This window comes from Ceratosolen solmsi, unplaced genomic scaffold, assembly GCF_000503995.2.
Source record: "Ceratosolen solmsi marchali unplaced genomic scaffold, CerSol_1.0 scaffold53, whole genome shotgun sequence".
NCBI classification, from domain to species: Eukaryota; Metazoa; Arthropoda; class Insecta; order Hymenoptera; family Agaonidae; genus Ceratosolen; species Ceratosolen solmsi.
Genome location: NW_011948441.1, coordinates 813,918 through 919,264, shown reverse-complemented (window position 1 = coordinate 919,264; position 105,347 = coordinate 813,918). Strand labels below are relative to the sequence as shown.

The 105,347-nt window shown below is 27.7% G+C and overlaps 7 protein-coding genes across 8 annotated transcripts; 4 read left to right on the top strand and 3 right to left on the bottom strand.

Annotated features, from left to right (window-relative positions):
- Positions 1 to 2,449: 2,449 nt before the first annotated feature.
- On the top strand, positions 2,450 to 5,634 carry LOC105365728 (trypsin-1-like). Its single transcript, XM_011503961.1, has 4 exons — positions 2,450 to 2,492; positions 3,241 to 3,580; positions 3,895 to 4,246; positions 5,569 to 5,634. Exons 1-4 carry the CDS (start codon positions 2,450 to 2,452, stop codon positions 5,632 to 5,634), a joined length of 801 nt encoding a protein of 266 aa, XP_011502263.1.
- A 3,904-nt stretch (positions 5,635 to 9,538) lies between these two features.
- Positions 9,539 to 13,514, top strand: ics (ras suppressor protein 1). The gene is made up of 8 exons (XM_011503903.1): positions 9,539 to 9,790; positions 10,878 to 10,928; positions 11,178 to 11,298; positions 11,379 to 11,497; positions 12,068 to 12,150; positions 12,225 to 12,339; positions 12,570 to 12,702; positions 13,209 to 13,514. Exons 1-8 carry the CDS (start codon positions 9,643 to 9,645, stop codon positions 13,291 to 13,293), a joined length of 855 nt encoding a protein of 284 aa, XP_011502205.1. The 5' UTR covers positions 9,539 to 9,642; the 3' UTR covers positions 13,294 to 13,514.
- Positions 13,515 to 14,653: 1,139 nt separating this feature from the next.
- Positions 14,654 to 18,173, bottom strand: Nemp (Nuclear envelope integral membrane protein). The gene is made up of 8 exons (XM_011503901.1): positions 17,915 to 18,173; positions 17,492 to 17,601; positions 17,200 to 17,425; positions 16,956 to 17,122; positions 16,626 to 16,841; positions 16,195 to 16,319; positions 15,811 to 15,972; positions 14,654 to 14,842 (listed from the first exon to the last, which is right to left on the bottom strand). Exons 1-8 carry the CDS (start codon positions 18,003 to 18,005, stop codon positions 14,722 to 14,724), a joined length of 1,218 nt encoding a protein of 405 aa, XP_011502203.1. The 5' UTR covers positions 18,006 to 18,173; the 3' UTR covers positions 14,654 to 14,721.
- A 2,404-nt stretch (positions 18,174 to 20,577) lies between these two features.
- Positions 20,578 to 51,406, bottom strand: LOC105365671 (short/branched chain specific acyl-CoA dehydrogenase, mitochondrial). Of its 2 annotated transcripts, none has more exons than XM_011503898.1 (5): positions 51,323 to 51,406; positions 24,183 to 24,588; positions 22,158 to 22,461; positions 21,723 to 21,976; positions 20,578 to 20,984 (listed from the first exon to the last, which is right to left on the bottom strand). In XM_011503898.1, exons 2-5 carry the CDS (start codon positions 24,576 to 24,578, stop codon positions 20,697 to 20,699), a joined length of 1,242 nt encoding a protein of 413 aa, XP_011502200.1. In that variant the 5' UTR covers positions 24,579 to 24,588; positions 51,323 to 51,406; the 3' UTR covers positions 20,578 to 20,696. The 2 variants fall into 2 exon arrangements, with proteins under 2 accessions (XP_011502200.1, XP_011502199.1); XM_011503897.1 differs by lacking the exon at positions 51,323 to 51,406 and adding an exon at positions 28,568 to 28,950.
- On the top strand, positions 36,455 to 39,790 carry LOC105365673 (transmembrane channel-like protein 3). Its single transcript, XM_011503899.1, has 9 exons — positions 36,455 to 36,531; positions 36,620 to 36,751; positions 36,818 to 37,146; positions 37,224 to 37,460; positions 37,528 to 37,676; positions 37,779 to 38,172; positions 38,262 to 38,944; positions 39,017 to 39,150; positions 39,382 to 39,790. Exons 1-9 carry the CDS (start codon positions 36,465 to 36,467, stop codon positions 39,483 to 39,485), a joined length of 2,229 nt encoding a protein of 742 aa, XP_011502201.1. The 5' UTR covers positions 36,455 to 36,464; the 3' UTR covers positions 39,486 to 39,790.
- On the top strand, positions 41,359 to 58,736 carry Dnah3 (dynein heavy chain 3, axonemal). Its single transcript, XM_011503900.1, has 30 exons — positions 41,359 to 41,792; positions 41,981 to 42,207; positions 42,284 to 42,553; positions 42,708 to 43,070; positions 45,009 to 45,219; positions 45,646 to 45,865; positions 46,027 to 46,194; positions 46,276 to 46,677; positions 46,742 to 47,768; positions 47,877 to 48,105; positions 48,167 to 48,534; positions 48,706 to 49,096; positions 49,170 to 49,444; positions 49,507 to 49,962; positions 50,017 to 50,530; positions 50,595 to 50,900; positions 50,961 to 51,262; positions 51,342 to 51,667; positions 51,747 to 52,180; positions 52,306 to 52,780; positions 52,853 to 53,244; positions 53,303 to 53,717; positions 53,838 to 54,205; positions 54,285 to 54,648; positions 55,041 to 56,054; positions 56,140 to 56,577; positions 56,657 to 57,051; positions 57,124 to 57,631; positions 57,732 to 58,257; positions 58,340 to 58,736. Exons 1-30 carry the CDS (start codon positions 41,439 to 41,441, stop codon positions 58,689 to 58,691), a joined length of 12,090 nt encoding a protein of 4,029 aa, XP_011502202.1. The 5' UTR covers positions 41,359 to 41,438; the 3' UTR covers positions 58,692 to 58,736.
- Positions 58,737 to 65,493: 6,757 nt separating this feature from the next.
- LOC105365670 (uncharacterized) lies at positions 65,494 to 96,340 on the bottom strand. Its single transcript, XM_011503896.1, has 5 exons — positions 96,088 to 96,340; positions 91,666 to 91,791; positions 79,784 to 79,998; positions 73,090 to 73,639; positions 65,494 to 67,784 (listed from the first exon to the last, which is right to left on the bottom strand). The coding sequence occupies exons 2-5, from the start codon at positions 91,754 to 91,756 to the stop codon at positions 65,866 to 65,868; spliced, it is 2,775 nt and encodes a 924-aa protein (XP_011502198.1). The 5' UTR covers positions 91,757 to 91,791; positions 96,088 to 96,340; the 3' UTR covers positions 65,494 to 65,865.
- Between the last annotated feature and the right edge of the window lie 9,007 nt (positions 96,341 to 105,347).

The window sequence follows — 105,347 nt, the reverse complement described above, 5'->3', positions numbered from 1 at the left end:
TTTATCCTTCAATTCGTCGAAAACATGAAAATTACAAATACACGTGTACTTCAAACAAACACACTATATCTAAAAACAACAAACGATAAATAACTAAAAATAGAAATAACTAGAAAAAACTATCAGATAATAAATATATTCAAGCTATTAATTCGTAGATGTATATCTAATCGTACCATAATATAATACTGCTGTATTAATTGTTTTATAATAAATAGTAAAAATACATTTTTTTTTAAATCATCTTACCGGTCTATTATTATAATAATGATTACTTCTTCTAATAATGCAAATAAATGTTGAAATTGAATAATATATAATATATGATTTTTAATATTTAAAGCAGTATATTTCTTTAACTAATTCTTAAAAAAATGTTTATATTTATTAGTATATTATATAATTCAAATAGTTCTTTTATTATATCTTAATATTAATTATCTATTAATATTATTATCTATTAAATTTTATATCTATTGAAAATATATTTAAACTTTTTTGTCTATTATTAAACATTATTATAATGTAGCTGTGAAGCCTTTTTATTTGACGAATTATGGTTCAATAAAATTCTATTATAAATAAATTATTTTACAATTAGTAATTTAATATCATAATGCATTCTAATACTAAATTTAACTTCTTTTTAAAATGTCTAATGATCTAACATTTATTATGTGTGTATTTTTTGAAGCATAAGTATTCTAGGCATCATTTTTTAATATGTTAAGTATAATGGTAAACGAATTTATAAGTATAATATTAAATTCATTAAGAATGCGATAAGAATTATTATTTAATAAATTTATCTTGTATTCTGTATTTATATATATTTGTAAGATGATATCAGACCATTCTTTCTTTGTTGTAATATTACTCTCCACTTTGCCTCTTCACTTATCAACTGTCAAAATTATTAAACCTCTTTGTTAAATTTGCTATTCATTAAATTTGGATTCATTTTATTGAATGAAATATGTACCATTTATTTTCAGATACATTTGGAAATATAATCAATAAATTATATTGGTTTTAACTGTTTAAATAAATATTTATTTGCGATTGTTGAAAATAAAAAAATCAGATATTATTAAATATTTTATGATTTAATAACTATTTATTACTTAAAAATATTTTTTACTTAAAATTATTTTTACTTGAGATAAGTCAGCAAGTTTTTAAGAAAGTAGAGACAATCATAAATCTTCCGTTAATAAGTTAGCATACCACATAAACTTAATAAAAAGACTATTTCAAATATAATTACATGTAGATCTATTACTCATAATTTAATGGTATGAAAACAATAAATTAAATTATAAAATGATGGATTGTAATGCTAAAAAAAAGCTTTATTTTTCTAGCCTAATCTTCATTAGCAATACTTTAAAATTTATCAAAAATCTATAATTTTTCTCATGCTCTTTTATTAAAAAAAATTATTTCTAGCTAATAAATTATTATTCCTAATAATAATAAAGCCTAATTTTTATAGATCCTTTAATGATATCGACAAAAATATCATTTGAACTAAATATAAGTTCCATTAAAATCTATATGTAAAAGCTCCATCGAATAAATAAAAGTAATGCATTATTTAAAATAAAAATTAAAAAATAAATTAATTAAATAGATTATAAAATAATTTAATATTATAATTAAAAAGAAATTTATTCTAAATGTTGGTTAGTGGATGTTGTTTATTTGAAATAATAAAAAAAAATATAGTAATACACAGGAAAAATTCAAATAATTAATTATCAATATAATATTATGAGTAATATAAATTTAACATATAATATTAAATTTAATTACTTTAGATATTTTATATATTTAAAGCTAGAGTATTAATGAAATTTAAGATTTTGTAAAACACTACTAAAACGTATATATCGATTTACAAAATTGAAACGATTTTTAAATTTATTGCAATTAAAATTTTATTTATTACTATATTTACTTTCTAAATTAATTTTTTATTGAAAATATTTATTCCGTTAGAAAATTACAATGATAACTTGGAACTATATTGCAATAGAAGAATAGTATCATTATATCTAAAGATTTCCAAGAAATAAAAAAATATATTGAAATGTTAATCACTAATTTTATACTTTTTGATACTTCAAACAATCAGAATTATATTGATGTGAGTTTGATCTTTATTATATATACGCAAATATGCTTCAAGGTTACGTACACATCAGAAATAAATGCATAAATATTAAATATGTTAATAACCTGTACATAAAGTATATACTCTTATTAATGCATCAACGAATAATATAATAATTAATGAATTAATGATTTAAAACAATTGAATAAATAATAAGCTGATGATTATATAGCTAAAAAATATAAAAATATAAATTTAATGCTTCAGCAGCAAAAATCGTAATTATAAATGAAAATTTTCATAACCTTTTTTATAAACTTTTTATAAAGAAAAATGTATATCTTAGTATTTTTTACTCTTACAATTAGTATAATCGGTAAGACACTAACAACTTTGATTTGATTATATGTATAATTTATTTTCATGTTACAACGTAGCATTAGTATAATATAATCCAAATAACATTTAATTTGCTTAAAATATATCATTCGCTTTTATTTTTAATATACATAATTACTAATACACATTATTTTCAATATGTTACAAAATAAAAATGAATTATGATTTTCTATACTTTTATGATCTTTATTATTATAATATTAAATATATTTAATAATTTATGAGTAAAAAATAAATAATTAACAATAATAAGTTTTTAAATTACATATTTTAATTTATTAATTTATCTATAATGTGAAAACATTTTTTATAATTAATTACAGGATTTTTCTAATAGAAAAAAATCGAGTTCTTATTTAATAATACTTTATATCTTAGAAAATAATAAAGCTATTACGTGATCAAAGTAAAATATAATTTAACTAAGTTAAAACTTTTTCTTTTAATTCGAATTAAAATAATTCTATTTTAAATATTAACTATAATATCAAATATTATATATATATATATAATGTTATTAAATTATTTATAATGAGAAATGAAAATAAATTATTGAATAATGACAAGCTAAATATATAAATAAATAAGCTCATAATTTTTCTAATAACATTGAAAAGTTATCGTCAAATCTTACATGCAATATTACATTTCATTAAATCATACTTTTGAAATTGATGACGACCGAAATTTTCTCTAGTACATTTATAAAAAATTTTATTATCAAGGACAAGCGACAAAGCCTGATTTATTCGAAGATGAAAAAATTGTTGGCGGCAATGTTGTGACTATCCAGCAATACCCATATCAAATAAGTATTCTGGTTGATAATTATCTCTGGTGTGGTGGTAGTATTCTATCAAAGTACAGTGTCCTTACCGCAGCTCACTGTATCCTTACACGATCGAACGAACTAATCGTCCATGCCGGTAGTTCATTCTGGATGAGTGGCGGCAGTTATCATCGCGTGAAGACTTCCTTCGTCTATGGAAATGAACTGAGCACCGATTTGTCCGTACTTCGTATCAAGGAGCCTTTTGTCTTCAACTCATTTTGCCAACCAATTAAGTAAATTTATAACCTACATATATATTATATTCTATAGTCACTATTACTGAAGTGTTAAAAGAAATGATTGATGTAAAGATTTAAGTATTTCCTCAATTAGAAACTTATAGAGTTTATGATAAAAAGATAGGCTTTATAATATATAAATTTCTGCATATTTTTTTGTAAATGGTAATTGTAAATTGTTATATCTCTTTTTCTAACCGGCTCTTTTAGGATGCCCATGGCTAATAACGATCGCGATCTAATGAAATACTAGCTAACAAAAAAAAAAATAAACCGTACAAATTTAATAGACTTTTCCTCTTTATTAGAATAGCAGCTCAAGGTAAAAGACCAACAGCGAGCACAATGGCGACTGTAAGTGGTTGGGGTAACACTAATTACATTGGCATTTCAAATCAATTACGTGCGGTGCAAGTGCCAATTGTCAACCAATATGTCTGCAATAAAATCTATAGATTGAAGAACGTCACTGAGATCTTCGATAGTCAGATATGCGCGGGTTACTTAAAAACTGGTGGCAAGGACGCCTGCCAGGGTGACTCTGGTGGCCCCCTCGTCATCGATGGTGTACAATACGGGATCGTATCAATGGGATTGGGGTGCGCTGAACCTTATGCACCTGGTGTATATACTGACGTGTCGTACTTCAGCGATTGGATTGCTAAACACACATATCATTAGGAATATTATTGCGTTATGCACTTGTTTAAATAAATTTTTATTCTAATTTACTATATAGTAAACTGTTGTTAAACTCGGGACATTGGATGATCTTTGAAAATAAACGAATTTCATCGAATAATTAAATAAACTATGACAATGTAAATATTATTGAATGGTTATGTTACGTAAATCGGAGACTTTAGATACTCGTACTATAAAGTTAGTCAATCATGATTGTTTCAATTATGATGATTGTTTTACAATTGTTTTTTTCTTTGATTTTATAATTTTTACTTTTTTTAATTATTCTATTTTGACAAGTTGAATAAATAATTCAACCAAAAAAAAATTACATTACGAAACAAACATTTGTCTAGTAAAATTTTAAATTATGATAATAATTAGTAACCATAAATTAAAGTGAAAATGAATTCTCAAATTTATATCGGAAGTTAATTAGTATTTACTATATAATAATTTGATATATTAGTAACGTTATATGATAATGTGAGACAAATGTAAAATTTCTATCTTTTTTTGTAAACATTTCTAATCTTTTTCAAAAAATTTTATAAAGCAATCAACAATATAAGGATTATTTTTAAATAAATTCTTAACACACTAAATAATGTAATGCGTTAATATTGCCTGTTATAATTTAATGAGTTAAACTTGTATTCTGGTATAACAATAATTATATGATTAATAATTAAGAATATAAAAACTGAAAATCACATAATACGTGTTTTTTAAAAATTAAAATTATAATAATCTTTACACTAATACTTATGTATAAATCAAATGTATTAATTACATAAAAATTAACATTAAAAAAATATAATAAACAAAATATTTATCGTATTTATTCTATATTGCCTTTACACCATCATGAATATTTAATCACATATTTTTTTCAAGATAGCGATTTTTTACACTAAAGCATTCCTATCATAAAAATTAGTAATTTTGTGTAAATAAACCAATTAATTCGTATAGCCTAATTGTATCTCCCAGTGCAAACTGAACAAGAATTATTCGCTCATATCTCGACTTAACGGTAAAATCAATAAACAATTGATAATCAACCAACCGAAGAGATAATCGTAATTATCAATGTGTAACTATTGTGCCGTATACGCGTCCATAAAAACCGAAAACGATCCTCCCAATATATCGATCAGTCCATCTATCCCCATATTCGGCCAATTGATTCATAAGTCTCGGGTGTACAAACTCCTACTATTTGTCCGCTTATTACCGACACCGCAAAAGCCCAACTAGTAAGAGTAAACATATGAAAGTGGTAACTAGATAGGGAGTACGAGAGGAGTGAGAGTATAATCCAACTCACTTTCGACTCTCTTTTGCCCTTTCAAGATTGGTAAACCTTCGGTAATTCTTAGCGTCGTCTGACTTCGAAGTGCGCATTATTTTACACTCGCGAGAGAAATGCAAGAACGAAGGACAATGAACGCGATGATACGCGATTTTGAAATCAACGTAAATTAATGGCGTTCAAGAGATTTATAGAATTTCATCCGGTCTGTATGCAAATTCACAGTTAAGAAGTTATATCACTAGATGGATTTTTTATTTATATAACTCGACTTTCTTGATATTTCTGAATTAATAACCTGACTTCTCTTACTTTGTGAGCTTATTTTGGTAATTCCTTCTTACGTACTTCCTTCTTAAATCTAGTTAGCTTTATCATCAAATTGACTTATAAATCTTATCTTTTAATTGATTCTTTAAATGTATTAATTTTATGCGACTAATTGAATATTTTTTAAATGATAATAATTTTAAATATTGATGCACTCTGATTTTTACGCAGTTAACACCTGCGTACGGTTACGTAATTAATATTGTTAATAAAATAATAGATATCTTCAATTCGATAATTTATATCTAAGAATCCAATAAAATCAAATGCAAATACTACATTTCTGTTTGTTGGTTTTAAAATTTAAAGATGTAACAATTAATAAATTTACTACAAAGATAAAATACTTAGTTCCTGATGAAGTAATACAGTAAGATAAAATGATTAGACAACCTTTCTATATATTAAAATTCAAATTAAAATTAATTCATTTGTGTATTCTGATTCATTGTTACATACAGAAAAATTATATCACGATAATTTATGTATTGATTGTGTGAATGAGAAAGGTAAATTATATATTCATGAATGTTTATTATATAATGTAAATTCACTAACTAATATTCTATCAAAATATAATTATTTGCACTAATGATATTCATATATTTACATAAAAACTTTAAAATACTTTAAAATTAAAAAATTAAAATTATATTCGAATTTTTGTTTAATATTCTTTATAAATTCTTTTCTATAAAAATTCTTTCAATTATAAACTCGCAATACTGGAAAATATTGATTATTTGTTAAAAAATAAGAAAATATGAAAACATTACTAAATTTTTTTATTTTTATTTCTTTCTTTCGGAAGTTCTTAGTTAAATAAGAGTAACTAAAAGAGGAAATCATATCATATACATTATATTATTTAATAATGAATTTTTATATTCGAATTTGATGATTATTAATTTAGAAAATATAAAAAGACAATTAATTACTAACTATAAAATTTATTGGAATTATATCTTATATATATTAGATAAGAGTAAAAAATCTACTAAATGAAGCTAATATTACGAAATGAAGATGTTTTGTAAGAATAGTCATTTAACAAATTCCTTTATAATAATTTTAACCAATTTGTTCAAACGATTAATATAGTTCTAACAATATTTTAAAGAATAATTCATTTGAAGAAGATAAAAAATGGCCAGTTTAAATTAGGAATTAACTATCGCAAATTGAAAACAAATAAAAAGAATTTAAATTGTTCTTTTCGTTCTTAAAAGAAACTTAATAATCCTAATTGGAAATAAAAAGAAACTATATTTAATTGATGTTTTAGAAAATACCTACGATAATTTTCAAAATTATACTTAAGACTATATTAGACTACATTTTAAAACTAAAACCAGGGAAGACAAACAATTAATATAAAGTAATATAAAATATTACTTTATTGGAATAAACTATACTAGACACTTTTCAAAATCCGATTGTGAGATCGTAGTTCCCTAAGGATAAAATGATTTTTAAATAATAATAATCACCAACTGAAATACAATATTTTTATATAAAAATTAAATAAAAATTGGATTAACAAAATAAAAACATGATGAATTAGAAAATAATATAGCGAAACATATTATATATATATCATAGAATACAGTATATAATACAGCAATAATAGTTACAATCTACATAGAAAATCTACATTATTTAAGAATAGAGACACATTGATTTTCGAATAAACAAAATGGGAAAAAAAATTAGTGTTATAAAGTTTGAAAATAATTTAAAAATTTTTAAATCTTTAAAATATATTAATTTATTTATTTTAAAAGTGCGAACACATATACATATACGTAGAAATGAATAATTATTCAAAAGTTATATTGGTAATAGCTTATTCAATGCTTATGTATTATAAAATAATCAGTATTAAATGCAATTCAAACAGTATACAAGAAAGAACTGTATGATTATTAAAGTAACTATTCTTGTCTTAATTTGTAAAATATTATTATTATAAATGAAAAGGTTTTCAAGTTTACACATTACGCAAATATAAACAAATGCATCAGAAATTCTATGATATACAAAACTTGAATCAAATTATTTTTCGCTTGAAATATCAAAGGATATCTTAACTATTTCTTCGACTTAATAAGCAATATAAGTTTGTGAGTGTATGTGCAGTTTTCTGCGTTTACGCAAATATAAGTAAATTAAAAATATACAAAATTTATAATTAATTCAAGCATAAATAGAATATTTCGATTTCATATATAGCATATAATTTATAAAAAATATAATGATTTTACATTAGAAGAAAGACATTCTTACTATTACGTAATAATTTTAATATAATAATTTAATAAAAAAAAATAATTTGTAGAATGTCAGAAAAAATTTTCTAACGTTGAACAAATTAAAGCTATATAAAATATTTCATAGGGAGACTTTCATGATGTGATCTCTTATAAAACTTTGAAAAAATCTCTTGTCGACAAAATTGATTTCCCTATTAAGCATTAAACACGAAATAATTTAAACACATTTAAAAGAAAATATGTTTGAATATTTTCATAAAATCATACGTTTATCTATTTATGTTGACACTAGTATAACGATTAAGATTGTACGTTAAATATACTGTCTAAATTTCAATTTATGATTAAAATTAAAATATAGCAATTTATAATTATTAAATATTTAATGATAATAAGTTAACATAAAACATTTTTAATTTATTTATTTAAAAAGTGACAAATAGTGAAAAAAATCTACCGTATTAATACAATTCTCTTATAAATCTTTATAATTATGGTACACACAGTTCATAATCTTTCAATGTATAGAAATGTTTAATTATAATGTAATTTTAATCAGAACCCCATAACTTTACTAAATAAAATATGTACTAATTATATAAATGTATTATTATGTTTATGTTTTGTAATTAAACGTCAATTAATATACTCCTTTATTCTCTGTAACTCACCAAAAAACTATAAAAATAACACAAAATAAATATAAAGATATATATTTTATGAATTGATATAAATAATTACAATCGATATTTTATTATTTTTAGTTATACTTTAAATTTCTTGTCTATATGTAGTATTTATAGTTTTTTATAATTTTTTTAAAATCGAATCTAAACTAAATTTCGCATTTTATTCAATTTCACGAAATTTGTTATAGAAAACATAAAAGAAATTTTTTACAACTAAAAGAAAAGACCTTAATGTTATAAAAATTTCATAAATTCACCCATATTTAATATTTGATAATATTTATATTTCGTTGTATTAAATATAAAATAAGGTAAGTATATTTTTACATCATACAGTTATAGTACATCACAATACCATTATATTACATATTGGTTTATTTATTCATAGAACGCGGTAACGCGTATTCTACAATATAAAAAATTTCAGATAGTTGAACTAACTTTGAAACTACTTTAATTACGATTATTTATCAGTGTTGAAAAAATGAAGATTAATTATATTACATAATAATAAACAATTTTACTGCAAAATAGATAAATTAAAGAGCAGTATCGAGATTTAGAAATCGAAATGATCGCCATCTGTTGCCGATTTGAGAAACCTCCATTACGTCCGCTCACGCTCGGAACCAACCGATTCAACAACTCACCGACACTGGCGTCTGCAACTATTCATATTCGTGTCAGCACCGCAGTCTCTCAACGTGCGCGCGCACTTCAACACATCCAAACCTCTCAAATACATGTAATAAACATCGGGCAGCGATGAATGAGGTCCCAGTGTCGTGCATCCCGGCCGCGGGCAAGATGTCAAAAACTAAGAAAATCATCGATGAAGCCTGCGATCTCCAGAATCCAGAGCTAGACCTGGCGGATAAATCGGTGACGAGTTTCGAGGAGATGCCAGGCCTGCGTGAGTCTTCTTTTTCTTCTCCCTCTTGTCACCCCGACCCGTCGTTCGAGCGCCTTTCACGACAGACCAGTTTTTCGCCATGCCAAATTAGGCATGTTGCCGCCGCCGCTGAGCCTTCGTGTGCAACGTGACTTGTGCGCTCACACCCACCCACCGGGAATGCATACGCATGCGCGCACGCACATACGCACACGCGCGTACGTAAATAAGCATAAATGACTTGACGACCGAATGAACGGTGGCTTGAATCGCGAGAGGTGATGTACTTGTTGTGACAGCAGTTGTTGCCAACTAAGTCGGGCCGTTTTGTTCCTTAATATTGTTTATTGTGAAGTTGAGATGACTCGGAGAATGACCACTTCAGTTTCAACGCGTTTTTATTTATTTATTTTTTTTTTATATATGATAAAAAACTATTTATATGAAAGAATAATGATTTGGATATTAAGACTTCAATTTATATCCAAACGTATTTACAATTTATCAACAATGTTAACGACGTTGCGTTATATGATACAGAAAAAGCAATTATAGAATTATTAATAATTAAATATTACTTGAAAAAAAAATTCTGGCTCTTATAAATTGGAACATATTAATAAAACTATATTAAGCTATTACGCTATGGACAAATTTATATTGAAAAATGAATTTTATAAACTGACAATTATAGTCATTTATTTACGTCATTACGGTAATTTAGAAGGCGTTAGAATAAAAAATAATAAATTGGAGTTTCAGTCTTACATATCATAATCTATTGAAAACTAATTATATTAGTAATAAATTACGTATTAAAACAATACACAAATACATAAATATTAACTTTTAATATTAACGAATCTTTAAAAACCTTACAAAAATTGAATTACTCATATACTTAATGTAATCATATAAATCTATTATACACATTTATTTTCATAAATTTCAATAAATACTTATTTAATATTAATTTGTGTTTTCTTCTAAATATAATTCTAAATTCTTAAATTAAATTCAATATTCTTAATATTTTAACGTTTATTAATAATCGAATTTTTGAAAATATGTAATATTGTATTATAAATTAAAATATTTATATTTACAGTTAATATGCTAAATGTAACAAGAATCACATTGAGTCATAATAAAATTAATGGTAAGAAATTTTTAATTAAAAAAATGTCTACAAAACAATTTTGCTAGAAAATTTCATTCTTGAATAATTTGATTTTATTTCTTTCTTTACATACACATGGAGAATCACAATTCTTAAACATTTATCAAATTGCTTTTAATATCCAACTTTGCAAATACTTTCTAGTGAAATTGAAACATGCATTTATATTAAACATAATTCATTTATGGAAGAAAAAATATTTAAGATTATAACAATAATTTATTTTAGCTATACCACCTGGCTTAGCTAATCTTGTCAATTTAGAAATATTAAATTTATTTGATAATCAAATTACGGATTTGCCTATTTCTTTATCACAAATGCCAAAATTAAGAATCTTAAATCTTGGGTTTGTATTTCAATTCATTCAGAGATTTTTGTAATTTTTTTTTTTTTATTATAAAACTCGAATTATTCTTGAACGTACAGAATGAATCGACTTAATATACTTCCACGAGGATTTGGAGCATTTCCAGCATTAGAAGTTTTAGACCTGACCTATAATAATCTTAATGAAAAAAATCTACCAGGAAATTTCTTTATGATGGGTATGTATGACTATACATCATATTACATTATATTGTCTTATTTAAATTTATAAATATTCCAAATCCAATCTTAAATCCAATTTTTAAATAAGGAATTATTATAAATGAAAATATACAAAAGTCATATAAAATGAATTTTTTAGTAAAATCATATATAATTTATACGTATGAATAGAAAAATCTATGTTATTTGAGTAAGTCATTAGCTCTGACATATATTAATTGATATTTTAAAATATAAATCCTAACGATTTATTAATTTTTTAAATTTTATGTTCATGGAACATAAGCTAATTTGTACATCATTATTAAAATTATAAAAAAAAAATTTGTTTAAGAAAATATACATTCATTAATACGCTGCATTTTTAGATCAATAAGGTCAAAAGATTTCAGGCTTCTGTAATTATATTTGTGGATATTCATGGAATATGGAAAAAAGTAATAAAAAGAAATTTTTCAAACATTATTACATTACTGACAACTTTTATTATGTCATTAAATTTATAAAGTTTAATGCAAAATCTACATTCTACACTTTGAATATTTTTTAATGAACATCATTTACAGAAACTTTACGGGCACTTTACTTAGCTGACAACGATTTTGAATATTTACCATCTGAAATAGGGCAGCTAAAAAACTTACAAATAGTAAGCTATTAACATATTTATTAGAAATATTAATCTTATATTCTAACATATGTTTAAATTATATATCATTTTAGCTTGTTTTAAGGGAGAATGACTTAATAGAATTGCCAAAAGAAATTGGAGATCTTAATCGACTCCGAGAGCTTCACATTCAAGGAAATCGATTGACCGTACTTCCTCCTGAAATTGGTAAATAAAAATATGTTTTTTTTTTATACTAATAAAAAAGTTGATTACAGATTTACGTTTTAAAATGAATCTTTTATATAATTCTTTACGCACAACTATTAACAATTTCAATCAGTTTATGAAATTCAGAAATTAATGTCGTATTCTTAAATGGACCGAATATAAAATATAATTTGTTTTATAATGCACTAAAAATGCTGTAATAAATAAATTATGCATTTAACGTGTAGGTAACTTGGATTTAGTGAGTAATAAGGCTGTCTTTCGAATGGAGTTTAATCCTTGGGTTACGCCAATAGGAGACCAACTTCAAGTTGGTATTTCACATGTTATTGATTACATACGTTCTGAAACATACAAATAGTAAGTAGATATTTTTATAATTTTTAGTACAATATAATAAAACTACATACTATAAGTATATTCCTTTACAAATAAAATTTAATATTCGGACAGTTTTCTAAAATATATTAAGTATTTTTTTACTAAGTACAGTGTCATGTAATACAAATGAATATAATAAATATTAAGCATAGTTTTTTTTCGATTTTTAATATTTTCAATTGCTTAAATGCATTGATAATTTTTATCGATTTGTAATATTACTAAACGCAACTGTATCAATTTCATAGTATTTTCTAATTTATTAACTTCCCTACATTAGACATTAATTTTTCCAAATAAATTTCTAAAAATATTTTCTTTTGTATTATATTTAATATTTAATCTTTCATTAGGTTTTTTTTTTTATAAATATCCCTCGTGAAATTTTAAATATTTTAATCAAATTAAAACTAGTGGTAAAAATAATATAATTAGTATAACAATATCGAATACCTATAAATCTTAATTTAATATATCATTTTTAGCGTTTACAACAGACATCAATCAGCAAAAGGTCCACCACCACCAATAGAAGCTGATAAAAGCAAGAAACTATCGCGGCTTGTTTAGCGTGCAACGATTTACTAATATTGCTATAATAATAAATAATTAATAACGTAAATATTATTAATAATCAAATTCCAGTTTGATTATAAATTACTAAAATATCGTTGACTAATGTTTCTACACTGCCATACATCGTAACATTAAAATTGGCGATATCGTAAATGTGTTTCGAAAAAAAGATTATGCATATCTACGTATGTACAGTTTTATTAATATATCTTTTTAGTTTTATTATTTTATAAAAAAAATTAAACTTTTATTATAAATAATTATAAATAATTAAACTTTTATTGAAAAGAGATTTAATTACAAAATTAAGTATTCATAAATACAAGTAAACATTTATATAAATACAGCTTTTTTTTATTACCTATTTATTATGTACAATCTTTTTTTGACGTAAAATTGATAGTGCCTTATTAGTATTTAATATATTTATTTATAATTACAACTTTTAAAATTACAGCTTATTTTAATATGTGGAATTTATACACTTTGATACTTAAAATGGTAAAATACCAGAATAAAAATGATAAGCGGCATCTTAAGAAATTCAATTTATACATTAATTAATGTTATGCAGTCGTTTAATATTTTGTACAAACTTAATGCATAATTTGAATTTTACCAATTTTCATATATATTGGAAGCTGGATTTTATATTAAACCATTTTAATTTAAATATTCTCACATTGTTTTTAAAGTAATATAAATATATTAATATACTTACAAAATTATTTTATTTTAATTGCAGTTAAAATTATGTATGTAGTTTTGATGTACGAGTACATTACAGTATTTGCATAACCTTATTTTGTTCATGTACAATCATGATTAAATTAATCATTCATTATAGCTGAAACGATTGAGCTATACACTTTTCAACATTATTTGAGACTAATTAAAATGAATATTCTTAAATCATAACAAATAAATTTATATAAGTTCTAGATTTTACAATATGATTGATAAAAAAAACTAAATAAAAAATAAATACTACTATTTAAAACCTATATTACATTTATACTGTGATTAATAAGTTTATAAAAATAATAAATATAAAATTATCGATGTAATTTTTAAAAAATCGTCACACTTTAATATTCTTAAGAAACTTGTAAATCGAAATTTCCTTTTTTTTATAAATATACAGGTTACGGTAACGACGTTATAAAATAAAATCTGAACTTGTCAATATCTTTACAGTTGTCAAGTAATTATTATTCTATAATTAATGCTACCAAACCACATAAAAGGTATATGAAAATTAATATTCAAAAATATTAATATTTAAAAATATGCAAATTATTTTAAAAATGAAATACAAATATTATTATTTTTAAATATTAACAAAATTTTGCCTAGTAAAACCTTGAATAAAAAAATATAATCTTAAAATCTTAAAAGATTGTAATAAATTAACATCAAATCTTAATCATCAAATTCATCATCTGTATATTCACATTCTTCGATAAGTTTAGTCAATTCTGCATCATGTTCCATTGACTCATTTTCTGATAAATGACATTCGCCTTCCATAAATTTAGCAAACCTGTACAGATTTTTTTTTTACATAACATTTATAACAATTTTCTGAATATAATTAATTTTCTTAAAAAATGTGTTTATATTTATTAAAATAATATATAATATCATAATTAATGACAATTGTCCATTAAATTAAATAGCTCATTTTAATATCTTAAGCATATCGTAATCGTTTTACGACGTATTTTATCATTTTTTTAATAAAGAATTATTCACAACATAAACAAATAAATATATTTTTTATAATATTTATGGTAAAACGGTCATTCAAATCATAATATGTATTTACTTATTTATTGCAATATATTATTTATTTTTATAATTAATACAACGAAATTAAGCCTATTCCATATATAGCTCAATTTATTATTCAAATGAGCTTCAAAAATTAATTATAAATTATACATTGAAATTACATCTGACATTAACAAATACAAAGGTAACTGCTTAATATAAATAATTAGACACTAAATTCATAATTAAGAATTGAACTACCCAGCCTGCAATACAACTGTATATGAAGTTCTAATAATTATGAAAATAATACAATAAAAACATTATTTAAAATTTCTTTAATTTGAATTAAAAATATAAGTATTATACATGAAAATTTCATTTAAATTAATAAAAAATAGAAATAATCACTTTATAATTTTAGTTAGTAACTTTAAAAAAATTTTAATTTATACAAAAAGTAAAAAAAAAAATATAAAAAGTATTTAAAACCAAGTCTTTAAATTCAGTATCATTTAGTATTGTTAATAATTATTTAACCGAATTTCAAATAGTAATAAAAATTTCTGTAATTAAATAGATAATTCATTTTTCTAATTTACTTTAAATTGATTAAAAATTGTTACACTTAAATATTAAATATAAATTCAAATATGTTAGTTTTTTGAAATTTAATTTATTAAAACCTACATATACTAAGGATTAATCAATTTAGAAAATTCAAGTAAATGGTTATACCTGATTGGGTCTTTTAGTTTTAAAACTGTTCTCCATGGATTGGATTCAGGAGTATGGCAGTAATGTTGTAATCCCTTCAATGCTTTTTTTGTTTCGACTACACCTTCCTTACGGTACTCATCATCAGTAAGAAGACGACGTTGATCCGGAAACATATGTTTCCTAACGTGATTCCATTAAAATTTAAGAAATACGAGTGCAATTTTGTACAAAATATCACTTCACAAACAATAAATGATATCCATTAAATATCTAATTTATTTATTATAAAAGTAAAGATTCAAAATGAAGTCAATGTGACTCAAAATTTTAAATGTTAAATATAGTAATGAAATTGTAAAATCGATAAATTTCATTGCAGTGGGGACTTCAACTATAGCTTACCAATATTTTCGTCCATTTTGAATAATGACAACTGGAAAATTATAAAATAAGACTAGTAGAACGCATATAGATATCGATGCTTCTCTAAAGAAACTGCTGTGATATACCAATACTAAACCAAAACTCTGAAACAAATATATTTAATTGATTTTCAACAAAATACATTTCTATAATATTACAATAGATTTTATATTTGTTTACTAAATGTTATAAATTTTTATATATGTAACGAAATAAGAAAAATAAACATTTTATAAAAGTTTAATTATAGACTTTAAAAATTAATATATTAATTAATTCTTTAAGGTAAAATATTATATATTTTACAGTAAAACTGTACTTCATAGTACTTTAAAGTAAAAAATTATAATTTAGTTAAATATTTTCTGAAAAAATATTAAACAAAATATTTGTAATAAATTTCCATTTACTTGAAGCATCCATTGTATAATATTTTTCGTTCTTGTATTAGTGACCGTTCCGAATCGATAACAGATTATGAAACTAATAAAGGTTGTTACAAGAATATAATAAATGACATAATTTCGATATTGCATTGCTATTAATTGAATATTTTCCCACAGTATTTGAGCAAGATAGAAACTCATTGTGTAGCCAGTTGCCATCATTAAATACATGAATTTGCCCTGTCACAAAATTATAGTTTTATTATTATAAATACATGAAATGTTGTTTAAAAATTAAAATGCACAATTTTGTAAATTATAAATGATTTCATCATTTTTAAGCAATATACTGACCTTAGGCAATACTTTTCCAAGTAAATAGATTAAAATAATTACTGACAATGAAACCCCAATAGCAATTTCAATTGTATAATAAAACAATGTATTTCGGCTCAGTTTTTGAGCAAACCAAAATAAAAACATACCTAACACCATGATTGTTAATTTCCAAATATCTATATCTAATAAAAAAAAAATTTATGTAAATATATATTCATAAATAATTTTAAAGATATCTAATGATAATCAATATATTTACTATTCTGAGTCATAGTCATTCTATAATTAAATTGATTGTGTTGCTTATTCATATAAACACCAATACAACTATCTTGAAATGGATTGATTCTAAATTCTTTACTTTTCTTATTACCAAACAGACTAAATCTCCAATATTTTTGATTCTCTTCATGTTTCTCAACAACCTCACGAGGTGATGTACCTTCGTAAAGCTCATAAGTTTCTAAATTTGTTTTTAAATTCATCTAAAATCAATTTAATTCATATATTTATAAATAATAATTACAATCATTTATAATAATTATACGTACCACAATAGTTTTCCAAGTATGTATAATATATTTTGTCTTCGCATTATGGCAATAAATACATAAGCCTGACTTATCGTTTTCTATCCAGTCACCTGGCTCCATAAAATGAACTAAAATTTCAAATTCAAAGTATAATAAAATAGTAATTTTTAACATTTTAAAATATATTTTATATCGAAATCTTTATCTACGATTTTTTTACTAAAAAATCAAACTTTTATTACGTGACAATTGACTCAGCCTTATTAACGTCAAACTCTTAAGATTTTTTATATAATAATACAATATTTGAATATTTCATAATTTATGGACATCAGTAATTAATAAATTATTGCTTAAAAATAGTAAATTTTCTTTACTTGAATCTTAAGTTTATTTTTCTTTCGTCTACGACAATTGTGAGGTTATGTATGATAAACTTACCGGTTTCTCTGCAACATCGTGATACCTTAAGTGTATCAAGGAAGACAAAAATCGTTATGAGAATCTTTAAAATGCTCATATACGTCTTCATCGTCTTTTATATCTACACTCTTATGAGAGCAGATTCATTGATAATAAAATTAATCTTTTAATTTTACCATTTACTAATGCCCGGAAAATTGTACTACATACGAGACCACACTGTCGTTTATTTTTTATTCTCATATTTCGTCACTATATTGCATATGTAAACGAGCGGGATTTTAAAAATGCCTAGTTGAAACGAGAGATGGCGCTAATATATATTTAATGGACCATAGCCAAAGATAATTTTATTTTTGTCTATTATTAATTCAATTACCTTTTAGAACATTGGTAATTAATATATATTTTATAATATATTGAAAATGTTAACATTTTATATCAATTAAATTGGAAAGACTTCCAATATTATTAATGTTAACACAATTATCGTAAATATCAATGAACATACTACGTTATCAATACCTGTATTGATACGATACATTTTACCTTTAGTATTTACAACACAATATATTTCAGTTGTATTCTTCATTTTTTGTCGCTTCTTTTAATCAATTAAATTTCTTCTATATTTTTAAGTACTATTGAGTCTTCTAATTGCACAATTATCTTATCACAATTATCACAATAATTTTAAAGCTATTAATTAAAGTTAATATATGTTAAAAATGGAATAAATGAATTACAAACAACAATTTAAAGGCTGATTTCGAATCAAATTTAAGCGCCGGGCATTATTCCCTTAATTCCTACACATTAAGCTGAAATGCACTTTCATAAAAAAAATAATGTAAAACAAATCTATGGATTATATAGCATAGCATTAAGGTTTTCCAAAGAAATAAGAATTTATAATATATTATTAATAAGGAATAAAAATAATATTAACTACTATTCTTATTGTCAAGTTTTAAAATGAAAATATTCCTTTTTGGTATGCCATTGTGAAATTATAAAAATCCCTTTAATATTAAAATACACGTTATTTTAATAAATTAATTATTATAAAGTTAATCGAATTTATAATTATAATGTATCAAATACATTTTCCTATATTTATAGTAGAATATTTGTATATATATATATATATATATATATATATATATATATATTTGAAAATCGGTAAACTAAAATTCGCAAAAAGTATATAAGTATTTATTCCATGATTGGTGATAATAATATTATTAACATTATTTGATAAAAACATAAGCAATGTATTTTAAAATTTTTAATTTTTGTTGATCAATACCTTCAAATAATTTGAGAATTTGAACATTTTTATCTTACATCATTAAAATTGAATAATATGCCAATAGTAAAAATTAATGATTTACGCTCTATCATATTCGATTTTTTTTAACCAAAGCCGTTTAAAAAACCATATAAAAAAACTGTAAATATAATAACATTTATAAAAATACTTATTAAAAAAAGTTTTAAAACAATTTCAAAAGGAATGTATTAAGATTATAAATTTATTAATAGAATTTTACTGTTTAAATGATAAATTGAATTTTATGTGTATTGTAACTTTATTGTAATATTTATTACTGTTTAATTCCATTAAATGATCTTATTAAAATAAATAATTGAATAATTATTACCTTACAAAAAATTTTCGATAACAAATTATTTTCAAAATTTGAATTTATATTAATTTTTCCAAGTGATTAGAACTTTCATTATTTTTTGTTATTGTAAATTTACATCTGTAATGTGCATGGATATCTACATTTGAATAAGTAACACAGGAAAAAAAAAGTAATCACTTCGATTAAATTATTTATGGCGTAAGAGTATTTCTCTTTTAAGTATTCGTTACGTAATATTTTACACATAAACAGGTAGTAAGTAGGAATTTTTTAAATGTTTTTTTTTATGCAAATCTAAAAGTATTTACATATTTATTTCTTATGTACAACGATATAAACTAGTATATGTACTAAAAATTTAAATATAATCTCTAACGAAAATGAATCTGAATTTGAGCAAATAAATCTTATAATTGAGTTTCAATATATATGTTATAAATGATATTATTGCTCTTTTATCGAAAGAGTTTTTACATAAAGAATACTAAAATTGATAATACTTTTTTAACTTTAAATCTATAAAAAAATGTTTTAAACTGTTTGTAAATTAAAGAATTTAATTTTTTCCAATGAAACGTTAATAAATTTAGCCAATCAAAGCCTGAGATAAATCTAAGCTTTAATGAAATTGTTCCCTCTCTGAAACTGTCTGTAATGAAATTGTTGCACTTAAAATAATTAATTGCTGTTTTTGTACATTTATTTCTTTTTTTCTATTTATATCGCTTTTGTTTATTTCGTATTCATTTGTTTCGTTTTTATTTTCTTATTTTGTTTAATATTCTTATATAAAATTCATATATTTAACATTATTTATGATCTTTTATATATTTATAGAACTATTTGTATTCAATCCTTCTCGTTTGTGTTGTTATCTAAGATAAAAAACACAACCTACTTAGCGCAAATTTTCAGAAATACAATAAACATTTCGTTTGTAATCATCATAATAATTAAATTTAATATGTGCACATTATATCTTAATGTTATGTAAATTGAATATTAGATTGCATAAAAATAGCAAAAATAATAATTCTAAATAAAATAACGCACTTTTATACATCTAAAAACATATCAAAATAAAAAAGAAAAAAAAGAAAAAGACATGGTAAACGCAAAATAAATGAGTTGTGTAATTTTCAATCTCCTTAGGTGTATTCCTTTTTAATGGCCTTAGCAATGGTCGAGAGTTGCATATTGCTTGTACCCTCGTAAATTGTACCGATTTTACTATCCCGATAAAACTTTTCTTGCGGATAGTCGGTAGTGAATCCAACGCCGCCCATAAAATCAACGCATTTGGATGTAACCCGTTGAGCCACTTCCGAGGCGTAGTACTTTGCCATAGCCGCCTCCTTCTTCACATCCTTTTTCGCTTCCACGAGTCTCGCTGCGTTATACACTAGAAGCCTCGCACATTCCACTTCTGTCACTGCCTGCAAATCACCGGCCATATGCGTCTGAATCAAGTTTTTACTTAGATGGGAGGGATCCATAATTTTATAGAATGAAAAAAATGCTACTGTTCTAAAATGTTTGGACATTGAACATTATAATAATTTTAAGCATTACGTTAAAACATTTTAAGGTTAATTGCGTATTAATAATTCATAGTGATGAATATTATTCGACTACTTTTTATATTTAAGAGAATGAAATTTTGAAATTATCTACAAATTTTAAATATCATTCATGAAATAGACAATTGGAAAAGTTACAGAAGAATAATATTATTTTTAAATAATAATTTTTAATAATATTGAATAATATTTAAAAAAATGAAATAATAATATTTTTAAATAAAAAGATTTATTATCACGTTTTATTCCGAATTATAATATAATTCATACTCATGCAGAATTCTCACAAACAACTATAAGTCTAAATATGTTGTCTGGAACAAATTTATGTTTTAGCAAATTTATCTTTTAATAAGACTTCCGTCATATCATTAATTAATTATTCCGTCATTAAATAAATTAAAAAAAATTATAAAGCGAGACAAAACTACATAATCAAAAAACAAACAAAAAAATCAATGTTTATAAAGCTATCACTTGTAATATTATAATTCAACTCGCAAGAATACCTGGAAAGTCAAAGCATTCTTACAATTCCTATATTATAAAATTTATGAAAAAATTAATGCTGCATTAAGTAGGAATGAAACGCACGTGTGCAATTTGGTGTTGCATTGACTGGAACTCGAATATCTGCTTGCCGAATTGCTTTCTCTCAAGGGTATAGGGTATCGTTGCGTCAAGAGCGCCCTGGGCGATGCCGATCATCTGTGCACCGATGCCGACACGACCCTCATTAAGGAAACCAGCCGCGTACTGATAGCCTTTGCCGAACTCCCCAAGGATGTTGCTTTCCGGTACACGCACATTCTCAAAGTGCACCATGCAGGTGCCGGACGCTTTGATACCTAATTGAAATTAGGGATCGCACCTCTCGATTATTTCATTAACTACTCAATGATTGGCTTTCGATTATATCTTCCGTAATTGGAAAATTAGCTTACGGAAAGGAAGAGAACAAATCATGTCTCGTTTAGTCTCGTCTAGTCTCCTCGTTAACAGAATGACTGAGCTTTGATAGCAACGTACCTAGTTTATCCTCGGGCTTGGCAACGGTAAGGCCGGACATCTCGCGCTCCACGAAGAAAGTGGTGATACCTCGATAGCCGGCCGAAGGATCAGCGTTAGCGAACACCAAGAATACGCCTGCGATATCGGAATTCGTAATCCACATTTTTGAGCCATTAATGATATAGTCCGAGCCGTCCTTCTTGGCAATGGTCTTCAAACCGAAAGCGTCCGAACCAGAGCTCGGCTCCGTCAGACAAAAACTTCCCGCGTATTCGTTCGATAATTTCGGCAGGTACTTCTTCTTCTGCTCCTCGTTTGCTACCTAAGAATATTGCTATTTTCTTGATTCACGTGCGTGAAATTATTATTTGTGTAATTAAGAAAATATAAAAAACATGAGAATTATTATTTGAAAGAAATTAGAAAAGCTATCTGAATTTGATGAATTCTTAAATAAAATTAATCTTCCAATTCAAATTTCCATTTGTTAAATTTTAATTTTACATAAAAATTATAGATAACAAAGCAAAAGACTATTTAAGCATGTGCGTGTAATTAATATAGCGATAAGAAGCTTTATAATTATTCAATGAATTTTTTGTGTCTAATACAATTACATTATTTACATTTGTCGATATCATTTTAAAGCTTTTACCGTATTATGAAGTATAAATATATTTCCTAGTATTTTTTATTTTATCTAATTCTAATAAACTCTTATATTAAGAAATTTTCTTTAATAACATATCAATAAAAATAATATAGTATTTAAAACTCTTAGGCGTTCCATATACCGTTGAAAAGTTTCTTTTAACTCTTCTACATAACTTGTAATGTTTTATAAGCAAACAAATTTTTTCGTAGATAAAAATTTACAGTTCATTAAAAAGATTTCGGTAATATCTAAAAAGCAAAGAGCTAGACTTCGTATTTAAATAAAATCTGTAAAACTAACGATAAAAATATTATAACAGGAACTAAGATGGATGATTATATTTTCTTAAAATAAAATACTATGAGCTGATAAATACACTAATATTTTATAATTGGCCAATACCTTATTTATACTAAGATAAAATTCGACTTTTATAATATAAAAAAATAATATACTGTATATGAACAAAATTTGTCGATAACATAGCAAAAACTTATTTAGAAATTCTGGAACAATATTCAATTTTATAGAAAATAATCATATATTTAATGGATATGTATGTGTAAATATATATGTATATAAAATTTAATACAAGATTAGAAGCAAATATTTAATAATTAAATTACATTATTTATGTTCGAATGAACGATAATTTTTTTTTTTAATACAATAAAAATAGTTGTAAAATTTAATAAAATATTAGATTAAATAAAGAATTTTCCTATGAATACGTATAAATATATTTATATTTGATTATATAATTTTTTTTTAATAATAATTATATATTGATAAAAATGGTATATAAAAATGGTAACTATAATTAAATGTAATAAAAAATTTTTCAAATAAGATAAAGGAATTAGAATAAAATATGCTTCTAATGGAAAAATAAACAATTATGGTAGCCAAATATTATAAAAAGATCAATCATTAATTAGAAAACTTATAAAAACAAGAATTATAATAATTTTTGTGCATTTTCATGAATAAAAAGTTTTAAAACCAACTTTTAAATGCCTCGGAATAATAATTGAGTCAGAATTTAAATAAATTAAACGTTCGTTCAATTTAATCAGATTTCTATTTTAATCTTACATATTGTAAAAATATAAATAGTTAATTTTTAACAAAAATGGATGTGCAGATAAAAAAATTAATTAACAATATAGATATAGCGTATAAATTCAGAAAAAATAAAAATATAGCTTTCCTAAATTCACAAAGACATAATAAATTGCTTCGATGGCAGCATATTTGACACACTAGATACATTCATAAATATCATACTTTTTAATACACAGTAGGATTCTAAAACAGTAAGATTAGTGTATAAGGATTTACTAAAAATCTATTAATTAAAAAAAAATCCTTTGATCATAATGACATACCTTTTTAATAAGTGAGTTGACAAGAGTATTATGAACATCAACCAGGGCGCCTACGGCCCCGTCGACCTTGGAAACTTCTTCCACGGCGAGGATGGTTGTGAGGAAGCTGCATCCCGTCCCCTCGTACTCCACGGGCACCTCCAACCCCATGAGGCCGTTCTCGAAGAGCTTCCGCAGGAGGCCCCTGTCGATCCTGTTCTCCTTCTCCATCTTGCGCACCAGGGGCTGGATCTCCTCGCGGGCGAGCTTCGCGACCGTGGCCTTCATCATCTGCTCGTCCTCCGTGAGGAAGCTCAGCGGCAGGTGGCCCTGGTACAGCGCCGACCCTAGGTGCAGGTCCCGAACCTGCAGGGTCCTGCGCGCGACCCTCCACATGGGGCTCAGTGCGCCTTTCATTGCGACGGTGCTGCAAATAAAATGCTCATTTGCACAATATTGCCAGAGCTAACTAATCAGCTTTGATAATAGGAAAACAACGGTTCGATTAACAATTGGATAATAATAAGTTGGTTAATTCACTTTTAAAGGCAAAGAGAGCTTAGGATACTTATTAGAGCTATTAACATTAATGTTACCATTATATCAATTTAAATGTATAACTTATAATATTTTAAATTTTCAATTATAATGTTTAAATCGATCTAAATTTATACAATTTTTATTAGTATTAGCGAAACTTTTATTATGTAGGTTATCAAATTTATTTTGAAACTAGTATGATAGATAATAATGACTTAACGATACCGATTAATTATCTTTTAAGCAAATAATAATTCAATTAATTCAATACGTAAAACAAGCTTCGCCTCACACACAACAGCAATTTATTCATTATGGACTCTATTAAAATTATATTTTTAGAATTCAATATTAACTAGTTTATATTCGTTTATTATGTCTAGTATATTCATGACTATTTTAAACAGTAGTTACTTTTCTTCTGCGCGCAGCTTCGTAAGGGATTAATTATAAAATATCTAACAATATTTTTGTAAACGTAAATTGTTTTAACAACAAATATAGTACTGCAATATTTGAATTACGATAATTTGAAATGATACCAGTTAAAAATGAAAGAACGATACTTATTCTTGATTATAAATTACTGATTTTCAACAAGTCACTGCTTATATGAAATAACACAAACATTATCATCATCAGTAGATATACGATTTTCTAAAGATTATTTTTATTTTAAAATTAATCGTTTATTTTGATACATCTAGTACAAATCTTATCCAACATTATATGATCATTATTTTAGAATTTTTAAATAGCATTTAACATATATTATACCAATGAATTTATATTGAATATTACTGTAACGTACTAAAGTTCTATCGTCACCTAAATATATCTAGGTTAATGGGAAATTGTATTATTAATAAGCATAAATTTCATTAAAATCTAACATTTCAAACACAAACTAGTGCATTTAAATTGCTTATAGGAACATATTAATAATGTTAATTATGATAAGATTATATACTTATTGCATCTACTTCTATACAACTAGAGTTTTACACAAATTATAAATTTTATTTAGTAAAATTTCCATCGTTAATACACAATTTGCGATTACAATTAAAATGCGATTAAAATTCTTATCTCAATTTTAATATATTTTATTGTATAACATTAACATTTTAAAACTTTATTTAAGATACGTATAATCAATAAATACGCAACAAATATGTTTTATTATGCTTATATACGATGTTTTTTCACACTTGGGAGACAATAATTAGTTATTTCACTTCAATATCTTATCATTTACATTTACAATATTGCCTTCGATATTTCAGTAACTGCGATTCAGCACTACATGCACTATCACTAATTTATAAATTCTAGCTGATAATTACTTCATTAATATTACTTTCATAATATTTGATTTCAAGAGGTACGCAAGTTGTGAACAAATTTACTGTTATCATAAAAAATTAATGTTTGTGTGCGTTTAGATAGAATTTATATTATTTATTATATTATATTTATATTACGATGACTTTCTTTGTAATATTCAAAACAACGACACTTCTAATTGTTTATATACCTATCTTATATTATCTTAAAAAGTAATATATAATGTTTAATTTTTCGAGCAAATTAATAATGCTGCATATACTTGTTACAATTTTACTTAAATATTAGAATCTCGAAATAAATTCACCCAAAAATTAAACTCTCATTTTCAATAAATATTAGGTTTTACTTCATAAGAAATAGTTCTTTCATTTTAGTGCAAATGTTGGATTTATAACAAATGTCTTCAAAAATAAATGATGGGACTATGAAGATAGACAGTAGTGACACATGTATCAACTCAACTCTTATTGGATGCTCAATTCATTACATAAGGCTGCGTGTGTAGAACCCGTTAGCCTTTTACAAATGAATATATGTAAATATGATTTTATCAGTATAGTACTGAATTACGTGTTATTTTATCCATTTTATCTAGACATTTTTTTATAGTTTTTCATTATTTTCATTAACTGTAAAGTTAAAAAGAAAAATGTCTTCAAATATTTACCTTTGGATATATAATTTGGGTGTATAATTTTGTACATATAAACAATATTTTCAGATTTACATAAATTATATTTCCAATGATAAAATATTAATATATTTAATTTACTAAAATATAATTTATGACTTAAAGAATCACGGGCGACTTTTCTTATAAATGCATTATCATTAATTTCTTAATTATTGATATTTTGTTTTATTGACTTACATAATCATAATTATTAAATTTGAAAAAATAAATTACGTCCTATTGAAAGTTAAAAATTGTTTTCATTCTTAACCAAATTAATTAATTCAACGCGTTCATATGATAATATGAAAATATTATTAATGAAATAAATAATTAAAATAAAATTAAACGGTAATTGTTTTTCAAATAACTTTAATAAATTATTTATAATATCTTAATATATAATATAAAATTTTTTTAATTTTCTTACAAAATTTTCTTCGAATTTTCCTTATGAATTAAAATATAATAAAATGAAGCGTTTTCCACCTTTTATCACAATTATTATTTGTTTTTTTTATTTTTTTTTATAATATATCATTGTATAAACATATTTACATTATTTAATAAATAGATATTCGACTTTTTGTAATAAAGAAAATCGCTCGTATTTTAAAATACGAGAGTAATAGGCGAAAGTTTATCTTGATTATATCTATGTCAGTATGTTAATGATATGTACATTGAATTAAAACGTTTTCAATTATTTGAAAATAAATTATTATTCTAGTTAAAATCAACATGAAATACATATAAACTCAGTTATTTATTGATATTTTGAAAACTGATTTAAAGAATTAAAATAAATCTTGTCATTAAGGCTCTCTATTATCTCTAACTGGAGGCGAAATTTATAATTACAAAGAAATTTCAATCATTTATAATTTAAAATAATAATTAAAAATTTTTTACCCCTTTTGCACCCCTTTTTCATATTAAAAATTAAATACAATTTTAAAACATGTTTTGTTATACCATATAACTTTATTCATCATTCTGACAAATAAATTTAAAATACGTTTTTATATTATAGATAAAATTAAATTATTGTTAAACTTGAACATAATATTCAAATAAGAAAATGATGTATTTTTCGAATAAAATCAGATCAATAACTACAAAACATAAAATAAGACTTTTCAAGAATGAGATATTGAGTGTGTCATTTTAGATATAAAATACATTTATTAACAAATATATATAAAAAGAAAAAACTTATTATTGAATTTTCAAGGCTGTCATTTGCAACAGAATTTACCTTCACTTTTACTATTTAACATAAAGAGCGTTTCCTCTATTACTATCATATGTAAAGTGAATAACATTGAAATTCTTCTAAATAAAATAAAATAATTTGGAATTAATTTTAACAATCACTATTATTTCCATATTTATTACGCGTATTCATTACTGTGCCCTATTTTACTTGAATGTCACTGTGGTTGAACGGATTTGTGATCTAGTGAATTTTCATGTATAGATCAACTATTGACAATTGCAAAATAGTATGCGGTGCTTTTTGTCTGGCCAAGACAAGCACGCAATTGATGCATCTAAAACCAAGTTGGTATTCGCCATTTCGCAATCAATTCTTTGATTACTTCAAAACCTCGAACACTAACACTTAATATTCGTAATAGTAAAAATACAGTAGCCGTGTGTCGAACCGCTAACGAAATCTGTCATTGGAACCCAATGTAAAGAAAATCTGCGAAGATGGCGCACGCGTGGCTACGCTCCATTTAAAAGAATTCAGACTAACTGACGCGAGTCAATTACTAAACGATTCAATCGCAAAACCCATGATCACCCCCCCCCCCTTAAACAAGAGCTCTTTACTTACGCTCAGCCCGTAATCGGCAGCAGTGGGAATCGGCAACGGGATAGAACGCGCGATTTGCGCTCAAGTCGTTCCGTGCGCGTGCGCACTCGCGACCAGACTGCCAAGGAGCCGACGGGGCCCAGCAAACGTCGACGACGTCTGTCCCGGAGAGTGGGGACGCTGAGCCGTGAGCCAGGGGATGCGGTGGCCAGATCTTTAGCTCGATGCTCACGCTATTGGCTTTCACGATTCAATGATGGAAATACACGAGTTGGCCTATTGCAAGTATCCGGCGGTAGTTTCTTGGTCATTAGACTCGATGAGCTATTTTTCCTTAATGTTATGTTCATCATTTTAACAAATACGCACACGAGCTTACGGAATATGAATTTCCTTGTTGTATGTTATAATGGACAAGTGTTAAAAAAAGGCTCATTTAAATCGTAAAAAGGAAATAAATAGAAGCAGTGATGAATCAGAGTTCGCAAAGTGCAGCATGTGTGATTGTATAAAGATGACAGAATATTCGGGCGTTTAGTGCGTTTGTCTGGACAATCGATGATTATAGAGTGTACATTCGAGTCGAAACCTTGAACTTTATTAAGAGGTCATGGGATATTAGATTTATAAATGAATTCTCATTGACTTTATTAAAACAATAAATGTACGATCTGAATTTTTTAGCCATTTAAAAGTAGTAACATCGTGATGACAATGTTGCATCTCGATTTTCCTACGGGTTTTCGCCGAATTTTTAATCCACACTTGATTGTTTTAACAATATAATTTCCTTATATAATTAATTAAATAATGTTTTAAAAATTGATTCGATATTTGAATGCAATACACTTATCTAAAAAATGGAATTGTTGTTACTAATAAAATATTATTCAATTGTTAATGTTTTTATTTAAAATTTAATTAACCATATATATTTTTAAATGTTTAATCAATGTCCATACTAATTAGATGTTATCAATAAATTATGAAAATAACTCTTATTTTCCAAATAATAAATATTAAAATAATTCATAAATATTCTATTTTATTATTAACATTTGCCAAATCTAGAAACATTATCAGCCACAAAATTTTATATTATTTGAAAAAACATGTGCTTATATATAAAAATTTTTAAAAGTGCTCAATTCCAATTATTTTTGCGATAAATTACTTTTATTGTTTTTATTATATAACCATATGAGCTAAGAAAAAAGTAAATTCATTATTTTAAAATTTAACATTGTGGCATTCGCAGAATTAACATACTGATCCATACCTGCCGTATTTTATGAATTTTTATTAATTGCTTTATATTATCGAAGAGCAATTTATTTTCAACTCCTTAAATGCAAAATCGCTTTGAATAATGCATATTATAGATATGCGCATACTTAAGCGTGTGAATAAACAGCTTTTTGAAACGCGTTCAAATGAAGCCATGCGTATACATTATTTACATGCATATTTACATTTACTATCAAATAACTAACCATAAACGCCCGAAAAGAATAAGATGAAATAATGTAATGGATTTCAGAAAAAAAATTCATGACACAGGACCGACTAAAAGTAGTAGAAAGTCTAAAGATGCTGGAATGCGGTTGGGACATTCAACACATTCAGTCACATCCATGAAATGACAATCCACAAAAACACAATAGAAGATAAAAAAAAACTAAAAGCATACATTTAATTTTTAATATTATTTTTATATTACACATCATAAAAGAAATAATATATTTAATGGCTTCTAGACTAAAAAAATTATTATTCTTTGTTGATTGTACAACCAATTACATACGCATACACAAAAATGTTTAAAAAATATACACAGAGAGAAAAAGAGAGCTTTTATAATCACTATAGACTTATTTTTACTTTCCATCATTTTTACATCAATTTTTTATCACATTTTTTAAATTCATTATTCAATTAAATCATAAAAGCAAGCTTAAAAAATATATATATCTTGATATAGTTCATTCTACTCCATTAAAATCACAGCGACTAAAATGTAAAAATAGAATTAATCTGTTTATATATATCTATAAATGATTTCAAGAATTTTAATGTAAAATGTGCCTACATACAATAAGAAACTTCTTTACTTAAGTTGATATACATATTTAAACAAAATTTTTTATTTCTTCGACTTATCACAAATGAAATTATATATAATAAAGTTATATTAACTACAATGCCTCGATTAAATATTTATCGAATTGGAAAAAAAATTAAAAAATAATATGAAACTATCACTATATAAAGAATAGATTTTTTTTTATTTATTATATATATTTTATATTACCTATTATTTATAATTTTTTCTTTTTATTCATTAGATATATGAAATGTTCTCAACATGAATTATAATACTTAACGATTGTTATTGTAATTATTTGTAAATACTATAATATAAATCATCCTTGGAACATTCTGTTGGGTGAAACGCTTCTTCTTAATTAAATATTTCCAATCTATAATCACATATTAATGCTTTTTTTTTTTAAAACAACATAGAAACTTTTATTACTTTTTAGTAATTAATAGATTAAATAGACATTTTGGGTATACTAAAATGAAATTATTTTCAAACATAGTTTAGAATTTTTAATTTGATGGATATGAAAAAAAAATTACATTATGCAAGGAATAAAATTAAAATGTTAAACAAATATATATGAGGCACAACAAATTTAATTATTTTACTTTTGTGTCCAAATTTCAGTAAAGAACATTTAAATGCTGACAGCATCTTTCATATGAACTCGTTACAAAATAATATTCTTATTTTTTAAATTTTTGTATATCGTTCTATAAAATCAAGCCATTGATTAATAATATTTTCATTTTTAAATTTTAAACATAATCATAATTTAATATTGTATATATTTTTTCTTAGGGATTTTTTAATATATTGTATATTAATGTTGATATTTAGCTTTATTTTTATAAAATCGTAGGGAGATTAAAACAATATTCGTATAAAATAACTTACAATTACGTTTAAATAAAACACACATTGTATAATTTTAGAATATACAGATATGAAAATATTAACTTATTTCTATTCATACGAATATTATATTAACTTTTGTTGCATTGTCAATTATTAATATAAAATTTTTCAGCATTCATAATTTTGAGATATTTTACTAAATTTTTGATACATTTAAAAATCTTAAATATATTATATCTTAAATATATATATATATATATATATATATACAATAGTTTTCAATTTTATTATAAAATAAATAAATACAAATTTCGTTCACGGAAGGATGGATTAATAAATATTGTAAATAAAAATTATATTATTAATTATTCACTATTAGAAGACTGTTAATTACAAGTATTGAAAGACTAATATAAAATAAAAATGAGAAAAGCTGTGTAATTATGTACCAGAAATATATGTCATTTATAATCAAAATATAGCTTTAAGTGCTATTTTTGAAAGTAAATATAATGTAGTATTATTTAAAAATTTAATCTAATTGATCAAATATTCTCCTCGAAATTCGTATAAAATACGTTCTTTTTAATAAAATAACCTCATATTACATCTGACTTCCTTTTATATATAATCTTATTAATATAAGAATTTTCATAGCAATTAAGCTTAATAACTGTATTTATAATATAAATATGTTGATTATATAACTTTTTTGGATATTAAAATCGACAGGTAAATACAACTAGACCCTTGCTATTAATTACCCATAAAATTATTAATTTTTTCACTGTAATTTACTACATCCAACATAATATTCCAAATGAATTATATATAAGGCATTGATTATATTAAAGAACACATTTAGGTATTGAAATGTATATATATTTACATTATAAATTAATATTTGTAATTAAAATTATATCTCGTAAATATTAAAGAACAGTAGAATTTGATAAACTTTCAAGAATTTTAAAATTAAAAAGTAATAAATGTTAAATTTTTTCAAATATTTTTTATAAACATTTTTTATAACTTTTACATAAACTACCTAAACGTGGTATTGAAATTTTTTTGAAATATAAAATTATTAATATATTTAAATGATTTATTTACCCAAAAAATTAAAAATAAATGCTTTCATTCAATAATAATTTAAATAATTTAATTGGATTGTATATATTTTCATCTTTGTATCAAAAGATAAATATTGAAACAGACCTTTAATATAGAAGCTGTGAAGACCAAATTTTTTGTGTAAACATATGCTCAGTTTGTTGAACATTATGTAAATATTTTTTTATGCTTTTATTATAAAATTTTGTCTAAAACTTATATATAGAGGTTACTTAAAATATTCATTATATGAATATCTTATATAAATATATTTTGAGTGTCAAACATACGTATTATCGACACATTCAAACTCATGAAAAACAATTAAATTAAAATTAATATCAATCCCAAGTCCATTACTATTTTATGATAACTTTATAATATGTAAATATAAATATTATTGATCAGTGTATTTAAAGTGTAACTAGTAAAAATTTTGAAATAAATATATAAAGAATAGATCTGATAAAAATATTTCTAATATTTACCTTTTGATTAGAATAATGCGCACTCTTATTAACCATCCCTTGTATCTAATACAACTATAAATAAATTATTACTTACTAATTGTATATCTTGTTATTATTTGCATTTCAAATTCGAATATTGTATAAGCCAAATATATTAGGCATCTGAAATGCAAAAACTCATTGAGCCAGACAAAAAGATTAAAAATCATCTCATTTCTATCACCAATATCTATCAAACAACTTTATTAAACTAATTAATTATTGTTCTGAAAAAAAAGATCGAATAAAAGCAAAAAATTGGTTTGGCACTGTAGGAAGTGAAATACTTAAACGATATATATTTGACCTGGTAACTCCATAAATAATAAGCCTTTTAAAGTTTAATCATCTTAATAAGATTATATAAACAAAAACAAGTTTGTATCCACAATTAATTCGAAATAAAATGATTTTCATTAAATGTCTTTTACGTAATTATACTAAATGATTTCCGTCATCATTTTTCAAAAATTATTAAACTATTCCGATATAAAACGTTATTAGATATTATGATCTATATTTAACGATATAACCTTTAAGCCATTAATACTTTTATACCATTATTAATTTTCATAATTATTGTTAATGGCAATAATATAATGCATTCATACACACGCAAACACATTCATTCGCACTCGCATAAATGCATGTATATATATATATATATATATATATATATATTAATGTACTGTATTAATTTAAAATGGATTAACTATTAAAAACACTAGCAAGCAAAACAAAAATTATACATTAATGTTATTTAGTCATTTTAACTTGTGTTTCATATATAATTGTGAGAACTATCTATCGAACTTATTTATAATAACCTTAAATCATATAACCAACATTATATCATTAAAAGTAATCCAATTATTACTCTAAATTGTTTAATTATCTTAATCTTAATGTTGAAAATGTTAATCTGATTCACATAAATTGTTAGTCATAGAAATAAAAAAACTTACCATCAATTATAAATCGTACAATAAGGAAAAATTTCACAAAATTATAATTTTAAGTCTCTCCTCTATATTCTCTTCTAATTGAAAAAAAATATGATTTAAATATATAAAATCACAAAATGTTATCAATTAAATAGTTTTTGAAAATTATTCAATTTATTTAGAATAAACAATAATAAATTTGAGCAATCGCAAAGTTGAATACATTAGAATTGTAGAAGTCACAGCGTCTACATTAACGCTATACACAATCAGATATTCATATTCAATATACTTGGAAATATCAAAATCTAATTGAAAGTCTTTAAAATCATTAATTGAAATTTTCGTAACACGTATAAAACGAAATTGGAAACTATTCTATATTTTTAACATTATTAAAATACCTACAATTCTATAAAATGAAAAAGATATTTAAAAAAAAAATATCCTTATTGATTTCATTCATAGCTTACGGCACTGTCTATATAACTAACTATATATGTATTCAAAATTATATATAATTATATATGTAGAGAATTGTGTTGGTTCTTGTATCCCCACTTGTTGTTTTGATTTCACATAGCGACAATTACTAACTGCCAGATTCCTCAATATTTTATTATACGTATTTACCGTAATTATTTTGGATCATTTTGTTATATATATATATATCTTTGCCTAAATATTTATGTATATAAACATATATTATTATTTAATTTGTTCAAAAATTATACAAAATGTACATAAATATTATATAAAATTATTAAAAATTCTCTATATGAAACATTATATCAAATTGAAATTTATTTACATTATGTGCACTGTATTAACGAACGATTTAAAAACATCAACCATGTTAGTAATATACAGTTATATATATTATTTGTATTTTATTTGTTTTTCATATATTGCAAATAAAATAATCAAAAATTAAATTGTCTTTTATTAAGATTCATTAAACATATGTCGTAAGATAATAATTATTAATTTATTAACGCAATTATTAATGTACTCGTAAAATAATAGTCGGTTTTATTAAATAATGTGCTGTATAAGCTAGTAATTATTCATTGAATGGTAATTATCAGTCAACAGAGGAAATCACTACTATAACTTTATTCAATTTAAAAAAACAATTTATTTATTAATAAATAATGTTCTATAAAAATTGAATGTTTATTGTATAATCACATGAAATATTCTGACACAATGAACAAAAAAATTTCTAAAACATTATCGATTAGTTTCCTATTCTTCATAAAAAATACAATTAAAATTAAATTTATTAAATTTTATTTTTTATTAAAGCTTGTATACTGTTATTAAAGCTTCTGATTAATTTTTATTGCATTTCATTTTATTAATTTTAACGAAAAGTATACTAATGTATGCGTTTTATAATAAATTATTTTTTTATACTGAATATTTTAAACTACCAATAATGTAGATGCGTAATTTCAATTATATATATATATATATATATATATATATATATATATGATTGTGCAGTAGTATCCTTATGGACAATTAATTTTCTCTTATCCCATAATTTTTTTTCTAAGATATAAAGTATATTGCAATTGATGTATCATAATATATTTGAAATTATAGTATTTATTTTTAGTATTTAAACTTGCTTTGTAGTTTATTAAAATATTATATATCTTACACAGTCTTACTTTTTTTTCATTTGTATATAAAAATAATAATTTTATTGTATACTATACTTTTATATTAATTATTGGTTCAATCAACTATTGACTCAATAAACTGTTTATTATTATTATAGATATTTACATATAATAATCAATCAAATATCAATATAGTTTTTCCTATTTTAACTGTTTGCAATATACAAATATTTTACGTATGGTCGGCTAATACATACAAAGATCGACTATGATTTTAATTATAATGAAAATAAAATTTCTACTTTATCGATAATAGGTAACTGAAAATTTTTTATCATCTAATTATACGTGGACTTGCTATACAGACAGTGAATTTCATTGCTAATTTTTTATAAAGGATCGTAATGAGTGTGCATGACGCATGTCAAAACAATTTTAAAAAGTCAGTAACATTTTTAGATTTGTAATAATTATTGAAAACTATGTAAGTGCAAATAAAGTATGTAATTCTTTAATTGTAATAAGTTATTTTGTGGTTAGTAACCAATATGAAACATAATACAATATCTGTTTTAATTGCTTTCTTTGTAAGGGGGCATAATACTATTTAACATAAACTTTTTTAGTACCGTGAAAGGATAAATTGAATATTTAATACCATTTTAAATAATGTATCAAATCAAATAATATTTTTATTTGATGACATGATTTAATGTCAAGATAAATTTAATAATTGCTTTATATTTATAATTAATTATCATGTTAAAATCAAAATCAATAAGTAATATAAATGGGAATTGTGAAGAACTCTTTGAAATGAGCGAAGGTTAAGTAACTTATATAAACATAATTTAATTTAATTAACTTCAAATGTGATTCTAATAAAATTAATGTTTGTTATTTTATTCTTTTAGCAAGACCATCTAGCAGTCATTCACAAAATGGTAAAATAAATATTAGCAGTATAGATTTCACTGTGGACTACAAGAATAATAAACAAATAAATAATGTTAAATACAAACAAAATTTACATACAAAGGAAAAGGGTATATATCTTATTCATTAATGTAACAATTTGATAAAATTTAATTAAACTAGGATTTAAACAATAGGAACCGAGAGCGAAGATTCTGAAAACAGTGAAACTGCTAATTTAATTTATACATACAAAACATTACGATTACCTAAAATAAGCCCAGAAGCAATGGAAGAACAAGCTGTAATAATTGCTAATTCATTTGAACGAAAAAACAAGCTTATGCAAAATAATCCTCTTTCTGAATTACTACGATTAGAAATGATTAGAAACATGCCACAAGGTTTAACTCTTAAAAGATCAGTTAAAGCTAAATTGACATTATCCGTAAGTCAAAAATCAAAAAGAAGACCAATAAGTTATTGGAAAAAATTAAAATACCAGTCAAGTATGGTCATATCCAAAGTAATTATACGAAATTTCAAATTTTGTTTTGGTACATTTGCTTATCTGTTTAATAAATATCATGTGTAAATTTTTAGATGAAAATAATTTTTCATCAAATAGGATCATCAATGGAACTTTGGTATCATCCAATTAAAACAATTGAAGGCCATTTTGGAAGTGGAATTGCAACATATTTTAAGTTTTTGAGATGGTTATTTATTATGAATATAATTGGTTGTATTTTCAGTATTTTATTTGTTACTTTACCACAAATATTAGTACAATCTCATCTCAATGTAAGCTTTAGCTCATGGGATTTATTATTGGGAAATGTAAGGGCACTTTGGAGTATTAATTTTGTACAATATTGCATTATTTTAATTTAATTTGCCATTTCAGGGCTTTTTTACAAACAGTATTTTTTATTATGGATTTTATATTAATAATACTTTAATGATAGATTCAAAAGTAGCGTACAATATGCCTTCAGCTTATTTTTCAACATTTTTCTTTTGCTACATTATTAGTTTTATTTTATTATGTTTTAAGTGAGTACATTCATAATTTATTTTTATTTTTGAAACTTTCTTTTTTTAAACTTTTCTTCAACATAAATTAAAGTTTATAATACTTTTTGTTTAAAATTACAGAGTAGCACGATCGTATAAAAAGTGTTACATAGAAACATCTGGTGGGGCTTATAATCGTTATGCAAATAAAATTTTTTGCAGTTGGGACTGGGGAATTTCCTCTTATAAAGCAGCTAGCTTACGTTCAGCTTCAATTTATAGAGAGTTGGAAGAACTTTTATGGGAGTCGAAAAATATATCAGCACCAATTTCTTGTTCTATGAAGATGTGGACACTTTTAATTAGAATCGCAATGACCACATTAATATTTGCCATTATGTGCGGAACCGGTGTTCTCTTATGGCTTCTATTAAACGAGCATCAAGCTAATGAGTCCAATGTTTTTTCAGTTTTGACAGTACCAGTAGTATTTACTACAATTATAAATCTATTTCCACCACTGATATCTTGGTCGGTAAGTATACAATAGATTACGGACTAATCTTTTATTAACAACGATAAAAAAAAAAAGCTAAACCATAATAAGAGACATTTCAATCATAGATAAAGTACGAGAGGTATGCCAAAGATAGAATTGCTTTTTATATTACCATGATTCGCGTTTACTTAATAGCTGTGATAGCAGTGGCTACGCTGTTAACGTTTTGGCTGACTCAAGGGATCCAAGTCGGCTGCTGGCAGACTAGACTAGCCCAAGAGATCTACCGGCTAATAATTCTCGACTTGTTCGTTTCGATATTCGGCATCTTTTTAATTCAAGCGTTACGCTCGTCGCGACCAATGCGCAATACGCTGGGAGCACCAACCTTTGACATTGCTCGCAATACCCTGAATCTCATCTACAATCAAAGCCTCTTCTGGTTGGTGCACTATTTCAGTCCGCCGATGTCCCTAGTGATAATCGTGAAACTTCTGTTGACATTCTATGTGAAGAAATGCGAACTTCTAACGTACTGCGAACCACCTTCAAAGTTCTGGAGAGCAGCTCAAACGCAAACGCTCTTTCTGGCTCTTACTTTCCTCGGTATGATAAGTGCCATTACCGTTCTTAGCTACATAGCTATCAATGTTGATAGCCATAGCTGTGGCCCCTTTGCTGGCAAGAACTACACCTGGGAGATTGTCGTGGAACGAATATTTAATATAAGAAGGGACAGCACATTTTGGAATGTACTAGACGATATCGCCAACCCGGGTACAGGCATTGCCCTCCTCATTATTATGTGGTAATTGGACACATTTATTTATATGTATAATGTTCCTTTCATATATAATCGTCATTGTTCCTTGTAATTTAGCGTTGCTGTATTCTACTTGAGGGCAAAGGCCGAGGCTTCCAAGCAAACGGTACGCATATTACGTGAAATGCTTATATGGCAGGCCCGGGATAAAGAATTCCTTCTCAAAACTTTTTCCAAGACGAGTGATAAAAGTAAGTGGATATAGTACAAGCCAATAATAATAATAATAATAACAATAATAATAATAATAATAACAATAATAATAATAATAATAACAATAATAATAATAATAATAACAATAATAATAATAATAATAACAATAATAATAATAATAATAACAATAATAATAATAATAATAACAATAATAATAATAATAATAACAATAATAATAATAATAATAATAATTTGTCAATTTTTAATAGATTGGTTACGACATCGACAAGCTTCAAAATCTTTAGCAGATTCGGACATAACTGATTTGGCTCTTGATCACCAGCAAGTTAACGAGCCATCTACAAGCTATTAACGCATAATCGCATTTTTTTAAATATGTGAAATCAGCTTAAAAAATAAAAAAGACTGCATGCCGAAATTGTGCCAAATCTCAAATATAATATATATTTTAAATAAACGCATATAAATATGAATCACACGTAAAAATTCGCTTACACACGCCCACACGCGTAAATACACATATACAAGTACACAAATATTAAAAAAAAAATTAATATATAAAGAATATCGTTTGATATCTTTTGATACATCTTTGATACCACCTTTACCAAAACTTATTAATAGGTATTTAAAAAATTAATTGTATTAAACACACTAACCATGAAGTATATACAAAAAATCTAAGTTTTTTTGATACTACAGAATTAATTTTAATTAATCAGTGAAAGCTTAAATTTTTTAAAATATATTATTGAAAAGATGATATTATTAAATTCTGTTTTAATAATAAGTTAAAAATATAAAAGAACCATGCAATTAATTAAAAATTAAATTAAAATCCCTTGTATGTATCCCTATCTAAATTATGCATGCACATAAACACGATTGAATTGTACCGAGTTAGTTTCAAAATTAGTAGTAAAGAAATATATTTGATAATATTTATTATAAATAAAATCAGACTAAATATTTTGTAAAATAAAATTATATGTGTATGAAACAATTTTAATTGATTGTTACATTAGAAATTATTTAAATTATCCTTACGCAAATTATTATTACCATCATATTTTATTATAATAATTATAATTTATGTTTTTACTATTCGCTATTAAAAATAGAACATTCATTTCAGACATCTTATTCGAAATATTTTAGATGTGTAGTGGTTATTGTCATCGTCGTACGTGGGTGTTATAAAATTAGAATTTATATAGAAATTATATTTATTTTCATGAATATTTTAAGTAGACTTTTACGATTAAGTTGTGTATACGCCTACAAATCTAAAATATATGTTTATACAAATTTTTAAAATTCACATAAGAAACACATTAAAGGGAAGAATATCTAAATATTAAAAAATATACACTAATGAAATTTAATAATTAGAAAGAATTTATGCTAAACTAATGTATAGTATTATTCCGTTATTCTAATTTCCATAAAAAACATAATTACAATTTTAATTTATTCATACAATCTTATCTTATACACTTTTATCTTCTTATTTTAATCTATACTTAATTATATCTAAGCAACTTTTTTATAATTATTAATCTAATTATATTTTGAAATTTACAAATCTATGATTTAAATATGACTTTATTGTTAGATATTTCAAATATAAATAAAGAATATATATATTTAGTTAGTTTAATATTATTTCACAAAAACAAATTTTATTTTTAGTAAACAATATATTTTATGAATTAACAAATTATGATGTTTTTATATATAATGAATATCTTCGAATTGATGTAATTAAAGATCACAATATAAAATGCAATATATTTTTTTTATACAAAAACTTTATACATTTTTTCTAGTTGAAAAATTTTGTATTTTATCTAACTAATTTTGTTATTGTTTAACTGTATATAAATTTAAGTTTATCAATAGTTTCATTGCAATTTAGAAAATATTGATTAAATATATATAATACTTTGACAAAAACACTTAAAAATAATGATTATAAATTAAAAATTGTATAATAGTATAAATGAATATAAGTATTGTGTATTTAATTGACGAAATTTATAATTTTATTATTGCGATCCAATTCGTTATAAAATTTAAATACGTTTTATAAAAGCCATGTAAATTATGACTCTTAATAATTTTGTGAATTGTTCAAGTGATGCAAAGATAACCGTAATTATCATTGAGCAAAACTTTGTTTCATAACAATTTTAAGCATTAAAATAAAATCGTTACTATGGCTACGTACAGCTGCAATATAATCATCGCGGTTTGCGCGTAGGCGTGTGACTTGCCGATAATATCCAATTAATAACCTTCGAACATGGACAAGGATCCAAAATGTGTGGAGTACTCTCGCTCTCTGGAAATGATACAGCGATCGAAATGGATAAATAAATATCGAAAAAAGCCGGCGAAACCTCGACGTCCATCACCCCGCTGGAACATTTTTGGCGAGGATGGAAAGCTCGAATACCCACCAGGAGAATGCATTAAGGCGCACGACGACAAGCTAAAACACGAATTGGAGGAACATGAGAAGATGGCAAAAAGACTTTTTGAGAATACTATCAGTTTGAAGGAACTTCGGGATAAATACCAGACAGACAACAGTGCAAAGTCCAGAAGCAGGCGTAAGCGGATGCGTCAGCCGACCAACGAACACTTGGATGAACAAGTTCATTTTTTCTTATTTTATATACGCAGTAGCTTCTCTTAATTAAATTATTTATTATACATTACTTTTAACATAATTGCCATTTTTAAAATAAAAATGTCTAACAAAAGAAACAAACACAAATTCGTTATGACTTGACTTTGTAATTTTTTAAATTTAAAGATCCAATACAATATTGATTCTTTCAGAGTTTTTATAATAAAGAAGCCGATATGCCTAGAAGTATTGATAGCCAGTTTGAAGAGATAAAAAAATTATTTGAAAAAGAAATGCAAAGTCGAATACTGGAACCTGAACAATTGGAAAAAATTAAGGCTTTAAAAACTCACTGTACATTTCCGACTGAACCGTATGATTGGAATAATTTAAGAGAAATAAAGAAGCGAATCAGTAGAGAGTTACTCAAATCTGAGAAGTAAATTATATATATATGCAAATAAATTTCAAATTAAAGTTAAACATTGCCGCAATAAATATATCAACAATTTTAGTTTTCGCAAAAACTTAAAGCTCATCGAGAAAGAAATAATAACAGAACACAAAAAAAGTTCCCGATCATTTTTAATAAATTACTTACTGAGCGATCCACGTCAACGAAAATTCTTAAATATCAGTAACGTGCCGATGGAGTGGCCAACATTTATAATTCGAGCTCCAGTGCCTTGGCATCAAATGAAAGTTGTCGCAACTCATTTTATGGAACATAATCTCTTCATCACAAATGAAATATCTCGTGCTATTTGTTCAATTTGGCACGAGAGGTAAGAGCTTCTATTAGTTATTACAATTTGATTATACAATCACTTTACCCTCGATAAATTTAGCTAATATTAAATTTTAATATACTTCCAATCGGTCTAACAACAACGCTTTATCGATATTTCATCGAAAACTCTATATAAATTGAGATCTTAGATACGCTTCAATGAAAATCGTCGATTTGAAGGAATTTGGAAAATTTCCAATTCGGGGAAGCGAATTTTTCAGTCAAGTGGAACGAATCTGCCAGGCAACGAAGAGACGTATAATCGAGGAATGGTTCGCAGAAGTAGCTGAACTCTTCTTCGAGAGAAAAGATGCCTGGGCCGGTCTTTTTGATAAAAGTTCCAATGCGTCCACTCATCAGGTGGAAAAGTATTTTCGCAGCATAAATGCTCTCCTGTCTCAGCAACTACGATTTATAGTTTTGGACACGTTGCGTTATTTCCGAGATTTTATCATTCAGTACAGCAATGGTAATTCATTTGAAGGAGAATATAATGACTTTATTTTTTCACGGTAAATATATTTTTATTCAATTCATTTTCAACAAATACTTCAACTATAAGAGCATAGAGATATCAATAATTAAACCGTATCATTTCATATTCACATTCAACAGATTTCATATCAAAGTTTCTTTTTTTATATAAAAGCATATATTTATATAATAATTATTTTAATAAAAATATTGAATTTTATTAAAAATAAAAGTATTACAATTGATATACAAATATAACCATTCAAAACAGTATTGTATTGCGAGTAATGTTTACTGTATAAATTTATGATTCATTATACAACTCCTTAGGAGTTAAAAAATTTATAATTATTGGAAATTTTAGAAAAATCCACATTAATAAAATTTCAGTCAAGATTGAAAGATTCCAAAAGTACTGTATAATTTTTTTTTATAGTATAATATACTGCATTATAATTAAAATTTAATTTTTTGTTTTAGTCAGATATTCATTGAGTTTCTATAGTAAATAGTTTTATCTTTCGACTTATAAGCTTTTGCTTTATAATATCGAACAATAATTATTTTAGACGATAAAAAGAAATGGATTTCTGTTATACATAGATAAAATTTTATAATTAATCGTGAATTTTGTAAATTTATATAATTGAAAGTTATTAACATACAAAACATTGATTTTAAAAAATACATATTTTACTTTTAAATTTCTATAGTAATTATTACTATAAAAATGTTAATATTTTAACATTTAAAAAAAAATTACACAAAAGATTATTTTTATATCGCAGAAGGTTCGAATAAAATAGTTTACAAATTAGTTTGATGTCTGTTTAATACAATTTATACTATTATTCCATAAAATAATATTTATTACATATCAACAAATCTATTTATTTATTATAAAAAATATTTATTATAAAAAACAGAAAATGTTAATTATATAAAAAAAAACTCGTAATAATTTACACATAATTAATTTTTATCTAAAAGAAAGTTGGTAGACAATCATTTGTTTGTATCATTTTTAAAATTATGCTTTTTGAACGATATTAATTTTATTTGAAATTGTATTTGACATTGTAATGTCAAAATGTTGACATTGTATTTGGAATGTATTCGAAATATTAAATAATTAATTGATTAAAATATGGATAAATTATGGAATGGATAAAATTTAAAAATTAATGGAATTAGAATTAGAACATTTAATTAAAATGTAACGTTTCTAAATATTTTCAATACAGCTATAAATATGAAAAATATAAGAATAACAAAATTATTAAAAAGATATAATAATTGTTTCTTTATTTTTATACAATATGTATTTGTATAAATATATATTATGTAATTAAAATTTAATTATACATTCTAAATAACTAAAATTTATATAGCTTATATATATATATATATATATATATATATATATACATATTAACGAATGGAAAATTCTATTTGAATGTTAATTGTATGTTATAATATAATTCTTTAATATTAACATTTTTTGGCTATAATAATACTAATAGGTAAGATTATAATATAAGATTAAAAAATTTAAATACATTTTATAACAACAAGCTTGGATTCTTAAATAAATTTATTATAATTCGATCGTGGATCTTAAAGTTATGTACAGTTGACTTTAAGCATAATAGTTATTATAACAATAATATCTCAATAAATAATACTATATTCAAAATTCTTTCATTCTATAAAATGAGAATTAATGTCATTATCGTCAATAGCTAGGAAGCTCTACCATTTTCTAAATAAAATAGATACTCGTGTAATGTTTCAAAATATGTTGAAATATAAAGTTGAATACATACATTGAACATAGAAAAACGTACCTACAAATTTATTGATTACAATTTACTACACAATACTAAATTGAACCCATTTATCTAAATATATTCATTTTTGTAAGCAATTATAATAAATCATAAATAGTTAAAACAATTATATTCACTTTATTGCAGAAAGCCGTTTATTACGATCAATGTACAATCCACGCGACAAAATAATGAATTAGAATGCCAACCAACAGTATCAGCTATGTATAACATCTTATCAGAATGTTTCAATACAATAATGAGTATAACTTCAAGCATACCATGCATAGAGAATATGATATTTCCTGAATTAGACAAAAAGTCATTTCTCTTTCCTGTTAATCGATCGGAACAAGATGTATGTATTTTATGTATAAATCTATACATTAATAATTAAATTTAATATTGCATTTTAAATTAATAATTAATTTTTATATTTATAAAAACTACATATTGGCTATTCATTATTTATAGAATTATTTGTTAAAATCTCTAAAATATAAATCTGATTTGACATTTAGAAAACTTATGAATTAAAATTTAACACTTTATTATATTAAAAAATTCAATTATACTCGCTTTAGATTCAAAAAGAATTTACTTATCAAAGATCATACAATTTGTCAATGCTTAATTTTATAATTATAAACAATTATAAATGTACATATGATAAGTAACATTTATTTGAATTAGTATGATTAAGCACTTATTAAAAACTAATGTTGTACGTTCTCTTAAAAAATAATTTTCTTTATTACATCCTCGATAAAATCGTAATTTTTAGGTAAATGAAATTATTAATTCAGCCTTAGCGATTGTAACTCTGAACGAAGAAGGTCCTCGATTATATTTACAAAAATATATACCATATTATTACCTCTTAGATGGTACAGATAAAGACATGATTAAATATTACTTGCAGTCTAACCCAGTTTTGCGCGACATAAGTAGTAAAATTCATGAATACGATGAAATAAGAATGAAAATGTATTTACTTCGCAATAAGGAAAATATATATATACATATATATATATATATATATATATATATATATAAAATATATATATATATATATATATATATATATATATATATATATATAAGATATTATTTATTATTAATATTCTGTTTTAATATTGTTAGCTTAAAGTAATTTATGAATTATAGGTTCGTTTAAATATGATAGAAATCGATTGTACTGATCTAAACGAGCATCTTAGAAATATTTTATATGAGCTTCGCACTTCGATTTGTGAGCATTATCTTGATAAAATTCGCACTATCAATACTGATCTTTGTATTAGTTTCGATTATATAGCTGAACGTATTGCTGGTATGGTAATCAATGCAATGCGATTGATTAATTCTGTATTACAATCACAATGAAATAATATAATAATATAATTTTCTAAAGGAATGCCAGAAGTTACACGTGACGTTGTTGAGCTCTACAATTATCTTGTGGAGAGTCGAGATTCTACAATGTTCAATCTGCGTGTACAACTAACGCAAAGCGTTGAGTTTTTACTATTTCTGGTTCAACATCAAACATTCTTTAAACCTGAGGATATTGCATTAACGACCAGAGCTCTAAATTGGCCTCGTGAAATGGAGACAATGATGGAACTAGCTACAACTAAGCTTGACATGCGTAAAGATTTCATGGAGGGTCTATTGAAAAAGCGACGCTTAATTTTCGATAGTAAAATTCATGAATTCTCATTGAAAATAGATATTTTTAAAAGAAAAGATCCACCGATTCTTTCTATGAGCGAAATAATTGCAGCCACTAATGAAATTGAAAATTTATCTGATGGTTGGTATGATAAACTCTATTGCCATGGTTAAATAATTAAAATATTCTTTTAAATTAATTCCAGAAATGCGTGAAATTGAGAAAGAAGGGGAGGCAATAAATATTGAAGAATCTCTATTGGACTTGGATATAAGTCCTTATCTGACGATAGCTTCTATGTCCTCAATCGTGAATACGTTCGATCAACTTTGGCATGGTATCCTCGACTTCAACAAAAACTATGACAACTGGATGTACGCACCCTTTCGAAGTCTCGATGCTACAAAAATTAAAGAACAGACCGATAGTACATGGAGGATGCTTTACAAATTAATACGTAAGCTTGTAGACTTACCAAGTGCTAAAAGAATTGCCGAGATATCTCGCACCAAAGTTGAAAAATTTAGGCAATTTTTGCCGTTATTGCAAAGTATTTGTAATCCTGGATTACAACTCCGTCATTGGGAAAATATTAGCGAGGTCATTGGTATTGATATTAACTTGAAACCAACAAGTAGTCTTTCGGATATGATTGAGACCGGATTGCATATTCATGTTACTATATTGGAAGAAATTTCATCGGGAGCCTCGAAGGAGCATGCGTTAGAGCAGAACTTGAAAAACATGCAAGAAGAGTGGAATAGCGTGGCATTTGAATTAATTCTCTATCGAGAAACTGGCGTAAATGTACTCTCGTCTGTTGACGATATTCAACTGCTTTTAGACGATCAAATTCTAAAAGCCCAAACAATGCGTGGCTCGCCTTTCATTAAAGCCTTTGAAGAGGAAATGCAAGTTTGGGAGGAGAAACTTATCTCAATGCAAGACATAATTGACCAGTGGATTAAATGTCAAGCTACTTGGATGTATCTGGAGCCAATTTTCAGTAGCGAGGATATAATGCGTCAAATGCCTACCGAGGCTAAATATTTTCGCAACGTCGACAAAATATGGCGTTCCATTATGTCTGATGTTACGAATAATCCAGATGTTCTTATAGCAACAGGTATACCAGAAATGCTTGAAATGTTCAAAACTTGCAACAAATTTCTCGAAGAGATCCAAAAAGGGCTTAATGATTATCTAGAAAAGAAGAGGCTTTTTTTCCCTCGGTTTGCTATATTCTTTACCAGCCGATATAAAATCAGATAAGCGTTATAAAAAAAATAAAATATATATATATATATATATATACATAAACATTCAATTAAAATCCGTAGATTTTTCTTCTTATCAAATGATGAGCTATTAGAAATTTTATCCGAGACTAAAGATGCACAAAAGGTTCAGCCACATTTGAAAAAGTGTTTCGAGGGTATCAAAAAGTTGCAGTTTATTAATGAAAACGAAATTATTGGAATGATGTCGGAAGAAGAAGAATATGTTCCCTTTAGTGGAAAAATTTATCCTGTTGATGCTAAAGGCATGGTAGAAAAGTGGCTTTCCCAAGTATGTATTATTTTTTTTTAATAGATAATATATGAAAATAAAATTAAAAATCAATTTTAAGGTAGAACAATTAATGAAAACTTCTCTAAAAGAGATAGTACAAGATAGTGTAATCGCATACTTCGATACGATACGAGAAGAGTGGATAGTGTCTTGGCCAGGTCAAATAGTTCTTTGTGCAAGCCAAATTCACTGGACGAGCGAAGTTTGTGAATCTTTCGATACCGATTCGACGAAAGACTATTTTAAAAAATGTAGTGGACAAATCGATAAAACGGTAGCGCTTGTTCGAGGTAAACTGTCAGCTGGCTCAAGAATAACATTAAATGCTTTGATCGTTATTGACGTTCATGCTAGGGATGTGCTGAAACTCCTTATCGAAAAAAAGGTTAAAGATGTTTTAGACTTTAACTGGATAGCACAACTAAGGTATCAAATTTTATTATAAATAAACGATTTGATTTTTAATTTTGAGTTAATTATATAACGCATTTGATCAATGAAATTATTCATAAAATATTACATGTAATTAATTAATAATTTGGCTAAATAACATATGTAAAAGCTTAATCGACTATAATATTTTTAAATGAAATTTAGATACTACTGGTTCGAGAATAATGTAATTGTGTCGATGATTACGACAGATATTGATTATGGATTCGAGTATCTCGGAAATAGCCCGAGACTTGTAATAACACCGTTAACAGATCGTTGCTACAGAACACTGATGGGAGCTTTAAAATTGAATCTTGGTGGAGCACCAGAAGGTCCAGCTGGTACCGGAAAGACTGAAACAGCTAAAGATTTAGCCAAGGCTGTCGCTAAACAATGCGTCGTGTTTAATTGCTCAGAGGGTCTGGATTATGCGGCTATGGGGAAATTCTTTAAAGGTTTGGCACAGTCAGGTGCTTGGGCCTGTTTTGATGAATTCAACCGAATCGAACTCGAAGTTCTTTCTGTTATTGCACAACAGATATCATCGATTCAGGTAATAAGGCTTAATATTTATATTCTCTCTATCTACTGTCGATGCATACCAATAATAATAAAAAATTCTTTAGATGGCAGTTGCACAGCATTTAGAGTATTTCATGTTTGAGGGTACAGAACTCAAGTTAAATCCAAATTGTAATGTTATTATAACAATGAATCCAGGTTACGCTGGAAGGCAAGAGTTACCAGATAATTTGAAAGTTCTCTTCCGAACATGCGCTATGATGGTTCCAGATTATGGAATGATAGGCGAAATCACACTTTACTCTTATGGCTTTGTTGATGCTCGTCCTCTAGCTGAAAAAATTGTCCATACTTACAAGCTTTGTTCCGAGCAGCTTAGGTAAAAAATCATTAAATTACCTTTCATTATTCTTAGTTCATTATCTAATGGAACGTAAAAAGTTCACAGAGCCATTACGATTACGGGATGAGAGCCGTGAAAACTGTTCTAGTAGCTGCTGGAAATTTAAAACTAAAATACCCAACACAAGACGAATCCATATTAGTACTACGAGCAATCGTCGATGTGAATATACCGAAATTCTTGGCTCAAGATTTACCGCTATTCGCTGGAATTTATAGTGACCTGTTCCCAGGCGTCAATTTACCTACTCCAGATCGCGATGAACTTTTAGAATTGATAAAAATTGAATTAATAAAGAAAAATTTACAACCCACGCCCTGGTATCTTGACAAAATTATACAGATTTATGAAATGATTCTAGTAAGACACGGACTTATGATTGTCGGCGATACTTTAGCTGGAAAGACTTCAGCATATCAGAGTCTTGCTAATGCACTTGGAGAATTATCGACTAATCGTCACGCTGCGATTAAGGAAATGCGAGTGACTTACAGGTAGGTTTATTTCTATTGCATAGCACATTGATTAAAATGCACGATTTATTGCAGAATTATTAATCCAAAAGCAATAACGTTGGGGCAAATGTATGGAAGCTTTGATCCGATCTCCCACGAATGGAGCGATGGAGTATTGGCCAATACATTTCGTGAATTCGCCCAGTCAACGTCTTTAGAGCGTAAATGGATTATTTTTGATGGGCCTGTTGATGCAATCTGGATAGAGAATATGAATACCGTATTGGATGACAATAAAAAATTATGTCTCATGTCTGGGGAAATAATACAAATGTCCTCGAAAATGAACATGATATTTGAACCTGCTGATCTCGAGCACGCGTCACCCGCAACTGTCAGCAGATGCGGCATGATTTATATGGAGCCATCTCAACTTGGCTGGATGACCTTTTTCGAATCTTATAAAGTACATTTGAAGAATAAATTACTGCCTGATCAGCTTGAACTCGTTTGTGACATAATCGAATGGTTACTCGATCCAATATTTTACTTCATTAAAACAAATTGTCGAACCTTCATCACTATTAGCGAACTCCATATGTTTCTGGTTTGTATAATACATCCATCCTGTATTCCATTATCTATAACTATGTTTATTGTTACAATTTTAGTCCTTTACAAAACTGTTAAATACATTATTGGACAAAGAATTGCAAGTTAGCACACTGTGGCTTCAATGCGTATTGATTTTTAGTATAGTTTGGGGAATTTGCTCAACATTAGTTAGTGATAGTAAAAAACTTATTGATGTATTTATCAGAAAAATATTATTGGGAAACGATGCGAATTATCCAAAGCCAAAAATCTTCAAATTAACAAAGCAGCAGCTTTTTCCTGAACGTGGCACTATTTTTGATTGGATGTACGATAAAAAGAATAACGGTACATGGATATCTTGGATGGATACTGCACATCAGGTAAAGTAAAAGATTAAGTATCAATATAAGTGAATTAATCATATAAATGATTGATCGTAGGCATCCTTACCATCCAAAGCAAAATTGAGTGATATAATTGTGCAAACAAATGATATGTTAATGCAGAATTATTTTCTTTCGCTCTATATGGAAAATGGAATTTCTACATTATTTGTTGGTCCGACCGGTACTGGCAAATCTACCGTTATACTAAATTACATGCTAAGTCTTTCCAAAAATAAATACGTACAAAATACTCTTAACTTCAGTGCGCGAACCAGTGCCAATCAAACCCAAGACATTGTAATGTCCAAACTAGATCGCCGAAGAAAGGGAGTTTATGGTCCCGCTATGGGTAAAAAGTAAAAATTCGAAAAGTATTTCAATTAATGTTTGCAATTAATTATATTAATTATACATACCTGGTATATCGGTAATCAGGTGTGCCCTGTTTGTGGATGATCTGAGTATGCCTATGCTTGAAACGTATGGAGCTCAACCACCGATTGAACTTTTAAGGCAATGGATTGATCATGGGTACTGGTTCAATCCTAAAGATACGAGTAAATTATATCTGGTTGATATACTTTTTTTGGCAGCGATGCTTCCACCTGGTGGGGCTTCTAATAAAATCACTACGAGATTTACGAGGCATTTAAGTATTATTGGCATTGATGCATTCGATGATACTACAATGACAAAAATTTTCGGAACTATATTAGAATGGCACTTTGAGCATGACTTTGACCACAATGTTAGCAGAATAGGTTAAAACTTCTACTTCTAATATCTATTTTCATATTAACAATTATCATACATTTATTTATATTGTATTTTTAAGTACAGGAAAAATGATGCTATCAGCAACAATAGAGGTTTATCGGAAAGCTATTGCTTCTTTTCTGCCAATTCCAAGTAAAAGTCATTATACGTTTAATTTGCGAGACTTCAGTCGCGTTATGGGAGGGATTCTGTTAGTCCCAAGTACGAGATTGAAAACGCCAGAAAAGCTTATAAAATTATGGATCCATGAGATTTATAGAGTTTTTCACGATCGACTCGTTGATGTAGAAGATCGCGAATGCTTATTTACTATGGTTAAGAGTGCCTGTTACGAAAATCTTCGGCAACCCATTGATAAAATATTAGAAAATCTCCTCATACCCGGGGATAATGAGATCACAAGCAAGCATATGGGCAATTTACTTTTCGGAAATTACATGGATCCTGATGCTGATCCTAAAATTTATGATGAAATATCAGACTTTGAAATATTAAAGGTAAGATGAGTATTATGTGTTTAAGTGCTACATAAAAAAGTAAATAAGATATAAAAATGTGTGTGTGCGCGCGTGTGTGTGCGTGTGTGCGTGTGATATGTGCGTGCGTTGTATTCTAATTACAGGAAAGAATGGATTATTATCTTATGGAATTTAATAATCTGTCGAAAACACCGATGGCGTTAGTTATGTTCCGTTATGTTATTGAGCACATATCTCGCATTTCGCGCGTCCTTCAACAGGATAATGGACATGTACTTCTTATTGGCGTCGGTGGCTCTGGACGTACATCGTGCACGCGATTAGCAACGAATATGTGCGAATACATGATGTACACAATTGAAATAACGCGGTCCTATGGAGTTACTGAATGGCAAAACGATCTCAGAAGTCTGCTACTACGTTCAGGATGTGATGGAAAGCAAACAGTATTTCTTTTTAATGATAATCAAATTAAGGACGAATCCTTTTTAGAAGATTTAAGTATGCTTCTTAATTCAGGCGATGTGCCTAATTTGTATGGATCCGAGGAGAAAGCAGAGATTTTGGAAAAAATGGCAAATGTCGCAAGGGAGGCTCAAGTTAAAAATCCAATTCCAGGTTAATATTAGATAATTATTTTTCACTTTTTATAAACTGGACTATATAAGTAATTCGTATGGTTTTTTAAAGAGAAACAGATGGAAACAAGTCCAATGGCTCTGTACGGTATATTTACGGAACGTGTAAGAAAAAATGTACATGTTACTGTGGGAATGTCACCGATTGGCGACGCATTCCGAGTGCGATTACGTATGTTCCCATCGTTAATAAACTGCTGTACTATTGATTGGTTTACATCTTGGCCAGACGAAGCCCTTCAGAAGGTTGCCAAATATTTCCTTCAAGATCTACCTATTAACGATGAGGTCAAACTCAATTGTGTTGATGTTTGTCAACACTTTCATTTAAGTGTTTGCAAAGCCACCGAGGATTACTGGAAATCCCAACGGCGCCGAATCTATGCTACGCCTACAAATTATCTCGAGCTTATCAACTGTTTAAACAAACTGTATAATAACAAGGTAAAATTAACATAAATTATTGATGCGTTCAAAAAATAAGTATATTTACTTTGAAAAGGTTGAGGATGTCAAGAAACAGCAGTTACGTTATGTGGTTGGATTGGAGAAACTTGAATTTGCAGCGGGTCAAATCTTCGTGATGCAAGAAGAATTGCAGGCACTTCAGCCAAAACTAGTAATACAGTCACAACTTAGTGACAAACTTATGATAAAAATTGAACAAGATACTGTAAACGTCGAGGCCAAGAAAGAGGTTGTGGCAGCTGATGAAGCATTGGCTAACGAGGCTGCAGCAGCCGCTCAAGCCATTAAAGACGATTGTGAGAGCGACTTGGCTGAGGCGACGCCTGCACTTGAAGCTGCTTTAGCTGCTCTTGATACACTTAAACCTGCGGATATCACTATCGTTAAGTCTATGAAAAATCCTCCCGCAGGAGTTCGACTTGTTTTAGAAGCAGTTTGTATTATTAAGGGTACGTATTAAACTAAGGATAAAAAGAAGAGAAAAAAAACCATGTAGAGCCTAGAACTTTAAATAAAAAAAAAAGGAAATGTCGGTATTTAATAATATAATTTTGTAAATATGATAATAGGTGTGAAACCAGATCGAGTATTAGATTCTACTACCGGAAGTATGATAGAAGATTATTGGCCACCCTCTGTCAGATTACTCGGAGATATCAAATTTCTTGAGAGTTTGAAATTCTTTGATAAGGATAATATATTGCCAGCCAATATGAAGAAGATAAGAGATAAATTTATAAAAGATCGTGGCTTTCAACCGGAAGTTATAAAAAAAGTTTCAACTGCTTGCGAAGGCCTGTGTAAATGGGTTAGAGCAATGGAAGTTTATGACAGAGTAATTAAAGTTGTTGCGCCAAAGAAAGCGATACTTGCTGAGGCAGAAGCTGAACTTGCTGTGCAAATGGAGACTTTAAATGCCAAGCGTGCCTTGCTTCAAGTCAGATAAACTTTTTATTATATATTAACATGCCTGAGCTGCCATATAGTTTCATTATAAGAATTACTTATTTATGTAGGAAGTAAGCGATAAGCTGCAGCAACTAAACGATGAATTTGCCGAGTGTATGCGCGAAAAAAAGAAACTAGAAGATCAGATCGAGCAGTGCGTGCAGAAATTAGACAGAGCTGAAAAACTCATAGGAGGTTTGGGAGGGGAAAAATCACGGTGGAGCGAAGCCGCGGAAATTCTTGGTGCCAGTTTGAAAAATGTCATTGGCGATATTCTTCTCGCCTCCGGAATTATCGCCTACCTTGGAGCTTTCACCGTTTTTTATCGAGACTCTCTTATTAATGATTGGCACACAGTTTGCCTAAAACTCGATATACCTTGCTCTCCCCCACCATTCAATCTTGCTGAAATACTGGGTGATCCTGTTGAAAGTAGATAATTTCTATTCTCATTATAAATAAACATTATAAATCTTATCTTTATCGTTAAGTAAAGAGTAATTATTAAATGATAATAATTAGACCAAAACCATTGCAAATTCTTATCATAAAATAGACGAATCTTATTTTTATTTGAAATATTTTTCACTAATTGTTAACTTATTGGTCATTTAAAATCTTATAATACTTGATAGATTGCATTTAATTAAACGCAGAATGCAAAATTTTTTAATTTTAATATTTACTTGAAATACATTTAATAATAAAAAATGCACCAGTAATGAAAAACATTATGCTAATAATGAAATTCTATTTATTTGTCGTATAATTTTTATTACCATAATTTAATAGATATTCTAAATTATTTTATTTATTTATTTAAGTCCGTTCCTGGCTTATTTCTGGCTTGCCATCCGATAAATTTTCTGTGGAAAATGGAATTATTATTAAGATAGCAAATCGTTGGCCTTTAATGATAGATCCTCAGGTGCAGGCAAATAAGTGGATTAAAAAGTTGGAAAAAGAAAACAAATTAAGTGTAATAAAATTAACAGATTCGAATTATACAAGAGTTATTGAAACTGCAGTGCAATTAGGTTTGCCAGTACTATTAGAAAATATTTTAGAAGAGATCGATTCATTGTTGGAGCCAATTTTACTAAAGAATCTTTTTATGCAACATGGACTTCATTATATAAAGTTTGGAGAAAACACAATTGAGTACAATATGAATTTTCGATTATATATAACTACCAGGTTACGAAATCCGCATTACCTCCCCGAACTTACTGTTAAAGTAAATTTACTCAACTTCACATTAACGCCACATGGTCTGCAAGATCAACTTCTTGGTATCGTCGTTGCCAAAGAGCTTCCAATTCTAGAAGAGAAAAAAAATCGTTTAATTATAGAGAGTGCAAATAATAAGCGTATCTTGAAAGAAATCGAAGATAAAATACTGCAAATACTTTCTAGTAGCGAAGGCAATATCCTTGAGGACGAAACCGCAATAAAAATACTTTCATCCTCCAAGATTCTTTCTGAAGACATTATGGCTAAGCAAAAAATAGCTGCTGAAACATCTCAAGATATTGATAGAGCTAGAGGTGGCTACAAACCAGTTTCACATCATGCCACTACTCTCTTTTTCTGTATTTCAGAATTAACAAATATTGAGCCAATGTATCAATATTCCTTACCATGGTTTCTACGCTTATTTTCAAATATTTTCAGCGAAAAGTCACAAATATCAATGACAGCAACGAATTATTTGGAAGTTCGTATTGCTACATTGAATAATATTTTTACTGGTTCAATATATCGGAACGTTTGTCGTTCGCTTTTTGAAAAAGATAAATTAATATTTTCCTTAATACTTTGTGTCGGGATTTTACGAGGTATTGATTATAATCATTGATATAACGAATAACGTTTTTCATTAATTAGTTAATTAATTATTTCACCGTTTATTATTAAAATTAGGCAATAATCAACTTGAAGAAGATTTATGGTCATTTTTGCTGACTGGTGGCATTGCTATAAGCAATCCATATCCAAATCCAGCTTCTAGCTGGTTATCAGACAAGTCATGGGCTGAATTAGTTAGGGCAAGTTCATTAAATAGCTTAAAAAAATTAAAAGATTTATTTATAGAGAATATTGATGACTGGAAAATGTATTATGATTTACAAAATCCTGATGAAAATGTAATGCCCATACCCTTTAACGAGCTATCAGAAGACAATTTAGAGAGACTAGTTCTTTTAAGATGTGTAAGACCAGATAAACTAGTTCCAGCTATTCGAAGTTTTATCATTACCAAAATGGGCCAATCATTCACTGAGCCTCCGTCTTTTGAATTGAAAGATTCTTACATGGATTCGAACAACGTAACGCCTCTGATCTTTATATTATCTCCAGGTTACTACTTAATAATCTTTTTTTTTTCAAATCACTTTTTACAAAAACAATACTAAAAATTATGATTACAATATTTAAGGTTCCGATCCAATGACCGGTTTAATCAAATTTGCGGAGGATCTTGGCATTTCAGCGAAGCATCTGAAATCAATATCGCTGGGTCAAGGTCAAGGCCCAGTTGCTATTGCTGCTATAAACGAATCCATAAAAACTGGCGATTGGCTTGTATTACAAAACTGCCATTTAGCTGAATCGTGGATGCGTGAACTCGATCGAATATGTGACGAAGTTATTACACCCATGAATACACATCCTAAATTCCGACTTTGGCTGACCAGTTACCCCTCAAAGGCATTTCCCGTAGCAGTATTGCAAAATTCAGTTAAAATGACTAATGAGCCCCCAAAAGGCTTACGCAGCAATCTAATGCGCAGTTACATCAGCGACCCTATATCTAACCCAAGCTTTTTCAATGTATACTATATTTAATTTTACATTTATTATTGAATAATAGTAATGAATAATCGAATTATATTACATTTTTAGGAAAATAATAAATTGTTGGAGTGGCGCAAATTACTCTTCTCACTTTCAATCTTTCACGCTATTGTTCAAGAAAGAAGAAGTTTTGGACCTCTCGGGTGGAACATTCCTTACGAGTTTAATGAATCGGATTTACGTATTAGTTTGAAACAATTGCAAATGTTTTTAAACGAATACGATGATATACCGTTTGAAGCGCTGCTCTATTTAATAGGAGAGTGTAACTATGGCGGTCGTGTTACGGATGACAAAGACAGAAGACTTTTAAATTCTTTGCTTCGAAAATATTTTAATCCTGATGTCCTTCACTCAGAATATTCATTTTCTCCAAGTGGAATTTATCATTTGCCCGGCGACATTAATTACGAAGGCTATATCAGTTATATTCAAAGTTTGCCTATTAATCAGCTTCCTGAAGTTTTTGGACTTCACGATAATGCAAATATCACCAAAGATAATCGCGAATCGATGCAATTACTTTTCGGTGCTTTACAAACTCAAACGCAATTAGGTATTGTAATAAATTTATCGTCTATAATGAGTATTGTCTGCTCATTGATATATGTATTAATTGTATTAAATGATATATTAAATATTGTTATATTTTTCAGGTGGGGAGTCTGAATCGGTTCAAAGTAACGAATTAGTAGTGTTTGATTTAGCTGACGAAATATTAAAAAAAATGCCCGAACAATTTAATACTGAGTATGTGGAAGAACGCTTTCCAGTTATTTATGAAAACAGTATGAACACTATACTCAGGCAAGAAGTTATTAGATTCAACAGATTGACTGAAATCATAAAAAGCAGTTTAATTAATTTAAAGAAGGCGATAAAAGGGCAAATCATTATGTCATCAAATTTGGAAGAAATTTTTACTAGTGCAAGCATTGGTCGAGTACCTACAGTTTGGGAAAAGAAATCCTATCCAACACTAAAGCCCCTAAGTAGCTACATTGATGACTTGCTTGAAAGAATCAAATTTCTTCAACGTTGGATTGATAATGATGCGCCAAATGTTTTCTGGCTTTCTGGTTTCTTTTTTACACAATCATTTCTAACCGGAGTATTACAGAATTATGCACGTAAGCACACAATACCTATAGATCATCTTGATTTCCAGTTCAAAATCACTCAGTAAGTATCAACTTCTCTTTAATAATTACTACACCTACTTACCTTTAACTAACAACAAGTAAAGTACAATAAATTATTTTAGTTATGAGCATGTTCACGAAATCAAAGACTCGCCAAAATATGGAGTATACGTTAATGGATTATTTATAGAGGGTGCACGATGGAACAGAAAAAAGATGGAACTCGACGAGTCTTTCCCAAAAATATTATTCGATACTTTACCAATAATATGGTTAAAACCGGGAATCAAGGCCAATTTTGTTATAGAAAATGTTTACCGCTCACCACTTTATAAAACAAGTGAAAGACGAGGTGTCCTTGCAACAACTGGCCACTCATCAAATTTCGTCATATTTATTTTATTAAAAACATATTTAAATGAATCCCACTGGATTGATCGAGGTGTTGCATGTCTTTGCCAACTCGATGACTAAAATATAACATAAATCTATAATTATGCAGTCAACAGATTATTTCAAGTTATCATAAAGGCATTAATAACATTAAAGACATTTCTCTATGTAAACTTAATAGTATTCGTCTAGTTGTCATTTTATTATGCAATTATTGCAATGATATTATAATAATAAAACATTGTATTCATTACGATATAATAAATAAATATTTCATTTACTAATTTCTAGTAGAACAACTAATTCTATAAGATAAAGAAATTGAAATTATTTAAAATATTATTTTCCCCTTATGTTTAGAATAATATTTGCATAACAAATTCAACTATTCAAAATTATTATTAAAATAATTGATATTAAAATTTAGTATAATAAACAATTTATCAAGAGAACTTAATTTATTTCTCATAAATATAAATGTTGAACACTGTAATTCTTTTAGATCACATACTATTACCAAAATAAAAATAACAGTGGATACGTATAAAATAAATGCCATTTAAATGTGAATATCTTACATATTTTCCTAAAATCTATTTGTTTTCTAAAAAAATGCTTATACATAATTACAGATATTACTTATCTTTCATTTTATAATAAAAACTACGTAATTGTAGTCAAATGGTGTCAAAGTCTGACGCTTATGAATCCACTCAGCGTGCCATTCAACGCTCATAGCAGACGCAATACGTAGCAGTATCCTTCATGAGGTAAAAGCCTATCAAATTCTTACTTCCATCTGAATAACCATTGCAGTACGCCAATATCAGGACAAGAACCTTCTTGCTACGATACGAGTATATTCTCAACTAGCAACGGTTACATGTGTCGCGCTACATTACAACCATAACCTGAACTACGCACATGCTCACACGAACAGCGCGAGTGTTGACGAATCAAACTTCGCGCCATTCTGCGCTCATATTTAAACCTTCACGCTGCATTAGATGAGTGTACGTTTGCCACTGCAAACGCATTACAGATTGTTATCAGGCTATAGAAGAGGCTGCTGATACTGTTTGGTGGTTCCGGCTGTGTCAGCATCATTACGACACAGCGCTGACTTTATCAGCTAGGACTCTGCAACTTGATTCATATCAGACCGCTGACGAGGCACCGGCATTGACCAGATAGTCTCCACAATTCATATCGCCAATGAGAGCGCCCATGGCCACGCTTCTCTCGCGACTTCTTCTTCGGTAATTACTGTCATATTTCGCTAGTACAATTAAAGCGCCGACAGTTGCTGCTTCCGTTTCGCTAGTACAATTAGGCGCATTCAATACAAATAGCTCAGTCTTACCTTGCACATCCGGACGATGTTCTACAGTTATTGCCAACTGTTAAATTCACGACTAGCTCAACAATTCTCATAACGATCGGTAACAACAACTAATGATGTAACATAACCTTAAATAAAAGTTACTAAAACCAATTGTGTTTACACTGAATTGATGCATCCCCCCCCCAATCGCCATTAAACTGGTGGTACGGTCTAATCCAACCACCTTGGTCTTCGGACCATTTTGGTGGCTGGAATTCCAAACACAAGGAATACACGTTAAATATCAAATATACTACAAGCTACAAGCAGTCGAGAGTGCTGATTGCATTACGATAAGCTATTTGGCTACAACAAGCATAGTCTCAAGATATTTCTTTACAACTTTCCGGCCATGACATCGTTGTCACCATCAAGGAGCAACCACATCATTGAGACAAGACAGAGTTTACACGCTTCTGTGACCAGTGAATACTGCTTATTGTTAATGCAACTGTTAATAAATCATATGTTAACGAACATTGCACATACTACACATTTCTATAACCCTTCCACTTTACTCCCACCCAAGCATCTGCTGTGGCAGGCGGCAAATTATTAAAGCTATCGAAACACTGACAGTTCGAACCAGACAATAATACCACTTTCGAACAATATAATTCTATTATATAAAGCTTTTTTTTCTATTTCTGCATATTGAAGTCAATTGTTACAGATGTATGTATATTTTTTTATATTGTAAAATATTTACATAATATATTACAACATCATTTCCTGATCATCAATTATTAACGTTACAACAGAATATCTCGACATAAGTTAAATACGATTTTATATTGTATAGGTAGAAATTTTAATATTGGTTAACTAACTACATATATTTAGTATATTTTATTATTTAATAGATTATTATATAACAGATTTCTCAACATTTCAAATAATATTAAATTCATTAATTAATAGAAACAATGTAGTTTTAATTTTTATATGGACTTAAAAATCTTATAATAATATTAAATTTATATTATTTATATTATCTATACTTATTATAGATAATATAAGAATATGTGAACAAATACATTTATGATTATAAAAAAAAAATTAGTAATTTCTTACTGAGTGATTACAGAAACAAAAGTCTTTAATATTTATAAGATAATGAATGATTGAATGAAATTAAATTACTTGAATTGTTTGTTTCCTCAAAATATACTCTATTTATTATAAAATGATAGAATATTCAAACAAAATTTTTAAAATACTTTTGTAACTATACTGTGAAATTCATACGTATAAATTTTTGCTTAAAGAATAAAAAATTGTTTTCAAATAGTATTTCTATAGTATAATCAATTTGATTACTATTGAACAATTTGGTACTATTGAATTATGTTCGAGAATGCGAGAACATTTTTCCTTTTTTTGTCAGTGCAATAAAATATCTGGCAAGTAACATCGTAAATATTGTATTTGAATTTCAAACTTCGCTTGCTCAAAATTCTCACGCATTAGTGTCATAAAACATCTGGAAAAAACAATACCATAAACACGGGAAAACCTATAGTTTTGACATCTGCATTTTCGTTCCGCTCGGCAACTACATCAAGCATTACTGGAAGTGGACCTTCCTTCCCCTTTCCGCTGTCAAGAAGTTGCTTGCTGTCACCAGATGTGTCAGCGAATCCCCCCCCCCCTCGCCGCGGCCGACATGCTATCGCATACGGCAGCGGAGAGATCTGCTCATCATGAAGACCCAGAGACGAATAAGCACTTAATTAACTCCGAAGCCAAAAGAGGTCCTCACACTATAAGGGAGGAGTTTCTGATTGGACAGAAAATAAGGGAAGGGGTTCAAGTAAAATTCATGGTCAGCAAATGTATTTAAGGGGCGCAATTTTCAATACTCATTACTCTTGGTACTTAACTCTTGATACTTAACAGTCTCGATACTTAACCCTTATTACTCGTGATATTTAACTGTCTTGATATTTACTATTGATAGTTTTCAGTTAGTAATATTTTGGTGATATTACTCTTTTCGAAGTGTCTCTCAGTTTTTGATATCTATTGCTTATTAGTATTTTTTTATATCACTCTTTTAGTAATACTCTCTCAATATATTAAACCCTTGAGACATTTCATACTCAGTTAAGTTTTTAGTGAAAGTCTATTTAACGCTATTTCGGGAACGACTTACACTTCTTCGGATTGTCCATTAACACTGTTGCTGGAACAGTAGTTACTGCCCCGGAAGAACTACGACTAAACCCGTATGCCCACTAACGCAGTTCAAGAAACCGTCGTTACATGTTCCAAGGGAGCGACGAAAATCCGCATATCAGAGTCCGGAGACGAGTCAACGATTAGACTTCGTAAGTAGTATTTACTACAATAATTACATATATATTGAGATTGAGAGTATTACATCGACAAGCACTAAGGACGAAGAAGCGACTCTTAAAATGACAGTGCGGAATAAATTCCAGTACGCGTCGTCAAGTTTCGCACCCGCCAAGGGCATCCCACTTCGTAACCCTCACCTTAGTTCAAGTTCGGAAGCTTACGAAAGAAAGCAAGACCCAACGCAAGTGTAGACAATCCAGTTTCACGCCACTTGCGATATCTTTCAATCATAAAGCTTCATTCATAACCTCAACCACACACGTGCTCGTTCAAAAGGCGCTAGTGTCGACGAACAAAACTTCGCGCCATTCGACATTCGTATTCAACAATCAAGCTGCATAGATTACTGTACATTTGTCTCCGCAACGCATCACTTCAATCCAAGAATATAGTTCTACAAGTAATAATAGTAATACTAGTCAACCTTGTCATTAATAAATAACAGAATAAATAGCATACTTCAGCTATATCTTTATTGTATTATTATAATATCCCTTCCACTTGTGACCTGTCATCGCTACCACACAACACCCGTGCTCGCTGAGTTGTCAACGGCATCAAATTGTATCCGTTGAACCGGCCTTGATAAAACAAGTCGGAACGACGAGGTGCATTTTGTACAAATTATGATAATATTATATTGTTTAAAACAAAAAATACATTTAATTTTCCTTGTGATATTTTTTAAAGCAATCAAATAAATAAAAAGAACACTATTATATGCCAATTACAACTTGTAAATTCAACATAAATTCAATACGTAGGCGAAAATTGAATTACAATAACAACTATTTTTGTAATCTCATAAAATTTATTAATTATTTAATATAACGTTTGCTTAAAGAAAAAAGCAAATATTTATGAAATACGCTATTTATAATAAATGTAGTTGTAGCATTAATAATAATATAATCTTTGTTATACAAACAGTAAAAAAGGATATGCATTAAATAATGAATATATAATGGTTACGTGTATATGATAATATTTTCTATAAAAAATCAATCTTTATATTATAACTTTAGATGCTTGAAATACAGTGAAACAATATATCGCAAAGTTCTATTTTGCTCTAACATTTATGACTTTCTCATTAGTAAAAAATATAATTATCATTACAACCGTCATCACACGGTAACATAATATTGAAGTCAAGTCCCACCGATTGCATCGGCCAATACCAGTTTATTATTCGTCATTATTAAGGAAATATGCAGTACACTTGCGTCAACATTTTTTATGTATTATTAAAATCTTTTTTATAATCGTAGAACTCTATTAATGAATACCTTTTGCATTTATTAACTTTTATAAGTTATTTTCATTTTACACTCTTAAAGAAATTTTATAATTTTAAAAACAGAGCTTAGTCGATGCTTATTTCGTTTGCAACATGTTTTTACTCTGTTGCCGTGAATTGTGCAATAATTTTTTGATAACTTTTATCGAATTATGCTCAATATTTTTCAACAGTTTTTATCCCGACGACTACGCTTTGTCCCTTTGATGCCCTCAGTAGCAATCAATGTAAACTTAGTGGATTGCTTATATTAAAATTGTGTCATTTTGTAAAACTAGTATTAATGTATTCATGAATGTGAGATAAATCGGCATTACGACATTAGTCGCATGCCTGTATAATTGTCTGCTTTTACAGTAATGATGTGTATCGCGACTGTCTAATCATTCTTCACCACATTATTTATATACAGATTGAGCTGATTATTTTCTGAAGGTAAGACGGTGCTTATAGTCGCTCATAATCGTAGCTTCTATCCATCGCTGATATTATAAATCACATTTATCGCGTGACGTTTCTTTTTTTTTATCTCCATGTTATCGATAATTTTTTATTTGAGAAGATCCTAAGCCACGAAATAGCAAAACTGGAACTGTTTTGTTTTTAGATTTTGTTATTTCAATCAGAAAAATATACACATATTTGTACTATAGCGTTTGCAATAAGCTCGAAAAACATTTATTAGTAACATAGAAATTTAAGATTATTTTAAATTACTTTGGATTTGTCATTTTCATCAATTTTTCTTGGAATTAATTATTATCTGGAAATAATAATTATTATTATTGCAATGAAATTGAAAAAAGTACTATAAACTTTCAAAGAAAATTTTTCGACCTGTAAATCCCCCCCCCCCTTTCCCGCCAATTTGTCTATTTACAAATTAGTTTTTCACTTTGTCAAGCTGTGCTGCCGCACATCTAAATGACTTGTAACAATATTCTATGATTTCTTACAGTTTATTAATTGTAGAATTTTTGCAAAACTTGTACTATATTTATGTACAAATCAAATTACATTTTATCATCTAAATTTGAAAGTTTTTTTATGCTTTAGTTTTTATTTGGAAAAGTTATTTGGAATTGTTAATCTCACCTATTACAAAGGAATTTACAAATATTTTATTCAGTAAATTCTATCATATAAATTAAGAATACACAAATTGTCCTATTTAAATAACTGTATATGCTAAATTGTTTAATCTATTATCTTTATTTTTTAAACAAACTGTCTGCAAATTATTATTACAAAATATAAAATACTATTACATATTTGTATTACTTATTTTACATTATAAAGTCATAATTGCAATATTTCCAATTTACACAAATTAATCATCATGCGCATTATTAATTGTTTATTTCTTATAATAAAAAAAAGTTACTAAATATATTTTCGTAATTACTTGAAATGGAATTAATTTTTATAAAACTTCTATTGAATTTTACATAACTTAAAAATTGGAAATATTTACTAAATTTATTAGATAATAAATTATTTTATATCTAAATAAATATTTTATTTAAATTCTATATTTTTCGTAAAAATGATGAAATATTGAATTTTTTAATTTATTTAAGCAATTGAAAAATTAAAATATCATCTAACACATCTCTTTCACAGTCTGCCAAGATAAAATTTATTTTAGAGAATGCATGTTTGTATTATACATTAACAAGTAAATGCATAAATACTTTGAGTTATTAACTTGACAGAACTAACCATTTTATGTATTTTCAACTGATTGTCTTCAATAAGCCACATCAACAATCAATTAATAGGTACAATGAGAACAAAATTAAATACATTTGCATTTTCTCCAGCTATATATCTATCTATCTACATATCTACTTATTTATCGATTACTTAAATTGGGCACCAAAGCCTGAAAATGAATTTACAAACTAAAATATTTAACTCATTACTTATTAACGAACGAATACTGTTGGCGTCATTAAAAAGAGTGACTGTATGAATTCATAATTCAGAAAGCTATATTTTATTAATATAAATGGAATAATTTTTTGGCTTATTGATTACTAATAATGGTCTTAGTATTTTTATTTTATCCATGACGTATTTTGACTTTTTTCAACCCGTCAAAATATAGACTATCTTTGTATTTTCCTGTCGAACCATTAGACGTGAGGCAATAAGATTACATCGTACATCAAAAGTAACATTTTCGAAAATTTTAAATAAAAATCTTGTTAATATGGTACATGTATGTCTCTTGAGGACGAGCTCTTCTTGCACATACGACAGGTGCACACGAGGCAACAAAGTCCAAGCAGAATAGCAAGAGCTGCACCAAGGCCAGCACCAGTCCAACCCGTCGATCCAACAAGATCGCTAATTGATGTATTGTCATCGTTTCTGGGCTCCAGAAGCTTACCACACGTTTCTCGCGACTCATCGTCAGCCTCTCGGATAGTTGAATTATTTAACGTTCTAGATGGCATTGGACAATTGACTACGCCATCGCACAGCAATCTTTCGGGTATACATCCAGCATCCGCTGGACACTGGAAGGCGCAATCTTCGAGTTTCTGTACATTTAGATTGCCCGAAGTATCCCTAGGTAGATGATACAATTCCGTCCATTCGATTTTGAATTCAGCCCTAGCGAGTGCCATAGACCCTGTAAACTGAATGGTCACGCTAGGAGAACCCGATTCGCCTGGATCGGCGGGTGCTATTTGAGCCGCTGTTAAAATAGGAATTTCTTTGACGTAGCTCACGTTTTCACCACAAATTGCAATATAGGGTTCGGGCGAATACCCTCCGGATGCAGGAAGGAAGATCTCCAATTTGCCGTCCTCACACGAGCGTGATGCAAACTTTGTCTTGTCCAAGTGTAGCCATAAGTCGCGCTCCACGTTTACGCGTAATTCCCAAATGCACTTTATAAACCGCGGCGGCGTAACGTAACTGAGCGCATCGTAATAAGGAAACTCTAATTTACCGTATGTAGTTGGCTGAAGGACTGCCGGACCGCACAGAGGACTATGGACGAATTCGAAGCTTGCCTCAAAGAGCGGAGCCGGTTGTTTAAAATAACTTGTCGCTGCATGTGCTCCATCGACCAAAAACTTTAGTTCTAGTTTCTCGCCACGTGATATTATGCGAATCGGTGGGTCGCTCGGAGAGAGCTTGCAACGGCAGTAGCCTTTGCTTGGATTCAACGATGATTGATGAAGATTCACCAGGAGATTATTGTTATTGTTATTGCCAGAATTATTTGGAGTATTCAGTCCATTTGGACTATTACTATTTGGAGGATGTTGAGGTTCGTAAATGATAACGCGATCGGCTCGACTCCCCCAGCAGTGGCTACATGGAGCATATGGATGTTCTTTAAAATTAACTGAGTGCAAAGTAAGGATGATCCTGGCATAAAGCCTTTTATCCGTGATAAAAGTGTATGTGCAAGTCAGATCATTAGCTGGGTCTCCAGATCTTTTATAGAGAAGAGTGTTGAGAGGTGAGCGGAATTTTCCAGAGCGATTTTTCCAAGATGAAAATACCTCGTCACATTCGGTATTAGGTACTGGATCGCCGAATCTAGTCGCGTTAAAAAAATCATAATGTGCCCAATAGTATAAAGAACTTCCGGAGTAGCTTCCGGTTTTACTTTCGAAGCGCACAAATAAGGAATTTGAAGTAGATACAAAGTCGTGCTTTTCCATGGGCTTACTGAAGGTGTCACAAAACGTCTTGATAATACGCGCGTCGTCAGCCCAGTCGGCATCATAGAGTGTCAGGCTCTCGGCGCAATCACCCTCGTATGGCTGAATTGGTGACTCGATGCGATTTACCCTGAAGCTTGGAAAGTAAAGCCTAGTTATTTCACCTTTCCGACCTTTGAGCAAGTAAGTGCAGCTCGTGTGCGGTGGATACCAATGAGCTACTGACAGAAATATGCCTTCATCCTTTGCTTGAAGGGTTTCACTGCTGAGGATCCAATCGCAGCTACCATTCTTGGTACTAGCAGTATCCACATGTCCAGGCCAATTTCCCACATTAAAGTGAAAGCCAGTGTTTAGCAACGGACCGGCTGACGATGACACAAACTCCACGTATAAATCCTTACCAGTGCCTATTATACTATACGGAAACTTGCCCATGCCTGAAAGCAATATAAATTAATATAATTCATATTAGTTTTATCAATTTAATTATTAAAATGATAGTTATCATTTATGCCAACAAATATTATTATATTCATATTTAATCGTAATTTTTTAATTTATAAAATGTACAACTTATCAAATTCTGACAATAAAAATGATTTGAAATTGAATATAAAATAATAAATTTTTTGGTGTCAAAAAATATTTAATTAGTTCTGCAAATATGCAATAAATAAGTTTGTAATAAAATATGTAATAAAAAAACAGCATAAAACTAAATTAATCAACCGAGGATGTTAATTTACTATTCATGTCAAGAGTATTAATTGTCATAAATACTTTATCGTTCATACATATCAATGTAATTGGAAATATATTTTATATTATATAAAAATAAATTACGTTATGCTTATGATTTTTATTTTATTTGTAATAAATATATATATATACTCAGTCTCAGAATTACCTGACTACGTACATTCATCTCAAGTCAAATATCAAGAATGCCTGTGTTTATAAAAAATGTTATGAAATAATTTGTGAATTAATGTTTAAATCGATGAGTATATATGTGGAAATTTATAATTCATTATTAGCTGAAAATGGTTTTAAAGAACTTTCTTTAAACAACAGATATCGTATTAAATTGTAAAAATTTGAAATATAATTTAATATTATTGCAGTGAAAGCTTACACTTCGCATTAAAATTGTATGGACTACTTCTAATAGTAAATGATCAAATCGGAAGAATGATATTAGGTTATCGATTATGATAATTAAGATATCTATTTTTATTCTTAATTAAACCTTTAAATTACAATAGTAAAATACATATAGTCTGCTTATGTTTACAAGAATACTTAATTAATTTATATATTTTTCACTAGTTTATCTAATAAATTTCTTAAAATAAATAAAACTTTTAAAAGATGAATATCGATTAATTCATTTTTCATATATTACTATTAATACTTTTGTCACAGAAAATAAATTGAAAATAGTAATTTCGGCATTTTTGTGTTTAAAACTTTAAGAAAACTTTCATTGTAGTAAGCAATGTAATTTAATTATAGATTGAAATATACGGTTTTTCTTTAATAAAGTATGTCCAAACATATCATATTAATTACATTATTTTAACAACCTAAATTTCTTAAAAGTTTAGGTTAATTGAATTTAAATTAACGAAGTTAGATCATTTTAAAGTATATATTCTACAACTTATTTGCAGCAGAAAATAAAACTTTGAACGTACCATTCGTAAAATCACATTAAGAAAAATGGTGAATTAAATATTTTGAGTCATTTCATTGATTTATTAGAATACTGCAAAAATATTTAATTTTGTATATGGAATATATTAAAAGAATTTATTCATTGAAGTATAATTAATATTGCATAGCGATTTTAATTCAAATTTAATTTAAATTTTAATCATTGCTATTTTATTTTAAATTAAATTTTCAATTTGTTTAATTCGAGGTCTAGATTATTTGATATATGCAGAATTTTTATTGAAATAGTAAATTTTATAGTCGATCGTTAATTTTGAACAAAGTAGTTATAACTTATATCAAGTACAATTTTATAAATATACAATAAATTTAAATAATGAAATAATATATTTTTAATAATTATCAAAAACCTGGAAACGTCCATTTTAACACTGTGATGTTTTAATGTTAACTGCACGTTGCACTTTAAAAACAAAGTAAATAAAATTACCATACTGTTTAGAAACTTATGAAATGGAAGAAATGTACGCTTATCTCTAAGCCGAATCGATTTAAATGGGAATATTGGTTATGAATACAAAGCAAATAACCGCGGGTTATCTTGCTAATAATAAATGTAAAGTAAAGTCAAATACAATAGAAGGTCACGTGAATAGTTGAATTATTTCAATATAAGATCTAATTTTTGATAAAAGATTAATTTGGATAAAAGCATTTTACAAATAAATCTAATATTCCAATAACACAACTAATTGTCATATTATGTTCAAAATATGAACAAATCGATGCAGGAATAAGATGTCGAAATACAAATGAAACCATTAGTCATACTTGATTTAGTATATAAAGGGAATAATATTATGGTATGTAGGCCAAATCAAAAAGTTATTACATCCATACAACAACAGGCCATGAAAAAATTATTGATAAGTTTGAAATATTGTTAGCAGTGTAAAAGCATTATAATATAGCTAAATGCCTATTGGAATACGAATGCGTCACATCATTATAAACCAATGCCACACATTAGCTAAATTAAATACACAAGATTAAAATACAATCTCAAATGAATCATTAATGAGAATATAAACATATAAAAATACTAAAATTAATTATGTATAACAATTTAAGAAATATATACATGTACAGATGATGTTGGGAAAGTGGTGGAAAGCAAGTTAAAAATAATTTGGAACAAAAATATAATAAAAAAAAAACAAACATTGTTTCTGTAGTAATTAATGAATATAAAAATCTGCACTATTATAATTAATTATATAATAGTATTTAAGCATACCATAATTGACTTTTAAACATTTTTATTTTACAAATTGTATGCAAGGTTCAATTAAAGTTCTATTCGTTTAAAATGTTAATTATTTACATCTACCAGAAAATATTTAGACAGACAGACATCGATAAAATATACACATTTTTATAAAAGTATAATAAATTTTACTTTTTATGAAATGGGCTTTTCAATCATAAACTTTTATTAATAAAAAAAACTTTCTATATATTAAAGAAATTAACAATAATTCTACTACTATCTAATCAATTGAATTTTTTTTTATATATTATATTCTATTAAAATTCCAATCGGGAAATCTTTTTATCCTAAATTCTCTTTAATTTTAATACCATATAAAAATTGAAAAATGTATAAATGTTTTCAATCTCATATTATCAATGGAACTGCAAATGTATAAATAATAAGTTTTATTAATTTACCGATCATAAAATAATTGAGTAATAATTATGACACAAATTAAAATATTAATATTAATTTTATAATTTAATATTGGATTTGAAGTTAACTTTATATTATTTATTTGTATTCGTTCAAAATTATTAATTAAAACTTTTATAAATTAAATTTACATCAAATACTTCAATTGTATGGTATTAAATTGTTACGATATAATATGAAATTTTATAATAATAACATTCAATCTATAATTATCAATATTACCAATTAAATTTCAGCAAGTAAATAAACAATTGATTTATTTAATCAAAGGCTAAAAAAATTAAATTAAATATAAGAGGAATAATTTTAATAAAATATACATTACTATATCTGCAATTAACATATATCTAAAATTTCAATACTTTTTATTTGTTAAATAGATTTAATAATCGAGACTTTTAATAATCGAGACTAATGTATAAATATTTTTAGATTAATTTTATAATATAAAAGTGAAAATTGATGAATATTTTCACCTGATTCAATCAAAAGTTGTTTTAAATATTTAATACAATAATTTATAGTTTTAAATATATTTTCATGTATAATTAATGCAAACAAATTTGTTCTTTATTATTATAATTAATGTGAAAATAATGTAAGAATAGATTTGAAAATAATTTAAAAATAAATCTTAAATTTCAGCATAGAATCCATAAATAATTAAAATTGAAATAACATATATGGGCTACATTATTCAACTTATCTTCTTTTGGATTTCTTATATTTCTATATTTTTATATAAAAATAATTTTCTATTTAAACAGAAGAATTTCTTAATAATCCACTTTAAAATTTGATATTAAAATAATTAAATTAAAATTTTATTTATCTTGGGATAGTCCACACTATTCAAACGTCTCTAAATTGAAAAGTTGAACTGAATTTAAGTTTATGAAAAGATCGATACAATAATTGACTTATGAATGAAAGTTTTCAAAATATGAAAATTATAACTTTAAATCTGAATTAAAAAGAATGGATATAATTATTGTTTCAATATATAAGGAATTTTTAAACATTTTGAAAAAATTTGTAATATACATATTTTTAACATAATTTTCATACGTGACTTACATTTATTATTTACAATCAATGAATTAATATTTGAAGGAATAATTTTTTATTTAAATTTGTTTATAATCATCATAATTAATAATATGCGGATATGTGTTTGCGTGCCTGCGTGTGAGCGTGTTTTTAATAGTAGTAATTTAATTTACTTGCAGTTATCAATAAAATTTCTAATCGTGCTATAAAAAAATTTAGTTTTATATAATTATAAAATTAAATTAATATCTTCATAGCTGATATAGTATTATTTACATAAATGTAAAGTAATTGAAATCGTTAACCATTAATATTGTTAGATATTTTAATTTTAAATATACTTCAACATATATTTGTTTTCTTTATTATTTGTTGCATTTTTATATAATATATACAATATAATCAATAATTCTTTATTATTTAAAAGCGGATGACTTAACTATATAACTATAATTAAGAAATGATACTCCTTCAGAAAAAATACAATGAAAATTTTCTATAATATGATTTATAAGATTTATTTTCAACATAAATTTATAATTGTATCAAGTTTGTCAGAAATTTTTTATGTGAAATATTAGTTATATTTTTAATTTATTTAGGTACTCTAATTCATATATATATATATATATATATATATAGTCAATAAAAAATAAACTTTGAAAGTTTGTTTTTAAAGTTTGGAAATTGATTTGTCAGCGAGCTTACACACGATTCAAAGAAACAGAAGACGTTTTATTACTTTCACAATATTTTTTATTCCTGCAGTTCAGTAGTTAAAGAAACTATTTAAAAAATAATTAAAAAAATATGTAATTGGAAAAACAAAATGTACATTAACATTAAAACATCGAAAGTATCATTGATAAGATCATTTTTAATAAATATGTCTTAATGAACGTTCAAGTCTTGTATAATGAAAATAGAATGAAAAAAAGTTATAATTTCAAAATCATTAGATTTAAAAACATTAATTTATTTTAAAGTTACGCAATTCCGAAGCTTACAGTTAATAATTTGTTTGGTAAGAGTCAGTATCATTTGTACACTCAGATCAGTCAATCGTTGAATAAACATTAAATTATTTAGAAATTCTTCTCACCGGAGAAAGAAAAGCCCAGTAAAGTTGAACCACGAGCACTTTATTGGATAACATGGTTACACATTACAATGCCATAGTTACGACTAGCGGCATATGCTGCATGTACCGCGATGTCCTAGATATGTGCGAGCTCGAGATAATTCTCCATTAAAGGGGGGCTTACCGCAAAAGGTGCCAATAACAGGAGCGGTTTCGTTGAGGCCGTCGTAGATACGAACATAGTCGTAAGGGCAGTGTTCTGCTCCGGAACTAATCGGCCGCATCGGGCAGGTCATGATGTTCTCGCATCGCTGGCCGTCGATGTTGAACTCCTCGTTCTCGATGTAGAGCTTTATGAAGGGTAGCCGCGTGTTGAGGTGGTACTTGCAGTGCAAGTCACGAGGATAGATGCCCGGATAAGCTGGACTCTGAACATAGCAAGTCTGCAGCCTGCAGTCTCTAAAGCTTCGTTCGCAGTAGGTGCCGGCTAAGACCTCTCCGCGTCTATTTGGATAAAGCTCGGGATGCTGGCCATAACGAAGATAAACCTCGAACTGTTGCTCGGCGCGTGAATCGAAGCTAAAGTAAGTCTGATCGGTAAAATTGTCCGTATGGAAAAGCACTCGAACAACGCTTGTCTCCGAGATGAAGGTCTGCGGTTGCTCCGACTCACCGCAAAACACCCCAGGATCCTTACGGTTGCTAACCTCAGTCTTCGCGTTACCATCGGTTATCTAGAGATCAGGGAGAGCAAACCCTATCAGGTCCTCGAATTATGAAACATCGTACATCGAATTTTACTCAAATTTTAACTTCACAATCCTCCATACTCAGAATAATTCGAAAGGCGTAGCAAACCCCGTCATTTTTTAAATAATATTTAAAAAATTAAATATGCTTATTAAAATACCTTTACAATGCCGTGAATTATGGCTTATGAATCTGTACATTGTATTTCTCATTGCCAACCTAATTTCAGTTCACGGTACTTTACAGTTAACAATAATCTATTTCGTACTTAATTTTTGTTGCTGAATAAAAAATAACGTTTCCAACTCTTTAGACTGTAGTTAATTTTGTTTATTTGTATTGTATTAGTGCTAAATATTTAAGAACTCTATGTGCTCAAGAATCAGTAACGTTAATAAAGATATGCACGCAAATCTATCAAAATATATCAAATCTATTATCATGTTTTCAATCTAAATAATCTTAGTTTCATATTATAATTTGTTTAATAATTCATACTTTACGTATTCGAATATTACGAGAAACAAATTTCGAAGTTCCGTGACCTGCAAATCTACATTAACTATGGAAGCGTTCACGTTGATTTGAATAGTAAATATAAGGAACGTCATAATTATTCTGTAATCTTGGCAATGCAGGTAAGTTTGTATTACATTCTAATTTATTTAAATTAACATATAAAAATCTAAAATGGTCGATATGACTATAGCAAGGAAAACTTTGAATTAAATCTGTAATAAAGTGTTCGCGAGAAGGGCAATAGTCTTTGCTCGAAGAGACTACGCATAACGCAGGTTTAGCGAGCAAATCTGTATTTAATGGTGAGTATTGAAAGTTCTTCAAACACGGTAAAGGCAGCTTTTAGACGGCTGCTTCATCGTGTATGTGCGAGGGATCGAAATCGTCTTCTGTTTGGATAAACACAGAATGGTTGTATTTGACTTTAGGTATTGTACACACTCATTGAACGCTTTGTGTTTGATGCTCTTTGATGCGGTTATATATGCATTTTCACAGTCAATTTCCGTCAGATGCTAAAGAAAAGAAGCGTGACGGGAGGAAGAGAGAGAGAAGCAGAGAGAATGAGTAGTAAAGCAAAAATATGTAGGTCTTGACCTATGACCGACTTCACGTTAATATTAATAAACCTCTTAGTTTAATTTATTCACATTATCTTACCATTTTTCCACTTTATTGTGTATCCTCTTTTTACTCGTTGCCTAAGAATTAGCTGATATTAAAGAGTCGTAGTTACGTAGGCACACAATCTAATTATAATTTTTAACACAGTGCCGAATATTTAATAATTGAAAATAAATAATTCTATTATTTTATATTTAAAATTTTATAATAATCAATAGCCCTTGATTAATAATATGAAAGAAAAAAGTTCAACGAATATTTTAACACAATGTTAAATTTAATTTTTTTGACTTTCATTACTTTTTCTCAATTTCTCGTCAATTCAACCGAATTCTTTCATTTTTATTAATTTCTTTTAATATTCAATAGTTCGTATCAATTACTGAGCCACTCTTATTCATGAAATTGACCGCCATAATCGTTTTGTATAATGCACTCACTGTCTACAAATACACAGATGTCCAATATATTCCACTGCGCGTATTTTTTTCTTATTATATAATTTTCTGATTTTGTTATAATTCCTATTAATAAAAAAATAACGATTCAATAATACATTTAATATTTGACGATATTCAAATAGAGGAAATATTTAAAAAAAAAACTTATTTCAATATTTTATAAATACAAAATTATAAATACAAAGTAACAAAGCTACAAATTAATTTTGTATTTGACAAAACATTAAATTGTACTGTATTAAATAAAAATTTTTAATTTATTTATAATCTTTTAACTGTTTCTGCATATTTCTCTGTCTATTGATTTTCTTCAAGCAAAATATGTTTTTACCAAATTAATAAATTTTACTCTAGGTTACAGTTATTAAAAAAAATATTTAAATGTCTTTTTAACAATAGTCAAATATTTTTGCAAATAATGACACAGATAATAATTCAATATATGGCCATTGAAAATCCAGTATTCGCGCCGAATCTCTAGGCAAATTTAAGAAAAGAATGAAATACGAAATGTAAAATGTTATCATTTTCTTCCAACATGAATAATAGCTTAAATAATATACTAAATTCAATTTTAACTTGTTATGTAATTATGAAAAACTAACCAATAAATTCATTTTAACTTATCATAATTCAATGAATGAATTCATTTAATAAAAGCAATAGTTAAACAGGAGTAGTTAAAAATTTGTTTATAGTAAGTTGGTCATTGATATTATACATTTTTTTCATGTATATTAAAAACTTAAATAAAAACAATTAAATAATAAGAGTTAAAAATAGTTATTTTAATAAAATGTTGTATGTATTTTATTTATTTTATTATATATTTTAATAAAAGTTGTAATGTATAAAACTAATACAGTTGTTATCATTTGTTTGTTTGTTTTTGTAATGACTTCTAAATATTAAAACAATTATAAAGTTCATGTTAAATATTTAATAAACAGTGACAAATAAATAATTTTTTAATCTTATGTATAGTAGAATGATTTTTGTTATTATTCATGAAATATATATTGAATGGTAATCTGTCATATTCGCAAATTTTTATTATTTATTATTTGTAAAAAATTTCATTGATGCAAATATTTTTAACATTTTAATATTACTTTTATGTTTCAAAATATTATTTGCTATAAAATATTAAAAAAATTATCGTACTGTTTGAATACATTCAATAATTTATTCGAATTAAGCATTTTCTTAATTGAGTATATTTTCATTTTTAATATTATTAGTATTTTTTTAAATTGTCAAACATATCGAAAGACATTTATTATTTTCTAAATATAAAGCTATATAACTCCGACTTTTGTGACTATAAAATATATTTTAAAATAGTATTAATACAGAAAAAATTTTTAATATATTTTTTATTTTAGAATTGAGGAATATAAAAATTGTTCATTATAAATATTATAGGATAAATTTTAGTTAAAGTAATACGATTATGTAATAAATTTATGTTCATACATGATAGTTATTTTTCACTTGACAGTATGGTGTATTTCAATATTATTTACATACAAACATTTGTTTCTATTTATTAACGACTAATGTTCTATTATGTAAACCTGATAGTTTATTTGGCAATTAAATAATAAATTACTTCCTGTTAAAATAAAAATTATAGCTATTAAATATTTTACAATTAAATAAAGTCTATTATTAAGTAATTTACTGCTTTAATTTAATTTATTATTATCCATAATTATTATTCTTATAATGATAAAAATTTATAAATAAACAGCTCTTTAAAATATATTTGAAATTACATAGATAAAAATAATTTTCGAATTAATTTACATTAAATAAAAAGTAAATTTCACTTGTTTTATATATATTTGTGAATTTAAAACTGCCACCGATAAAATACATCAGCAACACGAAAAAAAATTTAATCCTATCTCTAAAGATCGATAAATGAAAATTTAAATAATTGAAGGCCTCAATTTAGGATACAAAAGCCTAAAAGTAAACAAAATTTTTAATATAAACTGTTCGTACGAACTTGTATATTATAAAACTTTTGATAAACTTTTTGACATGATTTAATGTCAGTACGTTATAAGTTTAATTAAAAGTGCTGAAGTAAGCAACTATCTTTAAACATTAAAATTAAAAGAATAAATTAATGTATTACAGTATCTATTGCATCCTATTATAAAATATATTATAAAATCATCTTTATGATGTTAATTAGAAAATATAAATTAAAACACATCAAAAATACCTACAATAAAATGTCTAAACTGCCTTTTGAAGAAAGGATTAAACTATTAAAAATGTACCAAAATATGAATAAATAATTATAAATTTATAATTAATTTATTAATTGCATTTAAGTTGCATTAAATTTCTTATACTTAAATCAACTAATCTTTGAATTTATAAGAATAATTTTATAGAAACAAACTATTGAAAATAATATGATGTATTATATTTGGAAGAAAGACAAGTATTTCTAAACAAAATCTAATTTTAAATACAATGATATTATTACTTACTAAGCTTTCGCTTATGCACAGCAGAATAAATAACTTTGATTAAATAAATTCTTATAAATTGTATTTAAGGTGGTGGTAGTTAAGGCAAGGTATTTAATGTGTATGTAAGTTTTATTTTAATTTTTGCTGAAATTAAAGATGAGAATTATAAAATTAATTTCAAGTATATTACTTAAATTTTCGAAGATTAAGTAATCTAGTAATCAAGAAAAATATTTAACTTTTCAATTATAACTTGTTTATATTTCAGTGCAGCAATAATAGCAATGAAAACAATGATAATTTTAGCTTTAAAAAATGTTATTGTCGTTGGACTTCTACATCAACCTTTTCGTAAAAGTAAAATTGCCAAGTGTTAAATAAACAACAAATTGAAAATATATTTTACATTAATAACTTTCTAATTGATCGAAATTATAAAATATCAAAGAGAAAATGACATTAACATTTTTTTTTTCATTTTTCATGTTTGGCATTATCATTTAAAACTGGGAGCACTATTTATTTGTGGTTTTTAGACGTCTAAACATAATGTGTGTAAATTAAAATTAAACATAAGCAACCCTTTAGTCGGTTAAATTTTGACGCATTCAAATATAAAGTTAAAATTGTCTGAGTGCTTAACATATATGACTTCAATTTTAAATTAATCAAACACACATAGTACTAACCAATCACATTAATTACATTATTAATTACATGCGAAATAATTACACTATATTTTTATTTAAATCATTGATAAAAGTAATTGACATTTATCTGAACATTCATTAATTTAAACTTCTTAAATAATATGACATCCCTGAATATATATATATATATATATACTTAACCTTTGGAAGGGCTTACAAAAAAGCAATCACACAATCGCCTTGTCTTCTCCGCTATTTGCGTAAGCCACAATTTTCTAGCCTGCATTTTTCTCAACTTGTAATCTCCGATTCAAGAATATATACAATTATAAAATTTCTATTTACGACGATAGCTTCTCCTCATTTCAATAGAATATATTTAAAAACGATGAAAAACGATGGAGATGCTTATTTAATGATAATGCACCCTTTAATTATGCTTGCATTTCAACGAGCACTGGCGCTAATTTTAATAAATAAAATAGATCATCAATAGAATGTAGATATTTTTATGTTGATCTGTCTCTGACCTGATCAATTCATCAATTATTTTATTTATCGAGTATGCTATTTTCAGACACGCCGATAGATCTTTGCTCGGTTACTGTAAAAGCTCTTACGTATATGCTAAGAATGATGGATAGCGAAAAACATGAGGTGAAAAAGAAACTAAAAAAAGAAAAAAGAAAGCGTAAGTCACGTTGATAAAGCTAAAGTTATTTGACTTGTAATCTTGTTTGATTAATTAAATGCTTCTTTATAGTATTTTATGAAAATAGTTTTATCTACGCTAACGGCATGATTGACAAGAAAATTCAATATATGCACGCACTTACGCTCGATCGTATAAATGCATGTGCGTGCGGTGATGTATCGCAATAACGTAACATACTTAGCAAAATTTATAAAAAGCGAAGATTTCATAAAAGAGTAAAATTTCAAAAGAAAAAAAACATGTGCCCGAGGATGAAGTTAAGCGAATGACACGTAGTGGCACAAAGTACCCGAATGAAAAAATCGAGTAAAGAACATAATGAAATATTGGTAATAACCGCGGATTTTAAAAAAAAACACGAGATACGACAACCCGCGGCTTATTATCTTTTTTAGCGTATATGCTAATCGCATTAATGAGTATACAGCCGCTATCCACAATGGTTTCCTAATGTCTAATACGAAGCGATTAAATAGTCGGGAAATCATTAGGCTCCCACTTCATCGTGTTAACTAAGAAATCTCGATAAGCAGAGGGAATTTTAGCGACAGTTGAAAATCGTCGGCATACTCTACGCGCCGCTCGATACCCGAAAAATCAATAAAAGCGGTGTATAACAGCCCGCGGCTCTTAATCGCTTGCCGCTGCTTTGTACATGTGTGCGTACCTGCATGTAACCACCCAGGCAGGTAGTGGCATTGACGAGGGTTCCGACCTTGAACTTCTTGAAGCGGACTCGCAGTATCCAGTCGCGGGGCGAACCGCGTATCGCCCGGAAGCGGTAGCTGCATGTCAACGGCTTGCCCCACGTCTCAGCGTTCACCGCTGGGCTTGATACGTCCTCGTAAATCTCCACCGTCTTATTGCAGCGCTCACGATCCACTGAAACACAACGAGACTGAAATCTCTGCTTAACCTACAAAAGCCGTCGATGCATCCAACAAGATCAATCCTTAAATTAGATCATACGAAAATTAGCCAATCTACGTTAATGAGATGATTATTCATGCAGACTGTTAAAAACTTAACTTCACTATTGATCGCAACGAAGAAAATGAAAAGCTTGCAAAAGGCTAAGGATTTAGTTAAAGGCGACTGTCCATGAAATATAATAAGATTGTTAGTCAAAATGGATGTGGAATGAAACCGTAATCCGAGACCGAGAGGCGTCCCGCTTTCCCAACGACGATCACCCTTTTGGCAATAATGATCGTTATTTTGCCGCTCAAATAAGTATCTGTTCGGGATTGAAGCAATTTCCAAGACCGTTGGCTCTCGGTGTCGCTAGTTCCTCTAGCTCTCAAGTTTCTGTAAACATTTGAGTACGAGAATTTTCGAGTACTTGTTATGTTTTGGTTTCAAATGCCCTACAATGCTTCTATGGTCTTCGAGTAATAACGTCGCTTGAAATTCTCCAAATTCCTTAAGCCTTGTTTTTTTTTTTTTTTGGAGTTCTCGAAACTTTTAGAATTTTTGTTTTGCGCCTCATGTAAGATTCCAGTACAGCAACAACGATACTTTGCTGCCAGCTAAGTAAGATGCCGCGTGGATATTTAAGGGCAGCACGTTATGCCTAGAAGTTCATTGTAATTTGGACAGTCAAACAGTCATCAATCATTACGCTATTCAGCCAGTGCTTTCTGCCCTGCACCAGTCGTTCAGTTACACTCACACAATGAAGCCATCCCAATGATCAAATATCAAATATACTCAAGCTACAAGCAGTCGAGAGTGCTGATTGCATTACGATAAGCTATTTGGCTACAACAAGCATAGTCTCAAGATATTTCTTTACAACTTTCCGGCCATGACATCGTTGTCACCATCAAGGAGCAACCACATCATTGAGACAAGACAGAGTTTACACGCTTCTGTGACCAGTGAATACTGCTTATTGTTAATGCAACTGTTAATAAATCATATGTTAACGAACATTGCACATACTACACATTTCTATAACCCTTCCACTTTACTCCCACCCAAGCATCTGCTGTGGCAGGCGGCAAATTATTAAAGCTATCGAAACACTGACAGTTCGAACCAGACAATAATACCACTTTCGAACAGAATTCATTATTTGATACGTGCATGTCGATCAAAAGCTTCAATGGCAAGAGCCTTTAAAGTGTTAATCATTGTGAAGATCATATAAAATCACATATAAATCCTTAATATTTAATTACACATAAAATACATGTTAATCCAATTAAATTATGGCTGTCCCCTCTAATTAAATCACCACGGTGACTTTTTTGCCCATGTGTGTGTGTGTGTGTGAGAGAGAGAGAGAGGGAGAGAGAAAATACCAAAAAATGCTAAAAAACTACAATAAAATTCAAGAGTTTATTTGATATGCAATAATTAAAAATCAAATTATAGAAAAGCATAAATCGTTCTGGTTGTAAACAGACTGGAAGATTGTCGAAATAATAAAGAGAAAAGAACAATGCTTTGCAACATTAGGAGATGCGCAGGGAATTAAAAAGGGAAGCAAACAAGGTGCTTGTAATCTTCTTGTCTTAGTTCCGTCTCGAAATTTGGTAACGTAGTCGCGGCACATACGTACATCTTCAAGTAGTAAGAGACAGCAACGGGACCTACAAGTTTGGAGTACGTAATCGATACTCGACTTCCTCCTCATTCTCTTTGCTCTTTCTCATTCCTCAATCTTCCCTCTCAATACTTCTACTTTTCTCGTTGTCTCTTTTTCTCTCTCCCTGCAAATCATATAACAATAAATCTTTTAGGGCTCTAATTGTCTTTGTCTCCGTATATTTGGTCTCAGGTTTGTCTCCCTTACTACGTTTTGATACTCATTTCCTCTTAGCTTGGAATCAAGCCCTTTAATAAAAACGAGCGCATTGTTTCTACTAGTACTTCTTCCTTCCTACCTTCCTTCCTTCCTTCCTTCCTTCCTTCCTTTCTTCCTTTCTTTTATTCGGGTTTCCTTCCGTCTCCTCTCGTTTTTTACAAGAGTGACTTTTCTCATCTATTTTTTTTTCTTTTTTTTTGAATCTTCGACGGGTGCACTCATACATTTAAATGAAAATTGAGATTCTCTTCCGGATTCTTAGGACGTCCCGTCTTTTTAATTCGGTCACCCAATTTTCGTCTATCCTTTTCACATTATCAATTCCATAACGCGCAATCTTTTCAGCCCCGAGTACTTAAGTTCACTACCCTCTACAAACCAATTTCGAGCCACAAACTTTTTGGACATGCCTTGCTTACGTGTCACAACGCTTATCAGGGGCGACATCACGCATCTACCAGAACCGTGTAAATACTCGTACGTAAATTTTCTTCTCCGACAAGTTGGCTTGTCAGGCCATTGGATACCGTTTGAAAAGCAACAACGAAGGCTGCAACTACGATATCATGGCATACGCGATATATCGCAAGAAGTAGTAGCATAAGCGTACGTGCATCCCGTTAGAAGCCAAGACTCGCATTCTCATCGAAGAAAACAGGTTAAAGCATTCATGCCACCACTAGCCTGTTCACTTATTCCGTCCTTGCGTCGCCCCACGCTATATCCCTGCTCTCAGTTTACAATCGATCCATTGTCCTCCTTACACCAAACACATCCCATCTTCCTTCTTTTACATTCTTATTTGAACCGTCGTTATTCTTTTATTTTATCAGTAGCATCTATTTTTCTCACGACTCTTTCCTTATTCATCATGCTTCTTTATCTTTATATGTAGCGTCCTTCAATGTAACTCCCTACTATTTCTGTTAGTATATCATAATTTCTTAGAAAAATTGTACCCCTCCTCATCTTTTATAAGCCCCTGCATATCTGACAACGTGAATAATCATACACTTGTTATATTTCTTTTTAGCCTTCGCTTTTACAGGCCAGAATTATAACGTCGTAAAGCTACCATAATGTGGCATTTAGTCAACGGCTTATCGATATTTGAGATATTTACGCATTTCTATCATTATCGATATGTATTTTAATCTAAGCCTTTTTATTACTTAATTCCTTATTAATGATGCTTACATTACTTAAGTTATCAAAAATATATTTCTTTATGTATGACAAGAATTTTCAAAATTTCATTTAAAATATTAAAAATCTTATAATATAACTCTATTAAACCTAGTGAATATTGATATTCTACAAACGAAAACTGTCTTCATCACAGAACTAGAATTCTCAGGATTAAAATGAACTTTAAGTATTATCTCAATAACATCAATTAATATGTATATAAGTATAGCTACAATCAACTGGATGAAAAATCCATTATCAACACGATGTTATTAATAATTAATTCATAATTATTTATAAAATTTATTTTAATTAATAGGTGAAATAAATTTGTTAGGAAATGTAATTTATAATAAATTTAAATAATAAAAGTTCATTTGACAACTACGTATAGTATTATTATAATACAATAAAAAATTATATAATATAAGATAATTCAGCTAAAAAATTGATATCTTGAAAAAATTGATATTTAGAAAATTATAAATTATTCCAATAATTTATCGGAAAAAAAAATTAATTATATCATTTGTTTGCTATAAGTAAAGACTATAAGAAATAATATACGGGTATTATTTTACGAAAATGCAAATATCCAAATAATTTATTAAACAACATATAATGTTGGAAATGAAAAATTGTAATTTAAAAAATATATAAACATTAGCTATGTTATAGAGCATTAATTTTGTATTATTCAGCAAGGTAATTGGAAGATCTTGATTTCTTGCATTTAATCGGTCCGATAGACACTTTACTCATTAATTATGTAATAAAATTGTAATAAAAAAATTAATAAAATGCAATTTCGTTGAAAATGAAAATGAAGATATTAACTATTCAAATAATTTTACGTTATTGAGATTAAGTAAAAAGAAGTGTCGTCAGATATACATAGTAATAATAAGTGCATTATTTTTTTAATTTTTCGAAATAATTATTGTGCATTGCAAAATAAATATTAATATTAGATGCTAAAGTTTAATTATTTAGACATTGTAATTTACAGTTTTAGTTATTTTTAAATAAATTTCTAGTCATTCATTAATCTTTGTATAAATTTGTCATTCTTATTCGTGTTATTGTGTTATTAATTATAAATTTATATACCATACATTAAAATGAATAAAACAAAAAATAATTGCTAAATAAAATAACAACTTTTGTTATGATCATTACAAAAATTACAGTAAGCAGTTTTAAAGGTGATGAGATTAAAATGTCATTTAAATGTTTATAGATGCAAAATCAGAAATATCATTCCATCTAATTTTAATGAAATTGTAATCTTAAATATAATTAAATATTAAAAATAATTAATGACTGTTTAGCATTAATAATCAGTGTGTGAAAAAATATTGTAAATGTTTAACAATTTCTGTTTAATTAAATAAGTGGAAAAATTCGAGGGATCTAAGTTCGTATTTTCTTATATTACAAAAAATATTTGCGTTCATTTAGTTTTTGCTACATTTGCAACCTCATAAAACTCGTGACTTCACAAATTATTAGAATTACTCGTTATCGTCGATCTATATTCAGTTTTTATCTTCTTCGTTTCTCAGCATTTTCGCATTTATTCTGTTCTATCTTTCTTTTAGGCCATCCTTTTCTTCGTGAATGAGCGACTTAGTCTCCCTTACATTTAACCTCCGCAATATATCCGATCTCGATTTTCATTCCTGTCTCACTCTCATACTTTATTCCATTGTCTTCCTCCTTTTTCCATTTCACGCCTCGGTATTTTCAGCCTTTCCCACTTCCTTCCTTTCGCTACCGTGGACTAACAATATTTTACTACACTCTCTAGGAAAACAAAGCTACTTCGGTTTACGTTACTAAGTCGAGTGTGACAACCGTGAGCCATAAAATAATTCGTGACTATATTTGGGCGTCAAGTCTGCTAAAGGAAACATCAAGCTCATTGATACCGAAGCTGTGCATATTTTTAGCATAACATTGAATCAACAATCGAATTACTTGCTGAAGACAAACACCTCTCCCATCACATTTTTCATAAGATTCTTGAGGACAAGCATAAATAGGCGACCGTTCTTCGCGGATTCATCGAACTATTAACGAATTTATATTTTCATATAAATACCTCATCTTTGCTCTCTAAATTTTACATAATTTTTTACTCGTTATATTTCTATGAATACTCAAATAAATCTCTAGTACTCACTTGTTCATTATAGACTTTTTTTATCGTTTGTTTTACTATCACTTTTATCATTGATTTGGAGGATGATTTCAGAAAGGCTTGTAAATCTTAAATGTATTAGACTATGTGCATTACATTTTCCAAACATTCTCATTATTTATCACTATACAGATAAGAGCATATTTTATTAGATTTAGATAATTGTTTATATTTTTGAAGTAAATAGATGACAGGATGACAGATGTATAATAATTATTAAGAATAAATCTCTATTTCATACATTGCAAAGATAGTTTTAACACTTTACAGATACGGAACTCGTATATGAGAAATAAACAATAGGGTTAGAAAGGAAATAATAAAACTTCGAATATAATATTTCCATGCAAATTCATGTGGCCTTATAAGTTTACGAGGATAATTCAAATAATTACATAAGATCGCAGGATGAAATTATAACTTGATACACAATAAAATTCAATCGAATCATATATAAACTCCGTATAGACTCTATACATATAAACATATATAGACTCTACCAGCAACAAAGTTCAGAATTCAAACATTAATGAAAAAGAATCAAAGCGCGGATCAGGCAAAGCCAAAAGCTGCTGCAGGATGCGTAAGCTCGTATTCGATTTCCTTCAGTACGAGATTTTTCGATCGTTTTGCACCAATGAAAGAAAAGACGATGGCACAGCATCGCTATGAATGAAAGAGCTTAAGGAGCCCTTTTTTCCCTTATCCTTTCACCTTTTTTTACTCTCTCTCTCTCTCTCTCTGTAGGAAAAATAAAAAATTTCTTTGACCTATCCGCACTAATGAAAACGTTTCTTTCATACCTCAATAAATGTATTTTGTACGGCTGATAAAAAATATTTATATCATAATTTGATTTGTAATAACTAATTTTCTCTCTCTCTCTCTCCCCCCCTCTCACTCCCTCTCTCTCTCTTCTCTCTGTATATATTTAAAAGAACACGCATGCGCGCGTGCAAAAGCATACAAGAACGAGCGCATACGTGTATATATATATATATATATATATATATAATATCTTTCATTTTTGCAAATTAATAATGCTTTATATTAATGAAGATAAAAGAAAAAGAGCGTATACGCAAAAGAATTTAAAGCAGTCACTAAAGTATTTTATCAAAATGTTTTATTAAGGGTGGATTATGAAGTATCACCCTTTTGAGCTACTTCAAACTGATGCTAAAGAATGTAATTTTTTTATTAGGAAATGCTGTTGAAATACGTGATAATTTCGATAAATATTTATCATATTTTATTTAAAAAGAATAATTTACAAAATTAATCAATATTTCAATTTACAAGAATGTTTCATTACTTTGAAATTACAAATATACTTGAATTAATCAGAACTATGAATAAGGAAATAATATAGTTTGATTATTCTGTGATTAAAACAATATAAAATTATAAAAAGAAATCTATAGAGACGGAAGTATTCCCTTGGCGTACTTGTCACGTCAGCGAAGAGGGAGTAATTATTTTCTTCCCCTTATTCTTATCCTCCTTGTTCTTCCTTTTTCAGAAACGTGGGCATGAATAGGGTGATAAAAATGTGACTACATTATGTGAATAAAGAATGCGACGTGAATTTAATTGGACGCTGGTCATCGAAGGTTAAAACAACGAAATGTTTCACCGCCACCGCCGATTTTAATGAGAGGTGAGTAGGAGTTTCATGCGAAACGCCAGTATATTTTGTGCAAGGGGTTTACTAACTATAGTTCGTCTGAAAATATTATTTTCGTTTTACCGCTTCGGAAAACGTTTTGATGCGTTAATGTGTACAGCACGCACGTCGACGATATCTAATGCAAATTCAGCAGTTAAGGAGCATTAATAAAATATTCATTGCTTACATTTTGATCAACATTGCTTATAGTCGTTGATAGATCGTTATTAATACTACTACGCAAATATACTTGAGCATATTATTATTGCATTGATAATTCGGTAGAGGGTTTTTTATAAGTGGAGAAAAATTAATGAAAACATATAGAGTTAGGTTTGAATTAAGTAAAGTTTTGAAAATTAAATCTGTATCACTTAATTACTGCAAACTACATTGAGATTTATTGGTAAAATGTTGATATTTCTACTTTATACTAATGCTACTTTTCGCAAATCCACATTATAATCATTGAATAAAATAAAATTGTATATTTCATATATCAATTTGTGGTGCATTTGTCACATTGAAATAAGCATGTTATAAAAAGCTCGTTTATATATTCTTGAAAGCTCGTTAAACGCAACCAAAAAAATTAACATAATACATAAAAGTAAAAAGAGGTACTTCATTGAGCCTAAAACTTGTAAAGTTTATAAAATCATAATCTAATCGTAAAAATCTGTTAAGAATAAAAGCCCTTCCGTTTATAATTATAATATTCGATACAATCATTAAATGATAATTATCTTCATATTTGATATAATAATTTGATAAGAAAATAAAATAAAATGAGCAATTTTTACGCTGAACAACTAGTTATAATACTACTAAAAGTTCAATAAATTTGTAAATATAATCATATTCAAAAGAACCACAAAGCAGGAATTTCATTTATTTTCAGGAGTTTTATTAATCAATTTAATTTATCAGAAATAGTAAGGCATTATTTATACTTTCTATGCATAATATATATGGATTGAAAATATATTTATTATCAATCCATCATTAGTGCAATGCAAAATGTATGAAATTAACAGTTAGCTAGGAATTCTAAGGATGCATTCACAACGTAGATCAGCGATCGCCCAGTTGTCTTTTCATGCCCTCGATACGTACCTCTATCTAACTATTTTTTATGGAAAAGTCTAAATGAACTATACACTTAGACTATCACTTCTGTTTTTCTATTTAAAAGGAAAACTTGATTAACTAATTCACCCATTACTGTACATTTTTTTAAATCAAATTTGAACTGCGAATTTTAATGTTAGGACATTATTTGATTCATGTTTAATCGATTGTGTGATGCTGAAAGACCATTGTAATGAAAGAAATGAAGAATACATCTCAGAAAGAGAGGGGGGGAAGGAGACAGAGAAAGAAAAAAACATCTTTTTTCACTGTCGCCTGGAATTACAATTGTTTACTATAGAGGGTAGACTAACCAGGATAATAAGAGCGATTAGCTTGTGAATGTGCCTACTTCCTCATTGTTTTTTACCCTTCCAACCATTTACTTACTCGACTAACTTTTCAATCGTCACAATTACTTTCTATTATATCTTACACATTTATTTTAACGCCACGTTATACTGAATAGTACTAATTATCCGCTATACAAAAATAACTTGGCTGAAAATTACGATTGATTTAAGTCACTACTTTAACCATTAGTCGATAACATCTGCAATAATTCCTGTAAGTTAAAGGACCATAAGTAAATTATATAACTTCTCGTCAACAGAATATAAGGAAATAAAAGTATTAGATCATTTTTATATGTAAATTCGTCTGTATACATATGTAAAAAATATAATAAGTTATATCATAAATATTAAATAAAGATTAAATCTTTTGCCATAATTTGTATATCAGGAAATTATGATAAAACTGACATTTTCTATTGTTTTATAACTTTTAATAAATATAAAAGTTTAAAAAATTGTTAATATTTATAATAATTATGTTGATCTGAAATTTAATCGATAGTTATATAAAAATTCTTTAAGAAATCCGCGAATTCATTATTCTTTTAAAGTCACTTACACGACATTACACGAAACAAAATGAGCCACGACGTAAAACTAAAGTCTCGATCTCATTAAACAAGAGCTTAGTCCAGAAAAATTCACGTGTTCGCACATTTAGTACGTAATTTACTCGTTGTAACGGCAGCATTTCTAATCTCGTCAGTCGTCTCACGTTTCAAGTTTTATAATATGAAAGAGAGGGTGAGAGGGAGAGGGAGCGAGATTTTTGAAGTAAAGGTACATCCCTCGAGTTATATGCATACGTGTATGCAAATGTTACAGCTCCCGCTACTTCGAAACATGTTTAGGTAACTGTTAAGCTTCGCCGAAATTAAGTTTTCCCTCTCTATCACAATAATGACAAAAGATATCAGAATTGTGTAAATTTAACGAATCTTTTTATCATCTTAGCCATGTAATTTAATATGTATTTTAAGCCAGTTAGTAGTGAGGTTTTTACGTATTCAACTCACAGCTAAATCAGCCACTAAAATCAGCCGGCCTTTCTTTCCCTTTCATCCCCGTAAGAGCTCCTAACTCACACTCTCTAATAATAATTTCTCTGTAAAATGACTAAAATTTAAAAAGCTTTTCCTTTCGTTGGCACTTATTTGTAGCTCGACAAGGAAATGCAATTCGACGTCTTTCTAAAATTTTGACCAGCGAATTAGTGGACGGAAGAAGAGAGGCGAAAATGCCCTTCCTTTTACAATTTATTTTTTTCCCGCGAGATGCTGTAAAAGTGACGGAGTAATAGCCGAAGGAAGGGGAAAGATTTCAAGCGGGTAAGAAATCCAGTTAAGTCGTCCAATGAACGGACGGAAAAGATATTATTCGGGTCTATCTTCAGCTTGGACAACTTCGATTCAAAATTCACAACTGTCGTCCCGTGTACGCGAATAAAAACAGAAACTTCAAAGCGATCCGATACTATAAGTCATCTTGGAAAGACTAGCTAAAGTTATACGTAAAATGGACGAGGAAATTAAATCAAGAGCTCATAATACGAAAGAGAGAAGTGTCAGTGGACCAGGCAAGCCGAAACTTTTAATTAACATCTCATATTTATTCATAATCCAGAGTAGTTGGATAGAGATGACATTATAGCCAGAGGCATGGCGACTGATGAACCATCCTCGAGGGAGCGCACAATAATGTCAAATCTCCAGTCATACTTATAGTCGAGTTTCCCTTTATTTCGTCGCGTCTGTCGGCTTGAACTACCAAAGCCTAATTCTAATCCAAGCTGCTCTCTGTTAGCAGCCACCCATGCCTTATTACCACACATATATAACTCTCATTTATTTCTTTTTTCGTAATGCGAAAACGAGAATTTTTCTCAGCGGCAACATATAATATCGTAAATTAATCGCACCTAATGTATACCCGGACATAAATGTAATACGATTGTATTAATAAAAACTTAAAAATCTTCCGAATATAATACACTTTGACATCCAAGAGAGTTACAAAAAACAAGAAACAAAACGAAAAGCCAAAACGCGTAGATTCTTTCTTTCTTTCCGAGAATACTACGCGCGCTGCAGATAAATGTGAAGAAATAGCTGAGTGCCAGAAGGGAGTCTCGAATGAAGTAAACAAGGGAAGAAATAAAGTGTACACGCGTGTTTCTCGTGGTCTTGTCCAAAAGTCCGGGGGTATAAAGAGCGTGAAAAAACGATGGTAAACACCTGGAATGTGACTTTGCAAATATAATGTGAAGGAATGAAATAAGGATGTAACAAAAGAAAGAATAGGAATATGCGAGTCGAAGAAATAAAAAATTCGAGGAGTTTAAAGCAAGGATAATGTTAAAAGGATCTCAAGGAGCTAAAGGGGGAGGTAAAAAAAGCGAAGGAGGCTGCATAGAAACTACCGGAAAGAAAGTTTGATAGGAAGCAAGGAAGGTATTATCGCGCAATCCTCTATGCATTCCCACCTTTCTCGACTGCGATCGTCAAAACTTTCAAATCCTTCAGTTTTTCTTATTACCCAACGCCATTGCGAAATGGCAAATGAAGAAACTCTGAAGTTACTCTGAAAAGAGGAGAAAACTAGTAAAACGAACACGCAGCTAAGAAACTGCTCTAACAACAGCATTAATTTACTGATAATTTTAATAGGCAAAGTATATATTTCTCTTGTCGACACTCCATACATATCAACACAGCATTTTTTTAATAATGCCATATTCATACTCGACGCGTAAAGTAATTCGAAGTGTCTCCGATAAAAATGATTGATTATGAAAAACTGAACATCATACTTTTGTCAATGGTAAAATTGTTTGAAAATTATATAAAACCATTATAAACGCAACTGGCAGGTTATAATACGGAACGCGCCTGTTCGATCGAATAGCATTTTAATCAAATATTCGTATAAAAAAGTTCGACGAACATGCGCAAATAATATTTAAATTTACAACAAGGCACATCCGTTTATACATAATTTCATATAATCAAATGCGCAACGCAGTGGCACCGGGTGTTACTACATAAAATAATTCCGAGTGTACGCGAGCCGATCTATAATGCCTATTCCTCCTCACTCCTCTCACGCAGAATCTTTTACAGCTGGACCTGTCACGGACAGGAAGCATTGCTGTGGACGTGAACTACTCCTCTTAAATGAGTCGTGTACTCACATTTGCGAAGTGCGGCTGGACTCGGAGCAGCGAGAACAAGGAGAGCAGCAAGGAGAAATAGCCCGAGGCCCATTGGCTGGAACTCGGCCATGTTCTTGGTCTCACTTTTTACCCGCTACCATTTACCTGAAACATACGAAATTCGATCACAATTGACTTCCTTTTTTTTTTTTTTTTTTTTTTTTTTTTTTTTTTTTTTTTTTTTTTTTTTAAGGAAAAAAGTTTTCCAAGTACAGTTTCTAAAGGGGCAAAAAGCAGGGAATATCAGTGCTTTTAAAAAGCTTTCTATCCCGAATACTCTTAACTCGGAACGTCGACACTCCGCGCCGCAAATTCCCGGACAAGACCTTCTTTTCTTGTCGACGCCATGCAACTGCAAGGTAAATAAATAACGACACATTATCTAAAAAGTAACTAATATCGAGCATAAGAGATAATATTAGTAATAATCCGAAATTATATTCAATAATTACATTATTATTATAAATTTGTATACCGTAAATTTGTATTCAGTTTTAATTGAATTTGTCTGTATTGTGTTTGGAAAAATTGAGAAAAATGATAAAGCGTTGACTTACTTAGCAAAAGATGCATTGTGATCATGACATCAAGCCCCGACCAAGAAAAAGTCGACGAAGGACGTAATTAGTGAATATTTTCGAATGAAGCTAAGCGCGCGTAGTCACTTCTTCTTTCAGATCTTCAAACGATACATCCGTCTTTTTTACTTTTACGCTTAAAAACGCTTAAAAGGAGTCTCTGTTATTTATGTATTGTCGCTTTCCTACATCTCCAACTCTTTTCATATGAAAAACTTTTTACAAAAATTTTATAAAGCTAACTAAAATAATTCAATAAGTTTATTGCTTTTAAAACATATATCTTATCGTTTTTTATTGTAAAAATTAATTAGAAAATAATTTGAGGATTATTTATTAGCACATTTCACTGTAATTATCGGTATTCTATTTGTGTCATACAAATTGTCAGCCATCAAGTCAAAAAATCCAAAAATATTAATATTCGTTGGGCTCTTCGAATCAATAATTCATACCTTTACTAAAACGCGAAAATGTATTCGCTATAAAAGGTAAAAAGAGATGGACATGTGAATTTTTTTGTGTTAATGCTTAGACTGTGTCCCTCTCGCCAAGTATCGAGCATCTGTTCACGGTCGAAAAATAAAAAAATTTAAAGATGCGTTGAACTACAAAATTCATTATAAATATAAATATTAACAAACGCAGTATGCTATAATATGGCAAAAATAAACTAGTAACTATGCAGTCATGATTATCGATCAGACTCGAAGAATTGGCTTTCACCATACTAAAGAATGGACGTCAATGTACACATTTTGATATCATCTAATGATCTGGATTGTTTTTTTCATAAATTTAATGCTACATTGATAAATTTATAGGAAAGATATAAAGATATTATATTTATATTCCTGTTTCTCCATTTGCATAAAAAACAAATATAATGGATCGACCTTTTTATTTAATTATATATCAATGTTATCCTAAGAATATTCATATTATTTTTATAAAGTGACAAAGTAAATGGCAATAGAATAAATTATTTAAATTCCGTAAAATCCTTATCAAAGAATTTTTCTCAATAATTGATTTGCTTTTAAAAACATTCTCACAAATATTATATTCTCTTAAATATATCATTTATTAAAAAATATCGAATATTAATAATTTTGGATTGAAAATGCATTAATTTAATAGTATTTTCGAAAAATTTTCAAACGAAATTTCTAGAATATTTTATTACTTAAAGGATTACAAAATCGGTAAAAATAAAAATATGTAACCGTTACATTATACATTTTTATATATGAGTTTATTTATCATTTTTAAATATATAATACTGTTTATTTAAGTACATAATACTATTATTTATTGTATATTTAAAGTTTGTAAAAAAAAAAATGCTTCAGAAGTCCTTACAATAATTAATGTCATTGGGTTTGTCCGACCATTTACGTACACGTACTACTACATCATGGTTAAATAACAGTATTTATACATGAAACTTGAATCATAAAAATCGTAGTATTTTTTTATAGTAAATTATTAAACGTCATGAAGTAAAATAAGATAAACAGAAAGCAGATGATGACTGGTAAGAACATGCAAAGTCAGTAACTAATGTAAGGAGAACAAAAAAATGAGGAGTGTGAGAGTGGGAAGATGCCGCTTCGTCGGCGAAATAAGCCCTATACGAAACTGGTTTGCCAAAATCTTGTATTTATATTTCTGTATGTTCTCACAAAATGCCGAGTTATCTGTACATGAAAGAAGCAGACATGCGCCTGCGCTAAATCCCCCGCCCCCCGTGATTTTGCAAGCCATGATCACTCGCTCATTCTTCGGACTTACAAAAGCAGACACCGCGAAAACACGACTCGCATAATCGCAGGAATAAAAAAATCAACAAGTAACGATATAACAGCAACCTCAATACAGATAGAATAAAAGTTTGTGTAATTGTTCATCTACCTAGTCTCTTATATTTCCTTCTGCTGCTCTTTTCATTAAATTTTTTTACATGCGCCGTATCGTAGCCCTTAATAATTGTAAAGGCTAATGAAATTGGTTTTTCATAAGTATTAATTTGCAATCACTTCGCTCCATCTCACGTTTTATAACCGAGAATCAGCATAATCGCGATGAAATTACTTAAAAAGATAAGGTTCGATTGTACAATTCATTTGGGAAAACCTATTTTTTGCAATAAAAATGCATGTATTCCAATAGGAATTCGTTACATACAATGGTAAATCTATTATTTCTTTGTAATTCAATAAGCAAAATAAAAGTAAAATATTTAGTAGGAAATATTTCTGTACAGAGTATTGATTAATAGCCTTTCACTGTACAAAGTTAAATAAATCATTTCGTTTATCTCATCGATCATGGATTATAATGTGTGTAGCCTATCAGAAACTATCTAAAAACTTTATTAAAAGTGTCTGTGATAACTTGAACTGAGAAAATCAAGTTTTTGCCATTATGCTTGATGTTAAGGCTAATAACGAAACATGTTTCGTTATACGCAATCACCGAATGGACAATCCCATTCAAAATTCCACAATGCCTTGCCGAGCTACAGACGGTACTGTAAACGACTCATAAACCCTATCATTCGAAGTATAATCATTCTGAATTAACACATAGACAAAACCTAAAAAGTATTAAGAAATGAAAGTATCAAATAAATAAAAATTAGACCTTATTCTTTCCGACTCACAGATCTATTCGAGAAAGCTTAGACGGTGATCCAAGGATTGAGAGCTTCTCCTCGGAGTTGGTTGTGGTGGACCTTCTTATAATGCATCGGTCGTTATTGCGCTGCAGTGGTGCATTCACTGCGGCGTGGACTGCACGTGCAATTCACAGGGTCGGACGAGATAAATGGATTTATTGTTAACCGTATAAATGCTGCTGTATGTATCTTTTCGTACCAAACTTGAAAGCGTCGCGTATCTTTAATTACACTTTATTTCCGAGTGACATGTATATCATGTGAGAAAATCAAAAAACTTTTGCACTAGTCGATACAATGACCTCTTTATTTTATTTTTTGTACTACTACACCTTTTATCATCACCACTATCCTTGTTGTTATATTTCTACATTTTTTCAATACTCACCTTTACCTAGACGAACGTGACGATGAACACTCGATGCTCGTAATTCAATTCCAACTGAAAACTCAGATTTTCTTTTATTCTGACTACAGCCGTTTTCCGCAATATTAGATTTTTTTGTTTCACATTTTCAAATTCAACAAAATTTTAGAATATTTTAAATACACTTTTGTAATACCTTTTGATACTTGCTACTATGATAATCATTAAAAAAGCCATTTTTAATTCATAATACTTATGAGAGTGGAATAATTTCTAAATACTTTTGACTTCTAATTCATCACTTTTTCATTAGATATTGAGGTTTATTTGTAAAACATAGTAATAGTGGTTGAAAGATTGAAATGAATCCACAAAAAATTTGCTGCTTCAATTTCTTAAGCTAGTTTCATTTTTTCATCATTTTTTTTTAGTTCAAGCCCAGCTCTATACAACATTTTTCACTTTTTTACCTTTCATTAAAAAAATATAAGCACTTTTAATTCAACACTGACCTACATTACACGACTCATAATACTTTCGGGGATTACAATCATAATCCAATTTTCTTTAATTTTAATAATAGATACATTATTAATAACGTAAATTTTATAAAATTTTGTGCAACCTCGGGTATGAATTTACCATTGAATAAATAAATTTAATTTTGTGTCGAGCAAATGATCTTCTTGCTTGAATAAGTAAATAAATTGTATCACACGCGTAATAATAAACTGCTTTAGTAATATGAAATGCAGAATAAGAAAGAAAATTCTCACCTTCAATATTTCCTTGGTCTCAGTGTTTAATTCCGCTTAGATGACGATGAACAAAGGCCATCGCACGGTGCTTTCGTGAAGTCATGGAGTGAGAACTTTAACGGTAAGAAGAGAAGTTGAGCGACCAAGGGTGATTGAGAAAGTAAAGCGCGCGGCTATCGAAAATGTGGCGCGAGATTGGCGACGACGCGACACTCTTACATTTCCTACTACTAGCTGCGGCCTTTTCGGTATTTTCTCTCTCCCTCTCTGTCTGTCTGTCTGTCTGTCTGTCTGTCTGTCTGTCTGTCTCTCTCTCTCTCTCTCTCTCTGTCTCTCGATTGACACACGTACAAATGTAAATATGTAGACAAGGATGGGATGAAAAAATGGATATGGTTGTCGAACACGCGCTATTGGTTGCCGGCGCACCAGAGATAAAAGGATGTAGCGAGTAAGAGGTCGTGAGAAACCTTGCGACGGCTGGAAGCTTCAAAAGCTTTCTGATGCAGTGGTAACGCCGAGGTTAGCGCTCGCCGTCATAGCTCGGGTCGAAGCCTGCGCAAGCTTCTCTCACTCTCTCTCTCTCTCTCTCTCTCTGCCTCTCTCTCCCCCTTTCTTCCTCACACTCTCTCTCTCTCTCTCTATCTCTCTCTATCTCTTTCTCTCCCTATCGCTCTCCCTCTCTCACTCTCTCTATCTCTTTCTCTCTCTATCGCTCTCCCTCTCTCACTCTCTCTATCGCTTTCTCTCTCTATCGCTCTCCCGTTTCACACTGCATCGCTCCCCACCGTCAAGCCATGAGAACGATCCCCGCCATTCGTGGGCGACGCTTTTTTATATTTCGAGTTTCCTATGTATGCCTCCTCCTCTACCTTCCCATCCATCTGAAACTTTTCACGATACTACCTATTATATATTAAATATCTTTGTTGATATTTCGAATGTATCTATAAACTTTGAAACTCTATGCCTAAAAGATAGTACCTTAGGATGTAGAGAACCAGAAGAATGTGCCTCGTGCAGTGTACCAGTCTGCCAAAAGACTGAAGTTTGGATTCGAATTTAACGGAGAGATGTAAATGCGATTTCATAAACACTTAAATTATAGATAATCTTTTAAAATTCGGACAATTTTAACAAATTTTTTTTATCTCGGTAACTTTTATTATTCCTATCGTACTCTTGATCTTATAAACTTTTTGCTTCTTGCATGCGCCTTCAAAATTCATTCGGTAATTTCCTGCTTTTCTTTAATAATCAGCGTATTTGTCACCGATTAGTAAAAGGACGCATTATCTCACGTGGTTTCACAGATCGTCTTCTTGCTTCCCCCCTTCTATTCATTTGTTCATACACACACACACTCTCTCTCTCTCTCTCTCTCTCTCTCTCTCTCTCTCTCTTTCTATTTCACTTACAATTTAATTGCCAAATCTGCGTGTGCCTTTATTTACATTAAATTAAGGCTTTTTCACGTATTTATACTTCCTTCTTATTATTTGCTTACTTATCGCGTATATGACTTTTCAAGCATCCTTCATTAGTATGCGCACAACTTTCTTACAATGGATGAAAATTTTTGCGACGAATATTTATGGAAGAACAAATAATTGCCCAACTACTCGTCATGCTGCAAGCATTATATTTACTATAAAATAGTTTACAACACGGTGATTTAGGTGATTAAGAAATTGTATACATTTGTAATTAGTCTATTTATACTTGAATTTATAAGCTGCAATCAGATCCCTGCTAGTTAATAAGCACTATAGTAGTTAACAGAATTATCTAAATATTACATAAAATATGTGTAATTACATTTCCTACAAAGTGTTAAATATAACCAACCCGATTCAAAAGCACAAGAGTTCACTCGACTTGTGGAACTTTGAAAATATCGATCCACTTTTAGTTTTATTTACAGTCTTTTTATAGTGCGCATTAATTACTGTATAATTAAACAGTTTTACTACCTTATACTCGATAAGCTATAAACACTGGTATTTTTTCAAAATTACAAAAGTATAGAACAAAATATTTCTAATTATTCTCTCGCTATCAAATTTATGGTTTTATTTCATTTAAATTTTTCATTAGATAAATATAACTATATTTATTTTCGATTTATATGAAAAAATTTGAAATTTCTTTCTTTCTTCGTTAGATAATCCAACGTGCAACTGATACTTTTGCATCGTATTTATCGTCAGTTGTAAAAATAAGAAAGAAAATATATGGCATTCGCAGATTCAACGAATTTAAATTGCCAGCACTAAATTTTAATATGCATCAGTTGTCAATCAACTTCAAGCTAAAACTCATGGTATTACAAAAATTCTGCATATATAAAAAAAGGATAAATGCTCGTGTATATGGGAAAAAATGCATGTAGAATCAATCAATCGTTAATAAAAAAATTAGCAAAACTAAGCTCGTAATGAGAAATGATACGTCACGTTCGCGCACTTAAAACTTCAATTGCGCAAAATTAACCGATTTCTTATCGATTCATCCAATTCAACCAATCATAGCGAAAACGATCACGAATATATCATTATGCGATGTATGTCTGCTAAACGCAGGAAATGTTGTTTTTGGAAAAGAAAGATATTTACCTTAAAGGTAAAGAATATTTTGTTGTTTTTATTCAAGTATAAATAATAAGAAAACTTGATTGAATAAAGGTAATTTCGTATTTCAGAAAAATATTCAATAATTCGACTCTACAATTTCCGATCAATATTGCCACTGACTTTTCATATGTCTTTACAAAATTAAAAGTATGATCATATTAACTATACATGGTATTGTTATAATTATTTGCATATAATATTACAATACATGCGGGTAGTAACAGAAGTGTTTATCGAATACTAAATTATTTCAATTTCATATGATCCAAAGTAATTCTATATATTAGTTAAAGGAATTGTACAAACATTACTAAAACTAAAATCTAAACACAAGATTTTTACTTATAGAAGAATTTAAGTACTGATTGGAAATCATAGTTAATAAATTCAATGATTTTTCTTCCAATTTAAGAAAACTAACTTCGAAATTTTACATCTAAGAATATCATTTCACAATTCTTATACTGAAACACTGAACAATGCCCCCCTCCCAACCCCCCTAACACACACACACACCCACTCTCTCTCTCTCTCTCTCTCTCTCTCTCTCTCTCTAATTTACATATCTTTTAACATAATTGAATCCAAACCTTGACAACAAATCAAATACGAAAACGACGAATCGATATTTTAAATATTTTTAAATAGTTGATTATTATCACATTAAGCATAAAAATAATAAAACGATCCCCACGTTTTAATTCGTCTGTTACAAAATTTGCTTTCCATAAATTCGTAAATTTTATACTACTTATATGCTAGCGAGGAGTCAAAATCTTTTTTTTTAAGAATACATTATAAAAATAGTCCATCTTCTCATTTTGAAAGTTCTTTTATGTATTTCATATGCCAAATTTATTTCGCTATTATTGATTTTCGAAAAATATTGCGTAGAAAGTAATATACATATTTTTTTTGTTAAAGCGATATTTATATTTTTGCAAGAAATAGACAATATTGCATTATTAATTTTCAATATCATATCTCTACAATATTCTGTGTCATATTATATATAGTTTAGTCCGTTTATCGATATCTACAAAAAAATTTCCTTTTTAAAATAAACATTCGCAAAACCTTAATATTCTAAGTGCGAATAATTATTTAAATCCATATATTACATATTTACTCTACCTTAATAAGAGAGAGATAAAGTTTTGTGTGTGTGTGTGTGTGCGCGCGTGCGCGCATGTACGTGTGCGTGTGCGTGCGTGCGTGTGTGTGTGTCTGTCTAGATAAGTATGACTTTACTTATGTTAAAATAAATTTCCGAAAATGATGTCAAAGAGTCGAATCTCTGATTTTAATAAAACTGCGGGAAGGAAAATGGTTTTACATAAAAACTATTGAATCAATGATTCTCTACTACCAAATTCAATGGATAATTTAATTCCCACCTTATTTAAATGCATAGATTTCTGAAGAAAGGAAATAAGGTTAAAATTACTGATGCAATAAAATGCAGATGGAAGGATAACATTTAGTCATAAAGAAATTAGCGATTAAATTTTTAATTAGGTAGGTAGATAAATTAATATTACAATATATAAAAATAAAAGTTCAAATACCAAATATAAAATATATATGAAAAATTTTCTCTTGATTTTGATATTAATATAAAATTTTGATTTTCTACTAAAAACATTATCTTTTTAAGATCTTCGTGTACATAACACTATAATTTCTCTTCTCATTATATATATAGATATATATTGAAATTATATATGTTTGATATATCTCATTATTTTATAACGTAGGACTAATCAAAGAAATGACAGAATACAAGATTTATTACTTTGTACATAAAAAAACCGTGTGATTAAAAAACCCTAAAGATTACAATATCCAAAGCTATCACCAATTATGTTTTTCTTGTTAACTTATATAATACAGCTACTAATCATTAAATAATTATTTTATCTAAGTTTGCATTATAATTTAAAAAATATTTTTAATACCTACTAAAATAATAATGTATAGTTCATATAAAAATGTGAGAGAAACTATCACATTACGTAAACATTCTCGAAAAGAAATAATAAATAGACTCGAGGCATTTTTATTGCTTTTTATGAGAAATATTTTAATATTAAATAATTTTTTAATTTTCAATGAGTTTTTTTTATTAAATTAGATTAAAACTGAGGAAAATTCTTTTAAACATATTTATATTTTTATATTTAAATTACAAAAAACTGGATAAGATAGTCTCATTAAACATCTAATCTACTTCTCCAAATTAAATAAATATTTTAAAAAGCACTTATATTATCACGTCATACCATGACAAATTGAAAAAATAAAATAGTAAAAATGTTTTTGAAATTTGAAACGTAATATTGTAAATATGATGTGCATGTGATATATACCATTGATAAATAATATAAATTTTATCGGTTATTATCGTATATTTATCACGCGTATAAAAAAATATCGTACCTCAAGCATCTATTATTATTTAATACCTAGGTAGACAAAAATAAAATCTATGGAGTAAAAAACATTGGTTTTGAAACGATTTATTTTAATAAAAGATTTGAGTTTAGCAATAATCAATCTATGGTTAATTTATTTAAGTATCGTATTTGATATCAATAAGTATTCACGGACTCAAAAAATATTATCAAATTAAAAAATTGAATTCCAAACAGTGCCTCATAAACTACCGAAAATCAAAAAAAATTAATCTGAAATTGTAAAAAGCGATATTAAAAGTACTGTATGATATAAAAAAAAATCAGTATTTTAAAAAATCTGTGAATTACTAAGTATAAGTAAAAATATAAAACATGTAAATTTTAATTAGAAATAGAACATAGGAAATCGTTGGACCATAATTTCCATTCTCTTCCTTCGTCTACTTATTCGATCACAGGCTGATCACCCGTCTCTGTTGTACTCATGAAAGCACTGTTTCTGTTTCTCTAATCCTCAATTGCTATTGCTGATGCAAACCACAATGTAAGTTGCCCTTAGATCAAATTGCTCCGATAGGGACAAATTTTGGCTGAGCTCGTAAATCGCCGTATTATTTACGACTATACGACATGCGAAAATGACGATTGTTGCACTCAGAACTTTTCGAACCTGTGTAAGCCAAATGCCTCGAAGTTTTCCGACTGAAACTTTCCCAGTACGATTACTCGTAACTTCGATTTCTAATCAAACTCTGTTGTTGCCTCTCACAATTCATTTTATTGATTCACATTTCTTTAAAATTTAATTTGGTGCTTCAGACTTCAACAAATTTGAATTTCGTACGTTGTCTTTTACCTATCAAAGGCTTTGCCGTTGGTCATTTTGTCATTAGGAATTAAACATTGTACGTTTATTTAAGTGAACCATTAAAATTAACAATTATGCTTATAAATAATGTCTGTGGATAAAGAGCCAACTTTATAAAAAATTTCTGGATAGAAATTTATAGTCATAACTAAACAACTAGCTCTCATCTAAGAGAAATATTAGCTGTTCTATGTATTAAATAACATTATTAACAATTTGTTAGTTATCTTTATTAATTCTCTGAAGTATATAACTGAAGATATGATAAAGCAAATCTTGGAATATTGAATTGCCACGCTAAAAATATAAACTTAAAACCATTTTCCATGAATACATGATGTACTGTCGTATTAAATATTTCAATTACCGTCACTCTATGATTTAATACCCTGCTAGTGCACGAAAGAGACTTGATTGTCAAAATAATCCAATACCATTTTGCTGTCTCTCATTCATCGCTTAGGTAGTCTCGCGTTTCCGCCATGTCCAAAAGTCTCCTCGAACAATTAACAACGTATGGTATGATCCAACTCGAGCGATTATCAACGCAGCTTGGAAGAACAGTTCATAATATCAATCAGCTTTATCAATTGCGAACAAAAGTTAATAGCCTGAAGCTCAGGCGTGAAAAAAGAGCCGAAGTCATGCCTGTACATCCGGTTTAAATAAGGATGTCGGTAATTGACCTTCCCCCCTCTCTCTCTCTCTCTCTCTCTCTCGCTCTCTCTCTCTCTCTGTTTTACTCTATTCTTTTCTTACATTATTTCTCTTGCAATAATATTCACGTACCAACTTTCTTCAAGTACCTTCTGTATACGCATTTAAAATAACAGTAGGTAAAAGGAAATAATAGATTTACACAAAATAATATCGTAAAAATAAGCTGTGAGAAATCTGATACATTGACTAAACAAATTTTAAATTAAATGAAACAAATTATTTTACTTTTTTACACGGTTTCATATATACTTGTACATTTAATTTTAATGAAAATTTTATTATTTAATGAAAATTACTTTATTAAAGAGCTAACTTCACATAATTTTTCATTCTTTTTATAATTATTTTTTGTATTTGAATGTATTTCAAACACGTATATCCAAATATTAACATTCTAGAGAAAAAATAAAAAATTAATTCCGATAATGAAATGAAACAGAAAAACCAATCTGTCTGACAGAAATTTTCCAAATATTAAATTTGATGTTTATACGCTAAATTTTCTGTTTATTTCATTTACAATAAACTTTAAATTATATCTAGTGTCCCTTTTAACACAATAATTAAAATTTTTTTAGATATTCATATAAAATATTAATCTTATTACTAATATCTATTTCATTATACTTTCATTTGATGATAATATCAAAATATTTGTTGTTATAAATTTTTTAATGTTAATATTTATTATAAAATTAAGGATAAAAATTTCGACAATTTGATACAATTTTAAATCGATTTTTATTTGATTATTTTTATTATTATCTATATAATATATTAAAATCATTCAGAATTATGTTTTCTATATTATATTCAATATTATAAAATATTATAATAAAAAGTGTATATTTTATTAATTAATTCTATAATGTATTTACTTACAAGTTTAATTATTTTCTTTATGAATAGTGGTAAAATTTATTTTTACTATTTGACAAGATTTAAAGCCCATTTATACAGACTTTCATTTTATTGTTAGGTACTAATTATATTCTTTTTTTTAATTCATCTTATTTAAATAGATTTTGACGTTATAAATACTGAAAAATGAATTAAAAAAAAATTGTTATGTAAAAGTAATATGTGTGTTTGTGTGTGTTGTGTGTTTTGTGTGTGTGTGTGTGTGTGTGTGTGTGTGTGTGTGTGTAGGCATATAATACACATTTTGCATAGTTCAAATAACAATTTTTAAAATAAATTTGTCATTTTATAAATATTTTAATTTATATATTCGTATTTTAATATCATATTTTAAGAAATATATACTCAAACGTTTGTACTTTTTTTAATTGACTATGACTATTCTTTGTTCTTCTTGAAAATATTCCATTCGATAAACTACATAATTTGAATGCAGTTTTATAATTCTAAAGAATTATTATAAAGTCTTTATGCAATATACTGAAAATTAAACTATTAGTACCTATACTCTATAAAATATGATAATTTGTGTTTGGCCCACAAATCTTGAAATATAAAAGAAACAAATCTTCATTTTTTAAGAATTATTACTTTTTAATCCAATTTTAATTTTTTCAACCTTTATTTTTATTATTATTTATAATTATTAATTATTATTTATAAATATAAACCGAATTCCGAAGTAAAGTAATAAACCGAAGTAAAGTAAGAAATCATAACTTACCACTGATTCATGAAATTATTATAATAAAAAATATAAAAATTTACAGCAATATTTCCGACAATGTTATTTATAATATTATTATTTCCATGTGAATCTTGACTTCATTTATTTTTATACAATTTTTTTCTCTCGATATGATATACTAGTTTGATGTTATGAAAAATTCAATATACATAATATCTATGTAATATATATTCCACATCTCTACACATCAAAATTCTCATAACTTCAAAATAGAACATATCGTTGAGAAAAAATCATACCAACAAATAACACTGAATTTGAAAAATGATATATAATACAAAAAATATAATATTTTCGATTGAAATACATAAAATAATTTCTCCATTACAATTTTTCTTAAAAATTATTTTATTATAAACAATCCCATATATTTAAAACAATTTTCTGTTATGATTGTAATTTTTTAAACATTAATAACCACGATATCAAGTTATCTATTAATTGTTTAAGCGTATTGGTTCTCTTTAAAAGAACATATATCTTAAACCATATTTAAAGATTCATAAAAACTGTGTATGATAAAGTCTTAATAGCTTAAACGATATTTTATTATGTTAAAAATTTATAAAAGAATTTATTATCTTATTTAAATGGAAATTCTTATTAAAATTACTTCATATTTATATGGCTTCAAAAGTAAAAATAACTAAAGTCATTGATTTTAGTTAATGATCTTCTATAGAATAATAGACAAGACAATGCTCTACTATATTCGTCAATACTTTTTGAAGTTTATCTAATCCTTACTTGTAATTGTGTTTTTATTATTTAGAATTAAATATAACATTAGATTTTAATCTGAAAATAGAACAGTGTATCCGATATGATTGAGAAAAGTAAATATTTTGCTTACATTATCGTATGCAAGTTAAATTACATCGTATTAAACTTTAAATAAATAAAAATATAAAATATCTTTTTGTACTTTATAAAATTTATTCATTTATAATATATTACTATTATTTCTTTAA

What these genes read in the sequence shown, in the direction of transcription:
- LOC105365673 (XM_011503899.1), top strand. Translation starts at nt 36,465, where the DNA reads ATGTTAAAATCAAAATCAATAAGTAATATAAATGGGAATTGTGAAGAA. An exon ending in TTTACATACAAAGGAAAAGG is followed by an intron (nt 36,752 to 36,817) that starts GTATATATCTTA and finishes TTTAAACAATAG; the next exon opens with GAACCGAGAGCGAAGATTCT. An exon ending in TTCCAAGACGAGTGATAAAA is followed by an intron (nt 39,151 to 39,381) that starts GTAAGTGGATAT and finishes AATTTTTAATAG; the next exon opens with ATTGGTTACGACATCGACAA.
- Nemp (XM_011503901.1), bottom strand. Translation starts at nt 18,005, where the DNA reads ATGAAGACGTATATGAGCATTTTAAAGATTCTCATAACGATTTTTGTC. An exon ending in TTGGAAAAGTATTGCCTAAG is followed by an intron (nt 16,842 to 16,955) that starts GTCAGTATATTG and finishes ATTTTGTGACAG; the next exon opens with GGCAAATTCATGTATTTAAT. An exon ending in TTATACAATGGATGCTTCAA is followed by an intron (nt 16,320 to 16,625) that starts GTAAATGGAAAT and finishes TATTTGTTTCAG; the next exon opens with AGTTTTGGTTTAGTATTGGT.
- LOC105365671 (XM_011503898.1), bottom strand. Translation starts at nt 24,578, where the DNA reads ATGAAAGGCGCACTGAGCCCCATGTGGAGGGTCGCGCGCAGGACCCTG. An exon ending in TCAACTCACTTATTAAAAAG is followed by an intron (nt 22,462 to 24,182) that starts GTATGTCATTAT and finishes CAATATTCTTAG; the next exon opens with GTAGCAAACGAGGAGCAGAA. An exon ending in CAAGCCCGAGGATAAACTAG is followed by an intron (nt 21,977 to 22,157) that starts GTACGTTGCTAT and finishes AATTTCAATTAG; the next exon opens with GTATCAAAGCGTCCGGCACC.
- Dnah3 (XM_011503900.1), top strand. Translation starts at nt 41,439, where the DNA reads ATGGACAAGGATCCAAAATGTGTGGAGTACTCTCGCTCTCTGGAAATG. An exon ending in AATGTATTTACTTCGCAATA is followed by an intron (nt 45,866 to 46,026) that starts AGGAAAATATAT and finishes TTTATGAATTAT; the next exon opens with AGGTTCGTTTAAATATGATA. An exon ending in CCAAGCGTGCCTTGCTTCAA is followed by an intron (nt 54,206 to 54,284) that starts GTCAGATAAACT and finishes TTATTTATGTAG; the next exon opens with GAAGTAAGCGATAAGCTGCA.
- ics (XM_011503903.1), top strand. Translation starts at nt 9,643, where the DNA reads ATGAATGAGGTCCCAGTGTCGTGCATCCCGGCCGCGGGCAAGATGTCA. An exon ending in GAGTCATAATAAAATTAATG is followed by an intron (nt 10,929 to 11,177) that starts GTAAGAAATTTT and finishes AATTTATTTTAG; the next exon opens with CTATACCACCTGGCTTAGCT. An exon ending in AGCTAAAAAACTTACAAATA is followed by an intron (nt 12,151 to 12,224) that starts GTAAGCTATTAA and finishes ATATCATTTTAG; the next exon opens with CTTGTTTTAAGGGAGAATGA.
- LOC105365670 (XM_011503896.1), bottom strand. Translation starts at nt 91,756, where the DNA reads ATGGCCGAGTTCCAGCCAATGGGCCTCGGGCTATTTCTCCTTGCTGCT. An exon ending in TCCAGCCGCACTTCGCAAAT is followed by an intron (nt 79,999 to 91,665) that starts GTGAGTACACGA and finishes GTTGTGTTTCAG; the next exon opens with TGGATCGTGAGCGCTGCAAT. An exon ending in GCCTGGGTGGTTACATGCAG is followed by an intron (nt 73,640 to 79,783) that starts GTACGCACACAT and finishes CCTGATCTCTAG; the next exon opens with ATAACCGATGGTAACGCGAA.
- LOC105365728 (XM_011503961.1), top strand. Translation starts at nt 2,450, where the DNA reads ATGTATATCTTAGTATTTTTTACTCTTACAATTAGTATAATCG. An exon ending in TCTTACAATTAGTATAATCG is followed by an intron (nt 2,493 to 3,240) that starts GTAAGACACTAA and finishes TTTATTATCAAG; the next exon opens with GACAAGCGACAAAGCCTGAT. An exon ending in TCATTTTGCCAACCAATTAA is followed by an intron (nt 3,581 to 3,894) that starts GTAAATTTATAA and finishes CCTCTTTATTAG; the next exon opens with AATAGCAGCTCAAGGTAAAA.